At 48.4% G+C, this 144,179-nt stretch overlaps 1 protein-coding gene and 2 long non-coding RNA genes across 4 annotated transcripts in view; all 3 read left to right on the top strand.

Annotated features, from left to right (window-relative positions):
* LOC146274692 (uncharacterized) overlaps window positions 1-4,226 on the top strand; it is a 24,056-nt gene extending 19,830 nt beyond the window's left edge. The window contains exons 2-4 of the long non-coding RNA XR_014766275.1: window positions 2,570-2,712; window positions 3,887-4,066; window positions 4,211-4,226. This is a non-coding gene — a long non-coding RNA (uncharacterized LOC146274692). The remainder of the gene's footprint in view (window positions 1-2,569; window positions 2,713-3,886; window positions 4,067-4,210) is intronic.
* A 37,236-nt stretch (window positions 4,227-41,462) lies between these two features.
* LOC146274691 (uncharacterized) lies at window positions 41,463-62,374 on the top strand. Its single transcript, XR_014766253.1, has 3 exons — window positions 41,463-41,503; window positions 57,930-58,110; window positions 62,213-62,374. It is a non-coding gene; the product is annotated as an uncharacterized LOC146274691 (long non-coding RNA).
* A 14,748-nt stretch (window positions 62,375-77,122) lies between these two features.
* On the top strand, window positions 77,123-140,632 carry nrp1a (neuropilin 1a). Of its 2 annotated transcripts, none has more exons than XM_084702757.1 (18): window positions 77,123-77,616; window positions 78,757-79,185; window positions 80,639-80,813; window positions 100,363-100,544; window positions 107,939-108,166; window positions 111,144-111,299; window positions 114,216-114,382; window positions 127,130-127,285; window positions 129,425-129,569; window positions 132,194-132,525; window positions 133,920-134,064; window positions 135,432-135,542; window positions 136,301-136,351; window positions 137,819-137,962; window positions 138,309-138,589; window positions 138,725-138,821; window positions 139,305-139,358; window positions 139,559-140,632. In XM_084702757.1, exons 2-18 carry the CDS (start codon window positions 79,119-79,121, stop codon window positions 139,843-139,845), a joined length of 2,778 nt encoding a protein of 925 aa, XP_084558883.1. In that variant the 5' UTR covers window positions 77,123-77,616; window positions 78,757-79,118; the 3' UTR covers window positions 139,846-140,632. The 2 variants fall into 2 exon arrangements, with proteins under 2 accessions (XP_084558883.1, XP_084558884.1); XM_084702758.1 differs by having other exon boundaries at window positions 77,125-77,616; window positions 135,432-135,521.
* The last annotated feature ends 3,547 nt before the right edge of the window (window positions 140,633-144,179 follow it).

Raw genomic sequence — 144,179 nt, 5'->3', positions numbered from 1 at the left:
TCTCCCTTGGCCAAGCTTTTATTTGCGGTTGATTCTCTAAGGTCACCTCTCTACCCGTTAGCGAGGGCCAACCAGGAATCGTCAGTGGTGGTACAGGAAATGATGCACAGGAAATGATGCAATGCTTGAGAACTGTTGCATCAATGGAAACCTTGTTTTGGATGTTAGATCGATGAATGACTGTCTAACCATGAGTCTTGATTCCACTGTTTCATGTGTACAGTACCAGTAGTGTAAACATTGTGACAAATCTTCGACTATAAGATCCAGTATCAGCAGCCTAGCATTGGCCATATAAAGCCATTTCTCCTACAGATTTGACTTTTCTACACTCACTTGACGAAGTTTTCTCTGGCTGACCGAGGAACCATACGTTTGCAACAACTACACATGTTTTTTTCTGGCCTGAGCTGTCGCACAAACACACGCTCAGATTTCCGACCGTTCAGACGACGTGAAGCCGGTCTTGGCAGCTGGCATGGTGGCGTGCGTCCCGCGTGTTCACGCCTCCCGCCGCTGAGCAGGGGATGGATGAGCAGCGAGTGAGAAGTCGAACAAACGGTGGAGCGGGAACTCTTCCAGAGCCGATGACCGCTCAACGCCGGACAGCCCGCTGCCGTGTGGTTCTCCAGCCCCGGATCCCCAACAGATGGTCGACATGTGGGGCGACATGTGGGGCCAATCCACCAAGACGTCCTGTATGCACTCTATAAATACACACACACATGCATACTATCCACACAGATCCTGTCATTGAAGAGCGGAGAATCCAGCGAAGCTGGCCGTGAGTTGAACACATTTACGGTACAAAGTGACAGCGAGAGTCAAAACAGTGTGGTGCTGTTTGATGTGTCCTCCAGAGCCTTCCCCTCCCCTGGATCTCCCCTCACGTGCCCAAGCAACTCATTCCAACGCACCGTAAACATGTCAGTGCCCTCCCACGAACCACAGCCGGCTCCTCTTCAAGCTGTCATTACTGCCCCTCCATGCGCCGGGCCTGTAGCTGATTACAGAGTTGCATCTAATTGCGAGAGGATCCTGAACGCGCGTCTTGTGGGTTACCGTGGGCGTGGCGGGCTGAGGAACTGCCCCACCACGCCCACATCCTGTGAGGCATCCAATCACAAGCCTCGACCACAAAGCTTGTTTGGAAATTTGGGGATTGAGGTTTTCATCGCAACAGAGACCCCGAGCTAAGCTCTTCACTCAAGAAGGGGCATGATTCAGACTGAATGCATTCTTTAGCTTAACACTTACTGTGCTTGTAATCAGTAGCTCTATCCATCAACACCCCCATATTTCCCTTTATGGGATTCGGAGGAACGATCGCTCTGACGCACTGTACTGTTTCACACTTTTGGAAATGATCCAGCATCACTTCACATTGTCCTCCAGCTTGCCATTCAAACTTCCATGATTGGGGTTTTCATGACAGAAATAAGAACTAGATCCATCTCGTTAATGGTGCAATGCTGAATACCCTATTATCCTACGTGGAGGATAGTAAGCACATGGTGATTAACTAAAAACACTTTATGATGAAGTGTATTTAATATTATAATTTATACAATTATAATTAATAGTAACCAAATGATATGTTGTTATGTTAACAACAATGGATGTGCTTTGTTGTCAATTTAAGCTAGAGGCAGTTTAAAGTAAAACAGAGATTTCTTCACAGAGTCTGTCTTGGTGTCAACGTGTCTTCCTAGTAGTTCATATCTCTGTAACATAAGTTCACAAAGAAAAGTGTCTAAAGTATTATTTCTAGGTTGTTTTGAAACAGCTGCATTATATTAATCACAGCCCATTACAGGAGAACTGTTACCATTCTGCTTATTATGATGATAACAATTAAACAGGGTTTATCTGGAAAGAAACTTCTGATTCTGAACATTAGGATTCAGACCATATGCAGGACCTCATCTAACATGTGAATGTGTTTGACTCATTGCTGGCCTGTAGAGTGCAATTCAATTATCTCTTTGTTTTGCCTTGCAGGAATAGAAGGGGAAGGAACGAAACAAAACAGACAATAAAATAGCAGGGGAGTGCAGCTGCTGAAATAAGGTCAATAAATGTAACAGTGTGAAAGAAAAAGTGATTAGCAGTAAAACTATTAGAATCAACAGAAAAGGGAATATGTCTTGTACCTTGGGCCAAATCGTTTTTTGATTCTAGACTTTCCGACTTCTCGAATGTTCAGCAGGCGAAGCATTTGTTGCTTGATTTGTTTAGTTCTGGAGTCCAAGACAACGGTCAGCTGTTGCTTGGTAAACCTGCTCATCTGAAGCCTGTCATAGTGTCACTAGTGACTCTGTCTAATATACAGAACATCTAGCCATGGGAGGTCTTTTCACCGGTTGTGGAACTCTGGGAGGAGCAGAAATGGGAACAACACGGCCAGAAAACTGTCTTGTATTAATGAGTCCTGCCACGTTAGTTTGCTTTGCTTTTCCCAGAAGTACGGCCATGTTCCAAGAACCTATGATGTTATCCTGCCCCTCTTTCCAAACAGAGATCTCATCCAATCAAACCCAATCACCTCCTCTCCCCTTATCTCCCTCAGCCTCTAAGACAGCACGGAGGACTCGCTGTCTGCACAGGCCTGACTGATAGGGAGGACTGGAGTTGAAGGAGATGAATTTATACATCCTTTGGTGACCGAGCACTACCGCATTTCAATAGATTTCCATGGCTGGAAAAAACGAGGTGAGCATGTGGGACACTGGTCCCATCTGTGTTACAATATTCACAGAGAGCTTACATAATTCATCGCTTGTTTCTGCCGTTACCAAAGTCATCCTCAAACTGTCATCTGTGGGCACTCCTAATCTGACGAGCCTGTGAAGCCGTGGTGCTCTAGTCCTCTGCTTCGTGTGGGGACTTCTCACGGGACGTGCCGATGTTAGGATGATAATTAGGTTCTCTTTTCAAAAGAATGGATGAATTAATAACCAGTTGTGGGTTTGGGAGGAATAGTTCAAAGGCCGTCATATTCTAAGAGCGTTTGTAGGTCTGTTTCCAAACGAGAGAAATAATGATTTATGTAGGCCGTGTTTTTGTTGCTGGGTGAGGAGGCTGAAACACTGAAAACAAAATGAAAATGCTTTGAAAGTAAGTTGTGACTCCAGTCAACATTACACTGTTGCTCATTGTTAGCAATTAAATGATTCAACACATCTACTGCCTTTGGGAAGCACCCATATACAGTGTATTTATCAGAGGGACATGTTTTGATTGGCCAGCTCAACATTCTCGCTTTGAATAGTACAGAAAACATTAGCATACTTATATCTATGGTTGATACCATTGGTTGAAATGAGCTGGTCTACTTACAACAATAGTGGATGAGGATGATGATGAGGATGATGATGAGGTGAAGCAGGAAGTGGACAAAGCTTGGAGGACATCTTTTCCTTTCCCTCACAACAGTCCTCTGTAACCTGCTAGGTCCCTAGGCTGCAATTTATACAGTCCTAATATCTAGGCCACACTGTGTCAAATTATTTGTGAGCACAGCAAATACATATTTAACTCGTCCAACTTTTCAATCATGCACTCCCATGATGGAACAGGCATGGCGCACTGAAAACACATTACAGGGGTGTTAAACAACCTCCAGCTGGATTGTGTCATTCCAAGGCTGTCCCAAATTAATTTGTTGTGGCCCGAAGAAGTTGGGGGGGGGAATTGTGAGTCCCCGTCTGGATGCTGCGGGTCCCCGAGTGAGACACCTTCATTCGTCTCCCAAACCCAGACAGCTGCATCTCACTCAGCTGGGGCAGAGAGAGAACATTATCAGGCTATTTCACCTCGCGCCCACCCTCCCACACACACACACACACACACCCTCCTTTTCTCGCTCCTTCCCTTCTCCTCACAGACACCTATCCTGAAGGGGCTGGTTTTGCAGTCCAGATCCTTGTTGTGTTGGTCTGCACACACCAGCTGAGAGGCAGAGCTTCCTGGCTATGATGGAAGAGCTCCTTTGTTCTGTGTGTTCGCCAGGTGAAGCGATGGTGTGTGAGGAACCGACGCTGGAAAAAAAACACACACACAATAGGTGAGAAAAGGTTATGTCCATAATCCGTGACATCGCTTGGCTTGATATCAACGGTATGTGATATTGTGAGGATCGTTTTATGGTCCAGGCCTGGATGAAAAAGGATTCCTATTTGTTTATTTTCTCTCTTCCCATTTCCTACAGTTCACTTCATCTGGAGGTGTTGTGTGACCAAAATAAACAATGAATAAACAAACATGAAGGGTTTGTGTTTCATGGTTAGTCAGGATTTCAATCCGTCATAATTGAATATCAACACAATCGAATACGTTCATCCTCACTCCCATTGTAAAGCGCTGTAATTAAATAAATGTTGATGTTGCAGAATGTCAGTTGCAAATCGATGCATTGTGTGCTTGCAGAAAAACAGGACACACGTCCAAAAAGTGAGTTTTGGCAAGGAAAACACTGGGCTTTTTTTTGTTTTGTTTTTTACTGATATTTTCCCAGAGTAGGAAGATTATTTGCCGGGGAGATAAGATAATGTGATTCCTCTGTGACTGTGTGTACACATGCGTCTGGTGTTGCAGGCATCACACCTCCCATTGAAACAAACAGATGGACTCCCACAAGATAAACAGTTGTTTCTCCACGCAGTGAGTTTGTTATTAAATGTGGCTTCAAGGCCGGGAGAGAGGAGGGTTCATTTCCCTATACGGGGCTGTGGGATTAGAGAGCTGAAGATGTGATGATCACAGAAAGTCTTTCCACTGTTTTGACTATCAAAGGTGGCAATGTACCTTGTTTTTTTTTCCAATCAAAGGATCGACACAATCAAGCCCACTTCATCTCGGATATAGCAAAACAGTAGAAAGTCACCGCTCATAGAAACGTCTATCTATATTGCTGCGCATTTACAATTAATTCACCCATTTGAAAGTAGATCACGAGGCCACTCATAAGAGAGAACCTAGTGTCTAGTGTTGTTCACGTTTCACATTTAGCAGACGCTCTTATCCAGAGCGACTTACAGTAAGTACAGGGACATTCCCCCCAAGGCAAGTAGGGTGAAGTGCCTTGCCCAAGGACACACCGTCTTTTCGCACGGCTGGGAATCGATCCGGCAACATTCTGATTACTAGTCCGACTCCCTCACCGCTCAGCCACCTGACTTGTTAGCCCATGAATCTATATTTCAGGGTGATGGAACTGCACTGTCTCGCCAATGAACTCCACTGATGAACATGTGCTAATATAAGAAGAGGAGGGCAAGGTTGTGGTATATCGTGGTGGACGGTTAAAACAACAGTGAACAGAGCATTTCCCCCCTCTTTAAGAGTCCAGGAAACAGACCCTTCACTTGAAATAGCAACAGTCTCCACTCCCCCCCCCCCAGAGAAGAAATATGTGTTGTAATCATCCGACAGCACTCCTAAAAACAGACATATGGCGCTTTCATAACTCTGCTGGTGCCAGCGCATGGGCACGGGATGATTTCATTGTTGTGTTTCTTCCCTCTTCTTTTCCTTTTTCCTTTTACCCTGAACTAGCGGCTATAAACTTGAATAATTAGCGACTGTGATAAATTGCAGTGAGATTCTTCCCAAGGGCCCTGCCTAGAAGTCTTACTTAAACGAGACAGGCTTCCAATGTCCTAAATGAGCTATTTTTACCCTTAGAGTCAACAGGCAGTTGGGGATTTCAGTGCTCTGCTTAGTCTTTGGAACATACACTATAATTACCGTGTGTAGTATGGCTGTGTGCAAATTAAGATATCATGTCTAATTAAGACTCACAACAGGCAGTCGTTCCGGTATGAATTGAAGGCACAGTTCCTGTCCAAGGTATTCTGTGTTAACATTACCAATATTTTAATGGTAACTCGTGTCTTAGTATAAGTCAATTAGTAAGTGGAAAAATACTGCTATTTTCAATTAAGACGACCCAATTGGTTGTCAGTGCGGTGAAGTGATACAGTATCACACAGCAACATATTCAAACAGTAAGAATGTGTGTGCATGGGATTTTATAGACAGATCTAACAGGCTTAAATCCTGGGAATTATGGGAGTAAATCCATATCATTGTTCGACTCAAATCACATCCCAGTAATCAGCTTCAAGCAAGATGGAAGGGAAGTAAACTGATACAAATCCGTCTCCAACAGCACATCGCTGGTAACAGGAATCTGCCAACGGGTTTGCATGCAAATTGTCCGTATGTAAAGTGAAGTTACAAAAAATCACACTCCAATGGATCTCGCAGTGGGATCCTTGCACACATTCTGTCATGTCTTCCGTGAGACTGTCTTTGTGTGTCTGGGTGAAAGTGGAAGTGGCAAAGACATTGAAAGCATGTCTGGAGGTCATCCGATACCTCAGTGTTTCAGGCTATCCTTACGGTCCCCCAGCCTGCCTCAGATCGAATCCTCTGACATTTCCCCCTTGAGCCCGCCCATGTTGACCTGCTAATTCCATTCATTCATACTTTGAAGTGCTTCCTCGGCAGGACATCAGAGACCCCTTTTAATCAAACTCATTAGTACAACCCAAGAAAGGCTTTGAGGTTTAGGGATAAACCATATTGGGGAAACGTGGGGTGGCCGGGTCTGAAGTAATCGGGGTCATGAGAGCGTCGCCTCCCTGGGTTGAGACATGCAGGTGTGTCAAGGTGAGGTTGTGTCAGGTTAAGCCAGGTATAGGGAGGAGGCTGTGCTGGACCTACACAACTCTGCTCAGTCACAGCTGTGGGAGTCAGACAGTCGTGGATTCAGTACGATTGAGTTGTGAATGTTTTTTTCTTGTTTGTTTTATATGTGTCATATTCCCCAAATCCTGGCTACAAACTGTTTTTATTGTCTGTAAGTTCTTTCTGAAAGTTTAAACGTCATTTGAAATTAGATGCAATCCACAAACCTGCATACAGTAGATGAATGGCGGCCATTTTGTTTCTGAATCGCTCCAGTTTCTAAGTAACTCCCAGAGTGACTCAACAGATCCGACTCACAACAGATCATCTGGGAAGTGCAACGGTGGGCTGATTAGACTGGCAATGAGAGATGCATAAACAAATCTCTGCGCCCAGCTGCTGGCTGGCTGATGCATTAGACTAGTGGTTAGACACACACACACACACACAGACACACACACAGGTTAGTGCCACCTGACTGATGAACACACTCATGCATGTGGACACTTGGCTGTCGCACAGAGAGAGTAACAGGCACGGATCCTTGGCTCTTCATCAAGTGGGCCCGCTACTGGGAAATGACAGAGCGATGAGAATCATCCACACATCCAGCTAGCCCACAGGTAACTGGCCTCTCTCTCTGCTGAACACTGCATGCTTCAGACCCAACAGCTTGGATGTATCAAAGGCAAGTGCCCTCTCACAGGCACTACACACAGTGACTCTTGTGTGGATTTCTACGGGCGGAAAAAGTTTTTTGGTCTCAGCTTCAACACTACCACACACTGTTAAACCCGAGTGGATGGATATTTTATAAATGTATTATCTTGCATATGTAATAAGGAGTATCCGCAGTAGCTATTCCAGTTCAACCACCAGTCAGAACTTAGTGCATACAATTTCCCTGCAAGCAAAACAAATGGGATCATTTTAGCGTTTGTAACATATGGTGCAGATCAGGAGCCAAAACATTTGCTGAAATTGCTCCTCCAATACTGTGTGTGATTACTGCTCAGGGGTCTTGTGTGGGAGTCTGGGCTAATTGGGAGCCAGAAAGCCTTGAAGGGGCTTTTCAAACAGAGGTTCTCCCTGTCATTGAGACCCTGGGCTACACTAATCATTCCAGGCTGCCAGCCAAACTGACGATGTTACAGCCTTCTGCTGTGGAGCTGCACACACTTAGGTTCTCTGTCTCGCACACACACACTGTACACACACACACACACACACACTGTACACACACACACACACACTGTACACACACACACACACACTGTACACACACACACACACACACACACACACTGTACACACACTGTACACACACTGTACACACACACACACACACTGTACACACACACACACTGTACACACACACACACACTGTACACACACACACACTGCACACACACACACAGGCTCTTAGCTCAGTGGTAGAGACTCACAAACTGTGAAAGGTGCAGGTTTTTATTCTAAGTGGAATCTTTGCAAATAGAGGCGCTTGGTAAACCATATGTAAGAGTGTGCTGTAATAGTTAACAGTTTGGTTTTGACGCTCTCACCAAGCAAACACTTCTCTAAAGTGGCAAATAAAGCAGCCTGAACGTTTTGGAGTCCACAGTCGCTTCACGGTTATTAGCAGCATCTACTCTAAGGTGGTTGAGAGAACACTCATCTGAATATGTTCCTGTTATCCACAGCTTCCCTTTTACCTTCCCTTTTGCGTTTCAGTAGGTAAACCCCTCTCTCAGACTCACCAGACTGCATTAGCAGCCCAAGCCACCTTGACCAAAGGCATGCTGGGTAAAAGATCAGCTCAGCTCCAGGGTTGGGCAGGACGTCGACCTCCCTGCAGTTCTCCAAACACAAACCCATGAATAAGACCACAGGATCTGGGGACATCAATCTCACGCACCTCCATCGAGCCACTCCCCGGGGGATGACGTTTAGTCCGGGTCTGTCAGATGTTACACTGGGATATCGAATCCTTAACTGTGTCTCCCAGATTCGTTCTTCGCTGATGAAGGGTCCTAACCACGGTCTGACACGATGCTGCGCCTCGTCCAGAGGCTCTAGCTTCGCGGAGGGGCCGCAGTCAAGATGATGGATTTATTTTTTTTAATCCATTTTGTTTAAATTGGTGGAGATTGACAGAAATGCAGGTGGCATCGACTGAATCTTGCACATCCCTAGAAAATGGCTGTCAAATACCCTAGTCGTGGTGTCAAAATACTTTCTTAGCATATTAGCATGATTGCGCAGGGAAACTGTTGAGAACAGGCAGCGTTGAAGGGAGAGGAGGGGGGGGGAGGATCATGAAAGTGGCGTAAATACGAGAGAGATGAGGAGAAAATTGAAAAACCTAGCAACGTAAATAAGATTTGCTTCTCTTTATGCTGATGGTTGTCAGAATTGCAGCACTTAAAACTCTAGATATGTCTGCAGCTCAGCAGTGATGCTTGTGGTGGAGGGGAGGGGTGGGGTGTGTGTGTGGAGGGGTGGGGTGTGTGTGTGTGGGGGGGGGGGGCTTGATTACAAATACAGAGTAGATTGGGTGGGGTCGGCACCGGGCTGTGTGTGTGTGAGTGTGTGTGTGTGTGTGTGTGTGTTATTAAGAGTGAGCAAATGGAAGAAGGGAATGGAGACTGTTTGGAATATGGATGATTGAGATAGTGAAAATACCCCCATTCCCTCTTCCCTCCCTTTCTCTCCTTTAAGTACACTCATATTCTATTTCCTCTGCCCCGCTCCCCCCGACAGCCCCCTCCTGTAACCCTGCTTTGCTAACAGAATAGTGTCACAGCATATTTTACTGAGGGACGGATAGAAAGCCTTTGATCAGCAGTCCCTTGTGACATCAATTAACCGGTAAAGTTGAGCCGCGGTGCAGACTGATGGAGACGCTAGCCAGGGTCACCTCATCCTGCTGCCCACCTCCATGCTGATGGCTGCTGTTTAACCTAATGGATCTCCCAGCATGTGGTGTGTGTGTGTGTGTGTGTGCCTGTCTGTCTGTCTCTGTCTGTCTCTGTCTGTCTGTCTCTCTCTGTCTGTGTGTGCTCAGTCACTTACCAGTCCCATGGCCAGGCTAACCTGATGGCTTGTCTGAGTGAAACATACTTCTGCATTACCAGTCACAAACAAACAATCACAACATTTTCCACGTGACACCGCTCGTCTGCCTGGCGGCGTGTGGGTGACAGGCGACCAGGGCCCCTCTCCGCTCGCCCCGTTAAACCCTCTGCACATCTGAGTGACATTCAAATGGGTCACGCATGGAAAGATTGGTAATGTGGCACAAATCTAAAACCAAGTAATTTTCCCCCCCTTTGCTCACATCACTGCGATTCTACGTTCTAAATTCCGTTCTGGTCGAACGAGCGTTCCTTTTCTACTGTGTTTTCCATTCCATCTGTCTGGCTGCAATGTCTGTGTCCAGGTCCACCCACAGACATTCTTTTGTCGATGACCAATGTTCCACCGTAACAAGAATATATAGTTCCATTACCCTGTGGCTAATGAAAATGATTATTTAATCATTTTTTTAGATGGGTTTAATTGAAATGGCATGATAGATGGCGCAAGGGTTTCTGCTGAACAGGAAAGGGCTAGTTGGGCCTTTGTCCTGTTGGTTTCACCTTGACTGAGGAGGATGGGAATGCCATTTGAGAGTTGCATGATGGGACAGTCTGCTGCATCGCCTTGAAGAAGGGTTGATCAATAGCCCAGGTGGGGTTAACCCTCACCCCAAAGCTTCCTGAGCACTTCTCACACGCAAGCACTCGCCAGACCTCACTCACCAAAGTACCGAACCTGCAGGAACAATCCTTTCCTTCCGCCATCAAGCCTTGAGAAGAGGAGCAGAGGAACACATCTGAAATTCTGCCGCCATCTTGAGCACATCTTTTTTCCCCTCGTGACCTACATTAGGGAGATGGGAGCGATAACAGTTTGGAGAGAGAGGCAAGCGATGGCAGGCTGGGTGTTATTGATACCGCTACCGGGGTAATTTCTTTTTAGCGTGAGCTGCTCTTGAGCGTCCTAAGATTAGCTGCTGCTCTAATCTATTGATCCTGTGGGAATACTTCTCCATAAGTCTCTCTATGACTTCCTGCCTAAACCCTCATCAAAGGCAGAGGGAATGTGCCTGCCACGCTTGTTTATGTCAATATGGCTAATGTGATGCACTTCACGGCTCCCCTTCAAGCAACCAAGCACAGAAATGAAATACAAATATCCAAATATATTATTATCTGTATATATTGTGAATATCTTAAATGATATATAAAGTATTGAATATAAATATGCAGTGTATATACCGTGTTGTATATAGAATATATTATATTCAGAATATAAATATTAAAACAGAGAGATAAATAAATTATATATACATACCTACATATAAATAAAAGTTATGAGACCCAGATAAAAAGGTAATAAATAAATCCATCGCTTGGAGTTGGTGGGGAGACGCGGGATGAAGACACGATCAGGCAAATGTGAGACAAACCCTGCCATTGAACCGCAATTCTTGTACTGTCAGTTCATTTTTCTTACTCTCTCATCTCTCTCTCTCTCTCTCTCTCTCTCTCTCTCTCTCTCTCTCTCTCGACGTATCTCTCTGTCACCCCCTCCTTTTTCTCTCTAAACAAATTACCATCTGACAGCCTCCCCCTCTTCATATCCCGCTGTCTCCATGTCTGTCATTATGGGATGGATAACCCATCCTGGCATTGTGTCTGGGAATCTAACTGACAGTAAAAAGGATCAACACTGATGTATGAGAGTGTTCCAGAGAGAGAGAGAGAGACACAGAGAGACACAGAGAGACAGACAGAGAGAACCTCCACCACGTTGAGCCCTGGCGCAGCAACCTTGATAAACATCGGGAATGGAAACCTCTTGTTAAACAGACAGCATTTAGTCCCTTCATCTCTGAATGCTGTGAAACTGAACCGAGGCCAGAAGAGGAGGAGGGAGAATGGAGAGGGGAGGGGGAAGGAGAGATTAGAGGGAGAAGAAGAACCAGAGCAAATGAAATAAAGGAGCCTGCTATGAATCACAAAAACCAGAAGAGCTAGGAGCAGAGGTCCTGTCCGTGCAGCGTCATGTTACACTGACAGAGCGGCTTTTGTGGGGACGTTCGAACGCGACCATCCACTGGCCCGCTGGAAACCTGAGTGGACGACGAGGCCAGTGAGGGCCTGGGATGGGGCCGTGCTCCTGGAGGGAGGACATATTCCCCCTTTGTTACCCCAGTGAAGGAGCACCAGTCTGGGGGAAGGAGGGAGTAGGGAGGGGGTGTTGGGGAAGGCTTGACGGGCTTCCTCGGAGGAGGAGAAGGAGGGGAGGAGGAGGAGAGGAGGAGGAGGAGGGGAGGAGGAGGAGAGGAGGAGGAGGAGAGGAGGAGGAGGAGAGGAGGAAGAGTAGGAGGAGGAGGAGGAACCAGAGAAGGCCTCTCTCCCACCTGTGCGAAGGCTGAGCTGGCAGCAGGGGCGTGCATGGTGGAGTTGGCACCACCAGATATTATCCACAGGAGGGGAGGGTTAGGTTACCACACTGGAGTGATGAGCGAGGCAGGAGTGTGTTTGTGTGTGTGTGTGTTGTCGAGGGGATGGACAGCGTGAGTGGGAGAAAGCGAGAGGCAGAGGGAGAGAGGGAGAGAGAAAGGGAGATATATTTAAACTGATCCAAGGACCAGATGTTTCCCATCCAGACGTGAACTAGATTTATCCTTTTGGAGATGGTGCTGGAGCAACCAGGGCCTGATGGTCCAGATCCACTGCCCTCGCCCAGCCACCACCAGGACGAGCAGACCGAGATCCACTGCCCTCGCCCAGCCCCCACCAGGACGAGCAGACCGAAGAGCTCCCAGCCCCCGTCTCTGCTGTGTGGCTGGGTAGCGGCGCTGAAGCATGGCCGACCCTGCCTCCCTGGAGGGGGGAGAGGAGAGACAGACAGAGGAAGGCTTGGACAGGTCATCAGCAAACATGGCATCTCCACAGAATGGGGATAAACTCACACCTGACTGCTTGAAAGGGATGGCAGAGGAGGCAGGTCAGGAGCGCAGACAGATGGAGAAACTCAGTGGACCACAATGGGATGTGCCATTCATTCCCCGCTAGGTTTCATCAAATAGAGCCCATGATGGGTTTTGAATTGGTCATTTGAAAATTGCCCCTGCGTTTTCAATATCTGTTTCGCAGACATACAAAAGTTATCATATATGTATGTCCAAGTAAGAATGGATCTGAATTAGACCATTTCAGACGTCTCTAAAGCCTGAAGCCTTATACATCGCTGTGAACTCTTTTTGTGTTGATGAAAGTCAGGGAATAGTGGTAATGACTGTGTTTACCCCGACAGAGAGGGAGGAGTGAGAAGGAGAGCGAAAGAGAGCGAAAGAGAAAGAGAGAGAAAGAGAGAGAGAGCTTGGCAAACTTGGCAAATTGGTTGACTTGTGGCAGGAGCTGGGCCCAGAGTAAAGAGGACAATTTGAGATGTTTGGTCAAGCGGAAAATTCAAACTTAGACAAACCTTGGGCAATATCGCTTGGCTACTTTCCTATGTTTGTGTAAACAGTTTCCCCTTTGTACGTCTCCTCACCACAGAGGAGAGTGTTTAGCGTCAGACAGCAACAGATGACAGGTTCTGTCAACGCTGGCTAAAAGCTAGCAATAGGAGGCGATTAACAACGGACAAAGCCTCTCTCTGCTTGTGTCGTTCTCGTGATCGTCTGCAGCTTTGACAAACTTCCAGCCAAACACAGGCACGAACATCTGCAAGGAAGCACAGTCGTGCCAAAACAGGACAGTATTAAAAAATCGTCCGACTCTGTCTACCATCTTTCCCTGCTTTTCTATGCTAATAAAAAGGCAGACATCTCCCCGTGATGAGGCCTCCATAACTTGAGTGACGACAGACTGCGTAATCAGGAACAATTGATGGGCCTGTAACGCATAATCTGCTGGTCTTTCGCTTCAATTGAAACCATAGCAATCAGAGACAGGACAATCACGCCTCGCTCAGCGATCAGCGGAGATGGTCGAACTAATCAGGAATGAAACATGCTTTGAGAAGCTGGAATAGGAGTACATGTTATTGTGGCGGCACTGTCAGCACCCTGATTAAAGATCTTGGTCAAACAGTATAATCTGTCTGCGTAATGCTTCTTCTGAAAAAGGAGGCCTTCTGAGGCCTGCACTGCCATGAAACAGCTAACAGAGGAGTACCCTGTAGCCTGTGTCATGGTCTCCTGAAAAAAACCTCCCTGTGGCTGGAACGGCAAATTCTGACAGGTTGTTGCTTAGCAATGAATTTACTCAGAAGAAGTAGACAAGCAATCAAAAAAAAATTAAAAAGAAGACAACAAATTATGAATATTTAGTTATTTTGGATTAAGATGAAGAAATGACAAGAGGCTCAGGGTTCTGTTTCACCCCAGGGCTCTTTGCATCGATTTCCCAAATTTGGGCTTTTCTTCATGAAGAGATTTCTGTTTTCATTTACCTGCTGAAATGGAAAACGATGTGCCTGAATAGCAATCCTCAGATTAATCTGACCAAAGAATGGCTGTCTCAGGCATGTGCATAGGATCACTGTGCACAATCACACCTGGGCACATTATTGTGTGTGTGTGTGTGTGTGTGTGTGTCAGTGTGTGTGTGAGGGAGGGTGGGAGGGAGGGAGAGGAGGTTGGAGATTGAGCTGATGTCATTGTATTGCTGATCTGAACATTGTAAAGGAAGTTAATTTTCCATAACAACACTCATTCAGCATTGTGACTTCTGAAAAGAAACGTTGTTATATTAAGCCTGTGGAGGTGAATATATGGTGTTTGCAATATCAATAGCGGCAAATCACTGGAATTAAAAGCAGTTGCCATAGTGACACCTATATTCTTTTGTCACTCCACAAACAAGTGAGGTGAATTAGAAACGCAGCCTGCGCTGTTTTCTCAGAATAGATTGCAAATGTATAAGCCAGATGATGCTTATGTTACGTTTTCAATTGTTTTGTAGATAAGAGATGTGATGACATTGAGTAAAGAAGAGTGCTAACATGCTAACATGCAAACGGCTTGATGCCTTCAGTGTTGTTTGTCATCTCAGCAGCAGGCTCTCTGTCTTGGTACAAGGCTGTCAGGTCCTGTGTATGGATTATGGCAACATGTTTATGGAATTTACAGTCACCGTGAATCCCTGTTTCAGGCTTCCTTTGAAACCATCAGGCGATACTGTACTTCATTTGTCCTTTTCCCTCCTTCGCTGTCAGATTAGCGACTGTGCTGTCAGTCTAATGCGGCAGAGCTAATTCATTGCAGCTCAAGGGTAAGCAATCGACTACATCCCTTTCTGGAATTCCGTTTGAGTTTTCATCAAAACAGAGAAGTCTAGGAGGACAAGGGTTTGTATTCTCCTAGTGTTTGAAGTGTTAATTTCCTCTCCCTGTGGGATTCTCGTGTTCACAGGTCTGATTATTCTTGTTGAGCTCACCAAGGACTCCTGTGAAGGGCATCGATGTGGAAACAGATAATGATGTTTGATTCCAAACAGGGCCACGGTTTCCAGGTCACAACATGTTGTTTATTGAACATAAAATGGGAAGAAACTAATGTCTGTAGCTCAGTATGATAGAGGGGGAAAATGGACAGCTCTAATGACAGGATACTCAGTATGAAAGAGAGAGCGAGAGAGAGTGAAAGAGGGAGAGACACAAAGAGGTAAAAGACAGATGGAGAGCGATAGAGCTTCTACACCAGGAGATTCCATTAGCTAAACATTTTTAATCAGAGTTTGGAATGCAACCTCATTCATGGACCATGTGTCTCCTTTTAGACCCTCTTCCATAAAAGGACATTGGTCTACAGAGAGACAAGATGAGCAACCAGCTCTAATGGAAGAGGAGGACAGAGAGAAGAGGAGGAGGAGGAGAAGAGGAGGAGGAGGAGAAGAAGATCTCGTTTGCCTGAGATCTGGGAAAGTAAACAAATGGATGCCAAATTTATAATTGGAGTTCCACAGAATTCCCACTTCACCAACTGATAATCTTCACACAGTGCAGTGTGCAGGCTGCATTCAGGTGCACAGGCCTGGTCTGGAACCTTCCTGTGTGTCATCTTGTGTGTGTCCGAGGGTGTTTGTGTGTGTGTGCAGCACTGTGTGTGTCTGCGCTTTGTGTTTCAGCAGGGACTCAAACAAACACACTCAGACGCTGTGAACCCTTTCTAAACAACAGAGCAATGCACAGCCTCCGTTAGTGTTATGGATTACGCGAGTTTTCCATAGTTTTATAAACTGCCACGGGGTGCGGGCGTGAATAATTCACAAAACATCTGTTCAGCCGCAGGTAGACATCTGGCCCAGCAGCTATGATTGTGTGTCAGACGACTTGCATAAACACGACCCTTGCTTGGTTTTAATTTGCTTGAGTATTGAAACAGGCCTGCTTGGCCCAGCAGCTCCAAGCGTGACACAGGACAGCATTAGGAAGTCACACAGATCTTACAGCAGGGATAAAAGCACAACTAAAGTAGCAGTGCCCTGTGAAGCACTTGGACTTGACTGAGACGAAACATAAGTGCCACATTATCTTCAGCGTTGAGGCCTTGTGCGTCTGCCAAAAACAGGTTTTCTTTCTTTCTCCGGTTCTCTATCAAACATTCAAAATGTTTACATATTGTGGCCTGTGTGTGTGTGTGTGTAAAGGGTCTCCAGTCAGAGTTAACCAGCGAAGAAGACAAAGACCAGTGGTGGATGAGCATCTGGGCTATAGTCAGACCAGAGCAGTAACTGACCAGTCAGACCAGAGCAGTAACTGACCAGTCAGACCAGAGCAGTAACTGACCAGTCAGACCAGAGCAGTAACTGACCAATCAGACCTGAGTAGTAACTGACCAGTCAGACCAGAGCAGTAACTGACCAGTCAGACCAGAGCAGTAACTGACCAATCAGACCAGAGCAGCCGACCCTCCCCCCTTTATCATAGACAGATGAGGCCTCCCTGTCTTTGGTCGGTCCAGAAGCTGACATTAATGTGCTCCTTTAGACCAAGCCTCAATGGTTCACTCAATCACTCACTTTCTGGACAACTTGAAGGATTCTATTTTTAGCTGAAGCCTGACTGGCCACATGAATTAGCAAATTTAGTTTAGCCCAGGATCGAATTAGGACTTGGAATCGCACGCTAATTGTAAATTAGAAAGCCTGGTACAAGTGTTGGCTTCGAAACTTGTCGGAGCATGTGTCGCTCTGCTCAAGTGGGATTTCGCAAACAGATTTGCTAGTTTTTTTCGGCCTTGATTTCGAGGGGAAACGGCCAACCACTTTCACAATGAATTGGAATCTCAAACGAGTTAGGAAAAAAGATAGCATATGAAAACAATTTAGACTGTGGCACTTGCTCACACACATGCATTCACACACACACACACACGCACACACACAATCGAGCCAAGTGCAGGTTATGAATATTACATGGAAGTGTACGCCATAATGTAATTTCCAGAAAACCTAAACAGTTTCCTTTTTCATTTCATTATTCTTTCAAACAAGGGTGGACTGTGTGATATTTCCGCAGGGGAATGTCAATGTAACTTGACTAGCATAAAGTTTTCAGTTAATTTGGTCAAAACACAAAAGTCGAAATGAACAGTGGGACTAAGGCAGGAGCAGTTGTTGCCGTATAGGTTATTAAGGTTTCTAAAACTTGCTGATTGCTTTAACATTCTCCTTACAAGTTGGCATAATGTACTCTGTGCAGTCTGGATTTAATGCTTTAACTTGCTTTGGCTTGGCAAGAAGCATGCACATTTAGAACAAACTGCCATAGTGTACCATACCTATAGAACGCACCCAAACTTTGTTATTTGTCAATATTGAAGGAATAAACAGTTGGCCCCAAATTGCCTGCTGTATGTTGTAAACATTTGAGGGGAATTCTCAAGGACTGGAATGTCACATGTTAGAGGACGAGTTAAAAGGTGGAAAGTTTGACTGTAGAAGAAAACACCAAACAAACCCAGAGGAGACAAGTTCTCCTGAAACTTGTCGTGCAAGTGGCGATGCGTGCCGTCTTAGAGAACTTTCTTAGTCTGCGTGATTTATACCTCCTCTTCCACAGCTGCCACCCCTCAGCTCCAAACACACCACATCCTCCTCCTCCGTCCATTATTACAAAAAATTCTGGTGGAGGAAGAGAGTAAGTGCGGGAGATACAGAGCGAGAAAAAAAGAGAGAGAGAGAGAGAGAGGGAGGGGAAAAGCGTGGTTAATCTCTGCGCCATATGGGGCGACTGATAGATGCTGGGATGCTAAGTGGCTTTCTAGCGCAAATAATTGTAATTTATGGGACCAAATCTTCAGATTCATCACAGACTGCATGGCTTTCCTGGCTGCCACGCCACATCGTTAGGGGATATCCTGTTACGCTCTCCTTCACTTCCTAATCCAATCCTGGGCTGGTTTTTAGTCAAACCTCCCAGTGACAGCCAGTTGTCTTTGGCGGTTTGGTGAGGTAATGACTTTGATTGGCCATTGGGCAGGGTCAGAGAACAGACAGAGAGACCCCAGTAATGAAGGTTTATGCGGCGTTTGGACAGCGTCAGTAAGATGCCATTAGACAGCCTTTATAGGACCCTGAGCATGGCTAGGGCATTACAGAGGGCACAACTGCACCAAACTATACTGGATGCTTACTGCAACGCTGACGAGCACAATGCAAACTCCGAAAGCAATTCGCTTAATGAGTATGTGTCAATAAGGGCCGAAGAAATAACTAACGTGGAAGCAAATAATTATCAAATTACTTTTGAGATGGAAAATTTTGATCCGGAAAAATTGGAGTCTTAACATTTGAGCTGAAAAAATTATACCTACTGAAATTCTAATAGAACAAAATTCAGGCTGCTCAAATTTGAATGGTGAAATTAGACAACAAAAAATCCAACCCAAAAATGTGTTTTATTTCTATTTGAATTTGTATTGAATTTCTTTGTACTAGATTTTTTTTTATCTGAATTTCACCATTCAAATATGAGCATCCTGAATATCGGATTATTTTTTTATAACTTCATATTTTAATTGAATGAATTCAAAACCAACAAATTCGTTGTTCTTTAAATGTCAGTATTAAGTATTCAATGGCTTATAAAATTCAAAACATTATGTAATTGATTTGCTTCCACAAACTAAGAAAGGCCAATAAATAACTAACTTTAAGTAGGCCTATGTAAATCTATAACTACTGTATCAAACATGCCTTTCTGGTCTTGCAAAACCATCTAACAGAATTATCAGAAAAAGAAGAAAAGTATTTCTAAGAATGACTGTAATGGTGGAACACACTGAGGGTCTATTCATAAGCACAGAAAGAGACCCCTCTTTTCAGAGAGACGCTATTAGTGCTCTTGGCCATGAACTCAGCCAGCAGACTACAGGGTTCACAATATTTACAGTACATGGTCTGAGGCTCTCCCACATGGACCTTCAGTAAATATAAACGTCCTTTTTGATCTCTATTGAAACAAGGACTGCGCATACAAAGCCATGAACTTGAACCATGTAACATATGCGTGAAGCAGAAGTGGTTACGAACCAAACCAAAAATGTTTTTCACAGCCCTGACACAACAGACATGTCTCCTGAGATCCTTCGGCCTTAACAACACGAGCCGCCGCACCAGCCAGTCCCACATACCAGACACGATGTACTACTGACTACACAGCCAGTGACACTGGGCATGTCAGCACCTCATATCCAGTTGCTGCAGTAGCATGCCAGGGCCCGTCACTTATGACAAGAGTACAGGTGTTGCATGCTGGTTTTGAAGACAGGCTTGTGGCCTATTGCCACCCCTGCCAGCCTCAAGCAGGTGTCCAGACAGAAATAGCACCCGTTGGGCCTGATATTTGTGTTGTGTGCCGACCTGAAAACCACCCGACCCAGCAAGGTATGGCCAGGAGGAGTGTCCAGTCCTCCTGCATCTCTGCTTCACTCCAACATTACACATCAGGCATCTGCCCTGAGACTTGCTGTAATACCAGCCACACAACCCAAGTTCTATGTGTGACAGAGCTTGGGGAACTCTCAGACTATTTTGATATTGGATAAAGTAGGTCAATCACAGTCTTGTGATAGCGGGCAAAAGATTCCCAGCTATTTCTCTGAACTTCATATGTGAAAGTGTGAGATTATGCAGTATAGGCTACTGAAAAGGTTGGCTTGAGACATGACACAGTGCTTGGTAGTCACACCTAATACAATTAAGTTAAATAGGAACAAACCTCCTCTCTTTGTCTTTGGGGCCACAAAGCAGACACAGTCTCCATAGGACATTTGGTGACATTGTGGTTATCGTCTCTGAATTTGTGAACCTTGCAGTGTTCTTCAGGATTCCCATTAGTTCCAGCAGCACAGGGGCCTGGGCGGTGTCCTGCGTCTGTCACTGGTGGGCAACCGTATTGTCTTAACACCCCCATCTGGGTAATATATGGAAAACATACAGGCCATTATGCATTGGTGGAGGCAAGGGACGTGGGGGTTTGGAGAAAAATCCAAGCCCCTAGGACCCCAAACCATTTAGCTGTGACCAATTCTGGGTCTCTTGTGAGCTTATCATGTCAAAAGCTCTACTTTCATATTGAAATCAGACTTCATTTAAAAGGGGGGTGGGGTGAGGTAGAGACCTGTCACCTACTCCAAACAGCATGTTTCAAAAAAAGGCAATTGCCCAATTTGATTGAAGAGCTGTTTAGAATGCTAACTGATTCATCACTGGCTGTGGCCGACTCAACGGATGAACGGTCTTTCTATTCCCTCGCTCGATTGGGTTCCTCTCTCATTACGTGTTGTCTGAACGTCAAGATCGGAATGAAGCAAGACAGGGGAGCGTGGAGCAGGGGTGGGGGGGGGGGGGGCTCCAGTTTTGGCAGTTGTGCTCGGACTAATTTACTTGAAGGACACCAGAGGTCATCCGTAAATAGACCCCACCCCACCCCGTCCCAGAGAACAAGAAATAAGGCCTGTGGTTTTGGCAGCGTCCTTGTTTCCATGTCAGCCAGCACCTGTCTGAGCGGGGCCTTCATGACGCCTCGCACAGCTGTTGTGAAGGTTCCAGCTCACATGCTCTACTGGACTCCCTCCTTCCCATCCTTATCCATAATTTACATTTAGTCATTTAGCAGACGCTCTTATCCAGAGCGACTTACAGTAAGTACAGGGACATTCCCCCCCCCCCCGAGGCAAGTAGGGTGAAGTGCCTTGCCCAGGGACACGTCATTTGGCACAGCGGGGAATCGATCCGGCAACCTTCTGATTACTAGTCCGACTCCCTCACCGCTCAGCCATCTGACTCCCATCAGCGTGAAAGGCCTTCCTTCGTCAGAGCCCCGACGGCATTCGGAATGGATCGAAACACCCGCCAACCGCCTTTCCCTTTTTACAGTTGTGTAAGCTCAGAACCCCTGGTGGCTGGAGAGCATTTCTCTCTGTCTGCCAGATGGTGTCAGGTGACGTTCCCCAACCCCGTGGTAATTGAGCAAGAGAGGGGCCGTGTTCGAATGTAGGACAAGACAGAGACTGTGCAGGGAGAGGAGGGATCAGCCCGCAGCCCAGACTCCTAACCCCCAGTTGGGGAACGGGCTGATCGGTGGGGGGGGGGGGGGGGGTAATTATCCTGGGCAGCCCCCTAAGGTGAGACAGGAGGACATAATGGTCCTTTCCTCATGATAACCCCTCATACACCTGCTCATACACCCTGTCAATGTCTTTACCAGAGACAGCAGGGGAGATGGAAATAAAGACTAAGAGCTATTTTTTTTTTTTTTTTACAGTCTGCAGACAGACACAGGAAAACCTAGTTTGGACTGAAAAGAGGAGAATATTGGAACAGTGGGAGGAGGAAGGGTATTGAAGGGATGCTCATAGCAGGAAAACAGTTCCAGGATGTTCACATATTACTGCTTCCTTGTCTGTGATTACCTTCTAACAACTGGACAGGCTAATAACATACCAATATTTGACATTGTGTCTTTGTCTCTCTCCCTCCCTCTGTCTGTCTATCCCTGAGAAAAGGCATCTGTGCTCTCAGCTGTTGGTGCCTAATACAAATGAGTTCCCTTGGTAATGCAGGCCTTGTCCTCCTTCAGACCAGGCTGGTATTAATGCAAGATGATCCATGTGGGGGAGTTGAGGGTAGGGGAGAGGAGAGGTGAGGTGAGGGTAGAGGAGAGGGGGAAAGGAGGGGAGGTGAGAGTAGAAATAAGCAGAGGAGAGGACTCTTCAGTTAGGAGGCCAGATGATACCCCTCTGATGATTTCACATTGTGATTAGTTTTCCTTTTCTTCTCCTTTCCCCCATTATATACATGGCCCCCTCATCTCCTCCTCTCCTGGCTACCACTTGAAGGTCACAGAATAAGACTGTCTTTGAATGTAGAGAACAGTTAGATTGGCCCTGCCTCATCTCTAAGGTATGCTGCATCAGAAACCGGATAAAAGCCCAATAATAGAAATGTGTTTTTTTGTGGGCTTGAATCAATACTAGGAACAGATAGTGAAAAAGAAATACCATCTGTGAGATGCCTAGTCAAATATAGTTTGTTTGCTGGAGTCCAACTGTTATTTTTATTCAGTTTTTTCCGTTATATCTTCCGAGAAGAACTGACAGATGTTTTGCAGTTTTGTTACATGATGGTTTCAACACTGGTGTGGGAGTCCAAGTTGTTTTTGCAGCAATGACTGTCCTGCTACACATATTTTTCTAGGGACTTTCACGGTGTCAGCAAACCTTGAAAACAATGACAGATTCATGACCTCAAAATTATGCCCTTCCGAAACTTCTCGCACAAGAATCAACTCATTCTGCTGCACAAGTGGAGTTTGTGTCGTAACACATATGTACATTTTTGTTATCTTCAGAGCATGACCCTGGAGGGGAATATTGAGCAATGAGCTAAGTGGAAAAACTGTTGGCAGCAAATTCTACTGACATAAACATAATCTGGTCTTAAACAGGTCAGACACAGACTGGGGACTGTTTTTGGTGAGTTTCACTGGCAGATAGCACAAATTACACATTTCAATTGTGAAGGTCTTGCCTCTTTTCATTAAAATTAAAATAAAAAAATATTTTGTATTGTGCCTTTTGAGACTGCAGTGCAATTTTACATTCAAGGCTGTTTTATCAACGACTGAGGAAAACAACCTGCACCCTGACTCGAGATCCTTTGATGGACAAACCGGACGGTTCAGGAAGTCAGCAAACAGGTGCCCAAGCCCACTTCCTGTCCCTGCTACGGTACAGAAGTACAGAGAGGATCTGCAGAAGACCTCGCTGAGATTTCCTGTTTGGGCCGCGGCGTGTTGATGGCGTGTTAGCGAACGGTAATCATCTGGAACTGGAAACAATCGGACACAAAGGAGAACAGAGGAGATGTGTAATGCAAAGACGCAGAGAGAGAGAGAGAGAGAGAGAGCGAGAGGGCGAGAGAGAGAGAGAGAGAGCGAGAGAGCGAGAGAGCGAGAGAGCGAGAGCGAGAGAGAGAGAGAGAGAGAGAGAGAGAGAGAGAGAGAGAGAGAGAGAGAGAGAGAGAGAGAGAGAGAGAGAGAGAAACAGGTGGTACTCAGGACCTAGCATGCATCTTCGTGTGTCAGAGCGGTTCATAGTCAGGCCCACGACAAAGGTTTCTGTTGAAGAGGGAAAATACTAGAACAGCGTCTAAGTCCCTTGATAATAAAACAATTCAACCAACAATTATCCGGCAGTAGATTAAGTTAGTTGAATCCCTCTGAACAAACTGAATAGCCGCAGACAAGCTACCGTGCTCAATTACGGCCATTGGAATTACCCGGGAATCTGATTAGCCCTGGGTGCCATCAAAACCCAGGCCTTAGTGAACCTTTTAGACGGACCCTAAGTGCAACATCCCTCACCAGCCCCCGTCTATGGGATGGGGGGGACGGAGCTGGGATGTGAAATAATTGGCCTAATTTGAGTCTGTATGCTGGGATTGTTTCCTAAGAAACCGGACGACTTTTGGACCCAATGCCAAACACTGGAGGCCATGTGATCGCACGTGTTTCAGTTTTTTTGTGCAGCATATAATTTTTCATACATTTTTCCAATATTCAATTGAATGAGCAGGATCCACTCCAGGCTCTAAACAACATGAAATATCTTAATTTAGTTTTCACCTCTGTCCTCTATAGACTGGCATTGCAGTTGACTGAAAAAAAGAAAAGAAAAAATCTTTAGATTCTGTGGAGCCCAGCCAAGGTAGTTAGTCCTTCACCTCCCTACACCCAAAGACACAAATCCGCTCAGCGATTGCCCTGTGCAATTGGAGCAAATTGACCAGAGTGGACTAATGACTCCAGACTCCCACATCACTCGCCAGCGATGGTGGTAACATCAGTAGCAGAGTATCATCCGTATGAGCAGACAGGTGAATACAGGCATTTTCACAACACCTCCGCCTCCTTGTCTTCAGCACTGAGTGCACTTTTGTCCCTTTCCTCCACTTATTTAGCTAATACTACTTCCTGTTCCATGAGCCATTGTAATGCCTTGGCGGGAAGCACTTAAAAAATGCTTTTAAAAACTAATCTGACAGGGAGGCAGGAAGTGACATCTATTTTAGGGACTTTGTTCTCAGAATCTATTGAGTACTTCTCTTTAGGGGTGTACTTGGTAAGAAATTACAAAAGGACAAGGTAGGGTTTTGAAGTATGCGTCAACGCTAATACACCTGGGCCTGGGGTGTACCTGAGAGGAGATGATGAAATAGAACTCACAAATTATAGCCAGAGGTACCTCAAACTTTGGACCGAGAATAAGTGATGAATTCACATCTGTTGCTCAAAAGAAAGAAGAAAATAACTCTAGTCAGGGCTGATCAGGAATATTTTTTTCTATGACCATATTTAAAACATCTGAAAATCAGTTTAGTTCTCACAAACCAATACTTATCCATTTCCGCCTCCCATCCTTTCCCCCGTGCTTCGATCAACCCCTAGTCTCATGCAGACACCTGGGGAAACACTGCATTCAATTACTACTCACCTTATCTAAGGCATCATACCATCTGATCCCATTACAGGACCTTCTGATATTATCAATCTGGAGCGTCTGGTAACATCCTTGTTCATTTACATTTCCCTTTCTGAGAGACTGTCAAAAGCCATTAGTTATGTTCGGAGGATCTGAGAGCATGGCGGGGAGTTACCTAATGTTGGATGTCAGCCTGTCTTTCCTCCATTTAATGTTGGATGTCAGCCTGTCTTTCCTCCATCAAATGCTCTGGTTAGCTGATATGATTAAATGTTAACAGGATAATAATATGAGGGTTTCCACTGTGGTTCAGGTGGGTCACAATTAGTAAACTAGCTCCTGGTGTCATAGTCACAGTGGAGAGAGAAAGAGCTAGACTGAACGACTACCCCTACGATGTGCAGTCAGTAGACTGTGTGTGACTGTCTAATAATAAGATGGTTCTTTGTCACTGCGATAGGCACAATAAGGTGGAACATTTTGTGATTCCAATTATTATCAGAATTGATATTCCTCATTCCTTCAGCCCACAGTCAATCAAATGTTGACATTTACAGAGAAAGAGAGAGAGAGAATCTGTGTGTGTGTGTGTGTGTGTTGCTATGGTAAACAGATACAGCATATATAACTGGGGGAGTGTGCAGTAAATTAGGGTCTCAATTATTTTCCCTCCCTCATCTTTCTCATTTTCTCCCTGGCATTTTCCAATGCCGAGGTCTGCAACTGTCAATTACACGGGGGCGGAGAGGAGGGAGGGTGACACTGCTTGATTTGGCCTCACTTCTTTTGTTTTTCCAGCTGAAGATACAGAACAGCTTGGAACATGCACACATATGCTGTGGGAAAGGACCTGGGTCCCTCCCTCCCTCCCTCTCTTTGTCTCTCTCCCCCCTTCTCTCTAACCCTACCTGTGTCTCTCTCGCCCTCTCCTCTCTCGCTCTATCTTTCGCCCTAAATCTGTATCTCTCACTCCTTTCTCTATCTCGCTCTTTTCCCCTACCTCTGTCTATCTGTCTCATTCCCTCCATGCTCTCTCTCTCTCTCTCTCTCTCTCTCTCTCTCTCTCTCTCTCTCTCTCTCTCTCTCTGGTGTGGTGCAAAGGGATGACAGTAATTCCTCACAGCATTGTTTGTCGGACGCATTTGAAAACCTGATGGAAAACGACACATTTCACATTTCATCACTCCTCCCCCACGGAGAAAAACATCTCAATACGGAAGCCGTTGTTTGCCACAACAATAGATAAGAGTCTGTTTGGGGAGAAGACCCTCACCAAGCTGTGGTATCAATAGCAGGCAAAAAAGCCAGGCTTTATTTTGACAGTGTTAAGTCTCCTTGAGTCACTCATGCAAATTGGCACTGGATTAGGTAATGTGATTGGACATTGGGGATAGAAGAACCCATTTACAGTGATGGAGTTCCATTTGTAAAACTGAGTTGTGGATTTCCAAAGGAAGTGTAAAGGAAGTGTAAAGGAAGTGTAAAGGACGAGGTTTCTGTGTTGCCACGGTGACTGATTTGACGTTTTGTTTGGTGTTCCCATGGGAGTTATGTGATGTAGGTTTCCTCTCTGTGTTCATCTCAACCTTTTTGTGATCACTTCTTTTCTAAATGTGTACGGAACTGTATTCTGGCTTTAAGAAAAGGGAGAGAATAAAGATGGAAGAACAATAGAGAGAGAAAGATGGGAAAGATTTGAAAACAGAAAGATTCAATCACTGAAAACAAGAGTGAAAACGAAAGCGGGGAAAACTTGCTCCTGGGAACGGCAGCTGTGCTGACAGAATAAATTTCAATACTGATGTGGGTTAATAAAGAACGTTGTGAATCGCAACACCTGGCTGTCTCTCCAGCAGGATCTGGACCCCCATGTCAAAACTGCGATGGGCTGATTATCCAGCTCCCCTCACCCCCCCCCCCCCCTCCTGACGACACCCTAGACTCCTGGCACAGCGGAATCAGGTGCACCCAAAGTGCTTCATAGCATTCACATGAATGGTACATGACTCAGCTATGGTGAGTTGTGCTATGGACAAATACTGACTGTGATGTTGATATGGGGAGGGAGAGGGGAGGGGGAGGGCACCGTAAGCCTGTAGTCCCCCCCTCTCTCACCCAGGCTCTGGGAGGGATCCCAGATGAGTTGAGACTGTTTCCTAATTAGTGGCAGCAGAAAAGGGATCTGATATTAATTGTGTGCTCGCCGTATCTGGGTTAGGTATTAACTATGTAAATATCACTGCCGTTCATGATCAAACATGCCACCCTTACCCCCACCGAGTCCTCTCATCTCTCTCTCTCTCTCTCTCTCTCTCTCTCTCTCTCGCTCGTTTTCTTTGTCTTTTCATCTCTGTTTCTTGCCCCTTACTTTCCATAATTTTTGTGTCCTTTACTTCTCTCCCTCTCTCTCTCTCTTGGACCATCTGCCTTCTCTACCTCTCTCTCCCTCTCTCACTTTGTCTCTCTCATGTGTATCTTGCCACAGGTTCCAGGGCCGTGTGTCTTTCTGCTGGGAAAGGGTTGGCCTGCAGGGCACTGTATCGTTAAACTCATTTACTAAAACAACAGGCTCTGCTAATGAGAAACTCTAATTAATATTCTCATTAATTCCCTAAATTGCTTGCACCCAGGGTTTAAGGTGGTGGCGACCCTCATACTATATTCAGCCTACAGATGTAAGATAAAGCTTAAAGTTGACATTTAATCTCCTTCTAGACAACCCACCCAACCCACATCAAGAGTCATTAACATGTCCTTTGATGATAAGCAATGGCCTAACAACTAATTAAAATTTAGAATATATTATGTTTTACACATCATTGTATGCGTAAAGTTTCGTCTTGGAGTGAAATTCTGGATGAAATCCGATGGGTCTTGTCATCGCTGACCATGAACAGTAATGAACACGAAGAAGGACGCTTTGTTTTTATTCATTTATTTGTATTACTTTTATCACTTGTATTATTGTTTTTATTATTATTGTTTTTATTGATTTTATGTAAAGCACATTGAGCTGCAATTCTTGTATCAAATGTGCTATATAAATAATGTTCTTCTTATTATGTCTGGAATGTTGACTGTGTCAATCAGAAATCAACTCATCCAAATTCCCCCTGGGAAAAAAAACAGCCAGGTTGCAGAGAAGCAGAGTGACAGAATGTCGTGAGATGTTTATATGTGGAAGACATTCCTCTGACTAACTGACAGTTGATGTCATTTGTCAGCCATGCAGGGGAACTTACCCACAGCAAATTCAGTTAAGGAGGAGCAGGGGACCAGCCAGGTGTTCTGCTGGAGACGAAGACAATGAGAAACTAACCAACCGTAGGGTCACGTTCTAATCCCAAGTCAGAGTTCGGTTTAGGTCTTTTATTCTGAAGCACTGTCCTGATGCGTATTCATCCATCTTTAACACTGACGTGACCTCGGAGAGAGCTCTGTGACAGGCCAGTTGAAGGGACTCCAGTCCCTTGTCGTCCAAGTCTGTACAAACTCGGCAAGAAAAGGCAAGACAGAAATCCTCTTCACGTTCGCTAAAGATTCAGTTCAGGAAAACGGGTAACTGGCCGCGTATTGCAGCACTGTGACGCTCGCCAAATACTGATCCAGGAACAGATTGACCACACTTGCTGTCCCCAAGTGGCACTCACACCTCGCCAGCCAGGCCGGTGACAGCCTTAGCAGGGGTCCCTCTCTCCCTGGTGGCAAGGCTACCCCGGACGCTCGCTCCGCCTGGTCCGCAGGCCTGTTGACTGGGCGGAGGGTGGGCGGAGGGTGGGTGGGTGGACATATGGGTGGTGCTCACTTCTTATGGCTGTGTGAGCTCCAGAGAGGAGGCAGCAGGACCCTGATACCACTCCGCTGGAGAGGGGCTAGGCCTGGGATGAGAGGAGCTGTGAGGAGGGCCCACACTGTGTCAGTCCTGGAGGAGACACACCGCAGCCTAACCAACCATGCTGTGGAGAGGAAGCTAACGCTAACACGATGCATCTCTAAGTACTTCAGGTAAATCATGATTTGGGTTGGGAACGACCGAAGGAGCATGCTGCCTTGTACTGTTGCACAGCCAAGCTAAGGCTTTGGTGTGTAAACAACTGCATGATCATGTTGAGGGAACAAAGATCTGAACCTCTAATCTAATGAAGTTCCAAAGCCACAGACGGGGGAACTTTGCATTTCCTTGATGTCGTTCGACATACTTCCAGTGCCATGTGACTAATCGTGTGGCACACAAGCGCTATCCTTTTGTCGACAAGCTGTAGGCAAATGAACAAGGGAATGTTAAACAAATTCTACCCTCCTGCTGAGATCATTCCTACCAGGGTCGGGAAAGGCTATCTCCCTCCTCGTGCACTTCACGCCAGAATTCTCTAATACCGTTATTTTTCTACTCTCTACCGCTTGAAATTATTTTCATATTTATCTCAGACGGGTCTATGCGTCTATTTGTTGGAGGCACAGACTGTTTTGCATTCGCTCGCGTACACAGAGCATAAATATTGGATTAAGTAAACAAATCCGAGGGGCTCACTTCTGAATAGTATCAGAGAGGAGGCCTCATGAGCCCAGAGGAGAGCTCCAGTCACGGCGTGACTCTGAGGCATGAAGAGATAGCTAGAGAGAGGGAGGAGAGGGAGAGGACAAGAGAGGGAGGAGGAGAGGAGAGGGGGGGGGGGAGGGGAGAGTGAGGAGGAGAGGAGAGGGGGAGGAGAGGGGAGAGGGGGGAGGAGAGGAGAGGAGAGGGAGGAGGAGAGGAGAGGGGGGGGAGAGGAGAGGGGGGAGGAGAGGGGAGAGGAGAGGGAGAACGGTAGAAAGAGCAGAAAGGGACAGATAGAAAAAAGAGAGGAGAGAGAGCGAGCGAGCGAGGGATAGGAGAAAGCGAGACAGAGAGAATGAAATGTCAGTTTAAGCCGCCCAGAGCCTTATCGCACAGATGTTTTGCAAACAGTGCTCTCTTCTGCAACTTTGAAACGGGGCCAGTCTTTCATGTAGGATGAGGTAGAGTCTGGCTCGTGGTGCTGCTGGAGTAAACACCGCAGCTCTGCCATTCACCTCACACAATCCCACGCTTCACACCCTGCTTCGTCTGTCAGTAAAATAGTCTCATTTGTTTCACATTTGTTGACGCTTTTACAAGTTGTTTGGCGGTTTCGTCCCTCTACCTCACACTGTATGTCACATGTTCAACATTCAGCATGATGTATCAGAATGAGAACGGTACTGGGATACAGCCATTCCTTCACCAGTGAGAAGGCTGCTCTAAAATGATTACAATTGATGTCATTCCTCCTGCAACAATTAGCTGTAATAACAATTGCCCCACAAAGCAGGGGTCTCGTGTTACATTTGTGTTGCCATCATGCAGAGACATGTCCCTTACTTAATTAGAATTGAACTGCATCGATTACCGCCTCACAATTAGAGTGACTGTTGGAGATGAGACACACCCTGATGTTAGAAGTAGCTTGTATCAGGTGTCCTTCACATCTAATGGCCTCGACATCCTCCAGGCAGACAGACAGGCAGACAGACGAGAGTTGGGTAGAGAGACAGGCAGGAAAACAGGTTGACCTGTATACAACCAGATAGACACACAGCCGGAAAACCAGACAAAGAGACAGAGTGAGAAGCGCATGGTGCTCTGTACCCAAACGAAGGGCATATTTTCTTGGTCTTCTCCACGTCGAGGCGTCCTCTGGGCCCGTGCCGAACGCCCAGCATAGACACCGGGGGGAGCGTCTCAGGCTAAATGACTTTCCGTGTTCCATGTTTACCAAGGCCGATGGGACCGTTGGTTTAGGAGATGCAGAGGAAGACATCAGTCAGAAGGCAGGATGACTGCACCAGGCCCAGAATATTATCAAGCGTGGCCTGCTGCAACGACAGTGGAAGGTGTGTGTGTGTGTGTGTCAGAGACAGGATGTGACACAAGCAAGGTACTCTCCAGTGGCTGACAGATCACACACACACAGAGGCACATGTACACACACACACACACACACACATGTATACACCATCTGGTGGAGCTCCCCGAGCCAGGCTATGTTCAGCACCTCTCACCAGGCTCCTGCTAAGTCATTCAGACAACGGCGTGAGACTCCCATTAGATGGGGGAGAAGGGACGTTCACAGCACTTGACTCCCTGTGGCCCGCCATTATGGGCAAACGCATGTCGGACCAAATGAGATAGAGGCCTTTGCAGTGAGTGTCGCTTTCATTACCTTACAAATCCCAGAGAACCTACCTACTCACATTCTGTTCACACAATCAAATGCATTGTGGCACTTCATAACCGTGCCCCCTGACCAGAACCACTCGTCTCCTACAGCATGTCTCATGGGTTGGAGAGCTCTGTACCATTCCTTATTTCCAGGATAATATTTTGTCTGTATGGAAATGGGGGCATGGTCGGTCGCATTTGAATGAACATGAGTGGTGAGTGTGTGGCATACTGTAGCGTGAGCTGTCCTCTCTGAGGCTCTGGGTTATGGAACATCTGGGTTCTTATCAGAGAATGGGATTAACTGGAGGAGAAGAGGGGAGACATTTATTAACTGACTGAGGGCGATAGTTGTAATTGTACTAAAGCAATCCAAATTGCACGATGCTACAGGTCATGTTTGACCTTGTTAGGAAGGCAGGATCCTGTGTGGAGCCAAACGATACATAACCAACCCTGACAACTGGAGCCGTCTACCTGCCCCTCAACATCCCAAACACAGCATAATCAACACACCAGAATTCCCCAAACCCACCAGCCGAAGGGAGCCAAGCCATGCAGAAAGGATCTGGCAATCTGGGTTTGGCCCAGCCCTTGCAGAAGGAGAGGTTATCAGAGATGGTCAGGATGCAGGTTTGGCTGTTCCAGGTCTTGGTGTCTGGGGGCTGGAGAGGGGGGCAGGGGGCTGGGTGGGGGGACTGGGAGATGGGGGTTGGTGCTTTTGCCTCGGTACTGCTGCTGCTGCTGCTGATGCATATCTCTAAATTGCATTTGGGAGAAGGCGCTGGGAGACCAGGGTAAACGTGCCAGTCCCAAGGCATACTTCTCTCTCTCTCTTTCTCTTACTTTTCTTTTCTGTGACTTTCTTTCTCTGTGTCCTTCTCTCTCGCTATCTCTCTTCCCCTCCGTTTCCCTCTCCTCCTCTCTCTGTCTCTATCTCTCCCTCCTCTTTTCTCTTTCTCTCTCTTCTCAATCTCTCTCTCCCCCTCCCCCCCCTCCCTCCTTCCCTTCCTCTCCCTGCTTTCCCCTGCTATCTCCAGGCAGCAGTGCTGTTTGTGCAATGCCTCCGTATGTTCCTCCCAGAAACAACCGTTACCTTACTTGATCTGTCACACGTCTGCTGCTCTGCGGGGGCGGGGGGGACGGCTACAACCGTCAGGGGCGGGGCGTCCTTATCTCCCTCCCCATGCCAGACCACGTCTGCCGGCCTGGGAGGCCACAACACAGAGGTGTCCCTCACAACCAGGACGGCTCTGGTCTGTTCCTTCACTTCAGCTCAAACTGAGCGAGTGTGCGTGCTGCTGTTCTACACTCCATACAAAGGAGGGTGTATCTCGGTTCTGCAGCATGTTTTTTTTTTTTCAAGGCAGCTGGTGGTTTAGAAATTTGGGCAGAAATGATTTTGGACGATGTGGCATAAAGCGTCTCTCTCTCTCCTCTCTCTCTCTCCCTCTCTCTCTCTCTCTCTCTCTCTCTCTCTCTCTCTCTTTGACGCATTGATCATTAACAGCCATGTGTCTGTGTAATGTGGAATTATGTAAATAAGGATGAGTATTACTGCTCTATTAGATTACCATGAGTGTTCATAAGTAAGTTTGTGTATACATCTATCAGTTGTCCACAGGCACAACAGAGCATGTCTGCTATCGGTCTTGACAGTTTTAATACTGAGCATCTTCATTCTATCTGCTTTGTTTCCTCAACTTCTTTACACTTAAGTGAGCATCCACAGGGAATGGAGAGAAAGTGTCAGAGACAGAGAAGGAGACAGAGAGAAAGAAGAGAGAGAGAGACAGAGAAGGAGACAGAGAGAAAGAGGAGAGAGAGGGGCAGAGAGAGGCAGGGGGCTCTCTAAACAAGCTTTCATCACACTGAGAAATGAGAAAATGATCTACGTGACACTGCTTCAGTCTCCGAACCTCCTGGGAAATGTTTCATAACGCCAGGTTCCCATCACTCTACTGTCTGTGTGTGTGTGTGTGTGTGTGTGTGTGTGTGTGTGTGTGTGTGAGAGAGAGAGAGTGTGTGTGTACGCGTCTGCGCTCACAGCTTCAAATCTTAGCAAAAAATTACAACAAAAACAGTGAAAAAACTAGGTAATGATACGTCTCTGACTGAACCAAACCGGAGGTCTGACAGCCCCCAGAGCAGACAGCGAACCCTGGGCTCCGAGCATCTCTTCAGCCTCTGCTTGTTTGGTTCATTTAGTTCATTACGTTTCTTCTAAGCCCCCTTGAGGAATCGTCTCAAAGGATTTGGGTATTATTTTGGGGCTTGTTTACATGTTTTGCTTGGCTTTGGTGAGATGCAGAGAGGCACTGCGACCTTGCTGGTAACTCTCCTAGATCACTAATCAGTAATCGTCTGATTTTGGTGCAGATCTGGAAAACCTGCCCCTCCCCTCCAGACAAACACAGAACAGGTGTGTGTTATGTTGCACATCTGAAGCCCATCAAACTGTGTACAGTCACTGGCATGATCAAGGCAGATCAGCACCAGCGCCCGGTCTTGAAGAGCACATCCGCAGCATGGCGAGCGGAGACTGGAAACTACCAACGACAGATGGAGAGGACACTGAAGACTGCCAGACACTGAAGACTGCCAGACACTGAAGACTGCCAGACACTCTGAAGACTGCCAGACACACTGAAGACTGCCAGACACTCTGAAGACTGCCAGACACTGAATACTGCCAGACACTCTGAAGACTGCCAGACACTGAAGACTGCCAGACACTCTGAATACTGCCAGACACTGAAGACTGCCAGACACTGAAGACTGCCAGACACTCTGAAGACTGCCAGACACTGAAGACTGCCAGACACTCTGAAGACTGCCAGACACTGAAGACTGCCAGACACTCTGAAGACTGCCAGACACTCTGAAGACTGCCAGACACTCTGAATACTGCCAGACACTGAAGACTGCCAGACACTCTGAAGACTGCCAGACACTCTGAAGACTGCCAGACACTCTGAAGACTGCCAGACACACTGAAGACTGCCAGACACTCTGAAGACTGCCAGACACTGAAGACTGCCAGACACTCTGAAGACTGCCAGACACTGAAGACTGCCAGACACAATGAAGACTGCCAGACACTCTGAATACTGCCAGACACTCTGAAGACTGCCAGACACTGAAGACTGCCAGACACACTGAAGACTGCCAGACACTCTGAATACTGACACACAGAAGACCGCATCAAGACGACAGAGAACAGGAAGCCTTCTGCTCGTCGTTAAGAACACTTGATCATCACGGCTCATTCAGACCAGATTTAGGAACCGTACGGTGGAACATGTGCTGGGCTGAGTGTGGTGGTGTAGTAGCTACCGCGGGGCTGAAGATGCAATGCTGTGTTATTCTGTGTGATGCAAGCTATGATATGCTATTCTGTGCTTTGCGATTTTGTGCAGTGCTGCGATTGTGTTGAGTTGTGGTGTAGGATGACTTGATGTCGAGTTCAGATCAGAGCTGAAGCAGCGTGGGAGAGCGGGGGTGATGATGTACAGTGCCCAGAGCATGCTGGGATGGCTGGGGCCACTGTCGTCGTGACAACAAAGAGGGCCAGATAGCCGAGCATTCCTTCCCATGCACTGCTAATGAGAGACAGAGGAACAGAGAGAGGAGGGAGGAGAGAGATAGATGAGAGCAGCCCCTCATACAGGAAGAAAAGAGAGGAGGGGGAATCCCACATCCTACAGCAGGCTTTGAGATGACCAAACCCGCTGATATATGTTTGGATTGTCTCTCGTTTCAGTTTCCCAGAAAGGCGATCATCATACTGGAGGGTTTTTCACAAGCAGTGGGATCGGCGCTGTATACAAATGTTAGCACTGCACATATCACTATAGAAAATGTAATTAAAATGATGTTGTCTCCGTGAATCCTTCAGTAAAAAGTATTTCTCGTGCTCCCTTTGGATCAGCAGTTTTAATGCCATCACACATCATACCTCCAAAACTGAGGAAAGGGTTCAATCACAGAAAGCCTGCATTTGTATTCACCGAATTAACATCCAACCACATCAAACAGGCGTTTCCTTTGTACGCTTAACAGGGCGGGATGACATGACTGACATCTTTCTGCACGCCTCCCCTCCTTCACATGAACGTGTCACTAATGCTTCTATTCCATCTGAGCTGCAATGCTCCAAAGCACATCAGTAGGCTCACACGATCTGTTTGGTTCACAGTGTGATTTCCTTTTTCAAAACTCTATAGATGAAGATGTTTTGATGTTTTTTTCAGTTGTAACATGGTGCGCAAGCGTGGTGAAATAAATGTAATTCTCTTTCTTTTCCCCATGTTGTGATTCGCAGGACTGATCACAAGAGTTACATGGACACACACACACACAAACACACACACACACATCCCCCTTGTTAGTACCGCCAGGCACCATATTTCCCACAGTTTCCTGAACAAAAGACCATGACCCTCCAATTCGCTCAAACCGAGGAGCGAAGATAACCAAAAAATGAATCCCGTGACGTGGGTTCACACTGGCCACACTGGCAATCCTACCCCGCCTGAAGAGGCCTTCCCCTGGGATGACTCGTAGCACCTGCCCCTGGCACAGGCCCCTCTGTGACCACTCCAGTTGTTTACAGCCAGCCTGTCCCCAGAAAGAAGGGCAAGGAGGTTTGAGATGGATGCTCCCTCCGTCTGTCTGTCCCACAGCGTCTGAGGGTGGCACAGTTCAGAGCTGAGGCGAGGCAGGCCAGGCAAATAGAGCAGAACCCCATTGTTATGGCTAATGACATTCCACAGGCTTCACGCTGGGTGCATGAAAGGCATCCTCTTCTGCCTCCTTTCTCTCTGTCCCTCCTTCATCCTCCTCTCTTTCTCCCTCCTTCCTCCTCTCTGCCCCCCTCTTTCCCTCCTTCCTCCTCTCTGCCCCTCTCTCCCTCCTTCCTCCTCTCTGCCCCCCTCTTTCCCTCCTTCCTCCTCTCTGCCCCCCTCTCTCCCTCTTTCCTCCTCTCTGCCCCCCTTTCTCCCTCCTTTTCTCTCTCTGCCTCCACCTCTCTCCTTCCCATCTGCCCCCCTCTCTCCCTCCTTCCTCCTCTCTGCCCCCCTCTCTCCCTCCTTTCTTTTGATTGCCCCACTATCCTTGACATGCACACACCACTTCCTCTCTCTCTCCTCCTTCCCTTTCTTTCTCCTCTCTCATTGCCTCCCTCTACCCCAAGGCTCTCAAGGTGGAGCAGTGGCAGTGAGCGAGAGAAAGAGAAAGACAGAGAGAGTGAGAGAGAGAAACAGAGAGAGGGAGGGGGAGAGAAAGAGGGAGGGAAAGGGAGGGAGAGAAAGGGGCACCTGCAATGGATTATTGAACAAGAAGAGATTCCTTTGGAAATATCACGAGAAATGACAATTGTAAGTCACAATGACTTGGAGTCATAGATAGTGTAACTATCATCATAATAAAGTATCATACATTAAGGCTGAATCAGAGAGGGTACAGTTTCTGGGGAAATTGTCAGGTGTGCTTAACATTGGGTTGGTGCTTCATTCAGTTCACCGTAGCAAGATGGCCGCCATGTGCGGACATTCTAGACTCCGCCGTAAGACATCTCGTGTTTATATATATATATATCTATGGTGTTGATCTCACAGCCTGGAAACATAGCTAGCTACATAATACGTTATCCCCATGGCCTGGGTCTGTAGCGTTACTGCAGCTCATACTACTGCAGTTTTTACTAGGTAGCGATCTCCCGGAAGCTAGCTAGCTGCTGGAAAGAGACGTATGTTATGTTTTGACGTTTTTTAGTGTAGGTAAACGCACGCAGGTTTGTGATGTTAGCGATGTTTTTGACTGTGGTTAGCTAGTTAGCTACTGTTAGCGGGACTTTAAACCTTCAAAAACCATGCAACAGAACCTTCGCTAAAGTAATGAGACGCACATTTTGAAACCGGTCCTTGTAAAAAAAAATGATGGACGTTAGCGTGTCTATAGAAATAATAAATAAATAATATATATGCAAGATAATTGTAGTGTGGGTTGCCGAGAGCAAGCACACCAAATGATTACCTCCGGACATTCTGACATCATTAAACTTGGTCATAACAGTGAAATAATCAGGTAAAGTCCCATAGGGGCTGGAGCCAGGCAAGGACATTAGGATCTGGACTGAGTAAACAATTAGCCTCATTGTGATATCATCTGAGACGCCAGGTCAGAAGGACCAGCCACAGGGCTTCCCCTACCAGGTGCCCTCGTGCACACCAGTGATTACAAAGAATAACACAATACGAAGGTGATATTACCTTGCAAACTGTCCTTCACCACACACTTGTCCAATAAAGCTGTCGTGCTCTGTTACATTTCATGCCAGTGGTACAGCACAAGTATTTCAAGGCATTTTAGCTATCTAGTTCCACAAGCTTGACGACTCCTCTGACTGAATGTGCCCAGACTGTATTTAAGGAATGCTCTGCCTCATATCTCCCTTATCACCGGCCACACACACTGGTTCTGCCCCCCCCCCCCCCGCCCCCTCTCGTTCGGTTCTGACTTGACCGTGGGTCTCTCCAACCTGCCAGTCTGAGAGGAACTGAGGGAAACCTACTGTAGGGGAGAAGGCTTCTCCTCACGATGAGAATGTTCCTTTGATTTCTTTGGAGGAAATATGTTGTGCGTTAATGGAGACATTCCGTGTCTTCTCTCTCTGACTTCAAACAAGGGAAAACAAAGATGGGCTTTAGGGGTGGGGGGGTGATAGCCCGGAGCGCTGTTCTCTCAAAGGAAACAATGATGTCCATACTGTATGTTCTATGTTCTGCCTTTTACTGTTCCAAATGGGTTTAGAACGGTTCATTTCTCCAGCTGAAAACTCCAGTTCCATTAATTACGATGCCATCGCAACTATGCATTTCAATTTGAAACCAGAAATATGTTATGCATGACGTAAATGGTAAATGGACTGCATTTATATAGTGCGTTTTTATACCTTGACGGCACCCAAAGCGCTTTACAATTTTGACATCTCTCATTCACCCATTCATACTCACTCACACATACCAACCTACCGACATACAGTACAAACACAGTACAGATGGTATAACTTCACTGTCAATAGTTCAGAGTTTCATTGTAAGATGTTATAAGATTTCATTTCACAGTAGCAGTCTTTGAAATCACACACCCTTGTCATATATTTGAGTGGAGTGTCTCAACAGTCTTTTACAGACATGACTTTGATTGTAGAGATGATTGCAGTGTTTTGGCAGGGCCACAGCTATTTGCTTTGGCCTCGGGCTTCACAGTGGTCAATATGATCACATCATAAATTTGAGTGGCAGTGTCTGTGTAGTTTCTACTGCCCATTTTCAGTAGAAAACAATCAAACATACTATTTATGCCTGTAAACATTTCCTCAAAATGATGTTTTCACACAGACAATTCTGGAAACGTAGCTTTCATACATAAATGTCAAAATGTAAATGAATTGATACGAATAGAAAGAATATTCTTATGAGGCACAACATGTTAGTGTGTCCACGTGGAGCTATATGGTTAATGCTTTGCAATACAAAAATAAATGCTAGGATATAAATGTCCCCTCCCTTTCATGAATAATTAGCCCTTCTGAAGGAATTGATTTAGCTGTATGGCTAATTGTAGCAGGGATTCCTGGAAGGAGGGAAACAGGCAAGCCCTGATGACAATCAAGCAAATAATTATCACACTGCTAGCAGGTGCTGCTTACCGCCTGAATGCATCAACAGGTCTAGCTATGCTAATCCAGTATTGATTAGCTAGCACCTCTCTACCATTGGTCTACAATCAACAGTACATACGCCGTCTCAATTAGCCATCTGTATCCACTCCTCTCCCCTCCACAGCACGGACACCTTTGAGGCCCACTCATCCCAATCAGTCCCATTCACAGGACTGTGCTGGGGGAGTTGGAGAGAGTGGGACGAGGGGAAACTATGATTGCTGAGACTAGGAGTTTGTCTTGGGGTTTATCTGGGGGGATGGTGGGGAGGGGAGGTGGGTGGATCCCTGCCTGTCACAGACTTCAGGTGATTTTGGAGAGGGTGGTTTGGTCGAGTAGAAGATGGTTTGTAGATAACAGCGTCTTTCACTTACCGGACAGTGCTTTTTTATTTAATTTTTCTTCCATTCACTGGGCTACAGCACACAACTATTACAAGCTTTTAAATTGAATGATTATGCCCAACCAAAATCATGATTTGATTATTTTGTTGACAATGAGCCAATAAAATAGGCTTTTTTCCACACACAGCTATGTATCTGTTGAGGGGGAAAGTAATCTTGCCATTATATGTGAATAATCCTCTTAGCAGTAAGATACCATCTTCCCTCATGCACCCCATCATCCACACACTGACACACACACACACACCCAGCCCCTCAGCATCAATACAGAGAGGTGCAGGTTTGCCCTTTAGGAAAGACACTGCTCAGCTCCCAGTCTTATCAACAGCTAATGTCAGAGCAGGCTGACATCTCCCTGCCCGGTCGCAGGCTGCCTGGGCGGGCCCGGCATATGTACCAGTCCAGCGGCACATCCAAACCCATCAGATGATGGACTGGTTGACCTTTTTAATGTTGAGATGAGCTGCCCTATCTCCTTAGAAGCAGATGGGGGGGATTTAGCTCGAGACGGTGTAGGCTGTGAGGAGAGGGGGAAATGTATTGGGGGGGTGGGGGGGGGGGGTGCATGTTGAGAGAGGGATCACCTGAAAACAGAGAATGTCCTATCTGGTTCTGAGAATGGAAAACAAAGCAGGGTAATGACAGGCCTGATAGACATCAGGCTGGAATCGTGTTACACGGAAGGGGAGGTGGGGAGAGAGGGCGCAGAGCATCCGAGAGACAGAAAGAGAGAGTGAAGAGGCAAGATTTACGTGAGACAAACCTCTAATCAAACACACCTCTCGTCTCTGTCTCTCTGCCTCTCGCTGTCGTCCTGTGGCAACCGCAAAAAACAAAACAAAAAAACAATTGCTGGGCTGTCGTTGGACGTATCCAGAAACATCTCAAGTCTTCATCCTTCGCGGGGCAGCGTTCGTCAGGGGCCCCGAGGCGCTAGGTTGCCACGGCGGCGATGGCAGGGACAGCGGGTGAAACATGATACCCTGTCACCTCCCCTGTGGACAAACAAGACAGGGAAGAAAGGCAAGCCTGTGTGTGGTACTGTGTCTCTCCTGCCTCCTTGTCCTGTCTGCCAGCCCGGGCCATGAGATCCTTATCTCCTGTCAGAATGGCTCTCCCAGGACACAACGAGGACAGAGGAGGGGAAGCTGTTTGTGTACAGGCTGAATAAGGAACAAGTACGGCTGGGTGGGTTCCATCCAAATGAATACAAGGAGGGAAGTGTGTTTGCGTGTCTGTGTTTGTCTGTGTGTGTGTGTGTGTGTCTGTGTGTGTCTGTGTGTGTGTGTGGGTGTGTGTAGGGAGGTGTTTCTGATGAGAAATGGAAAAGAGGAGGGAGAGAGGATTGAGGCTTGGCGTTCTGTTCACCACCAGTCAAACTGCTGCTGTTTGCTCACTCTTTGCCGTTCCTTTGATGAAGTTTGACACGCTCAAGGCTGCAACGAAGATGTGAATAACATCTATTCCAAAGCAAATAAAACTAATTGTATTTGTTTAGCTCCTTCATGATTGTTCTGGGTCATCATGTTTGTAATAATGAATATGGAATATTCAGTGTTTGTTCTGAGACAGGTCCTCTGGTTTCGTGGTAGCTGCTAGCTGGTGAATACTCTGCGGAGCCACTGTAATCCCTGTTTGCACCAGGCACGATTACAATGTGGAACCCAGGGGAGGTCATTATGATGGAGCTGTTTGCTATCTCTACATCTGTAATTAACATATGCAACGCTGATAACTTATTTCAGCATTTAACCCAGATCTGGGCTATATTTGACATCACAGCTCCCATCATCTCACAGATTTGGTACAAATCTCGAAAATGTGTGTGTGTGTGTGTCCAGTTGTGTGACTGTATATGTGCAGGTGTGTGTGTTCAGGTGTGTGTATTTAGGTGTGTATATAAGGGAGGATTGTTTAGGGCCGGGAGGGGGGGGGTCGGTAGCTTGGCTCTGCCCGCCTACGTGCTTCCCTCAATTAAAGAAATGTGCGAGGATCTGGTTAGGACCAGGCTAGGGTGTCGGGTGAAGAGGGCAAATGTGTCTGTAAGATAACCTGGTAGTAGATGTTATATCATCGGCTGCTGTAGTCGCTGAACAGCCAACAGCCAACATCCAGATTCTGTTGCTGTTGTTCCTGGAGATCCAAAGCAGAGAGCCGTGAGACGGACTGAGACTGAGAGGCAGGGTGAGAGGGCAAGACTGGTGTGGGATGTTCTGTGTGAGAACCTCAGGTTGGTGTTTTTACTGCAGGACTTCGCAGTAAAGCACACACTAGCATGAGAAGGCAGAGAAAAGAAAGAACGTTTTAATCGCACAGATTTACTGTGTTTACAATGCCTTGTCACGTGAAGGAGGGGGCTTGTTGGGAGAGAGAAATGGACAGAGTGCGAGGGAGGATGGACAGGGACCGAAACGGTGAGACCAAGATGAGCAGAGACTCAAACGCTTGGGAAATTTTCATTTCTTCCGTGAAGGTAGATTGTCAAAGCAAATGTGTGTGTTTGTGATAAGGCTACCAGAGTCTTTCATCGCGAGCAGAAAACTGCACGCGGACGATCTAACAGACAGAAGCGGTTGCACTCCTACAAAGGAAAATGTTTTTTATTTCCATTCCAAAGAACCAAAACAACATGCCTCCTCTCATTCACTTCAGAGTAGGAACCGTAACGTTAATTACTCTCCCAGTAACTCTCCTTTGATAACGTAATTTTGTTTGGGAGACGGTTGCTCATCAGTCACGCTAATTAGCATTCTTTTGAAAAATGCTAGAATTCCTTTGGGGGAACAGGTGTGGATTCGTCTTCCACTTATTGTACGTTAAGGACTTGTCTCGAGTCGTTACGTTGCCAGCCTCTGTTTAATCTAGCAGTTTGGTCTGCCAAACGCACCGTCTTGTGGTAGCAATGCTTATCTGAATTTCATCTCAATAACATCCCGAGACACGGACGGGCCACCCATGCTATTAACTGGTGTAAGCCAAGGCCTTGATACCGATTAGTTTACTTTGAGAAAAACCGGAGTTGGTGTTGTACACGTAAGTTGGATGATGTTGCTGCTATTCATGCTTTCTACAATACCCTCAAAGCATTGTACGCCTATGCAATAAAGTGTGCAGGCCTTAGATTGTACCCGGACTCTATTTTGTTGGTTTCCCAGTTGTTGTTTTCTAACGCAAAGTAGCTAGCCTGTGCCACGGTCTCCTGCTGTTCCAAACCCGGGCCTCTGACAATTACAAGCCAACAGCTGGTCAGAAACCATGTCCACAGAGGTCATTTGCATTATGTAAAAACGTTCCCATGTTTCATCAGGACTGAAATTGCCGTTGGCCATTTTGAAACAAGCAAGTTGTTAGCGTTCTGACTTGCAGTGTTGAAGTAGGCAGAGTAGGTTTTATTGTGGAGATTTTGGGACTAGCTGCAGGTCCATCACTACACTGTTTCACACATCCTGCAGAGCATCTGCAGAGCAGAACATCTGGTGTTCGGACAGAACAAAAGTAGAGCAGGGGAGATGAAGAGGTCGTAGAGGGGTTGAAGACACAACCATGGAATTTGTTTGGTGTATTTGATGTTCCGTCAAAGGTTTAGAGTATCAGATCTTGAAACTGCAACTTTCAGAAGCTTTCTGAAAGACAAACAAGGTGAAAAGCCCTCGACGAACATTTTCAGGTCTACCTGTGTCTACAGTATCAGATAAATCCAGAATTTATGGGCAAAAAAGTTGCAAATGAAGAGAGAGAGAGAGGTTGAGTAAGACTCAAGCAGAGTCGTTGAAAGGAATGTTGACAGACTAACGCAAACTCTTTAATCAAAATGCTGATACAGTCAGAATGTGAGTCTGAAAAACTAAACTTGCCAACAAGGGGAGGCCTGCCTGCCTTGTCAGGAATTTACATTGATTTGGAAAAGAAAAGGGTAAAACAGTGTCTCTCTCTCTCTCTCTCTCTCTCTCTCTCTCTCTCTCTCTCTCTCTCTCTCTCTCTCTCTCTCTCTCTCTCTCTCCCTCTCCCTCTCTCATCTTTGTCTCTCCCCATATTCCTCTCTCTCCCTCCCTCTCTTTTACTTGTAATTGTTCTGCAACTTAGCCCCATCAGCATATTTTCCTCCTATTTGAAGGCTTGGGATTATGCAAGAGAAGCAGCATCTCTAGATAGGTAACCCACCCACCCTTAACTTCACCCCCCTGCCCCCTGGTTCTCTCTCGCTCTCGCTCTCTCTCTCTTGTCTTTAAGTCTCCAGGCTGCTGACGCTGTGCATCTGTGAAATGTGTAAAACACAACTCAACAGTCAAGTCACTGCCTGACAGTCAGCAATGTCAGCAGCGTGAAAGATGGCGATTGGAGGGAAGGTCAAACATGCGAGAACACAGGATTTTGTGCATGGCATACCGCTTGTTTGTGAGGAATGGGGGTCTACCAACATATCATGGAATGCCCCTAAGTTGCATAAGAACTGGCGTGAATTGTCGGTTTCGCTTCCTACAACAACATTGGAACTGTTGTGGTAACCACAGCTCTAGTTTTAAAAGTTATTTTGGTTTCCTTTTTATTTATTTTTTAAGGAAGCTGGTTGTTCAGCTGGCTGATGTAGGAGTTCAAGTTGAGCAATGTTTCAGTATCACCACAAACTGACTCTTTCACCTCCATTTGTCACACATTACGTGACCTATTTCTCCCGAGTCCTGCGCTTGCCAGGAATTGCAATCAGAGTGGCGCACATCATTCCCTGGCCTCTCCTCCTCTCTTAGCTACCTCCCTCTCTTCCTGAGACAAGATCAGAGACAAGTCAAAAGGGTAAGAAGCCACCAGCACGCTGTGTAGCTGAATTAACTTGAAGACACGTTGTGATATTGCTTTGACAACCCTCTTACCCTTCGAGGTCAGAGACTGCTGTTGTGTCGCCCTGCTCTCTCTCGTCCACACTCTCCTTTAGCTCATCCCTGACGCCGTCAGACCGTCATGGAAGACAACCTCACACAGCTCTCTTGTCCTAACTAAACCAGAGCATTAAAACCTATTATTAAACGTTTTTGTTTATATTTGTTATGTTCATGTAGCGTTGTGAAGCGGTTGTGATGTCTTGGGTCTGTTGACGGGTTGGTTTGACCTCAGCTAGCCTCGTGATCAATTAAACTGACTGTTGACGCGTTGTCCTGCTTTGCAGATTGGTTGCATACAGCCGTTTCTTCACATCTTATGTATAACGTGCTACATTTGCCTCAGTTTAGAAAGCTGTTAAACTTTATTATCCCATGAAATTACACGTGTTGCTAGTGTCAGAGCAACGAACCATGCATCGTAATTTGCACCATATTATCGCCCTTGGTGTACACAATTTTGGTGTTGTGTTCCAAAGCAGTAGACAAGTTATCGTTGCTGTTTATGATTATGGTCCTTATGCTAGCCAAGTCATTGTCAAAAACTCAGATCCTTCAGATTTTTTGGGGGGGATAGTTCATTCTACGTTTCAACTCCGAGGTGTCCCGGCAGGCTGTGCACGCACAAGCCAGACCCCTCACCCCACACCTGGTCCTGAGGCAGGGACACAGGGAGGAGGGGAGCAGGCAGCCTGATAACACTGTGAGGAGAAGATACCGATAGTGGATGAGCATGTGTGATGTCACCAACCTAATCCTGACCTCTGTGTATGACCAACTGAAGGGTCTGGCCCAGAAGGGTTTGGTTTGACCAGTACACCCCCGTCAGCATCCTGAGCTTTGGGATGAGGTGGATGGGGGAGGAGGGCTGGGGGAGGCTAGACAAGCAGTTGGTTCAGCTGTGATAAGGGAAGCCAATACTGTAGAGAAACATAGGAGAGATAAAGACCAGTGATTGCTTAATCCAAACAGGACACACCACTGTGTGTGTGTGTGTCTGTGTGTGTGTCTGTGTACGCGCTTCAGCTCGAGTGTGTGAGTGCATGTGCGTGCGTGTGTGTGATTGCTTTGGGGGGCTACTGAGGGAGGAAGATGAGGAGGAGCGGGGGAGAAGGGGGGGGGGGAGGTGATGGTCGTTGACAGTGGGGGGGCAGCATTATTGTCCTGGCAGGGTAATCTCCCAACATCTTGGCGGATGGGTAATGGAGGCTGTGATACCAGGTGCAGCTCCTCTCTCCTTTCAGCAGGCAGGTCTCCATGCCAAACTGAATTGGATGAACCTTTTATTGTCTGGCTCGCTCTGTTATGGTGTGGCTGGGCCTCACTGTTTAGACAAACCCTGTGGGCGAAGGGGTGGGAGAAGATAGGTCTGGGGAAATGAGAGAATGACAGACAGAGAGACATGGCCATTGTGTGTGTGAGAAAAAGGCGAGAGACCTGAGAATGGAGAGCCATAGACGGAGCCGCAGAGAAGGATGAAAAGATGGAGGTGTATCCAGCAGGAGATTCTGAATAAACATTCTGCCGTAATGCGCTTATCCTAATTAAAGACGCGGTAGGCTTTCTCAAGTGTTCGATGCGTGGCTAATAACCAGACCATTAATCACCCTCCGCTGCTTGAGTGAGTGTTGTGACGTAGGCACACCACCCAAAGTGCTCAGGAAGGGAAGCTAGGTAGGGAATTCACTGGGCAGAAGGACAAGAGATCTTCAAACTAAGCAGACTTTATGTGAACAAAACTGGCGTTTTGTGTTTGTCTGTCGAGGGAGGAGGGCAGCAGAGAGAGAGTCTGAGCTTATTACTGTCCATTACATTTGTTTGTGGGACTTTGGCCAGGCCCTAAAGGATTAGAGCTGATTCGGAGGCTTGGAAGGGGGATTTTCAAAATCACGTGTGTGTGTGTGTGTGAAAGGGCTTTTGTGTAAGTGTGAGGCAACATTTACTGCTCCTGACAGGCCAGCACAAGACCCAGAGCTGGAACGGGGGGGGGGGGGGGGCTGAGGTTGCCAGGTGACAGAATTGCTAACTGTAGAAGATACATGGCGAGGTAATGAAATCTCCTGTTGCTCACTGCAGGGTAAACACACAGAGGAACAGGGCGTCTCTCCACACAAACAGCAAGCTGCTTGTTTGGTTTGGCGGTGGAGCTGGAGAACATCCCTCCGTGTCTTCATAAATAAACTTACATACCAAAACATCATTAACATAGAAACATCAAATGTATTCCATGCTAGTGTGTGGTCATGAGTGTTCCCCGGAAGCCAGTGTTCAGGTCTCACCTTCAGAGCGCCGGAGGCTCCAAAGAGCCTAATGAGGCTCTGAGGCCCAGGGCCTGTTCTGCTTCTCAGGGGGAAGCTCACAGAATGTCCCCTGGAATGTCGGCTTCAGTCGGGTGGACACGCCTCCTGGAAGGCCAGACGTGCATCAAATTCCGGAGCCTCTGAAGGGATTCTCTTAAGGTGCTTCACATTTGTACACGTTTGGGACCATTCCGTTGGTTTTAACGTAGCGGATGACCCTCATGCTGAACGGACGGTGTTTGCCAGGTGTGGGTGGTGGGCGGAGAGGAGGAAGGTGTTGGGGAGAATCTATTATCTCCCTGTCATGTATCCCTTCAGGGAGAATCGCACTCTTTGACCTCTTTCTCCGTGGCTGTCGAAAAACCATCTGTGTTCTCTCTCTCTTCTCTCTTTTTCTTCTCTTTCTTTCTTACCTCTCTCTCCTCTCTCTTTCTTCTCTCTCCTCTTTCCTCTCTGTCCTCTCTCCTCTTCTCTCTTTCTTCTCTTTCTTCCCTCTCTCTCCTCTCTCTCTCTCCTCTCTCTCCTCTCTCTTTTCTCTTTTCTCTCTTCCATCTCTCTTCTCTGTCTGTCACTCTTACACAGACTCACACAAAAATGTGGTTCTTATTATCCACGGACAATAAAGAAAAGGTAAATGGCCAATACTGGTTGGGTTTTTGTGTTTACGTCATCATTTGGAATGGATGTGTCGGCTCTGACCCAGTTTGACCTCAGAACAGGCTGTCGTAAAAGCTCTGACCTGAGGGGAAAGTGACAGGTTTTAATGGACGAGCTTCACTCTTCATCTGGACAAAGAGGAAGACCTCCTCTTTTGTCTGTTTCATTAACTGATGTAGCATTTAGCTGTCTCCAGAGACACGGCAACAGAAGGACAAAGGCAGCTTCCTGCCTCTATAACCGATGACTCTTAACTCACACCAGCGTTTACCATGCCAGCACGGTGTGTTTTGCTAATGGATTTTCTCGTCAGAAGTGACATAGTAGAGCGACTGAAAAAATTGATCGCCTTTAAAGAAACGTACAGTCAAGGTTAGAAATCACTTTGCTGGAGCGATTCTGTTCCAGCTCCTCTCGGCGCCTCGGCGTGTTGACAAAGAACAGTGTTGCAGCATAGTGCTCTCTTGCCCACATTGCCAGCCTAACCTTGAGGAGGAGGAGGGGGGAGGGAGAGGAGAGCTGGGTTGATGGAATTCAAAAGGTGGAGCGTAGTTAAAAGGTGTGAGACGAGTGGAGGAAAAGCTTTGGCCCTCAAGTATCCATGGTTACCTTGGTTTTATTGCTGTTTGTCTTGGATGACAGATGTAATAAAAAGTGTTGGGAGAGAAATGGCTGGCAGAGGAGGGTAATGGGAGGGTTGGGGCTCACACCAAGCTCACTGGCCGAGGAGGGTAATGGGAAGGTTGGGGCTCACACCAAGCTCACTGGCAGAGGAGGGTAATGGGAGGGTTGGGGCTCACACCAAGCTCACTGGCAGAGGAGGGTAATGGGAAGGTTGGGGCTCACACCAAGCTCACTGGCCGAGAAGGGTAATGGGAGGGTAGGGGCTCACACCAAGCTCACTGGCAGAGGAGGGTAATGGGAGGGTAGGGGCTCACACCAAGCTCACTGGCAGAGGAGGGTAATGGGAGGGTAGGGGCTCACATCAAGCTCACTGGCAGAGGAGGGTAATGGGAGGGTTGGGGCTCACATCAAGCTCACTGGCAGAGGAGGGTAATGGGAGGGTTGGGGCTCACACCAAGCTCACTGGCAGAGGAGGGTAATGGGAGGGTAGGGGCTCACACCAAGCTCACTGGCAGAGGAGGGTAATGGGAGGGTAGGGGCTCACACCAAGCTCACTGGCAGAGGAGGGTAATGGGAGGGTAGGGGCTCACACCAAGCTCACTGGCAGAGGAGGGTAATGGGAGGGTTGGGGCTCACATCAAGCTCACTGGCCGTCAGTTCTCACTCCAGTCTGCTTTCTATCTTTCTTTTTGTTAACTTCTTTTTTCATATTTCTTAGTTTTTGTCTCTTTCTCTTCCTCTCTCTCCCTCCCAAACCCCTTGTTCACTCCCTCTATCCCCCTCTCTGTCTCTCTCTCTGCCCCCCCCCCCACACACACACACACACACCTCTGCACCCTTCTGGTTTACATGTTTATTACCTGCACAGGGGCCTCATTACTCCTGATTGGATAGCCTGTGACCATCCAGACGCATCATCTCTCAGCCAGTTCTTCCAATTAAGATGTAGAGCTTCAGGACTCGCAGGTATGTTATTAAGAAAGACCAAATGGAAAATTAAGTGTCTCTCACAGCAGTCGCGACCAAGCTCAGTGGTAGCCAGAGTAATGAAATATAGAGGCAGTAACTCATCTGTGTTCCAGCTAGAGAGGCAGAGAGAGGTGTGTGTGTGTGTGTGTGTGGGATATGAGGGGCATTTCACACACTGTCTTCTTCTCTAGGTAGGACAGACATCTCGCCCATTATCAGGCCTGTGCGGCCAGCGATTTGACACGCTCACCTGCCTCTCAGGTGGTGGAGGCCAGTGTCTCTCTTCCTTCCTCTCCTTCGCCCGCCCCCCCCATTTCAAGCTTCTGAGTCTTAAATGAAATGAAGACAGGAGTGTGATGACCCCCTCCATCTCCAGCTCCAGTCTGTAGAGGAGCATCATCTCGCACAGTCTGGCCCCAATCTAACTCATGCTCCTCAGAGACAGAGAACTGTAGACACACACACACGCACGCCTGTAACACACACACAACACGCACACACTCACACTCAGCCATGCACGGTTTCTGTAAAACACTTACACACACACACACTTTCTCTCTACGGGGGTCTTGGAAGAATTGAAGATTCAGCTATTATTAGCCAGTGAAAGGACACTGTTTAGAGGAGCCATTTGGAGAGATATGGAGAAGGCAGGGGGCGGGCGAGCAAGCAGAGAGAGAGAGACAGAGGGGGTCCTATGGAGCGTTTTCATTTTCAGCAGGATAATAAATCACACAGGAACTAGTGGAAAACACAAACTCCTCCCTCTGCATGTGACTCGTATTTCGGTACAGTAGAGAACATGGAACTATCATTTATCCTGGGCAGTTCAGTTATCAGATCAATGCCCCTGGTTTGAGATGGGGAATGGTGGAAAACGGTATTGTACTACTGCGTGATAATACTGGAGCTGTGATGTACACGGTCCACAATCACCACGGTGATAATACTGGAACTGTGATGTACATGGTCCACAATCACCACGGTGATAATACTGGAACTGTGATGTACACGGTCCACAATCACCACGGTGATAATACTGGAGCTGTGATGTACACGGTCCACAATTACCACGGTGATAATACTGGAGCTGTGATGTACATGGTCCCCAATCACCACGGGGTTCCGCTCCTCATAGTGTGTCGCTGGGAGGGAACAATACCCTTGGGAGGTCTGGGTGATGACACACACACACACACCAGGCTCCTTTTGTAAAGCAGTACCCAGAGAGGTGACACCTCCTGTTGTGACACCACCAACTGTGACTATAATAAAGTCTAAACAGTGATACACAGCGCTGAAGGGCCTACATTTCTGCAGCTGCTTCTCTCAGTGTCCGAGAACAGTGAGACCCATCAAGCTACGCTCTGGTCATTTTCCGGACCGAAGGGTGTCGAACAAATCGGCCCTGGTGCGCGCCTCTCCAACTGTGCCAAGCTGTCTGGGGAGCGACATCACCGCAGACGGCATTGATCGTCTCAGGGATGCGGCCCATATCAAATCAGACAAAGGCCAGCATTCCTGGCATACAAATGAACCAATCAAATGTGCCCACACATCACCGGCGCGACTTAAACACGGGCAGACGAAACAACAGATTTCTCTCAGTTTAAATCAAATCAACTTGAGTTTAATTGATCGTCGTGAAACGGGTGAAAGGAAAGGAAAGATGGAGATTTTTGCTTTATAAATTAGATTGTGCGTGTGTGTAGTGGTGGAGAGGGGGAGGGGGTGAAAGAGTCAAGGAGACAAGCTGTTCTGAGAAGCCTCGGATGATTCATTAAAAACCACCGTCACTGGAGGATGAAATGGGCGGTGTGGTTTGAGTGAGTGAAGGGTGTGGGGTGGGGGGATTAGTGAAAGTGTTTCTGGGGGTGAGGGAGGGGTGAGGGAGGGTTGAAAGAGTGATGGGGGTGAGGGAGGGTGATGGGGGTGAGGGAGGGTTGAAAGGGTGATGGGGTTGAGTGGTTTGGTCCATGTGTCTGAAGGATAATTAGCCCTGAGGAAGGACTGTGCTCTGATGCTGTCATTTGGCTCCTCCTGTGTTGAATGAAGGCCTGTCTTTCTCCAGGGGGCCTGAAAGCCAGTCCAAGCTTCATCTACGTCCTTTCCTTTCTCTGGCTTGTCTCTCTGCTTTGCTTTCTCTGCAATTTCCTTTCCAGGAGTGAAAAACCAGCCACAGTTATACCTACTTTCTCTGAACATTGCATCCCTAGCCTTTAGGGTTTTTATAAAAACCTGCCATTGATTTTCCACAACCAGAAGCATGTGTCTATCAATATCTCCTGTTCTTGGTCCCAATCAATCGTAAGGGCCACACGCTCACAGAGTGGTTAAAAATAAAGGCCCCTGCTCCATTATAAACTGAAGTATGCAGTTCTCTCTCCCAGCTCCTGGAGTTTTACCTGTGCTAATGTGCCTCTATAGGTGCAGCATGAATAACCCCTGGTGATTGGATAAAAGATGCTTCAGGAACTAAACACAGCCATCAACTACACCTCCTCTTCACCCTTACATATCATTTGACGTCAGTATTTATTTGATTTTTTTTTACAAATGATTCCTCCTCTCCTATGCACTGTCCTCCTCTTCTCATCTCTCCTCCTCTCCCCCTATCCACTCTCCTCCTCTCCTCCTCTCCTCCTCTCCTCCTCTCCGCTAGTGACTGATAGACAGCCGGTGCCGTTCTGAGGTAGTGTTTACATATGAATGACATCCCTCATAATCAACTCTTCCTAACGGCCTGCTATGCCGGTAACGATGATGAACCTGGGGAACCTAACCCAGAGGACCGAGGTTATTACCGGGGCGGTGGAGATCTCCCTCCCTCCGCCCCGCCCTCTGCCAACGCGCAGGGATCCGACGCCCTGCCGGTGCTGCCTTGGCAACAGATGCCTCTGTGCCTCTCGACGCTGTGTGGGCTCATCAGGAAGTCACGGGTCCTGAGGGGAGAGGGGGGGTTGACGAATGGAGAGTGAGAGTGAGAATCATGGGACGAGGGGGGAGGGAAAATACAGTGAGAGAGGAGGAGAGGAAGGGGTAATGGAAAAGAAGAGCTGGATGAAGAGAGAAAGGGGTAAAAGAGGGATAGAGGGAGGGATGAAGGGAGGACAGGGCAACCACACACCTCCAGCTGTACAGGAAGACAACAGGCGGTAAGGATGGAATCAGCCTGACTACAACTCCTATCCTCCCCCCTGTGTGTGTGTGTGTGTGTCTATGAATACCAGATGACCTGCAGTGTAGGGTTTGGCTGTGGCTGGATTGGGTCCGAGCGGTACTGTAATTGGTTGAGGCCTTCTCACTGACACACACAGGCACGGTACAGCCCTGTGTGGTGTGTGTATCCCGGCGTGTTGCTGCCTAATTGCTCCGTGCGAATATTTAGGCCCATTAAAAGGTGCGAGACACCCCCCTTCCTCTTCCACCAGCCCTGTGAACAGATGGCTCGGCCCCATATTAGGATGCTGTTTAGCTAATTACCATGTCTCTGGGTCCTGGAGAGGCCAACGACCAGCCTCACGTCCCCTCCACAGCCCCCCAAACCTCACCCCATCAACCAGCCTCACCTCCCCTCCACAGTCCCCCAAACCTCACCCCATCAACCAGCCTCACCTCCCCTCCACAGTCCCCCAAACCTCACCCCATCAACCAGCCTCACCTCCCCTCCACATCCTAACCCACAACCCAGCACACACACACACACACATACACAACCACCTTCCCCAAGGTCTTGGTCATTTGCCAGTGGGGGTGATTGGGCTGAAGGTGTGTGTGTGTGTGTGTGTGGGGGGGGGGGTTGTTTAACCTACAGTGAGAGTGCAGAAGGATGAGGGAACTGTCGAAATGATCATGTTAGACGACACTGACGGCAGCCTTGCTAACATTTCAGCACAGTATAGCTAGCAGAGAGGGAGTTGAACATGTCCCTGGCTAAATCTGGCACATTTACATGATGTGACCCAAGTGTTCATGTTAATTCACATGTTTTTTGCCTTCTTAAATAAAAAAAGAAACAGACTAAACCTAAACAGAGAACATGCTGTCCATTAAGGGAACAACTGCTCTGGTTACGGAAACTCGTCACCTTGTTAAACTCACACACAAGTGAACAGTTATATTTGCTGAGGACTGACCCCAACTCGGGAATCGGGCCCCGTGCCTCGACCCCCCCTCCCTTTTTTAAACCAGGCCAAGACCCCCCCTCCCTTTTTTAAACCAGGCCAAGACCCCCCCTCCCTTTTTTAAACCAGGCCAAGAGCCTCCCCCTGATCTAAAGGCAGTGTTGATAGGAGGGTTACCAAACCCAGGAATTAATGTGTTTGCTAATGAATATGACATTTAACTGATATTTGCATGCCATGCGTGGTGCTCAAATTAGCATGCCGAACACTAAACTCAGATTAAATAAAACTCTGCAATTACACACAATCAACCATGCAAAGATATACGGCAGGTGACCTATGCAGCTCAGCCCACATCGCCTCCTGTCCGGTCACTCTGTGTTCATTAACAAGTTACACACACCCCATTATTTACCAATTGGCAAAGCATTACTGTTTCTCCCACCCCGAGACATGGTTAATCATTTCTTTGCGCGTGTGTGTGTGTGTGAGGAAGGTGTCGGTGTGTGTGTGTGCGTGTGGAAAGTGTTGGTGTGTGTGTCTGTGCCTGAAATTGCTTGGCTGCCAGAGGTGAAATATCTATCAAGGACGATTTTCCATTCACCATCTCTATTGTCAGAGCCTTCTCAGCGGACTGGCCTATCTGTCATAATCTATCTGCTTCACTTCTTTCTCCGCTGCCTCCGACAGTGGAGCAGAACTTATTGGGTAGAGACTTGGCTGTAACACAAAGGCTGTTCTCTTTGCCGACGGCTCAACCAGACAGGTGACGAGATGGTCAGTGCTTTTAGCCAATGCTGTTAGCAAGCACACAAAGTGCAAGCAAGCAACGGTTTGGCTAATGGAGACGACGCTCGGCAGGTAAAGTCCGGAGGATCTTTCATGTCTGTGGGTCAGTGTGACAGCTGAATTGAGTGTGTGTGTGTGTGTTTCGGTTGTGTGTTGTGATTTGAGCTTCTTCTTGCGCGTCCCTGATAACGTTAACGAGTTGGTGACATTCTAAAGACACCCAAGCCCTTTTTATGGACAGAAGGGCAGGATGTTTTCAGTCTAAACAGCTTCTGACAGCGAGCCTAGGTCAAGATGGACCAAACATCCAGGTTCTGACAGCCTGGGTCGAGATGGACCGAACATCCAGGTACCGCCAACGCTGCTCTCTCCACCTCTGGCAGTGTAGACCGTGGCAGGTCATTAGCATTAATGAAGGGAAGCAGGCAGGGATAAAAATGTCAAGCTGCTAATTGTTAACGTCAAGGCAGTTTTTGGGGGGGGCCTCTAACCGTGGCTAGCTGCACCGTGTCATGGTAATTTAATAGATTTTTTTTCCCCAGGCAAGAAAAGGTGAAAGATTACAATTGGTTATGGGGGTCGTTGGCATAATTGACATTTAAAGTTAAAAGTCAAACACCAATTGCTGCTCTTTCCTAGGTATTTACAGCACTAAAAGTCGCGCTCAGCCAGAAGTCGTGTCTGACATTAAAATGCCCCATGTAGAATCAATGCTGTACACTGATAACATGGTAAACGAGGACTAAACTATTACCCAACGCCACCATACTTTCTCATCATTGCATTACCTCTCTCTGTTATCTCTCCCTTTGTCTCTCTCTCTCTCGTTTCCTTTCCCTGGTCTACAGTACCGTCTCCCTGGTTAGAGCCTCTTTCTCACACCCAAGCACATCTCTCAAGAGTCCGATTTTTGTTGTGTGTGTGTGTATGTGAGTGTGTGTGTGTTCTGTAGGTGGTGTCGTGGAGCCGAGGGCCCATCTGTACACTTATTCCATGCCTCAGGAGAGAGCCACAAATGCTCCTAATTATCACTGACCTTCTGTCTCCTGCTCTGTCTGTCACCCCTGGTGCCCCTTTCCCCTGTCTACCCCTTACCCCCTTCTCTCTCTCTCTCTCTCTCTCTCTGTTTCTCTCTCCACCCCTTTACCTCGCTTCGCTCGCCTCACTTCTTTCCTCCCCTCTCTTCCCTCTCCATTCATCTCATCTCACAACTCTCCCCTATCTCTCTCCCCGATCGCCCGGGTGTCCCCCAGACATGTTAAATAACGCTTCCTGCAGCCCTGTCGCTAATTGGAGCCCTTTCACAGAGACGAAGACTTTGTTTAGGTCGTGATGTTTTTCTCCTTCTTCTCAAGGTCAGCCACGGAGAGAGGGAGTCCGAGGCACACCTGCTTTGCGGGCGAACGAGGCAGGAAGTGTTTCTGCCTCCCAGCCTCTTTGTCTCAGGTTGTTGCTCTGGAGAGGAGGGGGGAGGAGGAGAGGCAAGGGGCAAATAATTATCACTCTAACCGTACTTATCAGACACAATGCTTCTTGATTTACAGCGAGCTTGTTCTTTTGTTAGTAGCTTCATTTAAGAGGACACCGATGCTAAAGTACACACATGATGCTCAGAGAGCCAGGAGAGGTGGTAAACGTGACATATTCGATCAGATCTTTCGTTTTAGGATCTGTAGAGAGTTCGCACAAAATTTTGGATGGCTCCTCTTTTACTGGTTTGACTTGCTGTTTGTTTACACGACAAGATGATGCCCATTAATGGACACAAATGTGGTCTGTGCCCCTAAAAAAAGAATCCAGACTGCACACTGTTTGCCAGTAAATGTGATTAGGGCAGTCAGATAAAGTTGCTTCTATGTAGTCAGTGAGATGACGCAAGGCTGTAGACAAGGAGGACTATGTTTACGTTTACATTTATGCATTTAGCAGACGCTTTTATCCAAAGCGACTTCCAAAAGAGTGCTTTACACAAGAGCATAGGTCACTGATCATAACAATGAGCCCCACACATTGTGGGTAGCCAAAACATGAAACATACATTGTGAAAACTAAATAAGTCCCAAATGGAAGAACCATAAGAGCATGTAGTAAAACAAGATACAATTAAATAGATGTTTTATTATCTATTTCTCTGTGGCAGGGGCGTAGCCATGGGTAGCCTTTGTTCTAAGGCCTGCCCCAAAACGAAAATATGTCACCGGGTGCACATTGCAAAGTACATAGCCTAAGTAAAGAAAAACTGAAAATATGCCTATCCATATTTTCCTAGGCCTACCCAAAAATATTTTTCTGGCTACGCCCTTGCTCTGTGGACTGTGGAAGTGTCATGGTTGAATGGGAGAGTCAACACGATAAGTGCTAATTAAGATTCAGGCTTCTTGAACTATTTAGATTTAACACTGTTCATTGGGCCCTGCTAGTACTGTAACTGTGTCTACCATTGTTTCATGTTTCACTTTGGGCTCGCTGAACCAACAAACTGTTATTAGCAGCTAGAATACCCCTTCAACAGTTAGACAACCAATTAACCTTGAAACACCTTTCAAAGTCGCAGTGAAACGCAAGTGTCTTCAAACATTTTCAATGTCGAGTGAAAGTAATGCTAAGCTATAAATGTGTTGTTGTTTTATATCTCCACGTAGTCCAACTCAAACTCAAAATGTTTTTATTTTAATGGGAGTGGGCGGGTTTTCATCGATGGTAATCATCGTCTCGCGCGGTGTTCAACGTGAGGTCGAGAAATAGCATCGCCATGGAGACTGTAATCACGTCGCGCGTTGGCAGATGTGAGGGTGTAAATAGACTTGAGGTTAAGGTGCACTGTGAGGATGTAAACTGTGTAGAACATGTCTATTATCTCTCCCAGCTGCAACCAGCTCTGCAAACCTAGTTCTACCTCCCATGTCTCCTGAGGAAACGCACGTGAGTTCTCCGAGTGGGTTTCCTAGGGAACCAAAAGTGCAACAGGTTCCATGTTGGAATGAGGCAAGTGGGATTGTGATGAAATCAGCGCAACATTTTGCGTGAACCGCACACTTATTTCTGTACAGTAGCCTACGTATACAAGGAACATAGTTAATAGATGGGACCTAACCTACTGTAGCAGGTATACCGTTCTGTATCGTATCAACTGTTTTGTTGCGGTGGGCTGTTTTATGAGGGACTGTTCGCGAGCTTGAACGTCGTGTCTGTAGACAGAGAACAACCTCGTTTCAAACTGCCAAGCTGCGAGTCACAGAGCTGCTGCCGCCTTGTCCTTAATCACGCCAACAGTGTTAATGAACCAACTCTTTTCTCTCCCAATTAACGCTGCATTACCAGAGGAACAAAATAAATCATCGTCTCCCGCTTACATCTAACGGAATGTAGTGCAGGCCCACTCGCAGCTCTTTTGCGTGGTGATTCTGAGCTGCGGGTTTCCATCTAATTAGACACTGATCAAAGTATTGCTTGATTTGACAGGATGCAAAAAAAAAACGACATTACTGTATAATTAATTTAAAAAAAGAAGTATACATTTATTATTTGATAGAAAGTCAGTTTGAACATTGCTTCAAATGAATTTATATCATGGGGAGAAACATTTGGGTTATGAAATACTTTGGAATTCTATTCATGAGTAGGCCAACAGTATGCAGCATTTATCAATAAAGAAATTGTGCATCAAAGCGAGGATTCCAGTCGTGGACTGACAAGTAGACTCCTCTTCTGGCAATTGAATGCAAGAATATGACATGTTCTATTCTTCATAGTAGAAAATATACCTGGACATGGTTTCATGTGTGATTATTGTCTGGGAATACTGGCACTGAAATACTGCAAAAATAGTATTGAATGATCAAAACAATACTGACCACTGAGAAATAAGATGTTAAACATATCATATCATGTTTTGATGTATTCACAAGAACCCTCCACAGTGAACCACAAACACACAAGTCTGAATTGCCAGCATGATCAAAGGTTCTAAACACTCTCAAATACACACACACACACACACACACACACATCATCCACCATTCACCACAAATACCCTGCAGAGCTGATCATGAACTTGCTGTAAAAAAGCAAGCTTGTTTCACACAAACCCTTCCATGCCTTAGTTTTAGCCAACAACATTCATGAGTCCTTGCAGAAAACCTTTTAAAACCTGAAATTACTGCAGAGCGATCCTCATTGTTGCTGCATTTGAGAACTTTAGAGGACAAGATAGAGCAATCCCATCTCTATTATGTTTTGCATCTGCAGAGATTACCTACTAAGCTTCACATAGCTAACAACTGTTATCAGTATCAGTTGTTTACCAGCCTATAAGCTATTTCTGGACCCTCTGGTACAAATGACACCTGGCTGGAGAAAAAGAAGCAGTACAATGAACACAGATTAACAATATGCTGTGTGCACGTGTGTGTGTGTATGTTTGTGTGTGTGTGTGTGTGTGTGCCTTCATACGTGCCAGAACACGAGAGACTGATTGGCATGGTCTGTGTCTGCATTCCTCAGTTCATCCATAATGGATCAAGGGAAGTACTCCAACAACACGTCCCCTTGGTAACCGCGCCTCAAACAGCCGGTCGCCCCGGCGCTTGTCCCGACCGGAGGAGAGGACCCTGCGCCACCAGGGGCCAGGGGACAGGCTGCGCTGAGCTGCTGAAATATTGATCAGCATGGGCCTGTCTTTGAGGTTAGCTAGACTCAGTTCTGCTTCTCAGACAGGGAGGGAGGGAGGGAGGGAGGGAGGGAGGGAGGGAGGGAGGGAGGGAGGGAGGGAGGGAGGGAGGGAGGGAGGGAGGGAGGGAGGGAGGGAGGGAGGGAGGGAGGGAGGGAGGGAGGGAGGGAGGGAGGGAGGGGATACAGTGGTGGGTGGATAAGGCCACACAACATAGAGACAGCGAGCAGAGTTGTCAGCTCCAGAGAGATCACTGATGCAGAAGCCTTTCTATCCTTTAGGAGAGAACCCCAGCGAGACACGAGACAGGGAGGCATCATCACCTTTGTATAGGGAGAGAGAAAAAAAATCGTCACCTATGTACTGTGACACAGAGATAGACAGAGGGCATCACCTCGGTATTGATGTTCTGGTAGCAGGCTCTGGGTCCATACATACAGTCTCCCTTTAGACGGTGATCGGGTGTGTGGGTTGATCAATGTGGGTTAACTGGACTTGTGACTCTGATCCTGCTGGGCTCCTGACTCACTGCTGGTGCTCCTCGCAAAGGCAGTGTGAAGTCATGCTCTGCAAAGACACGGTTCCTTCAAAATAAAAATAGCTCTTTCCAAAACTTGAATTAACGGAAGTAAAAAACATACTTCTGCAATCATCATGTGAGCTTAGGTCTCAATATGTGTAATGAAACACTTCCGGTGTCCTGTATCGACTGTGTTAACAGTACGTCCACAGCGATTCAGTCGTTTTTCATCCTTCGGGTGTTCAACAGAACAGATCCCAGTCCACATGGGCCCTGACCCCTGACCCCTCACCTAGCTGAGATGATTGGAAGCCACTCTCTCTCCATCCCCTGTCCTTCTGTTCACATCTCATCTGGAGCGCTGCCTTTGGCTCTCCACCCCCACCTCCATCAGGTGCAAAGCGACATCCCTGCAACAACCCCGCAAACCGTCCCCATGACTACGAGAAGCGGCAGCGCGCCACACCGGCAGGGCCCTGCCAGAGTCTCCGGCGCACAGATGCACTGAGTGACATGGAGGTCCCCTTCTCTCTGCTGGCACGGCCCCTCCGCCTGGCCATCTGGTGCCCCGCTGAGGAGCTGCCAGTCACTGCCGCTCCTCCACCTCTCTCAGGGCCCACACAGACCAGCCTCGCTGCTCCCCGCACCCCCCTGCGAACAGCCAGTTATCTCCTGCCCGGGACCTGGCCCCCGGGAGGCTCGCGAGCCAACACACGACCGCGGTACTGACTGACTGACTTACTCTGGGCTGCCTGGCGGTGAGTCTCTCTGCCTGGTCGAGACAAAGAGAGGGAGAGAGAGAGGGAGAGAGAGGGAGAGAGACTCTAAGAGCGAGCTGTGCTTTTAGAAAGACAGTTTCTACTGCCTGTTCAATTCCAGGAAGGTTTTTTAGAGTAATGAGGTGCCACTGGATGCTAGTCACTCCCCGCCAGGCACTTCCAGAACAAAGAGAAATAGATGTGTTGTGGTGAGCAGACAAGCCTGCGCTCAGGGTCCTCATCAATCCTCGGCCTGTCAATCAATGTTCCCTCAAACAGAAATCTTCGGTCGAGGACAGGAGATGGAGGTGCTGATTTGACTGATGACATTTCAGACAACATTAGCAGCTTTGGACGCCTATTTCGATAAAGCCCATCAATATGGCCGCATCCTCAATGAGGACAGGCTATTCTTGTGCTCGACTGTTTTTTTTATTTTATTTCTTTTCATTAACTCCGAGTTGGAGCAGAAGCGAAGGCCTGTTATTTGTTGGTTTGGCTCATGACATTTCCACTGACACGGACCATACATCAGAGACAGCGGTAATCTGTTTGCATCGGAACTGTCTCAGTTTGATGGCCGGCTTGCAGCTTAAGATCTGGCACAAGTTGTTCTGCGTGTCCAACGGAACATAAACTCGTTACCTCTGTCCGAACAGACCCTCAGGCTATGAAAGGCACTTAACATAAACGCTAAAGTTTTAAGAAAATGCTTAATCTAATTCTTGTCATCTTCTATTAGGATGAGAGTCTCGTGAACAAACAGTTAGGAACACAGAGGAACTGAGTGTGGCTCTTCATCACTTATTTCAAGCTTGATATAATGGAACATAGACTGTGACTTTCTGGGGGATGTTGTGAATCCAAACACATGCATCACAGGTACCCACTGCGCATCACAGGTACCATTATCAGTCAGCCGTAAAGATATGAACTGCATCCCACAGTTTAAGCTGTAAGTACCACATGGAAGCAGGCTGTAGCAGACTGATACCTCGACACGGCTATTAGAACCCTGTCTTCTGGAGCTTAGAGGGGCAGGAACTTGCCAAAGCAGGGTGAGGGAGGTGGATGTGGAAGATGATGGTGTTTGGTCTATGTAAATGTTGGAGTTGTTTAAGAGGGGAGGAGAAGAAAGACATGTTGGATTCTCTCCTCCCTTTTCCCGTCCGATCTGTATTTTTGCCCTACCACACCACTCCAGGCAGCCCGGTCTGTTCACCAGTACCTTCATCAGTTTCCCCTATTTTTTCCAAAATATCTTTTCACCTTTCAAAACTTTGTAGATTTTTTTTCTCAACCTTTCAAAACGTTTTTCAAAAGTTTTTGTAACCTTCCAGAACTTTTTTTTCCACACACAGTGAAAGGAGAGGAGAACAGAGACATCTAAAACAGAATTGATTAGAGCAGAGCAGCCAACTCATCAATAATTTTGGGGAGAAATATTTTTTCAACCTTTCCACAAAAAAAAACGCTCAAAACTTTTTCAAAAAGAAAATGTCCAAAAACCCTTTTTTGAACATATTTAGATGGTATTTTTCGATGGTATCTGAGATGGTGTGTGACTGGAAGAAAATGCAACGCGATGTGTAACGGTGCTCTGGAACATGTGTGTTCTGAAGGAGCACTCCAGCCATCAGGCACATCCTCGCCTAGATCCTTCACTGTCTGCCTTCAAGATTGTCTATACGGTCCTAAGGGTGTATGTGTTAGGTAAACTCTCCAGAAACTGAGCGATGAGAGATGGGCAGAGTCATTTACAGAGCTTGACAATCTATGAGTGGCTCCTGCAGGAGAGGGACAGGTGGTTTCAGACGTGTATATTAAACCGTTGTTACTTCAGGAGAGTAGGCCGAGTGCTCTACATTAATGGAGGCACATATCCCTGCCACTTGTGTCATCACTATAAGTGGCAACTTAGCCACGAGGCAACGCAAACAGACTGTAAACTGGTTCAGAAGTAGTGGTATTTTATTTAACCTCCCAGCCTAGTTTTGGCAGTCACAGAACTCCTTTTTATTTAAAAGATGCTGGAGATGAAACCGCTATACCTCATAGAAATTTTGACCGGGCGACTTGCAGAGGCTGCAAAAAGCACAGCGAGTTTGCTTGTAGGGTGAGAAACATTCTGAAGTGATTTATTGTTTGTTTCTTGTGGCCTTCAACTATGTTGCTTTAAGATTTGAAGAAATAAAAAATAGAGTTTGGGTTAGGACTGAACTCTAGTAAACAAACCTTCAGTTGTTTATCTGGAGCGTATTGGCGAACACGGCGTGGATATGCCGAAGGGCAGAGCTCTGTGTTCCTGCCAAGTCGTTATCTTATCAGACGTGATTTGTGTGTTTGTCTTCCTGAGAACGTAGTAAATGCATAGATGTTTTAATTAAAAGTGAGGCTAGTGGAAATGTAATCTAGATAGCAGGTGTTTACTTGTTAGTGTAGCTAAGGGAAGAGGAACTTTGCTAAACTTATGTTTTCTTCCTCTAAATGCTGACCCTTTTTCATTCACAGGGAAAGCTTATGCTTTCTCGCCTTTTAGATTTTTCATATTGGCCTAGACTAGGTTTGGGGGGCATGGTGGTGGTGGGGCATGGTGGTGAGGGGGGAGGGGGCATGGTGGGGAGGGGGCATGGTGGGGAGGGGGGAGGGGGCATGGTGGGGAGGGGGCATGGTGGGGAGGGGGCATGGTGGGGAGAGGGGAGGGGGCATGGTGGGGAGGGAGGAGGGGCATGGTGGGGAGGGGGGAGGGGGGTGGGAACTTGAAGTGAAGAGCTGCCTAATGTTGTCGAGGTTTTGGAATCAAGCGCTCTCTGATTCTGCCCTTCTCCCCGCAACACAGACAGAGACAAGGACTCACTCGGCAATCAGCTTACATGTTGGCACTCTCTGAAAAGGCCAATTTTCCTCTTTGTCTTGCCTGCTCACGTTTTCAAATAGAACATTTCATGTCTCATGAGGAAGGCCGGGCCCCCCGTCCCCCTCCACCAACAGATAAATAGGAATCAACAACTGCTTGACTCAGTGAATGAGTAATTTTAATCATTCCGCTGTTGTGTTCTACTTGATGAATAAACATTAAAAAAAGAAAAAACATTATTTATTTTTTTACTCTGCAATCATGCCTCCCTATCTGTATAGCTGTAGTGTTTTAATTTATACCTATTACAATCCCTAATCTCCTTTACACCAATAAGTACAGAGAACAATATCTCTTTAGCAGCTGTGATTGTATCAACATTATGATACCGTGAGCTTGTTAATACCTGCTGGATATGATGATGGCTAATTAGCTTAAGCATCAAGAGTCATTACTGGATATTAGAACTGCTCGCTGCAGACGTTTACAATTTTCTTTGAACTCAGATTGTCTTCCTGAAACACGCTTGTTTCTACTGTTTGATTCGTGTGCTGAAATAGTGTCGGTTTTAACGAGGTGGCGCGCACTCATTGGCTAATTACTGGGTCAAGTGGAGTATGCCCCGCCCACACCCCTGTGGCCCTGGAACACCCTGTCATTAAACGGCTGCATACCTCACACCTACAGTTTAGGGCGTCACGCTTGGGGGTCAGGGTTTAATCTAGTGTGGCGGAGAGGGTTGAATGTGAGGCCTGGGTCCTGGTTCCTGTGGCCTGCGTCCTGGGTCGGAGGCAGCTGCAGTGTGACATTCCAGCAGCCTAATGGTTCTGGAGGGATGTGGCCCATTAGTATGGAACAAAGACTGAGCCCAAAGGAGGAGGAGAGAGGAGGAGAGGGGGAGAAAGGAGGAGAGGGGGAGAGGGGTTTGTGAAGTAGGAGTGAAGTGGAGACAGGTGCATTGTACTGCCTGTGTGTGTGTGTGTGTGTGTGTGTCCCAGTGGTCCCTGGGAGAGGTTGGCACAGATGTGCACCCACTTATTAAAACTCTCTCTCTCTCTCACACACACACACACACACACTCTACTGTATCTCTCTTTCTGCTTGTGTGAGTGAGAGAAAAAGATTTTGTGTGAATGTGCCACTCAACATCTTACCTTGGTCCTTGCTTTGTTGATGGCACTTTGAGGGTTTGGCTTCTCTGAAAGCTGAAGAGTCTAGCTAACAGCCAGCATGGTGCTTCAAATCATTCTTAATTATAATACATGTGACAGTCCAAGAAATCTAAACAGTAACAGCCACCAAATGAATGGAAGAAATGAGTCGCATATTAGGGAAAAGAACAGGAAATTTGAATATGAGTCAGAGGGGTTAGGGTGAATAAAAATGTTAATAACTTGATGACACTCATAGTTCTGCTGGTTAATGACACAACCACACAATCTGGTGCTTGAGGGGAGAAAGATTGGGGGGGGGGGGGCGATTATCTTGAACACTAGAGGAGAGAGATGGCTTCAAATTTCAAATAAACAATGAAAGGTAATGGGAGGAGGGGGTGCGATAAAAGTCTGGAAAAACAGAAGAAACAAAAAACAGTTGAGAAGGAAACGAAGAAGCAAAAGACAAAAATGATAACCATAAATATGAAAGCAGTTCAGGGGAGGGGGTATGACAGAGAGGAGGGAGAGAGAGAAGAGAGAGAGAGGAGAGAGAGGAGAGAGAGAGAAGAGAGAGAGGAGAAAAAGAGGAGAGAGGAGGGAGACAGAGAGGAGGGAGAGAGAAAGAGGAGGGAGGGAGAGAGAGAGAGAGAGAGGAGGGAGAGAGAGAGAGAGAGAGAGATGGAGAATTGGGTGGGGGGGTAGTGTGAAAGTGGGTTGCTCATCAGCGCGTCTCCGCTATCGCGTTTGACTGATCCGTCCCTCTCAGAGCTGTGCATGACATTACACACGCAAATGTTATGCCGTTTGAAAGCCATCACTGCCTCAAAGATTCATGATAGCCTCTCTCTCCTTCTCTCTCTCTCTCTCTCTCTCTCTCTCTCTCTCTCTCTCTCTCTCTCTCTCTCTCTCTCCCTCTCTCTCTCTCTCTCTCTCTCTCCCTCTCTCTCTCTCTCTCTCTCTCTTCCATCACTGCATACATCCAACTCACACAGTACATAACCATATATCTTCAGAGGCATAATTGATGCCTGAGTGGAGGGTGTTGCCGTCGGGCAGAGAGACTCCGGAGTCTGGTCTTGGTGTGCGAGGGTGGCGTTCACGTCGGTATGGGGGTCACACTGGGGTGAGGGTGCACAGGAAGGGCAGCCGCTCCAGGGTGATGTACACCGAGGACAGGAAGTAGCAGACCGCTCTGCTGCATCAGCCAACCAGCTCTGATGAAGTCAGTGCATTTGTTTTGCATACGGGTTCAGGCAAATGAAATTACCTCATTAAACTCTGAGCTGAGCTATGTATCTGGGGAGAGAGAGGAGAGGGGGGAGTCAGAGAGAAAAAGGAGAGAGAGAGAGGCAGACTGACAGAATATCAAGAGCAGGCGACCTCTTTCCAGTTAATGTTGGTACATTTATGTATGCGTGTGTGTGTACATGTGTGTGTGTGTACATGTGTGTGTGTGTGTGTGTGTGCACCTTCCTATGTGAACGTCTGCTCAGATATGTGAAGTGGGCAATTCCCACCTCTCCGTTTGCAAGTGGTGATCACTGGTGGTGTGTTCTACATGAGGGGGGGGTGCTATACATCACACAGCACAATGGTCCCGACAACATCCTAGTGCTCCCCGCTCTGATGGATAGAGGGTGTCACAAGCCCCAATTCATAGCAGTGTGTGTGTGTGTAGGGCGTTGGGGGGGCTATAAAACAAAGAGGGTAATATTGACATGATTATTAAGTTGCCGGCAGGGCATGATTGTGCTGTGCACGTGGTTGAGACACATGGGAGCTTTTAGTAACTCATGTCTTCTCCCTACCTCCCTCCCTCCCTCCCTCCCTCTCTCTCTCTCTCTCTCTCTCTCTCTCTCTCTCTCTCTCTCTCTCTCTCTCTCTCCCTCTCTCTCTCCCTCTCTCTCTCTCTCCCTCCCTCCCTCCTTTTCCCTCTCCATAGCCCTCTCTCCCTCCCTCTTTCTTTTTCTCTCTCACTTTCTCTCTCTCTTATTCTAGCTCTGTCTCTCTTCACCCAAATGTCCACACAACACCGTTTCTCACACACACACTCCCCAGACTATGATCATAAATCTTTGTACTCCGCCGGGTATAGAAGCACCACAGTCATGAGAGCTGTTTGAAAACTGACTGGAATGAATCCGTTATTAATTGACCTAAGTCCACACATATGACAACTGTACATTATAACACTACAATGATATGCCCCTCGTCTGTTTGAATCACACTAGCTGTATTGATGTTTGTCATATAAGTTCATGTTTGTAACTGAAAAAAACTGACTGACAAGAAGATACAAATTGTGACTTGTAACTGCCAGGCCGGAGGCAACATGCCCGAGAGTTGACATACAACTGTGGAAGATCACAAACACAATATAATTAAATGAGTCACCAGGACCCTGAGAACTTCTCTCTCACTGACCACTGCTGTGTGTTAATAAGAGGGGGGGTGGGGGAGTCTCATTCTAGCCTAGGGGCCTCTCTCTCTCTCTCTCTCTCTCTCTCTCTCTCTCTCTCTCTCTCTCTCTCTCTCTCTGTCTCTCTCTCTCTATCTCTGTCTCTCTCTCTCTGTCTCTCTCTATCTGTGTCTCTCTATCTCTCTCTCTCAAGGGGTGGTGTGTTAACCATTAAACAGGTTTTCTGTGATGCTTGTCCCGGCGTGTTTACGACTGACAGATCCACTCTTCCTGGCCTTGTGAGCCCTCACACCCACCAGGCCCACACAGAAGCCCTGACACAGCAGCTCAAGGCCAGGAGACAGATACACCAGGCAGGCCTGGCTGGTAAAGGGGCCATAAAAGGCTGACCTCAGATAATGAGTGACTGATCCTGCAGGGTCCCAGGACCCTGGGAGAGTAGAGGTTATCTCCCCCCAGCTCTAGCTGCTAGAGTCAACCAGGGTCTGGACTCGGGTATGCCAACAGCAAGAGTCTCGGTGTGTTTTGGCCGAGTGGAACATGTTTTCGAAGGCTAATGTGGCAGCCTAAGTACATCTTTTAGGTGGGAATGTTGTGGAAGGGTCATGGGTGGATGTTGTGTTGCTGCTTGGCACAGCAGGTTGAGCGCAAGAGCAGAACACCTCTTAGACTCACCCCACTAAATCATCTCCAGACCCACACAAAGATTATGTTTCAGTACAATGGATTTGTAGTGCCTCTGTCTCTCTGTGTGCCTGTTTTGTGTTCTCTTTCTCCCTCTCTCACTCTCTCCCTCCTTCTCTCCCTCCCTCTCTCTCTCCCTTTCTCCCTCTCTCCCTTCCTCTTTCCCTCTCTCCCTCCCTCTTTCCCTATCTCCCTCTCTCCCTCTCTTTCTCTCTTTCTATCTCTCTCTTTCTGTTTGATGTTTAGTGTGAACAGCCCAATGACAATCAATGTCTTCTCTTCTGCCAGTAGAGTGTGTCATGCTAGTTATTTAACAGTCACGCTTTTAACCATTCAGATCATCAAACAGGGACTGCTTTATTAGAGACTGTTAAAGTCTGTATACTGAGGAATTTACTTGTTATTACTAAATTATTATTAAATGTTTGTTCTGCGCCTCCTACCCTCCCTCCCAAAAAGCACATCAACTTTCTGAATATCCAGGAAAAATGATAGAGCCATCCAGATAATATCTGTTTGATATCTCCCATTCATCCTGATATTATCCATACCCCATGAGGTTTTTTTATTACAGCTCAGTCAGAAAAGCTTTATTTCAAATCTGTTTGCACTACCAAATCATTATTTCTCTGTGGAATTTCAAATGAATAAGATATCAGGATATTCTGTTGTCTCTTTGTGCCTTGCACATAGATCCAAAAAGGAAATCGAAGTATTGAAATTACTTTTAATAAACTGAGCTGATACCAGGACTCTGTATAAGCATTCAGAAAAAGAAAAAAAAAATAGAATACAATTATATTTAAAACACACAAGACTCTGAATGGACAGTTTTGGAAAATATCCTCTTATTTCTCCCTGTGACCTGCAAGTTTGGTTGTGTTCTAAGATGTGCAGGGTTGAGTGAAGCACAGTACTGCTGTGCTCAACTCCTGCTCAGCTCCGAAACATGTTTGACTTTGGGACGACTTGGAGGGCACCTGTCAATGAACTACAGTGACATTAAGACACACTGAGAGACTGAACTCCTCAGGCCTTATCTCAGAGTCCAAGCTTCCGCCACTACCTAGGAAACAAGCCCCAGATCTCGCTAAGATGGGTTTTTGCAGAGTCGTGCACTGTTAGTACTTTTTGGTATCCCAGCATGCACTGTGTGTCCCTACTATCTACTTCCTGTCAGAGCTGTTGTGGAATAATACGCTTCTGCCCTTTCTCTCCCACACAAAAAACACACACAAACACTTGTGAAATGATTGACTCACACAAACTTATCAGTGTACAAAGTTGTGTTTTGAAACTGTGACTGAACATGCTTCCAGTTAGGTCGACTGTTTTTAGAAGGGCTTAAAACCCCCGCACACTTTAACCTCAGAAATGACAGAAAAGTTAACCTCAGTCTTGACACACACACACACATTCCAGCCCTATCATTACTGATAGGAAGCCATGGGAACACACACATGCAAACACAACACCATTATTCAAGCTGCTTGGTGTGTCTGACAAGTTTAACAAGTTACGATAATTTCAGCCCTGCAGTAATACACGACATCGACATTATTGTCAATCTTCTAAACATTTAGAAATTGGAGACTGTCATGTTTCGTCAACATGGCTTTTCTGAAAATGTTAAATGGGTGGATTGGGGATTGCCACCAGATGGTGTTCTCTACAGTGAACAGTTAATGAGAGATCTGTCATTTGAACAAATATGGGGGGGATGAAAGCAGCTGAAATTGATGTCAAACGTTTCCTTCATTTTTCATTAAATTCTGAAGATCATTGTTTTCATAAAGTGTGACACAGTCAAACTGACACTAACCCTCAGCTGTGATTGGTCTACTACAGGCTCATCACAACCTACAAACTAAGCAAAGGACACGCCCTGTTCACACTTTCAAAGTTCGCCGCTTAGTCAACAATGTCTGACACTGAGAGCTGATATCTGGTGGCTATGTGTTATCTTCACTGTGCTTATAGACAGATGTCCATCTGTCTATTGTACCGTCTAATAGTGTAACAAGAGTTCTGTTTTGACATTTGGTCAACGAACTATCTCTCTTTATGGGACATCTTCAAAGGTTTTGGAAAACAAACCAAGTCCATGGAAGATTCTGAAGCATCGATCTGACAGACACGTTAACCCAACCAGGTCCCTGAGAGACGAGCAATGTGTTTTAAATGTTGTGATGAAACAAGAAATACATGCCTTTCTTTACTCTCACTTTCACAAATCTCAGTTTGAGCAGTTTCTTATTCCCACCAAACCCCCAAAGGCAGAAGGATGATTTCAACAAAACTTTAAAAAACAACCCTTTTGGCTACTTCCAAAAAAAACCTTGGCCATAAATATCAAGCTATGTCTAAATTCCAAATTAACGGAGCCAAACTAAACATTCCACAGTCTCTGGTATCAGAGGAATTCCAGAAAGTTAGGAAGAGCTCCAACTACATCATGCAAGATCATCAAAGCTCTCCTTAAGTTGGAACAAACGTTGATTAAACAGGGTGTCTCCCCTATTAAAAAGGGCTCCTCAAAGCTCTCTAAGTTGTGGTAGCATTTAGTGTTCCCAATTCACATTGTTAGCCGATGCCAGTTCCTCTCCTCTCAGAGCGTGAGAACGATCATGTGTTCTACGACCGCAGCAGGTTTTATTCCCCTCACCGCTGTTCTGTTGTGCACCACGACGTGTATTTACAACCATGTGTTTGTTGTGTGTCGTAATTCAAACTTGTAAAAGATTTGACTCCCTCTCCCTGTTCTACTGCCTCTGTTGTTCTGTGACCTCACACTCCTGGGTCTGCCTCAGCAGGGGAAGCAGAACACACACACACACACACACACAGAGAAGAAGAACACACACACACACACACAGAGAAGAAGAACACACACACACACACACACACACAGACAAGCAGAACACACACACACACACACACACAGAGAAGAAGAACACACACACACACACACACAGAGAAGAAGAACACACACACACACAGACAAGCAGAACACACACACACACACACAGAAGCAGAACACACACACACACAGAGAAGAAGAACACACACACACACAGAGAAGAAGAACACACACACACACAGAGAAGCAGAACACACACACACACACACAGAGAAGAAGAACACACACACACACAGAGAAGCAGAACACACACACACACAGAGAAGCAGAACACGTACACACACACACACAGAGAGAAGCAGAACACACACACACACAGACAAGCAGAACACACACACACAGAGAAGCAGAACACACACACACACAGAGAAGCAGAACACGTACACACACACACACACACACACAAGCAGAACACATACTCACACACAAACACACAGAGAAGCAGAACACACACACACACAGAGAAGCAGAACACGCACACACACACACGGAGAGAGAAGCAGAACACGTACACACACACACACACACACAGAGAAGCAGAAATTTATGAGGGAAAACCAACAACCAGGGATCCCAGACTAGTTCTACAATAACAACTTGTTTAGTTGACACTTATTTCAGTCAGATAGATAAGCTTTGAGTCATCACGGAGACGGCAAAGTATTTAAAGTGTCTTTATACTGTGTGTCAGCACTCATTCTTTAATACTACAATATATCATCATTTCAAATGATGATTATTTACCTAGACAGTCCTTGATAATAATACTAATAAGTAGATTAAAGTCAGGCTTCATCAGAAATGAGGATTATTCAATTCCACACCATTTAAATAATTGATTACATTAAGACTGCACACTGACATCTTAAACATGTACGTTGGCGTCAATGAGTCAAGTTGTTATGTAGAGAGCAACCGTCAACAGTATATTACAACCCTTCATCCTTCAAACCCTTCACCTCCATTAAGCTCCCTAGTCAACACTGGGTGTGGCACATTTGACACATAACAACGTTCATTTGAGGCTTTTTACGAAAATTAGAAATATGTAGCCGTGCATCACTGCCATACGCAGAGCGACGTGAAATCGATAAGGGAGCATGTTTGTGTGGGTCACGCGCTGGCCACTGAGATAATGATAAAAAAACAAGACAAATGAAGTGTCCTCTTAGCTGCACTTCCTCTGGTGCTGGCTGACAGAGTGATGGAGTCGCTTACTGGGGAAAAAAGGGCAAGACCAGGAACCGCAAGACCTGAACACTTCCTATTACAAGGATCATTTTGAGAACATGTGTGTGTGTGTGTGAAGGCTCTGTAAAGAAGGCAGCTGTGATGTGACATTGATAATGAGTGGCAGGCTGAAGGGAGATAACCTGGATAAAGCCAGGCTTTGAGGACGGACGGACGGGGGGTGGGGGAGAGCCTGGGATAATAACCAGACTGAGACATATCGCTGGATCAGACACTGGCAGCAAAAACAAATGGGGTCATGTGAGGTCAACAGCATCACAGTGTCATTGTCAGACTAGGGCTTGTGTGATTGGGTCCTGGGATGAGAGACAACAAGGGAACGAGAATAGATGTTTCTCAGGAAATTGAATAGAATTACACAACGTTAAATCACCGAATGTTTCATGTTCCATGTCAGTCCTGATCTGGTGTCTTTTGACTGTGGCCTGGTGCTGTCTTCTCTTTAAAAAAAGAAAAAAGGAATCAGTCTGTAGTGATGGCAGATCACAGCAGCGTGAGCGTCTACCAGGGTGGTGTCGTCGGGGCCGTTTTCCCGCCAAGAAACTCTCTTTGAGTGTTGGCTGAAACCTTGTAGCGATTACACCCAGCCATATGGCTTTACATTGAACAAGGCAGCTCGGCTCACTATAATCCGTTTGGCCTTTGTAAAACAGCCACTCTCATCAAATGCTTTATAATTAACCGTAAAATATGACGAGGGGAACAGTGGTGAGCTGTCGCTTTTGTCCGCTGTCCAAGGCGGTGCTGGCTTCCTCTAACAGGATCGTTTCATGATTGCCCCCACCCCCACACCAACCTCCACCCCCAGGCCAATTATGACAGAGTGAAGTATGGGTGGCTTTTCTTTTAGATGTCGCTAATGCTGTTAGAATACCCTGACCTCATGAAGGACACGTCCCTGTTTGACCTTTGAACTCAAGTCCTCTCTCTGTCTTCTCCTTCCTCACCCCTCACACGCTGTGCCGGCTTTCTCTCCTTTCATCCCTCTCTTCCTCTTATTCTTCCTTCTTCTGTCTGTAATGTTCATCTCTCTCTGTCTCCTTCATTCTCTCTCTCTCTGTCTCCCTCATTCTCTCTCTCTCTGTCTATCTCCATCTGTCTCCCTCTCTCTCTGTTTTCCTCTCTCTCTGTCTCTCTCTCCCTCTCTCTCTCTCTCTCTCTTTCTCCCTCTCTCTCTTTGTCTCTCTCTGTCTCCCTCTCTCTCTCTCTCTCTCTGTCTATCTCTCTCCATCTCCTTCTCTCTCTCTCTGTCTCCCTCTCTCTCTGTCTCCCTCTTTCTCTTTGTCTCTCTGTCTCCCTCTCTCTCTCTGTCTATCTCTCTCTGTCTCCCTTTCTCTCTCTCTGTCTCCCTCTCTCTGTCTCCCTCTCTCTTTCTGTCTCCCTCTCTCTCTTTATCTCTCTCTCTCTCTCTCTCTCTGTCTCCCTCTCTCTCCACGCTGTCTCCTGAGAGAGGAGCAGTTAGCCGCGGCGCCCTCCTGCTTGTCTCTCTCTGGACAGGGTGACTTCACAGGAAAGGTTAGGGTTAGGGTTAGGTCTGACATGCAGAGCTGGAGTTGCCCGGCTGGGCGGCGTGCGTGCAGGCAGGATAACAAGCGGAGACATTGACTGAGAAAAAGAAGAAGAAGAAGAAGAGAGTTTAGGAGGTCACAACCATCTGGCAAAGGCAACTCCTGAGCTGGAAGGATGCCCACTTCTGATGAAATAACCCACCTCGAAAAACACCAGGGAAAGACATCCAGCAACATGTTAGGACTGTTGCACTCACCACTAAATGACACAGGGTATGTATTCATAACTTCAGGCATAAGAAAACCCTGGTTTTCTAAATCCACTTCCAGAAAGTAGAAGATGTTGTCTTAGGGAGAAGTTAGTGGATTCTCACACTGTGGTTAGTGCAATCAGAGCAAAGCTTATCTGTGAGTACATGGACTCTCAGCCTATTCCAACTCAGTCAATCAGTAAATGATCTCTCACTCAATCATTAGAGCCGTCATATGACCCTGTGTCAGCACTGACCTAGTGTAGACAGGAATACTCACACACACACTCACACACACTCACACAAACACATCCTTCAAACCTCCATACCTCGACAACCCCATAGCCCCGCTCACTAAACAGTGAGACTGGTAGTGTGAGTCCCCACTGCTTGGACTCTGTCACAATGGACACGGTCTCATCTTGCACAGTATCCCTGTCACTCTGTGGGCTAATCTTCACCATCACAGAGCTATGTGGCATTGTCGGGGTTTCCTGTACTTAATTACAGGGACAGAAGCCATTGTGCTTACTGTGCTGAGGTTTCCGTCTCTATTTCGTCCCATCTTGTCCAGGACTTTAACCTCCATGAGACACAGGCCAGGGGGTTACTAGGCTTACCACCTGTTGTGGTAATTATTGACCAAACAAAGATTGGGAATAGAGATGGAGGGAGTGGGGGGCGAGGGCGGTGGGTTGGTGTGAGGTATCCATTTCAATGGTCAGTTTAGTGTTTTGTTTTCCTTGTCAGGACTGTTATGATGCAACGCCCTGCCTCCGTGCTTAGCAATGGGTCTGCACTGGAGAGGGTTCGTATTGAAGACGAGCGAGACAAAGAATTTCTAGGATGTTCACCAAGGTGATTTTTTCGAGGAAGGTGAAGTCTCATAATTCACGTTGAATGGATTCACAAGAAATCAAATCATCCCTCGCACACAGAGCTGAAGAGGGCTATATCCCAGTGCAATTCCTCATTGACCTACATAGCATTTCTCACTGACAAATCCACTCCCTCTCTACGCCTCTCTCCCTTGCTCTCTTTGTCTCTCTCTCTTTCTGTCTATCTCTCACTCGTTCCCTCTCTCTCTTTGTCTTTCTCTCTCTCTCCCTCTCTCTCTTTGTCTTTCTCTCTCTCTCCCTCTCTCTCTTTGTCTTTCTCTCTCTCCCTCTCTCTCTTTGTCTCACTCTCCCTAGTCTGTCTCTGTTTTGGGGAGGTTCCTGCCATGTTTGATAAGATGTGGTGAGCCGTAAAACAACAAGCCTCCCTAAAATGCACCAAAATCAAGGATACACTAGACTGTTGACCCGTTATGCTCCAGAACGCTAATTAAGCAATGGTGACAATTGTGAGCTTGTGTCTCCAGAAAGGACCGCTTGATTAGGCATTGCAGATTGGGCAATTTTTGTCTGTGATGATGTGAAATAGGGTTGCTGCAAGACTGAGTTGGAAATGAAGGAAGTTAAAGTATGCATCCAATTACAGCACTGTCACACACGCACACACACAACTACACATACACATCTACACACACACACACACACACACAAAGAGATAGACAGACTCAACACACAGATACGTGCACAGATATATTCAACCACGGACACACACATACACTCTGCCTCATCATTAATTCAGGTGCCATCATTCTCCTCCCTCTTCCTCTGTGTAACTCTCAATATTTCCCCGCAACATTATGCATATTTATGCATACATCCTCACCGCTTCGCTAAATGTCACTGTAAATGTGTCTTCTTTTAATGAAGGCGTTTTCATATCTTGTTTTATTTCCTTCCACCTCCTCCAAGTACCTGTGTGTCAGTTTGGTTTCCAGTAGTCCTGAACGTGATCCCTCCCCACACTGTTGTACGTCTATTACCATAACGTCTCTCCAACTTCACTCAACTCTCTCCCTCCTCTTGCTAATTCCATTCACACTTAGTTTCACCTCATCCAAGGGCCCGTAGGAGAAGCGCTACTGTTCCTCCAGACCTTGATCTCTCTCAAGCCCACAGAGAGCCGAGAGAGAGGGGAGTTGTAGGGGTTTCTCAGTTTCCCATGGTGAGCTCCCAGCCGGAGGATCTGACGTTAAAACAGTACCCTCACAGCTCTCTTTGTCTGCAGAAGCTTAGTCGGAGACGGACGGCCGCAGAGCTGGAGCTGTTCGATGTTCTAAAAGTTTGGTATTGACCAACTGACAGGAATATCAATGTGTTCTTTCTCGCAGTTTCACCCCTTCTCTCTTCCGCTCCTTTCCTGCTCTTTGTTTCTACTCTCAAACACCTGTGTCCGCACACAGACACACAAACACACACACAAACAGACACACAAGCACAGACACACCAGCACACAAACCCTGGCATTCCAAAAAAAAGCAAATAGCACAAGACCAGATGAAGGTGTACAATTGTGCCATCCCGCTTGTTCAAGAGTGTGTGAAATGTTCTTAGGGAAATAATTACTAACAGCTGGCAAAAGTGTGAAGTGTAACAACCTCTCTACAGTGTCATCCAAACTGTGCGACTCCAGCATCCATTCATTCAACACACAAACTGAACTTGTACAACCAAAATAGCAATGTTTAAACTGCGGCCATGAGGGAAAAACCCTCTGATTAGAAGGTAACCATGTTTTATATAAGTTAATGGTGTATCCCTAAAAACTACTGCCACAATGTGGTGAAACAAGACCGTGTATTTAAAATTTCCTGTCGGTTAAATCCGCTGCCTATCAGTCAGTAAATATCATCGGAAGAGACGTATTCACGCGGCACAGTGGTCATGCGAGTGACAGTCCAAAATATCACCTGTTTTTACAAAGCAGCGCTAGCCAAGATGAATATAGCCTATGGACCTTACTATCAAAGGGTCCAATATTGACCATCAATTACTTAAAACATTAAGTTCTAATGATGCGTTTTAGAGTTTCTACCTCCAGGTCCGGTCTGTTCTTGGTATATCTGACATCAAGACTGGCATCGCATACCCATTCATTTTGGGCAATGATGAAAATATCGTGGCTTTGTCGTGCAGCTGTAGTCAGAAAACTGACACGAGTTCCGAATAGGAATTGCTGGAAAGACAGTTGGCTGTCTGTCAGCATTTTACTATGCGGCCTAGTAACTGTCAGTTGCCTGCCGTTGGTTGATTTGACCACCCCTGTTGATAAGAAAATGCATAATATTGTTCATCTTGACCCAACGTGTTGGAATATATTAACATCTGTTTTGTTCCACTGGCAATTCTCGTTTAAAGAATGTTAATAAAACAGCCGGCTAATGAAATCAAGCGAACGGATGACTCAACCAGGCCCGAAAATGTAGGCTTTTGTGCCTGGCTAATTATTCCTCAGGAATGTATTAAAGATTAGCGTGGATACGCAGGAGCAAATCCTTTAAACGGCTCCTTTATTGTTCCTTCACAATTCCCCTCATTTCAGATATGGCGGCAGCCGCCCTTGTGAAATTACTCAAGCCCATTGTTCCTATGCCTTGTTATCCGTAAGACACGCGTCTAGTTAAGGCTGCTTTGATTGGAGAGGACCAATACCTCTCTCCAACATTGAGTGTTATCTGCCAAAAGGAGAATTACCATTGCTGGGTGGAATAAGACTATTCATCCATGTAGGAAATAAAACCATTAGCGCAGCTGAAGATCACTGCCTTATCTTGTAACGGTCTTTCAGTTGGAAGCTACACAAAGACGACGTACGTCTATGTTGTTGAGTTCGTTGTAGGCCATCTGTTTATCACTTTATTAATAGGCTTATGTCAAAATTATTTCATCAATGCTTTGATTATGTATTCCACTGAGGCTATTACTTTTGTAATTTACGATATGATTGGGGAAAGTTATGTCTGACAACCATATCCAAACCTGTGTTTGTAAACAGGTCCATCTGAGGCAGATTCTAACCGGGACCCCCAAGTCGACTCGTGACTCCACCTAGAGGTTGGAACGCTAAACGGACCTTTCCATGCGGTTTTTCCCACTAGTTACTGCGGTCAGCCAGTTCATAACTACACACAGCAGACAAGCTGTTTGTTTTTAGTTTTTTCTCTCCAAAGGCGTGCGTTCATCAGGGAACCTGATAAAACATCAGCGTGTCAGCTCGATTTAACCCTATCTGAGAGACTGTCTCCAATACACCTCTAATTCTCTGACCTCACAGCATGCGTGGTAACCCTGGTGCGCCCAATGCTGCTTTCAACAAATCCTTCAATATCACGCCGTTCTAACGCGTTTGATGTTATTAATCTAACTCTGACAACAATAGGCCTTTAAAAGGTTTTAATGAATGCCAAGGCTTCAAAGGTACGTTTTTAACCCACCCCGCGAGAATATTTCAGATTGTACTGTCAATCAATAGCTCAAGTGGTTCTGCACTTGCTTGGCACGCGGGCCAACAACTGAGGTTGCGCACCCTACCCCTCCGTTAGTACGTGTCTTTTGTAGCATAATCTATGCAATAAGGTTCAAGTTACGGCAGGGTAAAGAAACGTTAGTAATTGCGTCTTCAGTAATGTAAGTGAGTACCCTGTGTCCTCCTCGTGCCATAATGTGACGGAGCAGTATTGACGCTGATAACTGCGCGGCAGCACAGCAACTGAATCTGCATCTAGATTGCCCAGGCAACCCCCTGGTGAAGGGGCGTGTGACTGTGTCTCGCTGCCGGAGACTCCAAAATCTCACTATTCACTCTCGAGCGCCCGAGCAGCAAAGAGCAGAGACGCGTAGTGAGGGGAAATAACTTGGTTTATTTTCTAAAGTGAAGGACTCTTTACTGTATCGTGTACAATTCACCTCCGTCAAGCGACCTTTCGGACCCGTTCTATTGTTCGTAAGGGGAAAAAGCCGTAAAGCCATCACCGAGAGAGCAGCGGAGAACCGGTTGTCTGCGCGCGGAGAGTCTCCGGGAATCGCCAGTGTCTAGCAGTCTTGGGTCGGAGGCTGTGCTGCTGGTTCGCACCGGCGTGTGGACGAGCCTATTGATTGCCTGGAAGCACACTTGGAAATCGACTCTCCTCTCGTCAGCGTTTCAAGACCTGTCCCGTAGTCCTGTCGGTGTGTACGGAAACTGGACGGTGGACCGCGTCTACACACAGAGCCCAAACAGGGGCTTGCGGTTTCCTTTCGGTTACCGGAGCCATCCAGTCTGATATCGGATAGCCTACCTGGGATTGCAAGTCCACAGAAGCAGGTGATTGCAATTTTTTTCTTTATAGCCAATAGTCTAAGTGAGTACGTATATCTTACAGATTAGGCTATTTAAATACATAATTTAACTGATATGCGAATGTATCATATACACTGTCATTATAGCAACAGTCTACATTTGTTGGTCCGTCTATAATCTATATAGTGGCATAAAAGAAGAAAAACATGTTGATTTTGGATCCTTTAAAAAAAGAAAAATACTGTCATGCTATTTTATTCATTAGGGTATGTGAGTCGCAGCTGGAATAAGAATAGTGTTGTCTCCGTATCTCTTTGTGTTTAGTCTTATGGCACTTTCGAATCATACTGGCTTTGATGTAAACTTGTATCGATTTCCCCTAATTTTTTTATGTAGCATTTTAATGACTTTTTTTTATGGCGAGGCATACTTTAACAATGGGAATATCTGAACAGTTATTGATGCGTTAAATAACCACTCAAACGCTTGAAATTGGCTAGCAAATCAACTCCTCACGGTAGAAAGAGAGGACTCGATGTCGAATTTAAAATAATCTGTGGATCATTATTTCAGTGTAAGCGTCCCATTTAAAAGCATTTATATTAATAAATAAATTAGGTTGTTTGAGACGCTAACAGGTCGTTTAAGTTTCAGAGGGGCACTGTGATGAGATACGTTTGATTGAAATTGTGTTGAAATGCAGATTAGGTAGACGGCTGATTACTTATTATAGGGACATGTGTAACACAGTCCCCGTAGTAGGTCTCGTCTCACTTTCTATGACAACGTGAAGTGATTGGTCTGGTCCACTGGTGATCCCGGTGAAAGGCATTAAAATCGGTCAGACCAGGACCAGAGTCTACCGCTGTGAGATTTTCATTCCTGTGATCAAGCCAATAAAGACCCCTAATAAATCCTCAGCTAGGCTGTTCAACCGACCAGCTCAACAGAAGAAAAGTGGTCGCAATTTAGGGGGTGTATCCTTCTCTTTAAGTCCCTGTTAGGGCAATGCCATTCGCCAGATGTTAGCATTACCAGTTCGTGTCTTGTCAGATTTGAGAATGAGCAGAGCGCAGGAGGACCTAGCGAGCTTGATTTTCCAATCTGCGCACCTTTGAAAGTATGTATCACTGCTTACACTCAATATTTCTTTCCACTTAACAGCGAAGGATTACCTGTGCCTGGTCATCATTTTTATGACTTAAAACGACAGGGGAATCTTTGGCGTTTTTTTTTCTTCAAATTGTTCTTGATTCGACTTCTTGGAGAGGAAATGGCATCGCCAGTGTTGGAGAGAGGAACTTAACTGGAAGAGGAGAAAGGAAACCGTAGCTGAATGACAGGATGCTAGCGACTTGAGACACATTCAAACGAAATTCAACTGCGTAAAGACACTTCTGCTCTATTTGTTTGCCGTAGGTCTACGTTTTAAAAGAAAGAAAGAAGAAAAATAGCACGGCTTGAGACACCGAGGAAATTTGTTTCGTTTTTGTTTTCTTAATTTTACTTTTTGTGACAAAACAAGGATGCATTGTGGATTAGTTCTGATCCTCTTAATGGGAATCGTCATCTTTGCCAGGGCTTCGAAAAATGGTAAGTGTTACAACTGATACTCTGATACAAGTCTCATCCCAATATTGTAGGATAAACGGTCTCTAAGTAGGCTATCTGATATTTGTAAACTCCTTACGCATTCACCTGTCTATCTAGCCCGCGCTGTAGCCTAGCTCTATAGTCATTATTGTGAACCCTTCAACCAGGTGCATTGAATAGCAGGCTACATTTAGTGTGATACGGTGCATTCCGGTGTCTAGAATATATTTGGGCTATTCATGTTTCCACTTCCAGATGCCTATTTGAACATATTTCAAACATCGTGTTTTGTTGTTTATTATAGCTTTCATATTGAATATAAATTCATTTAGCAGGTTGGCAGATGGCAGAGGCTATAATAAGCTAAAGCATGACTGAGCACGCAAATTAAGATGAATGTAATTTAGTTTAGTCTACTTGAAGAGACTTGCCTTTGAGAAATGCGTGTTATTCTCCAAACCACAGCATAGTCTATCATTGTAAAACGTTGGATACGGATAAAGATGTGAATACTGTAAGACAAAAATATGACTAAAATCTCTGCGTACATCAAAACCATAAACTAACAATATTAGACTAGTTGTCCGACGAACAAAAACATGTTCGTAACCAACAGCCTAGCTAAACCTATTTATTTCAATTGAATTACGCGCATTGATATAAACATTTTGGAATGAAGCACTTCACAACAGGTTTTAGACTGATCCGTGGTTTCCCATGGCAAGGTAACTGGTTTTGCACGAGCTGATCTGTGCTCCGTTGCCTAAACTAATCTCATTAATCTCAGCAGGGGCTAATCCTGTGGAATTAAGATGGTAACATTAAAGTGGTGTCCAACTCGCGCGAATAGATTATATTTGTGAATTATATATCTAGATAAATAATAACATTTCAACTGCATTCCCAATCTTTCAAGCTGTATAGGCAAAACAACTTTAAAGTCAATCTCCATCAGAACACACTTTTTTTTTTTCACTCACGCGTGCATTTACAATTTCGTTTAGAAATGTCGAGGTTATAGTTTCAGTTATAAGAAATTAGCTACTCATTGCACGGTTTTACACGTCACGGGGAGGATAAACGTTGTTGATTTTGACATTAAACGCAGAGGAAGTTCAGTCGGATGTTGGACAAGCGAGTGAAGGAACTACAGACTAATCCAATATTGGCCCAAGTAGTGTAGAAATATGGACATACTGAAGTTGTACTCTGTACTGTAATCATGACTCAATCATGACCGGACATTTTTTATAAACCCCAAACCCTGTGAGTTTAACGCAAATAAAGTGTTTCATTCAACGGAATCTTTTTTTAATGAATCATTATGTTTTGTGAATATAATCTAATCCATATTAAATGCTTCGTGACTGGGCTCTGTGTGAACCCTGGGGTTGCATGTGTAACGCTGCGATTTGAACCTTCTTTAAGAACGTTATCTTTCTCTTTCATGCAGACAAGTGTGGGGATAACATCCGAATCACGAGCGCAAACTACCTCACTTCCCCTGGCTACCCGGCGTCATATTTTCAATCTCAGAAATGCGTGTGGGTGATAACGGCGCCGGGACCTCACCAGCGGATCCTAATCAACTTCAACCCGCATTTTGATCTCGAGGACCGCGAGTGCAAGTAAGTCAGCCACCTTGAGCTCATCCATATTGTACATTAAACTGCGCCATCTAGTGGCGGTGGAATTCTTAAGCTCAAGCGTTTACTGGGGCTCCGGGACAAGGAATGACTTTCTACAGCAACTTAACTTGAGTGTTGTGCTACTTAAAATATTAAGAAACATTTTTTGATTTGTTTACCTCAGAACGTAAAGCTGTTCGTTCATAAACCGTTGCTTGCTGTATGGTTTATCAGTCTAGAAGTTTACGGAAACATGACCGCTACTTTCCGTAACTATTAGGTAAAGTCACATATCCGTATTTCACTTTGAAGCTGGAAACTGTTATGCCACACACGGGCTAAACGGTCTGGTTAACCTGTTGTCAAAAGGGCGTAAGCCGCTGAAACCGGAGAGTGCCGGTAATGTGATGAGCCCATGTCAGAGTTGCCCTGAGGTGAGCTGGGTTTGGTCGGACAGCCCCAGACGGTGCCTCAGTCCCGCTCCGCTCCTTCTCCAGGTTGTGTTTACCCCTCAGGGCAAGGGTGAAGCGAGCTGCTGGATCCTGTTACTGTATCCCAGCTCCACCCAACCTGGGCTCCACTATCCTTTGTGTTGATTCAATGCTATGAAACATCCTCTTTTTTATCCTGATATCTGCTACTTTAGTGCTCCATAAACCTTTTTGAAATGTATGGTCTGGATGACTGGTGTGGACTTCCAGAGGGGTGGCTCCTTGTGTTGATCTGGGTCAGGTTTCACCAGCAAGGGACCCGTTAAACTGTCCTGGAGCCCAGGGTTATAGTAGAGTAGACACAGGGACAGGAAACAATACTCATGTTAATGAAATTAGTCAGGAATGGATTTCCTGTGTTTAAACACACAGTAAAAATGTTCAGCCTTGAGGCACGTATGCGATGTCTTGTATTTCCAGGTTGAAAGACAGTAAGTGGAGGGTATTGCGGGAGGCCTGTGATCATTTACAAATGAGTTTTGTGTGCTTTCATTCAGCTACCATTGAAGTTTTCTGGACGGGATTCTTGGTTAATTGGTTGTTCATACACATTGGAGGATGTGGATATCTCGCTCTCTCTCTCTCTGTCTGTTTTCTACTCACCCTACGTTCTACTCAACCAAATGTGCTTATTATGTTTGGAGTGAAGCCAGTGGGTGTAATGCCAATCGAGTGGTCACGGACTATAAACTGGAGCGCCAGGGGAAACACTAACATCTAACCTGAAGAGACGTCTGTGAAACTTAATCAAGTCACCAGTGATTCATGTGGCTCGTGCAGTGCATTATGGGAGAAACACGGTCAGCTCAACCTCAAGGGCTTCTTCTCCTTCTATTTGAACTCTAACTGTTGGAAGCTGTTTAATTTTGAATGTTTTAATGGAGCAGTTTCAACTGACGGTTAGTTCCACTTCACTCTCTCACCTTGTAACAAGTCCATTCAGTAAAGTGGAACTGGACAGGCTGTGACATTGAAAACCTATTTTTTCCCCCTTTTTTCTTAGCATTCCCTCCTTTGCGAAATAATGGCGCAAAGTAAAGTGAAGGAGGTCATTGTTGCTAATAGCTGAAGGGACGTTTCCCTGATAAGTTAATTAGAGTTGGGGACAGACACATGCACCCCAGCATTGTATCCACAGACAGTAGCTGGTGTTCTGAATCCAGCGGGGCATACAAGTGTTCCAGTCGCAGCTCCGCTCAGCAAAACACCCCTTATATAATGGAAACTGATGCGAGCCAGAATGGCTTCCTTATCAGATGGACCAGAGGGGGACAGAAGGGAAGCTACAATGCTTCACCAGCGCTGCCTGCCACCTAATTAGCCACTAAATGGAACACACATGCTCCACATGTTCCCCAACATGGTTGTTATCAGCTAACCAAACAAGCAGCACTCAGGGTTTGGGATTTTATGGAGACAGGAAAGTGCCTAGTTCTCCTTTTCTCCTCGCACGCGTGTGCTCTAAAGGGGGGTTTGTTTGGAAAGTGCACGGCTCGGGTCCTGAGAGCCCGGGGGAAACCACTTCATCAGCCAGATAAGGGCCGTCCTGGCTGACTAAGTGAGCGGGCCAGATCAGAACGTGGAACGTGTTTACTCTTTCACGCACTGCTGTGTACTTGTGTAGAGAGAGAGAGGGGGGGGGGGAATCAGGAGGGAGGGTTAGCTGGCTGTGCCACCTTGCTCACTCAGTTAATGAAGTTTGAGGGAAAAGCTGACCCCTGTCACAGAAAACATCTGAAGTGAATGACCTCTGAAGTTCCCAGGAGGAAGTGATCCTGGCCGCTCTGAGAGAAGAGCAAGCGTGTGTTCCTGGTCCTCAGCAGGATCCAGTCCCATCTGATAAAGCTACGTAGCTTGTCAAGCTGTGGTGGCTTGAGAGAAGGACGTTTGGATGGAAACGGATTCCTAAACAACTGACCGACGGGTTTCACTAATGGCGCAGAGAGGGTTAAATTCTAATTAGAATACAGAGAACGTGCTTGTTTCTCATACAACTCATTTTCAGGTTCAGACTTTGAGTTGATCGTTTTTAAAATCAGCTTGTTGTATTTTTCATCCAAAAAACCTGCAAAAATAGTTCCTTCTCTATCTCTTTCTCTGGATGCTGTGTTGGAATCAACCTTTCAGCCATCTGATGTGCTGTTGACAGTGCTATGAATCATTGATGGGTTTGGATTTGCTGACCAAACTAGAAAACAGACAGATATCTCCTCAGCTTGTCCTGAATTCTCCCGCAGCTACATGGAAGACCGCTGCAGTCGAGCCCTCTAAAGGAGGTCTCTGAGAAGTAGTGAAACGGAGAGAGAGAGTGAGCGAGAGGGAGAACGAGGGAAAAAAAAACGAAAGAATGAGGGTCTCTCTCTCTCTCTCTACTCTCTCTCAGTGCCTGCCTAGTATGTTTGATGGACCTCGAAGAACACTGAATTCCTGTGTGACAGCCCTGGCAGCCCTGGTTCTGTGAGGCAGGCGGTGGGTGGAGGGGTTGTGCGGGCGTGAGGTGGAGAGAGAGAGAGAGCTGGGGGGGGAATATTCAGGGAATGCCTTCTGAAGAAGTCCTCTCTTTGTGGCAGAGAAGCAGCGAAAGCCTCAGCTGCTCCTCTGAAGTGACTCTGCTCCTCACTCCCCTGCTAGCTGCCTGTAACCCGAGGCTCGAAAAAGCGCTCCCTCCCTCTCTTCTCTTTAATTGTGACCCCCCCCCCCCTCCATCCCTCCCCCCCCCATCCCCCCCCACCGCCCCTCCTCCCTGTGGTGGAGCCCAGTAGTGCTGCAGTGCCTGCTGGGAAGGCAAATACCCTCCGCTGTGCTCTTAGACAATACACATCCTGCCGACCCGCCCTCCTCAGCCTGTCTGCCTGCCTGCTTGCCCTTGCCCAGGCATTCCTGACCAGCCCAGTCCTGGACTACCAACAAACATGACTGACTGCTGGAGGCAAAGATACTTAACCCCCGAGATTGCATTTTCTTTTATACGTGTCCTTTTGTTAAGCTAAATCTAAAGTCCCTGACTCATAGGTTCATGCTATTCTGACATGTTTAACAATGAGGGCCACCTGTTCCTCTGAGAGGAAAGAGGGAGAGAGGAGAGGAGGGGTGTGGGTGCTCGTGAGGTGAGGAGAACAGAGGAGGAGACACGTGACTGATGTGAACGTTCTTCCGTTGATGAGCACGTCTCCACAGTGCACGTTGAGGTGCTGTTGTGAAGCTCCGTGATGCTGGGGGGAGGCAGTGGGACCCCGCTCCCCTCTGTTAAGGCTCCGTGGCTGGGGACAGAGCACTGTAACTCTCCCTGGGTCCCCTGGAGCCTGCCTTCACTGCCCTAGCAGGCCCTCACGCTCCTCAGCAACAGCCAGGCTGCCAGGACCAGGCTGCCAGGGAGAGATGCCTGCTCGTTTATCAGCCGTCGTCATGGAGAGAAAATAAACAAGGCAGGAATGCAACCGGCCTATTTAATCTTCCGTCGGTGGAGCTGTTCAAACTGCCATGGCTCTGACCTATCAGGACCAGGGGAGGAAGCCAGTGACCTATCAGGACCAGGGGAGGAAACCAGTGACCTATCAGGACCAGGGGAGGAAACCAGTGACCTATCAGGACCAGGGGAAGAAGCCAGTGACCTATGAGGACCAGGGGAGGAAGCCAGTCAACAGCCCAGACACTTACAGCCTGTTAACGGACATGACTGCTGCTGCTGTTGATGTGTGCTCCCTTTTTTGTGTTGTTTTTTAAGTATGTGTCAGTAAAACATTGAGCGGCGGATCAAAGCGTTGTGTTCCAATCACAGTGCCAGATGAAATGCTGAGAGTGGCATTGTCTCTCTTTAACTGCCGGCTTTGACAATGGCAGCTCAAATTATGCACCTGCATATTTCATCTTACAATGGCTCCCTGCGATGCCTTACAAAAGGAAGTGCATTATACTGCAAATTACACTGCAGCAGTGTGTCTTTGGAAAAGGCTGCTGTCGCCAGCACCACTCAGAGCAATTTACTTTAAAGGAAGTTGTTTAGCCTTCCCCACAATTATCACAAATCATGATGTCCCATCGTGTTCAGAACTTAAAATAACACAAAGGAAAAGTCAGATTTAAACATTGGAAGCTGGCAGAAGTTAAGGAGACAGGTGACCTATTAAAAGATCTGTAAATAGCTTCTCTCAAATGCAAGCCTGTCTGTTAGACCCCCAGAGAGAAGCTCACCCCTGTTAGGATCCGGAGGGCACAGCAGAGAGAGAGAGGGAGAGTGATATTGGAAACCTACTGACCTCTCTCCCCGCTCACTTGTCTCTCCCTCTATTTTTCTCTCCCCAATTTTTCCTTTTCCTTTTACTCTCTCCGTCTATTTCTTTTCCTCTCCCTCTCAATCTCTCTCTCTCTTCCTCTCTCTTCCTCGGAGGGTTAATGGTGGTCCTCTTTGGTTAATGAGCAGGATTAAAGTGTATGTGTGCGTAAGGGTGTGTGTGTGGCCGAGGCCAGGGGTACTACCGGAAAAGTGTTCACCTTGGCCGGCGTTGGAAGGGCAGCCTGATTGAAAAGCTTTCTCCCCGTGGCATCTGCTGTGCTCCCCGCTGCTCTGTCACTGCTTTGATTCATGCACACCCTCCTCACTCACACCACGAGCCTCTACTCCTCACTGCAGGGGGGGGAGAGGGAGAGGGAGGTGGAGGAGGTGGGAGGTGGGGGAGGAGGAGATGGAGGAGGGAGGTGGGGGAGGGAGGTGGGGGAAGAGGAGATTAAGGAGGGAGGTGGGGTAGGAGGAGGTGGAGGAGGGAGGGGAGGAGGACGGTGGTGGGGGAGATGGAGGAGGGAGGTGAGGGAGGAGGAGGTGGAGGAGGGAGGTGGGGGAGAGGGAGAAGGAGGTGGGGGAAGAGGAGAGGGAGGTCATAAATCATAAATAAACACAATTCCAATCTCCATGTTATGTAGTGGGAGTGAGTTCCCCCTGTCCTGCTCTGGAAGTGTTCTCTGACTGGGGGAGTTGTCCTCCCATGTTGACTCAGGATGGAGGATGTTAGATATGTCTGGCAGCAGCCTGCCTCATGTTTCCAGCTCCGCTCAGAGCCCTGGAAGCTGCCCTATATGGAAGTTTCTACAGAACCATGTCGCAGACAACACCGACGAAAGGATTTCGGTCTGCACTTGAAAAAAAAGAAAGAAATGTTTGTATTAATCCGAAGCAGACTCTCAGAAGGAGCTGCGTGAGAAACTTGTGTGATTAGAGAACAACACAGTCATCTTCCAACTCTATCTGGACATGCATCTAGAGACTGCAAGAAACTCACACTCATTTTCCTTTCCAGCTCAGATGAAAAAACATCAAAAGCGAGGCCTTGTAATTCAATACCGTGTTCTGTTTCCAGAGACGTCTGCAGTGCGAGCTCATGGGTTCTGTTGGATCTGTGTAATATGATTAGCAACAGGGTTCCTCTGCTCTCCTTACTCTGTGTCCATGGAAGACACTCTTAACTGTTTCTTTTCTCTCTCTCAGGGTATACAGCTTTGTGTGCGAAAATAGATAGAAATGACTGCCCATGAGTAACAAGGGATTCGTTCGAAAACAATATCTCCCCACTCTCTCGTCATTCTATCCCCTTCCTCCGTTCCCAGGGAGAGAAAGAGCTGCTTCTTTAATTGATGAGGGCCTATTGAAGCTGTTGATTCCTAATACAGCATGTCCAAGCATGTCGGCCATGTTTAGTTTACTGCCCTGCCTTGAATGGTGCTCTTGATTTTGATGGATGAGCTCTGAGTGTGTTTGTTGCCCTAACGGCTGCATACTTAGCTGAGCAGCAGGGAGGGAAGAGGTGGTGTGTGTGTGTGTGTGTGTGTGTGGGAGGGAGGGAGGGAGGGAGGGAGGGAGGGAGGGAGGGAGGGAGGGAGGGAGGGAGGGAGGGAGGGAGGGAGGGAGGGAGGGAGGGAGGGAGGGAGGGAGGGAGGGAGGGAGGGAGGGAGGGAGGGAGGGAGGGGGGGGGGGAAGAGGGGGTGTCAACAGAGGCCTGTTTCATCTTCTATCCCTGGGAGAGAGGGGCAGATCAGATTCTTTCAGTCAGGTGAAACGGCAGTTGAGTTCAGCAGGTCTTCCGGTGTTCCGGCCTGCATCTCCAGGGTTCTCTGTGTTTGTGCACGTGACACTTGTCCCTCACTCGTGTGTGTACCTCCCTCCCTACCTCTCTCCCTCTCTCCCTCTCTCCCTCTCTCCCTCTCTCCCTCCCTCCCTCCCTCCCTCCCTCCCTCCCTCCCTCCCTCCCTCCCTCCCTCCCTCCCTCCCTCCCTCCCTCCCTCCCTCCCTCCCTCCCTCCCTCCCTCCCTCCCTCCCTCCCTCCCTCCCTCCCTCCCTCCCTCCCTCCCTCCCTCCCTCCCTCCCTCCCTCCCTCCCTCCTTCCTTCCTTCCTTCCTTCCCTCCCTCCCTCCCTCCCTCCCTCCCTCCCTCCCTCCCTCCCTCCCTCCCTCCCTCCCTCCCTCCCTCCCTCCCTCCCTCCCTCCCTCTCTCTCTCTCTCTCTCTCTCTCTCTCTCTCTCTCTCTCTCTCTCTCTCTCTCTCTCTCCCTCCCTTCCAAACCCTGATGTGGGCTACGTCGTCGTGTGAGCTCCAAGCAGACAGTGATGGATGGAGTCTGCGCCCTGCTGCGTTCTGATTAAGTTAGAGCCTCTCCACTTCCACAGGCCTGTGTTTGCTCTCCACTTGATGTGCTCTCTCTGGGACCCCGGCCCTGGCACACCAAGCCCCGGGCCAGGCCGCTTTGTGTGCTGCGGTCAACTGTCGCCCACTTTTTTCTCACGGTGGAATTCTTCTTGCTTTGATGGCTGCAATGGTACAAGGACTATACATTCAGCCGCACCCCCTAAGGATCTTTTAATGCCCCATCACAGCGGGGTGTCAGTTGGCCCTCACAGTGCCCCCCCCCCCCCACACACACACACACACACACACACACACACACACACATGCCTCAAGTCACACCAAAGCTTCAACAGAGGAACAGCCCCAAATGAGCAGACTCTCCAAAGTACATTACAAACCCTCTTGAGGATTTCCACATTAGTATCTGAGCTCAGCTCTGCCGACCGCCCCAGCACCCATCCACCAGGGTCTGGCAGGGCCCTAGGCACCCATCCACCAGGGTCTGACAGGGCCCTAGGCACCCATCCACCAGGGGCTGGCAGGGCCCTAGGCACCCATCCACCAGGGGCTGGCAGGGCCCACACGGACACAGCTAATTGCTGTCCGGCCGTGCTCCAAGTTGGCAGATCAGCAGAGTGGGTGGTACAGTGAAACGGAGAGGTCAGCTTGCCCTCCAAAAAGCCTGGCAGGGGAGCTGGCCATCAGCTCTCTGATCAGCTTAAAGTGCCAGCCCCGTGCCAACTGCCTGACAACCTTGTGCCCCCCCCCCTGGCCTCGCCCTGGCCCACGGCTGTGGCAGAGATGTGCTGGTTGGCACCCGCCCTGGCACCCGCCCTGGCAGCGGGAACTGTTTGGCTTCAGAAGCGTGTGAAAGATAGAAAGTGAGAAGGTAAAAAGAGAACAAGGGTAGAGGTTGAGAAAGAAGAGTCAGCAGGGGTGATCAGAGAGAGAGAGAGAGAGAGGGAGACAGAGAGAGAGAGAGAGAGAGAGAGCTGTAGAGAGAGGGAAGTTGTCTCGATGCTTCTAGTTGGCGATCGATCAGAAGTCTATTCAGCCATGCTGACAAACATGGCAAATTTCACATCCCTCTCTCTTCCTCTTCTTCCTCCTGAACACAAACAGCTGGGAGTAGAACACGGCAGCCTATCTGATAGTTATGTGTGTGTGCTTAGGTGTGTCTGCGTGCATGGAAGAGAAATACTGAGAGCCTTACTCTGTTCCAACCTCTGTTCTACATCCAGCCTCTGTCTCATCCCCCGCCCCAGTCCCAGCCTCTCTCCCAGCCTCTCTCTCTGCCTGTACTCTTCCAGCTGTCTGGCCAGTTGACCTTGTTGGGGTCAGAAGGTCTTAGCCTTCGTAATGCGACTAGGCTGTCCTCAGGGTACGCTGGGAGAGGCCGGAGGGAGGATAGAGGGAGAGGAAGAGAGAGAGGGGAGGGAGGATAGAGGGAGAGGAAGAGAGAGAGGGGAGGGAGGATAGAGTGAGAGGAAGAGAGAGAGAGGGGAGGGAGGATAGAGGGAGAGGAAGAGAGAGAGGGGAGGGAGGATAGAGGGAGAGGAAGAGAGAGAGGGAGGGAGGATAGAGGGAGAGGAAGAGAGAGAGGGGAGGGAGGATAGAGGGAGAGGAAGAGAGAGAGGGGAGGGAGGATAGAGGGAGAGGAAGAGAGAGAGGGGAGGGAGGATAGAGGGAGAGGAAGAGAGAGAGGGGAGGGAGGATAGAGGGAGAGGAAGAGAGAGAGGGGAGGGAGGGAGGATAGAGTGAGAGGAAGAGAGAGAGAGGGGAGGGAGGATAGAGGGAGAGGAAGAGAGAGAGGGGAGGGAGGGAGGATAGAGTGAGAGGAAGAGAGAGAGAGGGGAGGGAGGATAGAGGGAGAGGAAGAGAGAGAGGGGAGGGAGGATAGAGGGAGAGGAAGAGAGAGAGGGGAGGGAGGATAGAGGGAGAGGAAGAGAGAGAGGGGAGGGAGGATAGAGGGAGAGGAAGAGAGAGAGGGGAGGGAGGATAGAGGGAGAGGAAGAGAGAGAGGGGAGGGAGGGAGGATAGAGTGAGAGGAAGAGAGAGAGAGGGGAGGGAGGGAGGGAGGGAGGGAGGGAGGGAGGATAGAGGGAGAGGAAGAGAGAGAGGGGAGGGAGTATAGAGGGAGAGGAAGAGAGAGAGGGGAGGGAGAGAAGGATGGTCCTTTTAACTGAATAACTCCCAGTGCAGTTATTACCCCTACCACTGCCCCCCCCCCCCGCCCTCTAGCCAGCATGGAGACAGTTAACAGAATGAAGAGACTTCTGAAAGGAGGGAGGGAGAGAGGGAAGGAGGGAGAGAGAAAGAGAAAGAGAATCCTCATGCCACACTGACCCTCTGACCGAGACCTACAGCGTTATTCATGTTGGCACCCATTAGCAACTACTATCTCTCTCTCTTTCCCCCCCCGCCTCTCTCTCTCTCTCCCCCTCTCTCTATTACCCCTGTCCCTTTATTCCTCCACTCTCCTTCCATCCAGCCCCCTCCCCTCCTCCACATCATTCATTGTGGAGAGGAAGGAGTCTGGAGCATCACCCAGAGGCTTTACCTCTGCCTGACCCTGCTGTCCCCTCCCCCTGCTCCTCTCTGAAGGCACCCAGCTCGTTACCCAGACGCATGCATCACATCCAAGCAGCCGGCGCCTGATTGGCCGTAGAGTTTGAAAAATCCTTCGTGTTTTTGTGTAACCTCTCGTATTGTTCTTTTTTCCTGTTCTTGGTGCATATACCTCACAGCCACGGCCTGGGAAACAGAGACTCCAGGCCCACAGAGAGTTCACTGGGTCAGAAAGCTGAGGTTGTTTACAATTAAACCATGTTCCTCCCTCGGAGTTTGTCTTCTAATCCCGATATTTTGCTGTTGTTGTAAACTCTGACTGACTCAAGGGTGATTTTACGTCTCCAGTTTGGGTTTGTAGAGGTGGATAGTGAGATAACTATGGTATTATGATGGAGAGATAAAGACAGATTTTCTCTCTCTCTCTCTCTCTCTCTCTCTCTCTCTCTCTCACACTCTCTTTCTGTCTCTCTCTCTCTCTCTCTCTCTCTCTCTCTCTCTCTCTCTCTCACACACTCTCTTTCTGTCTCTCTCTCTCCATGCAGAGCTGTGTTGGGTGACCCTAGTCTGACCCACCCAGGAGGATCAGTAATTGTTACAGGGGACACGAGTAGTGCCCTCTGACTGGCACGCATGGCACAGTCCACGTTCAGCCAGCCAGCCTGGAGGGGGGGGGGGGGGGGGGGTGAGGCGTGTGAGGCAGGACTGGGGGAGGGGGGCAGGGGAGGGGGGCAGTGGAGGCAGGGGGAAGTGATGGGCAGGGCTGAGAAGCAGGAAGAATTGTGTTTGTAATGGAAGGTGGTGCTTGTCTGGCCTACCGTGGACACAACCCCATTTTTTCCCCTTTACTCTTTCACCCTTTTCTTCTCTCTCCTTGACTTTTCATTGTTGTAACAATGGCTTATCATCTGAGCCTCCTGTGGAGGACTACCATCTCTTCTTCTCCTGTCCCCTGCCCTGCTGGGTAATCACAGGGCGCGCTCACATGTCAAGGTGGCTCGGCTGGAAGTCTTTCTCTCCGTAATGGCCCCAGAAATTACCCCTCTTCCTATTTCTTTCACTGGATCCGATTCATTTTCTCCTTCTTTTTCTTTGAAATTGTCCCTTTTATTTTCTTTCCGTCCTGTCGTGGCTGGGGAACTGGTTCAGTTTACCGTCCTGTTGTTGAAACCCTTCCCCTGTAGGGTGCTGTGTGTGCATGTGACAGCTGGGCGGTGTCCTGCCCTGGAGATATGTTCTCCTGCTCTGCTTTTACCTCAAAGCCCACCCAGGTAGTGTACAGTGTAAGCACCTGCACATTCATACTGGCTAAAGGTCTGCCAACACTCTGCTCAGCGCTGCTGTGCTACAAGAGCTGCAACTTCCCAAGCTCACTTAACTGGGAAAAATAGCTAAATGAGTGTTTCCATTTTGCCCTGGGCGATGTTCTAATTAATCGTGGTTACTCATTCTCGCTTTAGTCATGATAACAAGATGTACTGTGGCTAGTCACGTAGAAGTCTTGTAGTGTTTCGAGTCCTGCTAGCCAGCAGTGCCTCTATCCTGTGTTTCACCTCACAGAGGGGTCATGTATTTTGATTTTTCCTTTTGTTTTCATGGATCGTTTTGCTTTGTCATGCTCCATAAAAACCCAAAGACCGATTTTCCTAACCAACCTTTTTTATCAGTTCCGTGTCGTGATCTGTGTGACCGTAACTCTGGGTGGGGCTCCTTGAAGAGATGCTGGAGGTCTGTGCTGAGGTGTTCAGGTCCTGAGGTGTTCAGGTCCTGGAGTGTAAAGGTCCTGGGGTGTTCAGGTCCTGGGGTGTTCAGGTCCTGGGGTGTTCAGGTCCTGAGGTGTTCAGGTCCTGAGGTGTTCAGGTCCTGAGGTGTTCAAGTCCTGGAGTGTTCAGGTCCTGAGGTGTTCAGATCCTGGGGTGTTCAGGTCCTGAGGTGTTCAGGTCCTGAGGTGTTCAGGTCCTGGGGTGTTCAGGTCCTGGGGTGTTCAGGTCCTGGAGTGTAAAGGTCCTGAGGTGTTCAGGTCCTGAGGTGTTCAGGTCCTGGAGTGTTCAGGTCCTGGAGTGTTCAGGTCCTGAGGTGTTCAGATCCTGGAGTGTAAAGGTCCTGGGGTGTTCAAGTCCTGGGGTGTTCAGGTCCTGGGGTGTTCAGGTCCTGGGGTGTTCAGGTCCTGAGGTGTTCAGATCCTGGGGTGTTCAGGTCCTGAGGTGTTCAGATCCTGGAGTGTAAAGGTCCTGGGGTGTTCAAGTCCTGGGGTGTTCAGGTCCTGGGGTGTTCAAGTCCTGGGGTGTTCAGGTCCTGGAGTGTAAAGGTCCTGGGGTGTTCAAGTCCTGGGGTGTTCAGGTCCTGGAGTGTAAAGGTCCTGGGGTGTTCAGGTCCTGGGGGCTCCGGCAAGCCCTCGTGTCAGCTGGACATACGTTAAGACAGTTTGACTTCTGTTCAGCTGTGGCACAAGAACGGGAGGTTAGCCTCGCTCACAGTGGGACCTTCTGTGATTGGACTTTGCACACACACCCACACACACACACACACACACAAACACTCAAGCCCGTGTACCAGGGGGAGTGTGATCCATCTCTAACTCCACCAGGACAGATCCCCTCAGGCCAGCCCCTCCTATACGGCCCACTCTCATGTTTCCTAATAAAGGATTATTGTGTGTTGCTATGAGAGAGATGCAATAATTGGGTCTAAATACAGCAAATTCATTAATCTGATTGTTGGCAAAGCGTGAGATCTCTCAACAGTGTAATTAGGGAACCTAATGGATGGAGGCAGGCTGCATCCATCAATGCTAATGATAATTGCCACGTAGAGAGCACGCGGTTCACCAGCCCCTGAGGCGCCCGCAAAAAGAGGAACCAAACCATTCGGCCAGATCTAAAAATATGAGTTGCTGAGCTGGGCTCTGGGGTGGTGGTGGTGGTGGGGGTGGTGGTGGGAGGCACTCAGAGGGGATTGATGGGTGCAGTCGTGGTGCTGTTGGGTGGAGATCGAGTCCTCTGTGTGCTGTGGTTCCTCCCCCCTCCACCCCTCCCGTTAGTGCCCACTTCTAAACACCCTGGATGGGATCAGTCAGGCTGGGGTGATGGGTGGGTCTCCTCAGCCAAGGTTCATCTTGAGGCTCCTTTAGATCGAGCGCTGGATCTTCATTTAACAAAACCATCAAATAAAAAAGGATGTTCACCTGTCTATCTCAGCCTGGAGTAGGCTGTCCCCAACATTAGCAGCATTAGGCTGTCTCATTCTCTCCCTGGAAGGCTCCCTCTGTCTGTCCGTCTGCCTGTCTGTCTGCCTGTCTGTCTGTCTGTCTGTCTGTCTGTCTCTCCATCTGCCTGTCTGTCTGTCACTCTGTCAGTCTGTCTGTCAGTCTGTCTGTCCGTCTGTCACTCTGTCTGTCTGTCCGTCTGCCTGTCTGTCTGCCTGTCTGTCTGTCTGTCTGTCTGTCTGTCTCTCCATCTGCCTGTCTGTCTGTCACTCTGTCAGTCTGTCTGTCTGTCCGTCTGTCAGTCTGTCCGTCAGGGAGACTGACACAGGGACTGACCTGTTGCAGGACCGAGGCAGTGGGCATGCTGTTACTCAACCCTGGGTTAATGAATGTCTTAAGAAGGAGTGGGGGGGTGTAGGGTTAGGGCTGTATGTCTAGCTGAGGTATGCCCCCCACCCCCCCCCCTCCCCCCTCCTGAAGGCTAGGAAAAACCAAGATCGAGATCTGCTTGTCTCGGCTTCTAAGTACAAGCTGTAATGATGTTATGGCTGAGCTTTAAGTGCTAGTTTGTTAGTTCTCTCACTAACACTCGAGGGCTCAAGCCTTTCTGACAGCCGACTGCAGGCTGTTTCTGTGAAGTTTCCCTCTCTCTCTCTCCTTCTCCCCCCCCCCCTCTCTCTCTCTGACATACACCCATGTCCTACTTCTCTTGTTGAGCGGTATCTGGTTAACTCTGAGATGTTTAGATATGTTGAAGGTGACAGGTTGTCATGCAGTAGATCTCAACTGGTCCTGGGAGAGAAATGGCTGGGAGATGAGAGCAGCGTTTGGTTTCTAAACGGGTTGACAAGCAGAGACTGTGATTTGTTCCATCGGTTTCACCACTCCACTTGTGTTTATAAATTGTGCGATTAAGAAGTGTAACCTATTGTTCTGGGCCATTACGATCCCTCACAATGTTATGCCTGGGATCTCATTCCATTCATCAAAACATGTCATGTTGGAATTGGAGAGGGAACAGAAGAGAAAGAAAACAGCACAGGAGGGAGGGAGGGTTAGAAACGGATTATTTTCTGGTAGAACACTGTAGGGCCTGACTGTTATGTTGTTACCCTGTGGTTGGTGGCCTCTGTATGTGTGGTGGAGGTGCTGCTTATGTTGGTGTCAGCCACTGCAGGACTCCCTCCCCAGCCCTGCTACAGACTCCAGGCATCATGGCCTTGCATCTGAACTAGCCAAGCGGAGCTCAGAGGAAATCTGATTTATGCCCTTTTTTACTTTAATTTCCCCTCTGGATTGGTGGACCATTTTCACTATTTGTGTTGGAGTAGTCAGCAGTGAGTCTGTGTATATCTGTGTGTGTGTGTGTGTGTGTGTTGGCCTGCGTTTCCAGATTAATACAGTAGTTGTTCCGTTTTCGTCCTGGCTCAACTGGAATGCATCTAAACATCATCAACTCATCACAAGATCCCCAGGGTGGACATGGGCTAAATAAAGCTTTGTCTTGGGGAATGAGGACTGGAGGAATGAGGATTGGAGGAATGAGGACTGGAGGGATAAATAAGTCTCTGTGTTTGCAGAAAAAGCTGTTTCCCTCTCCGCTCTCCCGGATACTTCCCAGACTGCTTTGTGTGTTTGGCAGCGCGATCGCTAGCTTGTGTCCTCTCTCGCAGGACTTGCAAACCGGGTTGGAGACCTGCAGGTGCTCAGTGAAAAGTATTAGCGCTACATTTAACAAGGCTGGCAAGCGGATGTCCTTCCAACATGTCGAGCTGCCTCGGCAACCATCCCATAGTAATGCCTTCCAGATGACAACAGGGCGGGAACAGAGGAGAACATGGTCTGTGGAACAGAGTCATCAGAGTGTGGCTCAGGGTCTAGTTTAGGGTCTGTTATGCTCAGACAAGATGGAAGATGCCCAGAGTGTCTCTCTCTCTCTCTCTCTCTCTCTCTCTCTCTCTCTCTCTCTCTCTCTCTCTCTCTCTCTCTCTCTCTCTCTCTCTCTCTCTCTCTCTCTCTCTCTCTCTCTCTCTCTCTCTCTCTCTCTCTCTCTCTCTCTCTCTCTCTCTCTCTCTCTCTCTCTCTCTCTCTCTCTCCTCCCCCCGTAAGCAGCTGAAGCCCCAGGGTGTACTCCTCCTCCATCTGCCTCCGTCCCACTGCGCCTCCTTTATGAGGACCATCTGAGGCGGCGCATGATGTGCCAGAGTAAAAATGCAATAAACAGCTCTTGTGAAGGTAGAGGTTATGTGTGAGGAAGGGGGGAGGAGGGCAGAGGAACCTTCTCTCTCAGATTGTGAAGAACTGTGTGAAAACACACGTTCTTTAAACACACACACACATACACAGAGCCAATCCTTCAGCCAGTACTCCTGCAGCTTGTTCTCTCCTGCTCTGCGACGCATCCCTGCATCAATGTTTTAGACGCCTGGCGAAGAGGGAAGAAGCAGCAGAGGTGAATTGTAAGTCAGCAGATAGACCAGAGCAGCACTAGAGGAGAGGAGAAGGAGAAGAAGGAGGAGAAGGAGAAGGAGGAGGAGAAGGAGAAGGAGGAGGAGAAGGAGAGGAGAAGGAGAAGGAGAAGGAGAGGAGAGGAGAAGGAGAAGGAGAAGGGGGAGGAGAAGGAGAAGGAGGAGGAGAAGGAGAAGGAGAAGGAGAGGAGAAGGAGAAGGAGAAGGAGAGGAGAAGGAGAGGAGAAGGAGAGGGGAAGGAGAAGGAGAAGGAGAAGGAGAAGGAGGAGGAGGAGGAGGAGAAGGAGAAGGAGAAGGAGAAGGAGAAGGAGAAGGAGAAGGAGGAGGAGGAGGAGAAGGAGGAGGAGAAGGAGAAGGAGAAGGAGAGGAGAAGGAGAGGAGAGGAGAGGAGAAGGAGAAGGAGAAGGAGAAGGAGGAGGAGGAGGAGGAGAAGGAGAAGGAGAAGGAGAAGGAGAAGGAGAAGGAGGAGGAGGAGGAGAAGGAGGAGGAGAAGGAGAAGGAGAAGGAGAGGAGAGGAGAGGAGAGGAGAAGGAGAGGAGAGGAGAGGAGAGGAGGGGAGGGGAGAGGAGGGGAGAGGGGAGGAGAGGAGGGGAATTTGGAGATAAATAGTACACATCCTGCTGGTCAAACCTCACGTCCCCCTCACCAGAGCTTCAGAGTCTGAAGCGTGCAGGTGGAACGTCAGCGCTGGATAGTGTGTCAGAAACTTGAGTCTTCCTCCTGGGGGTGTCTAACAAGACAGCGACCCCTCTTCCTCCTGGGGGTGTCTAACAAGACAGCGACCCCTCTTCCTCCTGGGGGTGTCTAACAAGACAGCGACCCCTCTTCCTCCTGGGGGTGTCTAACAAGACAGCGACCCCTCTTCCTCCTGGGGGTGTCTAACAAGACAGCGACCCCTCTTCCTCCTGGGGGTGTCTAACAAGACAGCGACCCCTCTTCCTCCTGGGGGTGTCTAACAAGACAGCGACCCCTCTTCCTCCTGGGGGTGTCTAACAAGACAGCGACCCCTCTTCCTCCTGGGGGTGTCTAACAAGACAGCGACCCCTCTTCCTCCTGGGGGTGTCTAACAAGACAGCGACCCCTCTTCCTCCTGGGGGTGTCTAACAAGACAGCGACCCCTCTTCCTCCTGGGGGTGTCTAACAAGACAGCGACCCCTCTTCCTCCTGGGGGTGTCTAACAAGACAGCGACCCCTCTTCCTCCTGGGGGTGTCTAACAAGACAGCGACCCCCCCCCCCCCCTAGACACACACACACACACACACAGCCACCTTCATGGCAACAGCATAAAGAGGAGGAAATCACCAGGTAAACAGCGGTGAGTTTTGTGGTTAACCCTGGTGTAAACACACTCCCTGTGTGGGCACAGTACCCCCCACACCCCCACCCCGCTGTGTGTGTGTGTGTGTGTGTGTGTGTGTGTGTGTGTGTGTGTGCTGGGGAAGGGAAACAGGGGTGTGTTTGTGCTCACCGGTCCAGCCTGTTAACACAGCTGGCTGGAGGAGAGAGGAAGGAGGCTGGGGAGAGAACAGCCAGTAACACCAGCCCTGACAAACACACACAAACACACACAGATCATTAGTGCTGGGCAGAGAGGCAAAAGTACACACATCACTTCACTCAAGTACAAATACTCATGTTTAAAAAGACTCCAAAGAGTTCACCAAATTGACTTGTTGTAGTTTTGCATTAAAACTATTTTTTCAACCTTTCCAAACTTTTCTTCAGAACTTTTTTTTCGAAAATATTTGGAACCCCCCCCCAAAAAAATATAAAGAAACAGAACCTACAAATTACAAATTGCTACAGAGCCTCCCTCCCATCTCCTCCTGTTAGAGAGACCAGCCTCCCTCCCATCTCCTCCTGTTAGAGACCAGCCTCCCTCCCATCTCCTCCTGTTAGAGAGACCAGCCTCCCTCCCATCTCCTCCTGTTAGAGAGACCAGCCTCCCTCCCATCTCCTCCTGTTAAGAGAGACCAGCCTCCCTCCCATCTCCTCCTGTTAGAGAGACCAGCCTCCCTCCCATCTCCTCCTGTTAGAGAGACCAGCCTCCCTCCCATCTCCTCCTGTTAGAGACACCAGCCTCCCTCCCATCTCCTCCTGTTAGAGAGACCAGCCTCCCTCCCATCTCCTCCTGTTAGAGAGACCAGCCTTCCTCCCATCTCCTCCTCATCACAGTAAACTAGCATCCCTGTTTGGTGTGAACTTGCAGCTACATGTCAGCCTACACCAGGGGGACGTCAGGACCAAACCATCACTCACACGCACCTTCTGCACTACACAGCCTGAGTTAACTGGGTTTGTTTTCCACTAAAAAAAGGCCTGGTGTTTTGAGTCATTTGGGAATTGGAGGTAACCATGATGCAGGCTCCTCAGGCCTTGGGGGTAACATATTTGTGTGTGTTTGCAAGCAATTATTGTATGTGTGTGTGCAAGCAAGCAATTACTGTCAGTATGTGTGCGTGTCAGAGAAAGGGGGGGGGGGAGAAAGAGAGAGACAGAGAGACAGAGGAAAGAAATAGGCCATGGTTGAGTGATAGTTGTGGTTTGGGTCATGTTTTTTGCATGGATGACAGTGAGGGGTAGGATGGAGAGAGAGAGAGAGAGAGAGACAGAGAGAGAGACAGAGAGAGAGAGAGAGAGAGAGACAGAGAGAGAGAGAGAGAGAGAGAGAGAGAGAGAGAGAGAGACAGAGAGAGAGAGAGAGACAGAGAGAGAGAGAGAGACAGAGAGAGAGAGACAGAGAGAGAGAGAGAGAGAGAGAGAGAGAGAGAGAGAGACAGAGAGAGAGAGACAGAGAGAGAGAGACAGAGAGAGGGCAGCAGGCTGTGGTGCGTGCGTGAGCAGGACTACATTAGTTAAGTGCCCCATTGAGCTCAGTACATACTGAATGGGCGTTTGGAGCGATTACCTGCCATGGTTACCTCAGCCCACGCAACCCTGCTTCCAGAGCCCACTATCAGAAGGAAAAATCAAACACAGATTCATCTCTACTGTGCACACACACACTCACACACACACACACACAAGCACACACAACACACACACAGCCTATACCAAGATAAAGCCCACACGCAAACACTCTACTGAGATGACCCAGGGCGGTTTTAAGACGACCCTGGTTGGACGATCACGCTAATTCCTTCCGCTCTGTCTTGCGAACACGCGTGTGATCTGTACGCGCCTGTGTGTGTGTGTGCGGCTCTAATTTCAACAGTTTCTCCCAGGGCCTTTTTCTCGCTGGTGCAGGACTTCGTGCTTACTCAATAAGGCGGTTCCTCACGTCAATAGCCGTGGGTCTGAAATTCCATATGATCAGGAGGCCGCTGAGAGCGCGTGTGGTGTTCTGTGTGTGTGTGTGGTGCTCAGAGTGTGTGTGGTATTCAGTGTGTGTGTGGTATTCAGTGTGTGTGTGGTATTCAGTGTGTGTGTGGTATTCAGTGTGTGTGTGGTGTTCAGTGTGTGTGTGGTGTTCAGTGTGTGTGTGGTATTCAGTGTGTGTGGTGTTCAGTGTGTGTGTGGTGCTCAGAGTGTGTGTGGTATTCAGTGTGTGTGTGGTGTTCAGTGTGTGTGTGGTGTTCAGTGTGTGTGTGGTGCTTGAGCAATCCCAAAGAGGCTGCCGCTTGATAGCATTAACACCTGGGTCTGCTCTCCCTGTCTGCCTCCAAGCTCCATAACACAATCACTGGGAGTGGATACAATCCCACAGATAAACACACACACACACAGCTCCCTAGCAGTGAAAAGGTTGGGTAAACCTACAAGAGGGCCAGTTTGTATATTGATATAAAAAGTCATGCTGTCTGTAATAGAGACTGTGTTTGGTGCAAGGGCCAGAGCTCAATGGGTTTGACATCAACAGGAGGCCTCATTAGCTAGTGTGTGCTTTCTGCTTCACCGCCCCTGTTATCATAACACCTACTGAGAGGGTCTTATCGTATTATAACATTTGTTTAGTTCTGCATCCAATGTATCCTCTCTCTTTCTCACACACTCTCTCTCACTCTCTCCGTCTCACACACTCTCTCACTCTCTCTCTCTCTCTCTCTCTCTCTCTCTCTCTCTCTCTCTCTCTCTCTCTCTCTCTCTCTCTCTCTCTCTCTCTCTCTCTCTCTCTCTGTCTCTCTCTCTCTCTCTCTCTCTCTCTTTCTCTCTCAGGTGTATAACCCATCCAGTCACTCAGGACTGACCTCTCCCTCTCTTCCAGGTACGACTACTTGGAGGTCCGTGACGGTGTGGACGAGAGTGGTCAGCTGGTGGGGAAGTACTGTGGGAAGATCGCCCCCTCCCCGGTCATCTCATCAGGCAACCAGCTCTACATCAAGTTTGTCTCCGACTACGAGACCCACGGAGCCGGCTTCTCCATACGCTACGAGATCTTCAAAACAGGTGAGAGGCTTCTCCATCCAGGTGAAGGAGGCTTTTCCATTCAGGTGAGAGGGTTCTCCATCCAGGTGAGAGGCTTCTCATCCAGGTGAGAGCGCTCGACACCGTCTGCTGTCCAGGACAGGGGAGCTGGATGAGAATCCTGTCACCGTGTCGTACCCTCCCTAACCAGGGCGGAGGATACAGCTGAATCCTGTCACCGTGTCGTACCCTCCCTAACCAGGGCGGAGGATACAGCTGATGGGGGACAGAGAGAGGAAGACGGAGCTCATTTCATGGCTAGTTTGATGTGCGATGGAGGAGATTCCGCAGACAGGTGTCATCACACTCTCAGTATGGTGCCCCAATATGGCTTAGACAAACAGATGAGTCCCACCATAACACACCGTATGTTTCCCAGAGACACCCGAGACACAGTCCTGACAACAACCTGCGCTCAACGGCAGAGGCAGAGGCAGAGGCAGCAGCAACACAGTGACTAATATTCATTCTGGAAAAACATGATGCCACAGTCTGTGTTGGGTTCCAGCGACTGAAGGGAAATCTTCCACAAGCTCACTAACGAAAATTGCTTTTGAGTGAGTAGACGACCATATAAGGAAGTGAAAAAGAGGAAGTGCTTGGACTACTTCCTGGTTCTGTTGAGCTCGATGGTCTCTCGCTCAGATAGAGAGGTGCTCGGAACACATCACACTGTTGTGGCTTCCTGAACCGTGAGGCCAGAAGACTAAAATAGGAGCCCAAGAACATGAGTAACGGGAAAGACACACACACACACCCCATCACACACTCACCCCATCACACACACACACCCCATCACACACACACACCCCATCACACACACACACCCCATCACACACACACACCCCATCACACACACACACCCCATCACACACACACACTCAGGGGATGGCCTTCTTATCTGAAAACAAAACAACAAAAGGCAGCATTTCCTGTTGTTGGCGTATCTTCCTGAGTAGGGGGCTGGGAATAGGGGAGTAAGTGTTAGGGTGTGTGTGTGTGTGATGGTGTGTGTGTGTGTGTGTCTAGGCCCCAGACAGGTTCGGGATACTCCACTTTCATTAATTAACCCCAGACTAGTCCATGGGATGGCCCAGAGTGACCCTACAACAAGATGAATGGTCCTGAGCAAAGTCCCCATTTCATCTGAGTGTGTCTGAGTGTGTGAGTGTGTGTGTGTGTGTGTGTGTAATAGAGAGAACTCTGGGGTGCAGCTGGTGGAGTGTGGATATATTTATTGGATCAAAGGGACACTAAATATGACACACACACACACAGTTCCCCCTTCCCTCTTGATGGGGCAGTTACATGCTCTCTCTCTACCTTTCTTCACATGATGAGGTATTTCCCTCATCCATTAGACAAGCCTGATTAGAAATGATGATGAGAGACAGAGAATTATGGATCTCCAGATGCCATAATGGGGGAGCTCCCTGGAGTAGTAGCCCAGAATGGTGCCTCCTCTCCTGGATGTTTTGCCCCAAGACTGTCCCCTGTGGAGAAGCACCACGGGTGAGCTGCTGTTGTGACTCGCAACAAGTGCTGCTAAGGTGGTAGCTTTTAAGTCAGTTAAATACAGGGAGGGAGAGAGACATAGAGAGCCATAGAGAGAGACAGAGACAGACAGAGAGAGACAGAGAGAGACATAGAGAGAGAGAGAGAGAGAGAGAGAGAGAGAGAGAGAGAGAGAGAGAGAGAGAGAGAGAGAGAGAGAGAGGCAACCAGGGAGAAAAGACAGGGATTAAGCAAGCTTATCAGAAACAGAGTATTAGTACGATAGCATTGGCAGGTTTGTGTTGGCTAACACATGTAAACCTAATGATGATACACAGATGTTGAGATAGCGGGGTGACGAAGGGGGGGGGGGGGGAGGGGAAAGAGGGGGAGGAAGGGGGAGGAATGCAGTGCATGCTAATCAGAGGGAATGGTAAAGAATGCTGGGTGCACACATCTGGCTAGGATGAGGGGAGTGGGTGAGGTGGGGGTGGATAAGTGGATGAGGGTGGGGGGAGGTGGGGGTCTTGGGACAGAGGTGGAGTAAGGATACAGCTTTCTCTCTGCTGCTCTCTGAGTTAAAGGAGGGTTCAAGGTCACATAGATGCTAGGACACACACCCAATTTACACTCGCTTTCAGAGTCCTCAGACACACACACACACACACACACACACACACACTGAATGATGAACCAGAACTGCAGCAGTCATTCCTGACTGAACAGGAAGAAGGCAGCACAGTAGAGGAATGTCTATTTGGAAGCCAGCTGGTTGTTTGTGCTCCTCTTCATCTTAATCAGCCTGCCTACTCGTGTTATGACCTGCAAATTGCCCGTCTTGGTCTACTGGGCCGAGGGTTGCAGAGAGAGGTGGAGAGAGAGGTGCAGAGATTGAGGAAATCGAAGGGAGAGAGTGAGGAATAAAGGATATGGGGTATAAGATTAGTGTGTGTGTGTGTGTGTGTGTGTGTGTGTATGTGTGTATGTGTGTGTATGCACGTATGGATGAACACACTCCACTTCCATTGACTGATGGCAACAGAAGTTACAGAACAACCCGGTCCAAGTCCAATCAACACGGGCCACCCCAGGAGAAGCCCCAATCACGCACACACACACAGTGTTTAACCTGTCATCTTGTCTCACTTAAGTCCTCTAAGCGTGTGTACTGAGATCTGCCCGGCACACAAGATACATCACATGCTTCTGGTTAACAGCTCCGCAATCCTGTCAGAGCCACATCAAAGCTGGCACGGGGGCCGTTGAAGTCAGCAGAGGCAGTGAGGCAGTGAGGCAGTGAGGCAGTGAGGCAGTGAGGAAGAGAGGCAGAGAACCACTGATTCTCCCAGATGGAGCAGGTTAACTTGTGTGGGTTGGGCTGTGTGTATGTGTGTGCTCTGTCTTACTGAAAAGCATCAGTATCTGCCTGTTTTCAGTTCCCCCCTCACGCACACACACATTCACACACACACACACACACACACTCACCTATACACAAACACACATATGCATGGGGGGGGGGGGGGGCAGTGCCCCGCCCTGTGTGGTGACAGCGCTACATGGCCACTTTAACAAGTGCACCTGTGGGTACTCATAACCTACTCAACTTTCATGGACCACGCGCTCCCCACACACACACACACACACACTCACACACTCGCACACTCCCATGCCAGGGGTCACATCTGGCTCACACACACACACACACACTCACACACACCTCCCATATGAAACCTAAGACACAAACTGTCTGTTTAGGATGACTCTAGGGTTCCCCCCCCCCCTCCTTTCACAAGCATCCTCTCTTCATCCCTCATTGGTTTTACCGAAAGGGAAGTGATGTCATCGGCAAAGCTGACATGCTAAATGCCACATCAGGGCGTTGAGGTTCGTTAGTTAGGGGCGCGGTGTGTGTGCTTCAAGGGGAAAGGAGCTGAATCATTTACAGCCTCAGGTTAATGTTTCACTTGGTTTGTAAAGAGTTTTTTCTCCAGCAGCCATTAAGCCCAGAAGGGCTGAGTGTGTGTGTGTGTGTGTGTTTGGGGGCGGGGTGCACAGTGAGGGACCCTGTTAATTATCAACCATGGTGCCTCATGGAAAATAAACACTGCTGATATGCTCAGCGAACGAACAACCAAACCTCAGGCCTTCCTGAGCTCACACACCACCCCACACCCAGAGAGAGAGAGGGAGAGAGAGAGAGAGAGAGAGAGAGAGAGAGAGAGAGAGAGAGAGAGAGAGAGAGAGAGAGAGAGAGAGAGAGAGAGAGAGAGAGAGTGATAGATGGCTGAGATGAAAGACAAACATTATCGTGTCACAAGAATTTACCCCGTCACACCTCCACCACCATGATGATCACTGTGGCCACAGTCATCTCCCTCCATCTCCTCTAAGATCACAGTCATCTCCCTCCATCTCCACTAAGATCACAGTCATCTCCCTCCATCTCCACTAAGATCACAAATGTCGGACACCTAACCGACGAGCACCCTGTCATCGACACACTACATTACAGCCAGGCCAGACTCCAGCCCGGCAAAGTTTGTTTAAGATTTGTCGTAAGTAACATAAATCAGTGACACTTGAGGGATGTTGAAATTAGATCTCTCTGAAATGTAACATTTAGCAAGCGTTGACTTGCCCTGTTTAATAAACTCTGAACCAGGAGAGGGACTGTTTGGTTTCTTCACCACCCAGAAGTGACATAAGTTCAATAGAAACGAAGTGTGAAACAGGCTTGTGGAAGGCTGTAAAGTCACAGTTAGCACTTAACTGGCTCATAAATGTTGTGCTTTCAAGACTCCCATCTTTTTTATACACCGCTGCCATCAATTTGACTGTTTGTCTAAACCCAGTTACCCGGCGGTCTGTTACATGGGTTTTTATCTCAGATGAAGTGACATGTAAGTTTACCATTGAGTGTGAGTGCACGTGTGAGAACGTGTGCGAGCCTGTGTGTGTGCGAGTGTGTGTGTGCGCGAGGGTGTGCGTGCGAGTGTGTGCGTGTGCGAGCGTGTGTGTGTGTGCGAGCGTGTGTGTGTGTGTGTCTGTGAACACAGGGAGGAGAGGCTGGTTATGAGATGCGCTCTGCTGAGCCTCCCTCTGCTGTTCTGAGGGAGCCAGAGCCTTTCATATCGCAGGACCTCTGCATCTTCTGCCATTTCACTTCGCTCCCGCTCGCTCCCCCTCGCTGGTGAAACGGACTGACTTACTGCTACCACGGATACACAGAGACAGCACAAACAAAGACTGAGATGAAAGGAAGGAGAGAGAGAGAGCAAGAGAGGGAGAAGGACAGAGAGAGAGAGAGGCAGAGAGAGAGAGAGAGAGGCAGAGAGAGAGAGACAGAGAGGGAGAAGGACAGAGAGAGAGAGGCAGAGAGAGAGAGGCAGAGAGAGAGAGGCAGAGAGAGAGAGGCAGAGAGAGAGAGGCAGAGAGAGAGAGGCAGAGAGAGAGAGGCAGAGAGAGAGAGGCAGAGAGAGAGAGGCAGAGAGAGAGAGGCAGAGAGAGAGAAGGACAGAGAGAGAGGGGGAGCACAGGAGGAGAGGGAGTTAGATGTTTTACTCCTGAAGCTGCCCACACTAAAAACAGACTGAAAAGAAAAACAACCCTGTGACTGGAGCGTGTGCGTACCTCTCACGCAACACGAGCACAAAGCATCCTGGGTAGCGAGGGGGTGGGTAGCACGAAGGGAACACCCCCCGTGAAGGTGGAGATAAAAGAGATCTGTGGGCTGATTATCTCACCACAGAACGAGCTGGCTCCTCTCTGTTCACCCTCTGTTCTGTTTTGATAGCTTCTCTTTGTAGCGGACATATCTTTTTTGGGGGGGGGAGCTGAACAAAGCGCCCAGGAACGGTCCGAGTTTCTCCCTTACACTATCACAGAGGTGGTGGTGATAACCGATAAACAAAGGCAGAGAGACACAGAGAGAGAGGGAGACAGGCAGAGAGAAAGAGAGCAATACTAGTCCTTATCTACCTCTTTCATTTGACTGTATGTCACTCTTCCAGCCCCATTCTCCCCTGCCCCCCCCTCCCCCCTCATCCTTCTCGTCCTCAAGTCCCCTTTGATGGTCAAGACAGAGAGAGAGAGAGAGAGAGAGAGAGAGAGAGAGAGACCCTACCAACCTTGGACCCAGTCATCCCCAGGCCTCAGCCAGGCATGTGGTGGTTAGTTGAATGGATTCCGGAAGGCCAATTCTCCTTCTGTCAGCCTTGGTATCAGATAAGAACTGTAGATAGACATACAGGATGGACTTCCTCTAAACCTCCAGTCAGGAACCTTGGCCTGGTATCGACTCGTTGTTAGAACTGCTTAACAACAATAGCCTGTTGTAGGAGCCTCGAGTACTCGCTGATAGAGGTCTTGTTTTGAACCCTGCTTTGTGTAGCTTTGAGTAAAATAAACATAGCCATTTTTCAATTGGTAAAACCTTGTCTAGTGAAAGTGATGTATTTTTGTCTCTTAGTTTTTCAGCCCCACCCTACGTTTCTTAGCCTGGTTTTCCATCGTTATTCTTCTCCCGGTGCTCCCGATGGCCAGTCCGCTACTGCGGGGCTTTGCCACGGTGATTTTGAAGTGATATTATTTTAAATTCTCGGGCTGTCAGGGGGTGCTGCAGCACCCATAGTTTCCACAGTGGCAGAACTGCAGAATTAATGGTCCCGCCGTTTGAAAACCCAACTTTTAGTTCAGCTCTAAATGTCAAATCGCCTCACAATCAAAGCTGCTGCTTTTTGCCTCACCAAAAATCGAGAAAGAGAGAGAGGGACAGAGAGAGCAAAAATAAATTAAGCACTCTCCTTTCCCTCCACTGTTCTTACGACAGGCGGGAGTGGTCCTGATGGTCCTGAATTAGAGGCCTAGCGAGATGCCTGAATGACAGGGGGGGGGGGGAACGCTTTTGCCACATTCACTTAAACTGCTGCAGCGCCGCACCAGAGCTCTCTGGTCAAGGCTGCCCACTATTTCCCCATCCATCAGACCCCTCCCAGGGAAGGTTGTTAGGGAACAAAAATATGGACGTGGCGTTAAATGCCAAGCTTTTCCACCGCTAACGGACGTCGGTGTCTAGATAGACACAGCTCCGTGAGACCAGACGTCCTGGTGTGGCAGGAAGCTATTCAGTGGACTCTGTTCTTCCACACAGTCCTCAGCCTCCTATTGGCTACTTTCAGCTCGTGTTCAATCGCGATCCGTTGACTGTAATGCCGTGCTCAGTGAGGAACGTTTGTGAAATGTGCTAACATTCCCTGAAAGGCACCCCTCCATGGAACTTAATGTTTTGACTTGCTGTCTTCCAGAAATGTGTGTGTGTGTGTGTGAGTGTGTGAGTGTGTGTGTGTGTGAGTGTGTGTGTTTTGGAAGGGGGAGTGGGGGGTTTCCAGTTGCAAAGTGAGTCAAGCGGTATGTTGATTCATTCCCCCCAGAATCCTTTGCTGGTGATTGAGGCCTCTCAGTGATGTTTACACTCTCACCCACCAGATGTTACAGCAGATTTAGTGAAGTGCTTTACCACGCATACACACTCACACACACACACACACACACATTCAGAATGCAGGATACAGAAGTGTGAAGTGTCAGGCTGAATGAAAGACAGAGGCGAGGAGAGAGCTTACAGCCCGATGAGACAGTCCAGATGCAGGCTCCTGAATGGTCAGGCCCGACAAGGTGGTCTGAGTCTCTGGGTCATAAAGCCTGCTTTCTATGCAGCAGCTGGCACCCAGAGCTTCTCCATCACAAAGCACAAAGACACGGGCAAACAAACAAGCCATAAAAACACCCAGGACTCAAAAACATCTTCTCTGTCTCCCCCATCAACTCTCCGGCTCTTTTCTTTCTTTCATTCTTTCTTTCATTCTTTCGACTTCTCCCAGGTCCGGAATGTTCCAGGAACTTCACCGCCAACAGTGGAGTCATCAAATCTCCGGGTTTCCCAGAGAAATACCCCAACAACCTGGACTGCACCTTCATGATCTTCGCCCCCAAGATGTCGGAGATCGTTTTGGAGTTCGAGAGCTTTGAGCTGGAGCCTGACCTCACGCCCCCTAGTGGAGTGTTCTGTCGCTACGACCGCATGGAAATCTGGGACGGCTTCCCTGGAGGTGAGTCTGGGGGGGGGGCCAAGACTACAGGAAGTGATGTATCTCAGCATGTGACAGGGACAGCTAGTGAAAGCTTTACTGTGCAACTGTGGTGAATACTCTTGAGTGTGTGAATGTTTATTTTTGATGGGAGATTTATCTTGGTCTCTGAATCACCCTCCATCCAATGATATGCCCTGGGAGAGGCCAATAGTCTGTCCAGAACAAAGAGGTGTGGACCAAGAGGCCAGCCTTCCCTTCATGAACAACATTTCCTGGTTGTGATGGTGCCCTCGCGCTGCTACGTCTGTGGTATTGTGTTGGTGGAGATGTGTTTATGTTTGTCTGAGGGGGGCTGAGGAATGCTCCACCACACCCTGCTTCTTAAAGAGTTACTTTTGAGAGTCCATCGCACTCCTGCAGGAAGTGACTCACGTTGGGACTTCCTGTTAGCCTGCTTCCATGGGTTTGGCTGGCTGTCCAGGGCAGAATGTGTGGGTGGAAGTGACGGTAACAGTCGCTGTTCTAGCATGTTCTGTGGGGACGACAGATGATTATTGTCTCAGACAACGTCAGCAGTTTGGAGAGCTGCTTCGGAGCTGTCGTTTCTCCTCTTCTGGGAGTGTGAGTAGGAACTCTGGAAGCTACTGGAATTCATTTAAAAGCGGGCTATAATTTCCAGGCTCATTTATACTTTTATCCCTGAGGTGAAGTTCTCTGGTGAACAGTGTTGATTGGACAGAGTGTGACATGTCTCGAGGGCACCATCTCTGTCTCCTTGTTAGCGCCCTCATTTTAGTCACAAGGTGAGACCATTTTGACAAAATTGCACCTGTGATCGACAATGAAATGTTGTGTCGTGACACCTCTTTCGTCGTGCAGGCATTTTGAGTGAATCTAAGATTTATTTCTTGTTCCGTCAGCTTGAAAGTTCCTTGTGTCTCTCAAAGGACAGCGTATAATGTGATTACCATCAGACACACATCTGAAACACATAATTCCAGAGTGGTGGTTTTAGGGTGTGTGAGAGGTGTGTCTGGAGCACAGGGGCTGGGGGGCTGGGGGGGAGCTGGGGTGGGCTGGGGGGCTGGGGGGCTGGGGGTGGGATGGGGGTGGGCTGGGGGGCTGGGGGTGGGCTGGGGGGGCAGGGGGGTGGAGAGGGGGCCCCTGATGGGAGCAGGCCTCGTACCTGTGGTGTCTTGAGGATCGATAGTGCATTAGCGCAGAAGACCTGAGGCGCTGCAGCCACAGGGGGTGTTGTGTGTGTGTCTGTGTGTTTGTGTGTCTGTGTGTCTGTGTGTTTGTGTGCACGTCTTTGTGTGTCTGTGTGTGTGTGTGCATGCACTGACAGAGGAGTCATGCCCCTCCTCCTCTCTGCCTAGTCCTAGACAGACTGGGCCTCTCCCTCCCTCCCTCTCCCCCCCCTCTCTCCCCCCTCTCCCCCCCCCCCTCTCCCTCCCTCCCTCTCCCTCCCCCCCTCTCCCCCCCCCCTCTCCCTCCCCCCCCCCCTCTCCCCCCTCCCTCTCTCCCCCAGGAGGATGGGAAGCTCACAGCCAAGGTCTTTATATTTTAGTGTTGGCGTCGAGTCATGCAGATAATCTGGGAGATGGTTTATTCTCTGAATGAGGCCTTGACTAACCCTAACCCTTTACTCCTAACCCTACAACAGTCCCGCCCCCCCCCCCCTCCATGACCACGCACACACAGCCACCAAGACACCCACACACCTGTGTTATGAAGATGAGTGTCAGCCTATAGGCCCCTGGCCTCTCTGTGTCATGTGTGGCTGGCTGGAAGTGGCGTGCATGGGGGTTGTTGTTAGGGGGGTTGTTAGGGGGGTTGTTAGGGGGGTTGTTAGGGGGTTGTTAGGGGGTAAGGGGGGGGCAGGCTGTCACTCGTCACTTATCACAGTCTTACTAACCCCTGGACCTGCTTAACAGCCACACACTGACGTGTTCTCACACACACACACACGCCTCTGCTTCCTCTCTCTCTTTTCTTTCTCCTTCCACTCCGATCGACACGCCCACATTCAGGCAGCTCAGTGAAACGGGTCTCGCTTCTACATGTCACCCTCTGTTCCTCCTTCTCTCTCTCTGTCTCTGTCTCTCTCTCTGTCTCCCTCTCTCCCTCTCTCTCTCTCTCTCTCTCTCTCTCTCTCTCTCTCTCTCTCTCTCTCTCTCTCTCTCTCTGTCTCTCTCTCTCTCTCTGTCTCTCTCTCTCTCTCTCTCTCTCTCTCTCTCTCTCTCTCTCTCTCTCTCTCTCTCTCTCTCTCTCTGTCTCTCTCTCTCTCTCTGTCTCTCTCTCTCTCTCTCTGTCTCTCTCTCTCTCTCTCTCTGTCTCTCTCTCTCTCTCCTTGTCCTCCCCCCCCCCTCTCTCTCTCTCTCTCTCTCTCCGCTGCCTTCATCTAATGGGCTCGAAGACTCTGTCCTCCTCCAACCGGCAGCAACCGTTCAGGTTATAGTCAGGAATTGATGACTGTCAAACAGGACAGAATGCTTGCCCCAGCCCTGAGTGAAGCGCGGGTCTTCTTCCTGTGTCTTTATGTGGTGGCGCTCCAGGGAGGGGGAGTCAGTGGGCTTTTATGAGGTTTTCCTGCAAAGATCCTCCCTGGTAAAACAGCCCCAGCAGCTCCTTCTGGAGTGGGTTTCTCTCTACATTATGCTAAGTCGCTAATAACACGCGAGACTTCTGTTATGAACCAATGTTGTTACCTAGGTAACAATCTCCCTCCTGTGACTCCTTTCTCACTCGCTTAATCTCTCCGTCTCTCCTTTCATTTACACCTAACTTTTCTTCTCCAAATTCTCTCTTCTTTATCTCTGTCCTCCATTTTATCATCCTTCTCTTTGTCCTCTCTCTCTGCAACAGACTGACACCCGGCCACTCATTCATTATGCAAGAAACAAGAAACGGTAGTTGAAAATCAATAATTTTCCTCTCTCTCTGTCTCTCTCTCTGTCTCTCTCTCTGTCTCTCTCTCTGTCTCTCTCTGCAGTGGGGCCGTACGTGGGTCGGTACTGTGGTCAGAACACGCCCGGCCGGATCGTGTCCTACACAGGCATCCTGGCCCTGACCATCAACACGGACAGCGCCATCGCCAAGGAGGGCTTCTCGGCCAACTTCACCGTCCTGGATCGGACCGTGCCCGAGGGTGAGCGAGTGAACCCCTCCTCAGAGCTGCTTGACTCCTGCTGCAGGGTAACGACCGCCCTCAGCAGATGCTCCAGCATGGGGCGGCTCCAGTTATTAACTCAACACCTCCCTTGGCTTCATTAGATAAATGTGTTAGGGGGGGCGGGGTGGGGGCACTCACCACACACACAGAGACCCCCTCCTCATACCCCCCGCACTGAACGACCCCTCTCTTCGCTTTACCCCTCACACACACACACACGCACACACACACACACGCCTTCCACACAAAGCCACACGATCACGGGGGCTCACCCCCTCTGACCCCAATTTGAGAAATAGGCCAGCTAAACATTTCATTTAGGAAGACGAGCGTTCCTCCGGCCATAAATCTCCCCACAGACCAGACCAGACCACCCCAGACCAGCCCCCCAGCCCCCCCCAGCTCCAACAACCTCCACTGCCTCCTGCTCCCATGTCTTAGGCCTGTTATGAGGTTGCTGGTATTAAATACAGCACTTAGCATCTTAGCTACTTGTAGTGGATTTGTGTAGCTCCCCTATGAGGAGGAACACACACACACAGATACACACACACACAGACACAGACACCAGAGCACTTTTGACTGGCACTGCAGGGTTCGTCGTTAGCCAGTATTGTGCTGCTTGGTCTCTGCAGGTACAGAGCTTCTCCTGTCTGTACAGTGTGCGCTCCATGTAACAGTCTTCTTGATGTACTGCCCATGCTGGCTTCCTCTCTTTACCATCTCACCGGGGTGGAACGCTCCACATGAAAAGGAGCTGATGGTGATTATAATGTAGTGCTTTGATGCAGCGCTTCATCCACTCTGTCATCCTGTCTCTCTATCTCTCTCTCGCTCTCTCTCGCTCTATCTGTCTGTCTGTCTCTCTCGCTCTGTCTCTGTCTATCTCTCTCTCGCTCTCTCTCTATCTGTCTCTCTCTCTGTCTGTCTGTCTCTGTATCTATCTGTTTGTCTGTCTCTCTCGCTCTGTCTCTGTCTATCTCTCTCTCGCTCTCTCTCTATCTGTCTCTCACTCTGTCTCTCTCTTTCCCCCTCCCTCTCTCTCTCCCCCTCCTTCCCTCTCTCTCCCCCTCCCTCCCTCCCTCTCCCCCTCCCTCCCTCTCCCCCTCTCCCTCTCTCTCTCTCTCTCTCTCCCCCTCCTTCCCTCTCTCTCTCCCCCTCCCTCCCTCTCCCCCTCTCTCTCTCTCTCTCTCTCTCTCCCCCTCCCTCCCTCTCCCCCCTCTCTCTCTATCTCTCTCTCTCCCTCTCTCTCTCTCTCTCTCTCTCTCTCTCTCTCTCTCTCTCTCTCTCTCTCTCTCTCTCTCCCTCTCCATCTGACAGCCCATCCATCTCTCAGATCAGCCAGCTTCCCAGTGAGCTTTCCTCACAGAGCTCTCCTCCTCCTCTCTGCTCTGAGTGATGAAGCTCCTCTAATGATGCCAGGCTGAAGGCTGTGCACAAAGCTAGTCTGAATGTTGGTCTGGAAGCCCATCTGAGGATGTTGCTTGTCGTATCAGCGCTCGATATAAAGAGGGAGTGTTTGAACAAGGTGTGAGACTGTTCTCTCTCTTTCTCACTTCTTCATGCTCAGGCATGCACACAGCGAGCACTGAGTGTGTACCCTCTCTCTCACACACACACACACACACACTCCCCTGTGTAAAGCATAGGGTGTAAAGCAGACAGCAGCGTCTTCTCTGCTGCTGTGAAGCAACACAGATGGTCTCTCCATCTGCTGCTACACTGGGTTGCTGTGTGTGTGTGTGTGTCTGTGTGTCTGTCTGTGTGTCTGTCTGTGTGTGTGTCCGTGTGTCTGTTTGTCTGTGTGTGTGTGTGTGTGTGTCTTCTCTTGGTGTGAATATATGACCCCTGGTCCGGTCAAAAGGTCAGTTCTTCCTTTACACCAACCATCTCTAATGTCAGTAGTGTCCAAAACCCATAAGTCTGGGTGTTGACCCCTGGGGGTCAGAGGGTGACCCCATGGTGACCCCCACCCCTTCAGACACCTCTACCAGGGTTCCAGGGGCCGGCTGCACCATGTCACACACACACACACAGCTGTACCCCAGCTTTGGGTGACAGGGCAGGATGACATGCAGCTGCCAACCCACTGGCCCTCTCAGTGCCCAACACCCTGAAGAGTTCAACATTAGGGAAATATATATCAGATTCAAAGATTTAAACATGCACCGTGTGCCAAGCAGAAACTGCCAATAGGGAGCTGCAGAAGAGACGCTCCACCAGAGAAGGGTTCTAGTCTGTGTTTTGTGTGTGTGCATAAACTTAGTACGACACTGAATGTTTAATGAATGCAGCTCCGTGTCTTAATGTAGAACACTTGCACTGCACATCCATTAAAGCCTCTACGTGTGTGTGTGTGTGTGTGTGTGTGGGGAGGGGCGGGCGGAAGCAGGGGTCCGTTGGAGTGGCACTGATGTGCTCTTTAAGCGAGGACACAACCAGTGCTCCAGAGTGGCACCCCGCTGAGTGTCCCTCTCCCCAGGGAGAGGCTGTGCTGCTGGGACACACAACAGAACACTGCCTCCAGTACACACTCAAGGGCCTGGTGCTTTTAGCGCTAAAGTTAGACTAACATCTAAATTTTTCTCCCCCTTTTGCTCTCTCTTTTTTTTTTTTCTCTCTCTCTCTCTCTCTCTCTCTCTCTCTCTCTCTCTCTCTCTCTCTCTCTCTCTCTCTCTCTCTCTCTCTCTCTCTCTCTCTCTCTCTCTCTCTCTCTCTCTCTCTCTCTCTCTCTCTCTCTCTCTCTCTCTCTCTCTCTCTCTCTCTCTCTCTCTCTCTCTCTCTCTCTCTCTCTCTCTCTCTCTCTCTCTCTCTCTCTCTCTCTCTAACTGTTACTCTCTCTTCCTCTCTCTATCTCTTTTTTTTCTCTCTCCTTCTTCCACCTTCTCTCAGACTTCAGCTGCACTGACCCTCTGGGCATGGAGTCTGGGGAGCTGGGCTCAGACCAGATCGTAGCCTCCTCCCACTACAATCCCAGCTGGTCTCCGGAACGATCCAGACTCAACTACTATGAGAATGCCTGGACCCCTGCAGAAGACTCCAATAAAGAGTGGATCCAGGTAGGATGATGGTTTACAGAACATGGCTTGTGGTGAGTCATGAATAAGTCAAGGCACAGAGTGTATTCGTTGGGGGTGAAAAGCTGTTTACCAATACTGTGACAGCAGGCCAGAGGCTTCTCATTGCATCAGCGTGGCAAGTAACTTCTCCAATACATAATCGCGATTCGATCGTACTGTAGGAACCTGGAGAGGGAGGAAACTGCGGTGACATGTAGCAGTCAGAGAGCTGGAGTGTGTAAGGGACCTGGGCCTGTTAGAAGCCCTCCTCTGAACACTTCCTGTGGGCCTCTGTGAGTCCTCCCCCCTGGCGCCCTGGAGAGGACAGGGGGAGGGGACAGGGGGAGAGGGAGAAGACAGGGGCAGGGGACAGGGGGAGAGGGAGGGAGGGAGAGGACAGGGGGAGAGGGAGGGAGGGAGAGGACAGGGGAAGAGGACAGGGGGAGAGGGAGGGAGGGAGAGGACAGGGGGAGAGGGAGGGAGGGAGAGGACAGGGGGAGAGGGAGGGAGGGAGAGGACAGGGGGAGAGGACAGGGGGAGAGGGAGGGAGGGAGAGGACAGGGGGAGAGGACAGGGGGAGAGGGAGGGAGGGAGAGGACAGGGGGAGAGGGAGGGAGGGAGGGAGAGGACAGGGGGAGAGGACAGGGGGAGAGGGAGGGAGGGAGAGGACAGGGGGAGAGGGAGGGAGGGAGAGGACAGGGGGAGAGGACAGGGGGAGAGGGAGGGAGGGAGAGGACAGGGGGAGAGGACAGGGGGAGAGGGAGGGAGGGAGGGAGAGGACAGGGGGAGAGGGAGGGAGGGAGAGGACAGGGGGAGAGGACAGGGGGAGAGGGAGGGAGGGAGAGGACAGGGGGAGAGGGAGGGAGGGAGGGAGAGGACAGGGGGAGAGGACAGGGGGAGAGGGAGGGAGGGAGAGGACAGGGGGAGAGGGAGGGAGGGAGAGGACAGGGGGAGAGGACAGGGGGAGAGGGAGGGAGGGAGAGGACAGGGGGAGAGGGAGGGAGGGAGAGGACAGGGGGAGGGGACAGGGGGAGAGGGAGGGAGGGGACAGGGGGAGAGTCACTGGTCCAGCCTCTGCTGGTCCAGCCTCTGCCCTCCCTCCTACCTCCACCTCCTCTCTGGCTTCCTGTCCGCTCATACTGCCAGCCCCGGGCAACGCTGGGACTGGCCCCCACTGCCCCATGAGGACACACACTCCTTACTCACACACTCCTTACTCACACACACACACACACACACCTTACTCACACACACACACACACACTCCTTACTCACACACACACACTCCTTACTGACACACTCCTTACTCACACACTCCTTACTCACACACACACACACACTCCTTACCCCCCCCACACACACACACTCCTTACTCACACACACACACACACACTCCTTACCCCCCCCACACACACTCCTTACTCACACACACACACACACACACACTCCTTACCCCACCGCACACACACACTCCTTACCTCCCCACACACACACGCACACTCAGGCACACACAAACCTACACACACCCATGCCATACAGTACCTTAATACTGATCAGACACATGTCTAATTACCCGCAGACAGATTGTTCTGAGGACAGAGCTCCCTTCTTCATCCTCCCTCCCAACCACTGCCTCGACACCAGCTTACACTGTTGACGTGGTAACCCTAGAGACCCCGCCGTACACTACATTACCCTAGATGCATTTGGAGCATGTTTGATTTAGTAGCTCAGGGTCTCCAGGCCTTGTAAATGCCCAGACTGTTTTCCTTTTCTTTCTCTCTTCTTTTTCTCTCGTCCTTCTTCAGTCCCCCTCGTCGTGGCTGAGATGGTTGGCCCCTGCTCACTCCTCTGGGGGCTCCTAACAGTGCTGACCCAAAGCCAAATATTTGCTTGGGAGGTTCATAAGCAAGCTTTTCCTCACTGCTATGAAAATATTATCCTGAACGCCCCTGTTGCTCCTCCAGACTAATTTAATCAGAGGTGTGGGTGGAGGGGTGGTGAGGGAGGAAGAGAGAGCAGGGGGAAGAAAAGGGGTGAGGGAGGGAGGAAGAGAGAGCAGGGGGAAGAAAAGGGGTGAGGGAGGGAGTGTCTGAGGAACGGCAAGGCGCCTATTGTGTTGCGAAAGTACCCAGCATGCAACTGAGTCATACAGGAAGCTCTCCGTGACCACTTTCTGTCCAGGGTCTGGAGAGGTACAGTTAGTTGGTCCTATTGTTCATCCCAGGTGAATAGCATTAGCATGTTGGCCCAGAGTATTGTGTTGGACAGGCAAGATATTGAAGGTCCTCTTGTTGCAGGGTTATAGACATGCTTTACAAACCGTTTTAGGTATTGAGACTGAGGCATTGAGACTTGCTGGGAGTTTGGCTTGAAGTGCAACCACATGAGCATAGTGCTTTATGTTTGTTGACAGAGATTTCCCTTTCAGACCAACCACTGCACTACTTCACCTCACCATATTTCATTCCAGTAATTAAGTATCTTGACACCATGTGTCTGGCCTTGTTAGTCATCTTAGATTCCAATCCCCTGCCAAGCAGTCAGAAGGCGAGAAGAATTCAATCCCACTGCTTGTCTCGGTTCCCAATACAATATTGATCAGGGATCACTCTTTTTATTTGGCTGTAAAATCTAAACATTGGAACAAAGGCGGGTTCTATTGACGATTCTGCATCCTTTTTCAAACAACCAATGAGACCGCACGATCGACTTGGGACTCATCTGTTTCCAAGAGACGGGATTTTGTGAAATTCTTCGGTCGGCACGTAGTCTCTCTCTTAAAGGAAGCATGCTCCACTTAGTGTTCTCCTCCAAAGAGCTTCAATTACAACCAGTGTTGTTAAGAGAGTGGGGTTTCAGTTTCATTATACCAGTGGAGCCCTCGTAGTCTTTCCTCCTGCTTAATGACACGGACATCCCTGCACCCACAAATCACCTCCCTTCAGATGTTCCTCCCATGCATCTAATCAATTGATTATTTATGTAATTAATTATCCGACTGCAATTTGCAGACGGTTGTTTTATTCATGACAGGCAGGGTGATTTCCCAGCATATTCTTCAGCTCTTTTTTTTTTTTTTTTTTTTGCTTCTGAGCATGAACCAAATGGAGCTGGTCATCCATTTTAATGCTGCTGCATGTTAATTTGCTGAGATCTCTTTTCCTTCCTTCTCTCATCTCCTTTCCTCACTCCTCCCTTCCTCTCCTCACTCCTCCTCTCCTCAGCAGTTTAACTGGTGTGGGTATTGTGGCTTACTGCAGCTAAGGTCGTTAAGCAACCGTGAGCAGGAGGAGCAGCTATATGGTGTGTGGATAGAGACAGACAGAGAGAGAGACATACAGACAGACAGACAGACAGACAGACAGACAGACAGACAGAGAGAGAGACAGAGAGAGAGAGAGAGAGAGAGAGAGAGACAGACAGACAGACAGAGAAAGAGACAGACAGACAGGCAGACATCCTCTGAGGTGCCAACACAGACAGAGTACAGTAAGAAGCAGGAGAAGCCATGTTCAGCCTTTCCTTCAGTGCAAACACATCAAGGGTGGGAGAACCCTTCTGAGCCTCTTTGAAGGCTCAGCCAGAGAGACAGAGAGAGAGGGAGAGATAGAGAGACAGAGGGAGAGAGACAGAGGGAGAGAGACAGAGGGAGAGAGACAGAGACAGAGGGAGGGAGAGACAGAGGGAGAGAGACAGAGAGAGAGAGAGAGGGAGAGAGAGAGAGAGAGAGAGAGAGAGAGAGGGAGAGATAGAGAGAGAGAGAGGGAGAGATAGAGAGAGGGAGAGACAGAGGGAGAGAGAGAGAGAGAGAGAGAGAGAGAGACAGAGGGAGAGATAGAGAGAGGGAGAGACAGAGGGAGAGAGACAGAGAGACAGAGACAGAGGGAGAGATAGAGAGAGAGAGAGAGAGAGAGAGAGAGAGAGAGAGAGAGAGAGAGAGAGAGAGAGACAGAGGGAGAGATAGAGAGAGGGAGAGACAGAGGGAGAGAGAGAGAGAGAGAGAGAGAGAGACAGAGGGAGAGATAGAGAGAGGGAGAGACAGAGGGAGAGAGACAGAGAGACAGAGACAGAGGGAGAGATAGAGAGAGGGAGAGACAGAGGGAGAGAGACAGAGAGAGAGAGACAGAGGGGAGAGAGACAGAGGGAGAGGGAGAGAGAGGGAGAGACAGAGGGAGAGAGACAGAGAGAGAGAGACAGAGGGAGAGACAGAGAGAGAGAGACAGAGGGAGAGGAGAGAGAGAGAGAGAGAGAGAGAGAGAGAGAGAGAGAGAGAGAGAGAGAGAGAGAGAGAGAGGAGCGGTGAGGGGCGATGAGCAGAGCAGACAGATCTATGCAGCAGGTTGCTGCCGAGATGATAGATGTAGGAGCTCGCAGAGGAATACACCTCGACAGTTAGCCCAGAAATGAGTATTTATGGACTGAGCGCGGTTCCAATAGGAAGGTCTGTACAAGGCGTGACACTCCGGAGGAAATATCTGCATCTGTACACACTTACCCACTAACACATTTACCAACCTGGAGACACGGCCGGAGGCACTGTGTTTTCGCACGACACGCCACGACCTGAAAACATCCTCCCAGCTCCCCTGTCCTCCACCCTCTCCTCCCCCCTCTCCTCCTCCTCCCTCCAGGACCCTCACAGGGAAGATTACTGACCCCCCTGAGACACACATGTGCTGAGGAATGTGTGTGTGCACATCGTTGTTTGCGAGTGATTTTAGTGTGCGTTTGTGTACAGAACAAATGTTCGTGTGTGTTTACAGAACGAATATGGGTGTGTGTCTACAGAATGTGTGTGTGTGTACCCATGTGTCTCTCTTCGGAGGCCTGAGAGATGCGATAAAAGCAAGACAGGATCGGGAAGGTGGACCTGATGTCTCAGACAGCCACCATTGATCACCTGAAACGCTCTGCACTCCATGAATAATACATCGCCCTCGGAAAGAGTCGACTGTCGATACCTGAAAGCCTGTCTATCGAGCATCTCATGATCGTTCTTCACGGTGTCTCGTCAATGAGCAGACTCAGGTTTGACTTTGAGTTTTTCCTCCTCGTGAGCTTATATTCACGTGGCTTGTGGCTTAGGTTCCATATTCATGGTATTTGTGCACAGTGAGGCCAGCTGTTAAGGTTCGTCTTGCGACACACAAGGCAGATAGTCCGATGAAGAGGAAGCGGTGATGTAGAACAGGAGCAGTTCGGACCCAAGGGGAAGCACAATGCCCTTCCTCCACCCTTCCTCCACCCTTCCTCCACCCCACAGAACACAACCAGGAATCCATTGGCCGCTTCACAAAGAAAACATATTACATTCCAGCAAATTTGCTGTAATTGCGACTTCCTTCATAATATCGTTTCTCCCGCTCGTCTTCTTTTATCTGCGCTGCCCAACACGGCCACCATCGCTTCTAAAACAACGCTCTCAGCCGTGTCCTGTTTCCTGCACCTCGCCACCTCCGATCTGCTTTCAATTAACCACGGTCAGTAGGAGGCCCGAGTCTGTACAACATCTCTCTATTGACTGTTCTCCCCTCTCTCTCTTTATCTCTTTCTCCCTTCCACTCTCTCCCTCTCTCTCTCTCTCTCTCTCTCTCTCTCTCTCTCTCCCTCTCTCTCTGTCTCTCTCTCTCTCTCTCTCTCTCTCTCTCTCTCTCTCTCTCTCTCTCTCTCTCTCTCTCTTTATCTCTCTCTCTCTCATCTCTCCCTCTCTCTCGCCTTTGCTACATCTCTCTCCCACCCTCGTTTTCTATCCCTCTCCCTCCCTCCTCCCTCTCCCTCTCTCTATCTCCCTTCCCCCTCCCTCCTCCCTCTCCCTCTCTCTCTCTCCCTCCCTCCTCCCTCTTCCTCTCTCTATCTCCCGCTCCCTCCTCCCTCTCCCTATCTCTATCTCCCTTCCCCCTCCTTCCTCCCTCTCCATATCTCTCTCTCCCTTCCCCCTCCCTCCTCCCTCTCCCTATCTCTCTCTCCCTTCCCGCTCCCTCTCCCTCTCCCTCTCCCTCTCCCTCTCCCTCTCCCTCTCCCTCTCCCTCTCCCTCTCTCTCTCTCTCTCTCCCTTCCCCCTCCCTCCTCCCTCTCCCTCTCTCTATTTCCCTCCTCCCTCCTCCCTATGTCTATCTCTATCTCCCGCTCCCTTCTTTGTTTCTTAGAATAAGTGTCTCATCTCAGAGCCTCCAAGGTGCCAAAAGATGACTCATGAAAATAGAGTTGAATAATTAACAGCAGCCTTCGACTTTGTGTAGATGAAGTCAGGGTCTGACTTTGAAAGAGGTCTGCTGTCGCGACATTACTCATTAAAGCACTGGCTTGTTTTCTGGGACAGGTGATGGGGTTAAGGTTAGTTCAAGAGGTTGCAGGTTCAAATCCCCCCTCTGTGTGTGGTTATGGATAAAAGCAACTACTAAATAAATACATTACATTGTTAGTCTGACAGTGTCAACCAAACCTATGTTGGGTTCAACATAGAAAACTGTCAAAATTCCCCACAGTGCCAGACAGATTCTCACCCATGAGTGCATGAACTGAGTTGGCGACAGGACGAGGCTGAACACAGCTAGCATTGTTTGGACTCGCCACAGTCCCAGGACTGAGGCCGTAAGCCCCCTGACTGGATGTGTGTGAGCGCCGCTCTCCTCTGCTTCCTGTTGAGGGAACACACAGCCCTGCTCTGCAGCTGGTTCGCCTGACTCAGGTCAGCCTCTATTGTCTCCTGCACTCGGGTGTTCGATTTCCTAAACGTCACGCTACATTAGTCACTAACGTGGCAATGATGGTGTCAGGGACTGGAGAGTGTGTGTGTGTGTGCGTGTGTGTGTGTGTGTGTGTGCGTGTGTGCGTGTGTGCGTGTGTGTGTGTGTGTGTGCGTGAACAAACATGCCTCAGTGTGAGTCAGGAGAAAGGAAGGCCTATAAAAAGCCTGTGATGTGTCCTGAACAGCTGTGTGTCCGAAACCTTGTCAGACTTCCGCCCTCTGGAATCCTCAGTCACAACTTCCTGTGTCTGGTCAGTCATAGCTGTGCAGTATCTCACCAGCCACATAACCTTCTTCTCCATCCCTCCATCCTTCTACCCCTCTGTACCTCTAACTCTTCATCTCTCTACCCCTCTATCCCTCTAACTCTTCATCTCTCTACCCCTCTATCCCTCTAACTCTTCATCTCTCTACCCCTCTATCCCACTAACTCTTCATCTCTCTACCCCTCTATCCCTCTAACTCTTCATCTCTCTATCTCTCTATCCCTCTAACTCTTCATCTCTCTACCCCTCTATACCTCTAACTCTTCATGCCTCCATCCCTTTATCCCTCCTTCTCACTGTCAGGAAAATAGATGATCGGGGTTCAGGAAGACGTGCATAATTTAAGAGCACAAAGATGCGTCCAGGGCTAAAAATACCGTAATTCTGTCAGGTGAGTGGTGTGATGAATGGACACTGTCCAGGCCCTTCTCTGCTTTAACTGCAGCTGCTAATACCATTTCCACAAAAGGGGAATTAATTACACTTTAGGCTAATGGAATTTATTTAGAAACCTCCGACCGCCACCCAGGTGCTGGAGGTGAGAGGGGTGGAGGCAGGTGCTGTCTGATGGATGACTACCAGCTCCGCCCCCTGAGAGTTGAGCAGGTCTGCCCTGCTTTGGGTCTGTCTGGGATGGAGGGCCAGACAGGAGCATTGTGTGCCCCCAGCCAAACAGACCCCCCCCCCTCCCAGTACCAGGCCCTGTCCTTGTCCAGAAACACAACCCCCAGCGCCCCAACCCCCCGACCCCCCCGACCCCATCTGGGGTCCATATGGCTCATTTGAATTGACAGGATTAACGGGTCAGAGCAAGATGACAACACACATCTTGCCCGTGTGTTGGTTTGAACGCGGTGGAATGCCGTTTCAGTCTTTCCAGACCTCCACCAGTGTCTCTGGGGAGGAGAACTCAGAGGTTGTTTCTGGAAGGTGACCATGTTTGGTCTGAGGAGACCAGCTGGGGTTGGAAAGACCAGGTTCCAGGCTGCCTCTGCTCATCTGCAATCAACTCGCTCTGCTGTTTTTGTTTTCAGTTTCTGCTGGGAGAGACTGAGGGACCCATCATTCCCCTGGAGCTCGCTCTCTACATCCAGCCCACACACACACACACACACACACACACACACACACACACACACACAGACACTCAAACACACACACACACACACACACACTCAAACACACACACACACACACACACACTCAAACACACACACACTCAAACACACACACACACACACACACACACACACACTCAAACACACACACACACTCAAACACACACACACTCAAACACACACACACACACATATGGAGAGCTTTACCTCCCCACTGCCAGGGAAACTGGTTAAAAAAAAACTTTCGTTTTTATAAAGTCACCCATAGATTGGATTTGTGCTGTGCTCCCACACGCTCAATTATGATGGAGTCAAACAGTGAGGCCTAGCTTTTGAACCCTCCCCCCTCCCCTCAGAAACCCCCCCTCCCCTCAGAACCCCCCCCCTCCCCCACCCCTTCCCCCAGACAGTAACCACAGAGCGATGACTAGTCAGGAACACCCACAATGCCCCTCATTCAGTTAATTGGACACATACAGAATTCAGTTGTCTTTAATAAGTAATAAAACTATGTCCATGTCCATCGTGTCATGTGTACATGTGCGCACACACACACACGGCACACACACACAGGCACATACACACACAGGCACGCACACACACACACACACACACAGGCATGCACACACACAAAAAAGTAAAGCTCTCATGTGGTGAAACTCTCTGTGTTAATCTAATTTTACACCAGTCTCACTGTGGGGGCAGAACTTCAAGTCTGAGCAAGGCTCTCTGTTTCTGCCTTTCTGCTTCTATTTGTCAGCGTAATGACTGTGCTCTCGGTATGCTGTAGTCTGTAAAACACACAGCCAGATAAGAATAAACAGCACACAGACACACACACATGCATATGTGGATTGGGCACATAGACACACACTTAAGTGTCAACACACAACATGATGACACCATCTGAACCAGAGGAAACCCCAGAGACAGAGACAGAGTAAGGACCCTCACACGAGGAGATGAGAGTTACAGAAAGGTCGGATATCTTTCGACGTGGCAGTTCATGGGGATGGTCTGTGTCGGTCTGTGTCGTCCGTGGGTGTGAGTTACACTCCCAGACCAGATTGCATTGGGCCATTTGTCTGCGAGTGGGCTTTGCTCCAAACACCAACTCATAAAATACCACCATATTTTGAAAGGGGAAAAAAAAAGGGAAAAAAATCTGGTTTTGTCCTGTCAGCATAGACTCCACATACATATTCCACGCACGGAGAACAGAGTTTTACACCCTCTTACACAACCATTACATCATCCATTAAGCTTGACTCACGCTTTGGGCCAATTCGCTAAGAGAGCGATGACAAATCATTTATCAGCTGCCAACGTTATGATTAGTCTGGAGCTGTTGAGCTGAGCAGGTCTGGTCGAGGAGTCTTCTAGAAGATGAGGCCTACGCAGTGTGCTCCCTCCCTCTGTCTTCAGGCCCCAGCTGTGATCAGGGATCCTGTCTGTTTGTTTCGTCTCTCGTCGCTGCGCTGCAAACGGGGCTGTGTGTCTGGCTTGTCTGTTCCCCCTGACCCCCGTCACCCAGGCCTGTTAGCGCTGCTCTTCCCCTGCCTGCGCTGGACTGAAACAAGCGCACATTAATAAATCATGGCCTTCCTCATTAGCAAGGCCCTGCTATTATCAGGGCCTTGTCTTTGAAATGGATCCAGTCTTTTCTTTCTCTCCTTATTTCTCCTCTCAAGCCACTGCTCTCTCACCCTCTCTCACTCTCCTCTCCACATCCCACCACACAAGGCCACGCGTCAAACAGGCTGCACAGACAGTGACTGGGTGCGTCTGTCCCGGAGCTGTCACACTGTGTTGTGTGAAGGTAGAGGAGACTGTGATCAAGTGGTTGCTCTCTTGACTGTCTCATCAACTCAACCTTTTTAATGACACAGCGAGCCACAGCTCAGCCAATGACACAAGAGGAGGGACAGCGCGCGAGCATTTACAAGTGTTCTCAATTAGGCCACTCAGTGATCTCACTCTCGCGGTTCCTTAATTCCATTACTGCTAATGAGGTCCAATCAGTAGCACCGTCTCAATGCCAAGTCCTTCCATTCGACTCGGCCTTTAGTAAACCACTCTGTCATTGGTCCAGGTTGGCAGGAAGTCAGGGCTCACGTTCTTCCTGTTTGAAGGGGGATGATGAGGATGAGAACCTGCCCTGGCTAATATATTCCAGTGCATCTGCAGTGCCACATTCTAACCCAAAGCTAGTGATGAGGAATTCTCCTTCCCTCTGTTATTAAAGATGGAAGATTCTGGAACAGGGGATTTGATTCTGTGTCTGTTTGCCAGCGCTAAAGAAATGTGGGCCTTACGCGTTAAGCTCCCTTGAGCTTCTCAGCCAGGAACAAAAGTATTCTGTCTTTCGCCCTCTTTTATTTTCATCCCTCCTTCCTCTCCAAATTCTCAGAGCAAGAAAAAAAAAAAACACACAGAGGCGATCATTCACCGGTACCATCTGTTTTTGTCTTTGGGAAAGGAAGTGTGTTTGAATACAGGAATCACAACACTGCCGCCTGTCTATTCACTCTGATACATATTCACATTTCTCTCCTGTTGATCCCTGCTCAGAGTCAATAAGTATGGTAAGTACTGGCAGGAAATCAAGGATCTCTCTCTCTAATTCCCTCTCTCTCTAATTCCCTCTCTCTCTCTCTCTCTCTCTCTCTCTCTCTCTCTCTCTCTCTCTCTCTCTCTCTCTCTCTTTCCCTCTACTTCTCTCTGTATGTATTTAACATTCATGCTGGAACGTTCTTGATCAAGTGTGGTTTCGAGCTGATCTCCATGGCTTTCACTCACACACACATCAAACGCGCGCACACACACACACACATCGTTCTCTCCAAATCAGTCCTCTGCTTGAGGCCTCGGTCACCATCCATCAGACCCCAAGCCCGTCTCAACATCAAAGCCCCGCTCTCATCGCCATGCGGAGAGCAGCCTGGTCCCTCCAACGCCTGGTCCTCCTGACTGTGGTGCTCACCGCCCCTGGAGTCAGCACGCACACACATTACTCCTCATTAGCGTCAGGGCTGCATGTTGGAGTGGGAGGGAGGAGGACTGGGGGGAGAGGAATGGGTGGAGGAGGAGGACTGGAAGAGGGAGGTAGAAGGGGGGTGATGGAGGAGATTGTTAAACACCAGCTTGACTTCTATAGTGTGATCCCAGGAGACCATTCCTCTCCCCTCCTCTACCAGCTTGTCTTATCTCCATCACTGGGGATGAGAGAGGATGGGATGGAGGGGTTAAGTGGACTCCACATAGCATTGTGGCAAATGTACTGGAGCAAAAAGGCTGCTTGTTTCCCCTAGCGAGCAGGAAAATATATCTCATTTATTATATCTGTGAAGAAGTCTGAGGAGAGGAATCTGCTGTGGTCCTCAACCGTAACTCCAGCACAAACAAGCATGGAGAAACGTGTGTGTGTGTGTGTGTGTGTGCACGCCTCTCTTCCTGACAGACTTGCTCATGGTGGGGAGCAGGCTTGATAGTCCACAGTTGAGATATAAAGCAGAGTTCTCTAATGCAGAAACACCCTCCGGATCTCAGTAGTACAGTGTGCAGTCTCTCTCTCTCTCTCTCTCTCTCTCTCTCTCTCTCTCTCTCTCTCTCTCTCTCTCTCTCTCTCTCTCTCTCTCTCTCTCTCTATGTCTCTCTCTCTCTATATATATATGTCTCTCTCTCCCTCTCTCTCTATCTCTCTCTCTAACTCTCTATGTCTCTCTCCATGTCTCTCTCTCTCTGTCTCTCTCTCTATGTCTCTCTCTCTCTGTGTTTCTCTCTCTGTCTCCCTCTCTCTCTGTCTCCCTCTCTCTGTCTCTCTCTCTCTCTCTCTCTCTCTCTCTCTCTCTCTCTGCCTCTCTCTCTGTCTCTCTCTCTGTCTCTCTCTCTTTCTCTCTCTGTGTCTCTCTCTCTGTCTCCCTCTCTCTCTCTGTGTGTCTCTCTCTCTGTCTCTGCCAGTTCGACCAACACAACAGCCCCGTAGCCTCATGCCCTGGCAGGCTGCTCGTGAAAATATAATCATTACCAGTAACGTTTCTACAGTTCATGATTACTTGATGAAGCATTCATATTTTAAAGAACTGCATATTTGAAATTCAATCAATATCTGTCAGAGATTATTATTATTTTATTTTTTTGCTTTGATTATGCAGCTGTGGCTTGTTCTATTCAAGATTCACTTTTATCCAATAAGTTCTTATCTCTCATCTCAGGAAATGAAGTCATAGCGTCCTTTTCATTAAGACTAATATTATGTGTTATTAAATCTCAGTCATTGTCAGATGAGTTTCCAGTATATATTTAATACACCGTCACTTTTAGCCTCCCACCTAGAGGGAATATTTGATCAAACTGAACTAATGGTCAATTAATGAACAATATCTTAGTAAGAGTTGTGAACACAGGTCTGCATTGTCTCTGTCACACATAGTAGTATAATAATAATAATATATTTTATTCATAGGTGCTTTTCAAGGCACTCAAGGACACTTTAGCAAAAAAAGGAAGGAAACTTGGCATAAAAATAATTACATTTGGAACTAGGATATGAGGTTGTTGGTTTGATTCCCCCTGGGGTGCTAAAGGCTGGTGCTTCCTGTCTCTCCTCCAGGTGGACCTGGGCTTCCTGAGGTTCGTGTCGGCCATCGGAACGCAGGGGGCCGTCTCCCAGGAGACCAAGAGGATCTACTGGGTCAGGTCCTACAAGGTGGACGTCAGTTCAAACGGGGAGGACTGGATCACTCTGAAGGAGGGCTCCAAGCAGAAGGTACCGAGACTGCTGCTCTCCCAGCTCCGTCACTACGTCCTGGTTTACCACCGAGCGCAGGGGGGTCCAGCCCTGGTCTTCAGGGTCCTCTGCCATGTGGGTTTAGATGTTTCCCTGCTCCAGCACACTTGATTCAAACGAGCGGTTGTATCCGCCTTGATAACCCATTCATTTGAATCATGTGAGTTGGAGCAGGGAAACATCTTTTGGACCCAGATTTGACCCTCGGTGGGCTCCACAGCAGTTTGCTGTGTCATTGAGCTCAACCCAACAGACTGCTTTTAGGGATGTCCCTGTCATCTCACTGTTGCTCATCCAGCTGACTTGAATAATGACTCCCTCCATATTCTCTTTGAGCTCAACAAAAGGGGATTGCCCCACACACTGTGTACTGTACACTTTGTTTCCCAACATGCAATTACGCACTTAGTTGGGTATGGTAATGTACCCACAAGCTGTCTTTACAGCGCGTCGTAAAGCTGAACTTCAGTAGCAGTCGCAGGCCGTCGTCTAGGGGACGGGTGATGTCACTGCTTGTGGTTGTGTGGGGGCCCGACCGGTCTGCCTCAAGATGGAGGGGTTAACAAAAGACTTGATAAACAAGAGTGAGGGAGGGAAGACGAGGAGAGGAAATGGGAGAGGGTGTGTTTTTTGAGCAGTGTGTGTGTGTGTGTTTTGCGGGGTGCGGTGGGGGGAGGTTACGTTTGCCTGACAGCCTAACGATCGATCACTGATCACCCTTCCCCTGACACACCAGGCTGGTTCCATCTGTGTGTTAGCTAGCACACTCCTACAGCCCCCTCTCTCCCCCTCTCTCCCCCTCTCTCCCCCTCTCTCCCCCTCTCCCCCCTCTCTGCCCCCTCTCTCCACCCTCTCTCCCCCTCCCCTCCACCCTCTCTCCCCCCTCTCTCCCCCTCTCTCCACCTCCCCTCCACCCTCTCTCCCCCCTCTCTCCCCCTCCCCTCCACCCTCTCTCCCCCTCTCTCTCCCCCTCTCTCTCCCCCTCTCTCTCCCCCTCTCTCTCCCCCTCTCTCTCCCCCTCTCTCTCCCCCTCTCTCAAGGGGGTGCCTGAGAGGTGAGAGAGACCCCTTGTTTGGCCCGATGATGTTTCAGCAACCCACAGCGTGGTGTGATGTTTCAGCAGCCCACAGCGTGGTGTGTGGCGTGTACACGTGTGTTTGTGCATTCTTGTGAAGACCCGTCGGGGACAGAACCTTTTCACTGAGGCAGCCACCAAACAAGCCACTTTTATACTTTGGTGTGTTTCTCACCCCTCCCCAGGCCCCCCAGGCCCAATCTCTTTTTTTTACGGCTTCTCTTAAGAACACAGTCTCTGCAGCTTGTGGCTTAAAGGTGCGGCAGAAAGCCGTGTCTCTGTTTTTCCCGGCTTTAAAGTGCTTTTTTGAGGAGTGGGCCCATTTGCTTAAATGCTGAGCTTGCAGTTTTCTGCCTTAGCGCACGGCGGGAAGAAAGCCTTTTAATAGTGAACGCTCGCCGCAGAGAGCAGGGGAGCTTCGCCCGTGACATCTGAGAGAGGGGATGGCTGCCGGCGGATGACTTTGTTGCTACTGGTCTGTCCCTCTCTCACCAGGCCATCTGATAACCACGGACCAGGGAGAGAGAGACAGAGAGAGGGAGAGAGAAGGAGAGAGGGAGGGAGAGAGAGAGCCAGAGAGAGGGAGAGAGAAGGAGAGAGGGAGGGAGAGAGACAGAGAGAGAGAGATGGATGGAGGTGGGGGGGGGCAGTCAGGCTCCTGGACAGTGCAGACTAATGGTTGGTTGTTTTCTGGCATCTTACCGCCAACACTCAGCCCATGTTTGCTCTGCCAGCCCTTCTGTCTTCCCTCCATCCCAGGCTTTCACTAAAAGGTGTCCAGTAGCAGAGCACTCGAGGCCAGGACAGAGACCCTGTCCACAGCTGCCTGAGCTCCACAGATACAGCACAACTTCCCCACAACTTCACAGATAACTTGGATGAGTTGATTCTCAATGGAAAGGGACTGACCTGGACAAGGCCCAGCCTTGGCTCTCTATTTCTGGGGCACTGTGGTAGGCAAGCCCCAGGCCTCAGAGGCCTGTCTGGAGGGCTCAGCCCAGCAGACTTTGTGAATAACCTACGATCTTTCATCTTCATCCCAGGTTTTCCAAGGAAACAGCAACTTCGTGGACGTTGCCAAGACGATGCTACCGAAACCCACACTGACTCGTTACGTGCGGATTCGACCCGTTACCTGGGAAACGGGCATTGCGCTGCGCTTTGAGGTATACGGGTGCAAGATATCAGGTAAGCACCATGGAGATCACACGCCTTCACACAACATCCCTCTCTCTTTCTCTTTTATTTTTCTCTCACGTCTACCTTATCACTCTCTCTCCCTCTCTCTATGTTCCTTTTCTGTTCCCTCTCTTTCTCCCTGCTGCATTATGAAGGGAATTATCTATTTATGTTACCTGATGTTTGGATGTACTTCATTCAATATGGATGACATCAACAGCAGACCGAGCTGAGGCTGGAGGCACACACACACACACACACACACACACGTACACAATCTCCTTCCACACACACACAATGCCCCCCCCATCCCACTCCTATTGCAGGCCCCCTGCTGGCCTCACACTCATCTCCATACGGCTCCCTGGGTACGCTGGCTCACATCCAGCCTGTAGACTTTGATTGTGTCTGAGACCGCGACTTTCTGTCAACACGCCTTCATGTGTGTGGGAGACTGTTTCATGTGTGTGTCTTTGTTTTTCTGCCTGTGTCTGGATTTCTTTATCTGCATGTACAGGATGTTACAACTCGTCATCTGTACTTAGACCTGCATTGTGTGTGTGTGTGTGTGTGTGTGACCCATGCACGTCTGAACATACGTGTGTGTGAGTGTGCTTGTGGCACACGAGGAGGGGCGGAGGGGGCGGAACACCACAGCTCAGACACACGACAACGGCGGCGTGCCGCGGGAACCCCCCCCCGTGACATCATCAGCCTGCGGCGAGCGCCACTGATGCCGCTGCCAGCTGGGACAGAGGGTCTGAAGAGTGTGTGTTTGCGTGTGTTTGTGTGTGTGTACAAGGGAGAAAATAGCTCCTAAGTTCAGCAGCCGGTGTCTTCTGGTACATAATCATTATCTGGTCAGGCCACATGTGTTCCTGTGCGTGCTGGACTCATATACACAGATAGACCGCCTTTCATCATGAACTTCTGTCCTGCTGTTGGTAAATAAACATGTGTGTGTGTGTGTGTGTGTGGAGTCTCCACCCAAAGCCAGCCAGTGCCGCTTTAAGTGGTGTCACACCACCCTGCACACACGCGCTCTTTCGAGCAGTCTGTTGGGTGTGTCCCCGCTTGCGTGCCCTTCCTACCTCTTCTCTGATCACAGCTGAAGCCCGTTAACGCTCCCACATGACCCCGGGAGTTCACCCGGAGTCGAAAAAAACAAACCCCAACTTCTTACATGCCTATCTGCTTCAAAGTCAGTCTCTCTCTCCTTCTCTCTCTCTCCCTCTTTCTCTGGAGGACTCTATGTCGCTCTTCCCTCTCACACAGAGAGCCCCTTGGCAGAGGACTAAAGGCAGAGGAGAGACCCTCTAACAGAGAGGAGGGGCGGGCTTCTGGGAGAATCGTCCACGGAGCTCTGATCTGGATGACTCTGTGCCTCAGGGATTTGGTCTGGACTCAGTCCTTATCCTCTACATTCTCTCCCTGAGGGAGAGAGAGAGGGAAAGAGAGAGAGGGAAAGAGAGGCAGAGAGAGAGGGGGGGGGAGTGTGAGAGAGAGAGAGAGAGAGAGAGAGAGAGAGAGAGAGAGAGAGAGAAAGGGAGAAATAAAAAGAAAACGAGGAAGGAAAAAGAAAGAGTGAAAGAAACAAATGAGCCCTTGTCCTCTTGGTGTGTAACGGCGCACTATACAGCCGCAGAAGGTTCCAGTAACTCTCCGGTCAGGCCTTTATCCCCGCAGCGGGACCAGACAGTGAAGATGATAAGTCTGCCTACTGCAGGCTGCTGGCAGACTCTCGCTCTTTTGATTAAGCTAAGGAGGAAGAGGTTTAGCCAGGACACGGGCAGAGAGACGGCTGGGTCTGGTGTCTGAGATTTCGTCCCTACAGGAGCAATGCCACGCTGTCTCAAAGACACTCTGGAACAGTGAGGCGGCTTGAAAGGGTGGAGTGGCAGGGGGGAGAAGGGTCTGGAGGGGGGAGGAGGGTCTGGAGGGGGGAGAAGGGTCTGGAGGGGGGAGAAGGGAGCCGGAACCGTGGGAGTCCTCCCACAGATGAGGAAAGGGAGGATGATACGGAGGAAACGTGAAACGAAAAACCAGAGGTGGGATGAGAAAGGCACTCAGGGGTTAGGAAAGAAGCGTCCGTGGAGGATGAAAGGGATGCACAGAACACAAAGCTGAAGAAGAGAGAAGAAGAACAGAGAGAAGAAGAGAGAGGGGTGAAGGGGGGGAAAGGAGGGGGTGGAAGGCTGAGGGATGAAAGACAATTACTCCCAGAATGCAAGAGGTAGAAACACCAACGGAGGGAAGGCTTTTAATTGGCTGCCTGGAGACAATTGCTTCAGGCGCAGGAATTAGCATGCAAGAGGTTAGGAGAGAGGAGGCTTCAGGGAGAGAGAGTGAGAGACAGGAGGGATTTGTTACTCATTCATTCTCGCACGCCCTTCATCACTCTGGTTCACAGTCAGCCCTTATCTAGTTCCTCTCCTTTCAAAATCTTTCACCCCCCTTCTTCCCTCCCACTCGAACGCTGTACAAGTCAGGTTGAAATCAAAGGTTCTGTCCCTGTTTGGCATTACAAATGATTCAGGATCTCCAGTGTCTCTCTCTTGCTGCCAAACTTCATTCCCAGCAGCTCACTGAACTCAACCAGCTAACCCAGGACCCCCCTCTCTCTCCCTGCTCAGAGTTCCCGTGTTCGGGGATGTTGGGCATGGTCTCCGGCCTGATCACAGACCCTCAGATCACAGTCTCCTCCCACACGGACCGGAGCTGGGTGTCTGAGAACGCCCGTCTGTTGACCAGCCGCTCCGGCTGGTCCTTGCTGCCCCAGCCCCAGCCCTTCACCTCCGAGTGGCTGCAGGTGGACCTGGGGGAGGAGAAGCTGGTGCGAGGCCTCGTCATCCAGGGAGGGAAACACCGAGAGAACAAGGTCTTCATGAAGAAGTTCAGACTGGGACACAGCAACAACGGATCCGATTGGAAGATGGTGCTGGACGCCAACGGCAACAAGGCGAAGGTGAGGAAGGGGGGGGGGGGGTAGGTGGGGAGGGGGATAAGAATGTTATTCCGTCGAAAATTTGGTTGAGAAACATTCGCAGTGTCATAATTTGGTGTATTATGATAATCCGTCAGTCGATTTTCACTCCGGTCCTCTGTGTTAGTGTTGAATCATTCATTTGGACCTGTCCTTGGCAGCGGAATCACTCAGACTTCATTTCAGCAGTACTTAAAACCACATTAGGATAAGCATCTCGTAATGCCTCTCTGAGTCCTTCCTAGTCCACACACACACACACACACACACCCTATTCCCTCTCCAGCTATCCCACTTTGTATTCCGTTGGTTCACAATGTCTATCTGTGGAATTGCACCCTCTTCAAGAGAGAGAAAAAGAGATGGAGAGATTAGAGAGAGGAGAGGGGAGAGGGAGCTGGAGAAAAGAGATGCTGTGAGACTGAAGTGACCCCAGATGTATCTGTCAGCATCGCTCTGTACTGACTGTATCACATGCTCGCACTCACACGCACACGTACACGCACACTCACACACGTACACGCACACTCGCACACACCTCAAAGAAGTGCCACAACAGCCTGTCCCCAATTACAAGGCCGTATGACAAGGAATAAATCTATTCCAGATGGTCTGATACTTGATTTATGACAGAGTGAGAGGCTCGATGTCTTCCCATCCTACTTAACCTCCTCTTTCCCTCCTCCTCTCCCTCCTCTTCTCCCTCCTTCTCTCCCTCCTCTTTCCCTCCTTCTCTCCCTCCTCCTCTCCCTCCTTCTCTCCCTCCTTCTCTCCCTCCTCTTTCCCTCCTTCTCTCCCTCCTCCTCTCCCTCCTTCTCTCCCTCCTTCTCTCCCTCCTCCTCTCCCTCCTCCTCTCCCTCCTCGCTAAGAACCTCCCTGCATCAAAGGCAGAGGAGACACTTTCCCCTGTTAACAGCCATTAATCCTCCTCCATCAGACCCCTCTCCTTCTCTCCCTCCTCCTCCTCTCCCTCTCTCGTTCTCTTCTCCTTTGCCTCTCTTCCTACTGAAGAAGGATCCGTTCATTCGCTGTCCCTTCGATAACAGACAGAGAGAGAGAAAGAGAGAGAGAGACCGGGCTCTCCTGCTGATGTTGTCGTCACTGGGCCTTGTGATGTTGGCAATAGTGTTGGCAGTCCATCCAATGCTTTAGATGTCAGCCAGAGAAATCTGGTAATCTTCCAGTGTCTCCCTCCCTCCATCTCTTCTCCTCAGCCCAGGGTTTGCTTTCAAAAGCCGGGAATAAGCTTGCCTGAGGGTAGCTCTGTTTCCACAGAGATATCAGTCAGCGCTCTGACATTATCAGTAATATTGTGCTTTGTATCTCCCCTTTTCTCTGTGTTTGTCTTCGTCCCCTCCTCCCTCTCTCCGGGCTAGGTCTTTGAGGGGAATCTGAACTACGACACCCCAGAGCTGAGGACCGTGGAGCCTTTGCTGACCCGCTTCATCAGAGTGTACCCAGACAGGGCCACCCCCGCTGGGATGGGCCTGCGACTGGAGCTCCTGGGCTGTGAGATCGAAGGTAGGCCTCAAACACACGCACAAGATCAGAGAGACACACACACACACAGACACAGACGCACACTACACACACTGTTTCGCCATCTTTAATCATCCAAGTGTTGACAGTCAGCTACGTGCGAGCCTGGTGTGTAGTTCAAGTGGGGGATTGAAGATGCGTTTGAGGACTTGTCCCCCCTGTCGAGGCAGCAGCTGTCCAGGGGCTTCTCCTCTCTCTCTCTCTCTCTCTCTCTCTCTCTCTCTCTCTCTCTCTCTCTCTCTCTCTCTCTCTCTCTCTCTCTCTCTCTCTCTCTCTCTCTCTCTCTCTCTCTCTCTCTCTCTCTCTCTCTCTCTCTCTCTCTCTCTCTCTCTCTCTCTCTTTCTTGCTTGCTTGCTATCCCTCTCTCTCACTCGCTCTAACACACACACACACACACTTTCAAAGCTTATTCTGAGCATAAACTGTTAAGCTGGGAGAACATGCTCTTGCGGTCCAGTCCTAAGTGGATTTACATATTGGATTTCTGTGAGGCGACAAGCCGGGCCTGAGTCCCACTGGGAGCTTTAGACAGATGATTATGCTTGTTTTTACCACAGAGGTATAGGTGTGTGTGTGTGTGTCTGTGTGTCTGTGTGTGAGAGAGAGACAGACAGACAGAGAGGGAGCTGAGCTCTAGTGAAAAAGGCTAAATCCTAATTTCTTTCCCAAGTCCCCAGATACAGCCTTGACCCTCTCTTTGACCCCTCCACTCTAAACCAGACAGGGGCTGATCTCCCTCATATTTCATCTGGGACAGACGCACGCACACACACACACACACACACACGAGAGAGAACAAATCTTACACAGCATTTTCCAGTTATTGCTCTCCTTCTTATCGCTTTCACCCCTACCTGACTCCCTCGCTCTGTTCAGGGGAAGCCCGTTCATTACGCTGAGTCAAAACGCGCACACACACACACACACACACACACACACACACAGTAACACACACACACACACACACACAGTAACACGGAGTGGATTGGGGGCAGTGCCCACATCCAAAGGCACCATGCAGGCTGTAATGATAGGCCAGCACACGGTTCAGCCTTCGACCAATCCCCACCCTCCATCCCTAGCCTGCCTGTGCCCAGGCCCTGTTCCCTCCAGTCCAGACCCAGCCCTACATGTATATATACACCCCGGCCACGGCATCCTCCGATAAAAGCATTTCTGTTAATAGTCTCTCCAGATTAAACCCCAGGTTTTTTCCGTGACACTGGGAGGGGCTTCTTGTGTAAACTCCGGTCCTGCATCTTTGTGAGCAATACCACGAAAACCCCACCACACTGCAGCTGTGTAGAAGTAAACATGTGTCCCTCTTTCTCTCTCTCTCTCCTACGTAGTTCCGACCGTAGCTCCGACCACGCAGGCCCCCAGCACCACCACATTGGACGAGTGTGACGACGACCAGGCCAGCTGCCACAGTGGAACAGGTGATGACTACGATGTGACAGGTGCTAAGATCGCCCTTGTGAGACTGCTGCCTGCCCTGTCGCCCCCCCCCCCCACGCAGCCCCTCCTCCCCTTCACACCCTCTTCTTGATTTTTACTCATCCCCAAGTGCACGACCGTCACAGTCACCCAGACTCCCAGCCCCTCAGCCTCCCAGCCCCTCAGCCTCCCAGCCCCTCAGCCTCCCAGCCCCTCAGCCTCCCAGCCCCTCAGCCTCCCAGCCCCTCAGCCTCCCAGCCCCTCAGCCTCCCAGCCCCTCAGCCTCCCAGCCCCTCAGCCTCCCAGCCCCTCAGCCTCCCAGCCCCTCAGCCTCCCAGCCCCTCAGCCTCCCAGCCCCTCAGCCTCCCAGCCCCTCAGCCTCCCAGCCCCTCAGCCTCCCACTCTCCCAGCCAGCTGCCCATCATCCCTGTCATCTATCACCAGCCTTGTCCTGCTCTTCTCCCCTCCTTGCCTGGCCTCCTTCCCCACTAACCTGTCAACCTGTGAGCCAACCCTGCCTCTGCACCAGACGGTCCCCTTAGCCCAGAAGTCTCCGGCGAGTCACCATGACCCAGTCTCAGTCGCTTACCCAATGACACGGAGCTGTAGTTAGTCTGGCTACTGTAGACAAAGAGGGAGGACATCAGTATCACAGAGAGGAATGTTTGTGTGTTTGTACGGTTAGCATATTTGCATGAATATGTAGTCCTGGTGGGTTAACCTTAACTCTAACCCTATGCTAAGCTAACTGGAGGCTAACGACATTGTGTTGCTCTGTTAGGTGGGACTGTGGTGTTGCCTGAGGCTACAGTGGAGATGGACACTAAACCAGGTAGGATGATAAACTCCAGGCAATAGAGATAGAGGGGGAAGGGGGAAGGGGGGTGTTTGGTGTGTTTGGGTGTGTTTGAATGTTTGTCTGTTGCGTGGGCGGGTATAGTATTTCCATTAGGACCGAGAAGAATGTGTTTCCTCTGCTCTCATCTAACGGCGCAGTGACTCCAGCGGCTGCTCATCTTTCCCTGAGCTTGTCAGAAGCCCCGCTTCAATTCTCCCAAGAATGGAAAAACCAAAAACCCTTTTAATTGGGAAACGGAATTTCCGTAGAAAAATGCTGCCAAGTGCCTAAAAAACGCGGTTCCACACGGGAATTCCATCCTTTGAGTTTAATGGATAAATATATTCACCGCCTGCAGAAACAAGTTAAAAGCCTGAGATTATTAAAGAGAACATTGGCTCAATTCTTTATCCTTCAGAGAGCTAGCTTAATGCCGCTGCAGCAGAGGCAAACACTGACTCCTGTAGACGTAGCTCACATCCCAAACATACCTTTCCCTTGTGTCGCCTGCCTGGAAGTCGTTCTTTATCCAATTTAAGAGCAAAACCGGCCTCCCTGCCGGCTCATTCTCACACACGGATCCCCGCGAGCCCTTTCAGCCTCTCTCCGTGTCAGCGGTGGATTTTGTTGTCGGACTGCGAGGCCTTTCTGTTAGCCCTATCTGCCTCTCCAGTCGCGGGCTCTGCTCATTAAAAACTCCACCTCCCAGAGGTCCGCTGTGAATGCAGTCGTCTCCGCGGGACACGCCGGCGCTCTCTCTCTCTCTCGCCACGCTATCTCTCCACTCGACAGTCATTCAACACCTTCCTTTGTCAGCTTTGTGGCCTTTATTAAAAGGATGTCATTAGCTTGGATTTGAGCCATTTCCTGCTATGGCTGGCAAGGAGGGATTATAGTATGCTGTTGAGATGTCACCTTCCTCTTCCTCTGATTCATACTTTCTTTTTTACCTCCACTTGATCTACCCCTAAGAATTTGCAGATAGTCCATTCTACAGTTCTTTGCTGCCATCTAGTGGATGCCCTTATAATCGTACTGACTGGACAGTTACAGCATCCATTGGTAACCGGTTCCGTGAGCTCTTCCTTTGGATTCGACACATGGCACAACAGCTGTGCGCATGGGCGTATCTAGCCCTATTTTGAACAAAACATTTTTTATACAAAAAATAATAATAAAAAAAATTACATTTCAAATCAAAATGTGTTCATTTCTCTTCCAAAAACCCACAAGAGGACACTATTTTAAAGGATTTTTTTTTTATGTATTCTGGAGGAACATGCCCCCAGACCCACTAGTTTTGCTGGGTCACAGGAAAAATAATAGGTTATAGGTTTTATGTAGGGGCTTAGCCCCCCCAAAAGTGGGAACCTAGATTCGCCCCTGGCTGTGCGGGCGTGTGTCTGTGTGTCTGTGCGTGAGCAGGTGTGTGACCTCTGACCTGTCATGTGCTCCTTGCAGCGTTCCAGTGGTTTGCGTGTGACTTCGGCTGGGCCAGCGACCCCTCCTTCTGCGGCTGGTCGTCAGAGGACACCGGCTTCAGGTGGCAGATACAGTCTAGCGGAACCCCCACCCTCAACACCGGGCCCAACATGGATCACACAGGTACAGAAAAGCTTAGTAGAGCTATTTAGCGACTACCGAGCCAGCCCGCGTTTACACCAGTTTTGAGCGGAACCTTAAATAAGATCAGCCATCAAGAGGTGTCCGTTTTATTTACGCACCAACTGTTGTCACAGTTTGAAACCAACTATTTAGGTTCCGAACCAATTTATTTTCGGTCAAAATGCTCTGAATGTTTAAATGTTTTAAAGTTAGGTTTAACCGGAATGAAACCCATTCTGTGTTGGTCGGAAAATTGTTCCAAAGTAGACTAGTACACGCTCTAACGAATTCTAAATGATAGCTACGTTCCTGACAGTTGTTTTCTGATCGTGTCGTGTCCTCTCAGGCGGGTCAGGTAACTTCATCTACACCCTAGCGACCGGTGCCCAAGAGAACGAGATCGCCAGGTTGGTCAGTCCGGTGGTGAGCCACCACCAGGAGGCCGACCTGTGTGTCTCCTTCTGGTACCATATGTTCGGCTCTCACATCGGCACGCTGCACGTCAAGCAAAGGAAGGAGACCGATGAAGGTTGGGCTGATATCCTACTCTGGACCGTAAGCGGTCACCAAGGCAACCGCTGGCGTGAAGGGCGGGTGCTTGTGCCGCATTCCAGTAAACCGTATCAGGTAAAAAATCCGCAGGACTTCAGTTAGGACCATCGATTAATCTAGCGAAATATAACGAGCTAATGCTAACAGACGTAGGTTGCTAACAGGAGATATTCTCCCCGTCTCTTTTTCTCTGACTATCTTCTGTCCCAGGTGGTGATTGAAGGTTTGGTCGAAAGGAAAAGCTGGGGCGACATCGCCGTTGACGACATCAGAATACTCAGCGACATCAGCATGACGGACTGTAAAGGTAAAGGTTAAATTATGTCAAACTATGGATGGCCAAAGTAGGCTACACACATCCTTCACTTAAGTAGAAGTATATAGGCCACTCATGTTTAAAAAGATTGGTAAAAGTCAAATAAACTGAAATATGTTGACAACCTTGTGAAACTTTTTATTTATTTATATATATACTTTTTCAACCAAGTCAAAAATATTTTTGGAAAATAGTTTCCAAAGGTTGCAAAAATATTTTTAATAAAAAAAAGTTTCTCAAGGTAAGAAAAAAAAGTTTGGAAAAAAAAATTCTCTGAAGGTTTACAAAATATATAAATCATGTATCAAATAATCATACAGAAGGCCAAACCCTGCAGTCTTAGAAGGGCCAGACCCTCTTGAAAGTACCTAGTTTTATACTAGGTACCATCCACAATGTTTTGGCCGACCGTTATTTTAGAATGAAGGCTTCGACCGTGTGACTCAATATCTGTGTTTCCGTCTTTTTCATCAGATCCTGATGTTCCCACTGAGCCCATGCTGCCTGAGGACCGCTTCAATGAAATACGTAAGTCACTCAACGACCTGCTACACAAGATGAATAACGTAATGCCCAAGGAAGAACACAGGAAACACAGCTCACCTCACCTCTCATCTCTAGTTAGGGGGGCGAGATTGACTGACTCCTGAGAACGTCTATCTTGTCTTTTGCTACCTTTTTTTGCTATTAAAAGACCTCTCCCTCCATCCCTCTCTTTCCCTCTCCAGCTGACGACATCACAGATTATCCGGACGTGGTGGAGAGTAATGAAATCAGCGGAGCCGGCAACATGCTGAAGACCCTGGACCCCATCCTCATCACCATCATCGCCATGAGTGCCCTGGGTGTGTTCCTGGGAGCCATCTGCGGGGTGGTCCTCTACTGCGCCTGCTCCCACGGCGCTCTCTCAGACAGAAACCTCTCCGCCCTGGAGAACTATAACTTTGAACTGGTGGACGGCGTGAAGCTAAAGAAAGACAAGCTCAACTCACAGAACTCGTACTCCGAGGCGTGAGGGGATGGCAGGTGCGTGTGTGAGCGGGCGTGCGAGCACAAGACTGTAGGCAGGGAACTTCTCTCAGAGAGCGGACGAGCTAAAGGGACTGCCAGCAGCGTCTCATTGGTTGACGACAAGTTCAGGAACCAATGGGAGGCTTGGACTGATCCGTGATTTACTCAGGAGCTGCAGTAAGAATAACCTACCAGTAGGGGACACTGTGTACAAAATGAAATACAGGAAATTAAACAAAAAATTATGTACAGATGATTTAGATTATATTTTAATTTTCTATTTTGATTTTCATTCATTTCTACAATCGGATGCTGGTGTTGAGACCAATTTATTACTATTGTTTAAAGTATTTATCGTTTCTTGGAGGAAACATTTTTCATCTTTTATTTTCAAAAAACCTATTGATGATGTGTTTGAAGGTGAGGTATCAAACCCCCAAAAAGAACCATATCTGACTAATTGGTTGAGCTGCGCGTGTTCTGCAGACAGGGTGTCGACCCCTGACCCCTGGCCCTGTCTGCGCGGCCCTGCGCTGTGGTTGTGTATGGTTCTAACAGTGCCTTTAGTACATCTTTGTTGGCCTCCTCTGTTGATTTGGGAGTTTGGACATCATTTATGTTCTCAGTACTAACATGGGTACTAACTAATACAGTCACTATCGAGTTTGCAAAACACGATCCAATCAATGACCCTCTGATCTGTACTGACCTTTACACACTGTATATAAGTTTTAATATATTTTAATGCCCTTTTTTTTTTAAGAAAGAAAGTAAAAAAAAAAGGAGAAAAACAGCTGCAGTATCCCTTTTGTTCATGGGTTGTGTGTGTTGTAAATACAACTGTCTGACTGTTTAGTGAAAGGTGTCGTGTTCTAGTGTGACTTAGGTCAACTGTGCAATGGAGCAGCGAAAACATGATAAGGAAATCATACCACTTTGTAGTTAATGGCACACACCATCCATAGATACAAGCCATTTCATAATATAACAGTGGGAGCTATAAACCAACCATATACACATATAGAACACAAACAATAAAAACATCAGATGCATTCACGGTTTATTTTGTACTCGTATCCATAGCTCTACAATCAATACGCGTGAACACGTTATTGATCATCTAGACTACGGTAACAGATTTTCAAACCATTGCATTGTGTCTCTTGAAAGATGTCCAAAGTCTCTTTTCCTCCTCACAGTGTGTGTGTCCCTTTCTCTATTCTAGACTAGTGTGTGTGTGCGTGTGTTGGACTGGTGGCAACAATCAAGTTCACAGACTCAATCACATCCCTTTTCCAAGTCCCCGTCACCGGACCATTAGCTATCACCATCTCTCCCATTGACCATTCTGTTGATATAAGTAGCAGCAGGCTGTATGAGAAGGAATGGTAGTTTGTCTGCCAGCATACCAAAAAAAAAAAAAACGTCAACAAATCTAAAACACGCTTTGCTTTAGTCATGGACCATTGGACCGGTCCGTTAGCCTGTGTGACAAAAAAAACTAAAACATAATCTGAACAACCATGGTATCTTGAATGCACTTTCATCTAACCCCTTACAGAGTGCCTGTGCTAGGAGTTACTACACTAACTGAAGGATGGTGCTTGTCATATTCATAACAGCAGGACAGATAGACAGACATTCACAACAAGCATGTGAAGGTCACCTTTCTAAGGTCTGTGTTCTGTCATGTGATTTTCTGTCCGGCCTGGCGTAGTCATGGTAACGCGTCTCACGTGTAGCAGCCATACGTTGTGATGTCAGAAGGGACGCTGGTACATTGGGGTCAGGTGATGTCAAGGCGCCGAATCAGGTCGCCCGCCCCCTGTGTCTTTACCAAAGGATGGCCATGCACCGCCCGCCCCCCCAACCCCTGTTTGAGGATCTGCTCTCAGCACAGTCAACCGAAACTCAACCACAACCGAAAACCAACCAACTGACATTAAGACCATGGAGGGTCATGGTGTGAGCAGAGCTCGGCCAGTACACTGAACCCCGGGAAAACTCTTGAAGGGGGCAGTGGGTTGACTGTTTGGGAAAACATTTTATTGGTCGGATTTTTTATCTATTTTTCAGCTGAGGAGCTTTATCGTGTCTCTTTGTGAACTGTTTGGATTCTCTACTGAGACTGTTGATATTTTAGATACGCCGTTGGAGAAGCTTCGAGGAACGGACTCACGGATTCTGGTGTCTGAGGACTTGACAGCGGAGAACTTAGTTTTGTTTCGCCGACACGGTGGCCAGAGCCCTGGTGATTAGAAGGGGAGGCTATGAGGTGCTGTATCTATGTGCTACTATGTTGTGTGTCGTGGTGAACACATTCTCGGCTTGGCTTCTGTTCATTTCAGATTCAAACGTACCACTCTGCAATGCTTATTGTGTTACCGCGCCTACAGCTTAGAGGACAGTTAACTAGCCACTGTCGGGTAAACTAAGGGGAAAGGAAACTGTAGCGTAAGACTAAAAGGAAACAATGTTGCACTGATAAATATATTTAAGAACTTTATGTGTTTATAGCATTCATTTCTAAAAAATGAATTTGAAAAATCCTAAACTAAAAAACAGTGTTCCTTTTATTTCTTTCTTTATATAATTTGAGATTATGGTGTGACATAATTCTGAAATGTATAAATATTGAGAGGTTTTCATCACTGAAAAAAAAAAAAATCATACAGATTTCCTATAGTCATGTCCCCATTTATCTGGTATATTATTGCTTCATTTTGTACTGTCCGTCAAATTTTGTGCAGATTTTTTTTACAAAAAAATGAAACTTTTATTTTCAATACTGCTTCTGTAATTTGCTGTTGTAGGAAAATAAATAAACAGCAGAGCCTTATAAAGTGAAGTTAACATTTGTACTTTGACCTTTGCACCCAATCTCCAAATAACCCACCTAACTCTGTCTTTCTCTCTCTCTCTCACTCAATTTCTGTCTCCTTTATGTCTAACACCAGTTAGTGACAGCCATCACCACATTCCAAAGATTCAATTTCAAATAAATGGTTTCTTAAGATAAACTTTCCTGGTTTGGGGATTGTGTTGTTTATTAGACCTTACTTCCCTAGCCGAGTAGAGCTGGTGCTGAGTTAGGTACTGGCTAAGTAGGTCGACAGTTTAGCCCATTCAAATGCAATGATCCAACTAAAGGCACATGCAGTTGCACTTCAGCTTGAAGACCCAACTTTTCCAGATGGAGTATCTTATCCTGTAAATGCTGTGCGAGTAGTTCTGTTGACATGCAGATGGTAGCACTTGCAGTGATGTCAGGTCCGCAGCACATGGCCTCGATTATATCACAAGTAAACATGGTTGAAAATGATAAGATCAAGTGTCACTGGAAAGGGTGGGAGTTAGACCACTAATGGGGCGCTTATGTGAGTAGATGTTGCTCTGGTCTTCCTCACTGGACCCTAAAATATCCCAGTGAAAGTATGGCTCAACACAGCCAAAGGGGATAAACTATAGTAAAGCTGCTATAGGTATTAATAGTTATTTTGATACATGTGTCTCTGTTTAACAGGGACAACAGCAATGTAAAAAGAGTTATCTGAGGTGAGACAATTGGTAAGTTGATGAGGATTTTCATTCAGATGAGTTTATGATGTATGTAAGCATACTGAATTAGAATTAATGATCAATTGTGCAACATGTCTGCTCTCCAATGTAGATCAGGTTATCCCCACATCAGCCGCTGACGTGACATTCAGTAGATGCTGGCTGTAATTATGTACAGAGCCACCAGGGGGCGAACCACACACAACCAAAGTTTCCCCTTTATCTATCTTTATTTATCCATCCATCCTTTGTTTGGCATTTATGTTGAGACAGATTTCATACCAAATCTCAGTCAGTCAGTAGCTAATTGCAGACATCTGATCTTTCTCCCACACACATCCCTCTCTCTCTCCCTCTCTTTAAATAAATAAGATTACTTTATGTTTTCAAAAAATAAGCTCGAGGCTTAGGAAGTACACATCCTTCCAGACTGGACTGCCAAAACCAGCAAATATATGAGACATGAACTTGGCTTCTGAATGCTTCTGAAAGAGGTCTGTCAACACAAAAACTAAACAGAACCAGAATAAAATAATTGTTTTCCTCTCTGAAAAGAGCCAAACATGTTTAGCTTTTTGGGCTGGAAATAAACAAAAGATTTTCAGTATTGTTTGGTTTTCTTTATGTGCACTAATCAAAACAGCCACAAGAGGGCTAACTGTCTACACAGTAACAAATACAAACTGTGGTATCTCTAACAAAGAGAGAAATGTCTAACTTCTCCATAGAATACCAATAATGCAGAGGCACAAAAACTTCAAGTGGGACATGAACAGACTA

This window comes from Hypomesus nipponensis, chromosome 8 (genome assembly GCF_054491055.1).
Source record: "Hypomesus nipponensis isolate SF chromosome 8, ASM5449105v1, whole genome shotgun sequence".
Classification (NCBI taxonomy): Eukaryota; Metazoa; Chordata; class Actinopteri; order Osmeriformes; family Osmeridae; genus Hypomesus; species Hypomesus nipponensis.
The sequence above is the reverse complement of the archived record's forward strand: the minus strand, read 5'-3'. Positions and strand labels throughout refer to the sequence as shown.

Coding starts and splice junctions, on each gene's coding strand:
- nrp1a (XM_084702757.1), top strand. CDS start 79,119: ATGCATTGTGGATTAGTTCTGATCCTCTTAATGGGAATCGTCATCTTT. Junction 108,167..111,143: donor CTGGGACGGCTTCCCTGGAG/GTGAGTCTGGGG, acceptor CTCTCTCTGCAG/TGGGGCCGTACGTGGGTCGG. Junction 138,822..139,304: donor CAGCATGACGGACTGTAAAG/GTAAAGGTTAAA, acceptor CTTTTTCATCAG/ATCCTGATGTTCCCACTGAG.